At 38.7% G+C, this 144,179-nt stretch overlaps 1 protein-coding gene across 1 annotated transcript; it reads right to left on the reverse strand.

The window, feature by feature from the left end:
* Positions 1-10,715: 10,715 nt before the first annotated feature.
* Positions 10,716-116,490, reverse strand: akirin. The gene is made up of 4 exons (XM_067135180.2): positions 116,041-116,490; positions 115,720-115,925; positions 67,770-67,932; positions 10,716-13,478 (listed from the first exon to the last, which is right to left on the reverse strand). Exons 1-4 carry the CDS (start codon positions 116,213-116,215, stop codon positions 13,468-13,470), a joined length of 555 nt encoding a protein of 184 aa, XP_066991281.1. The 5' UTR covers positions 116,216-116,490; the 3' UTR covers positions 10,716-13,467.
* Positions 116,491-144,179: the final 27,689 nt, after the last annotated feature.

Here is a 144,179-nt window from a genome sequence, read left to right on the forward strand (position 1 = left end):
AGCTTGTTGTGGGCAAGTTTTATTACAAATTATTGACGAAATTCTAGCGAGCTGTTACGGAGAATGTTAATTTCTCCATAGCAGTACCGATATTATTTTAACGTCAACTCGAACGTGAAGCCTAACCAGTCGTCAGCTGACTGGGAAATTTGATAGCAATAGAAGTAAATAAAAGCAATAATTGTTATATAATTACTGCAGTAGAAATGCAAACTAGCTCCATCACTTCACCGTGAAATAATCATCGCATGCATCTCTACCGGTACCTACCTTGTAGAAATTTACTGGAAAGAGCAAGTTGGCGTAATCCCGCCGTGATCTTCTAATTTTACTTATTTGTTCTATTCCCTGTCGAATAAGAGTTTTGTGAAGTTCGAAAGCTACTCGGTGTGAACTTATAAGATAAATGACTTATCCTTATTCATATATTCGTTATTAATGACTATAAATAGGTTTTTCTGCTGCATTCAAACTTTGAGTTTTAGGCCTAAATTCTAATAACAGCCTATATCGAAATAAAATCTTGATCATGACCTTTTAGAGCATTATAAAACTTTGCATTTGTTATTCTGGCTACTGACAACCTATAGCTATTCTGTTCTACTTTTTTGAATTCCTACAAGACAGCAAATTTAAATTAGTGTGGTGCTTTCCAAGTATTAGTGGGCTATTATGTTCTGTAAAATTAGGACTATAGATTGTAAGAGTGGAACTTGAACTCACATAAAAATATCAAAGGAAATATGTTCAAACTTAAAAAAAGAATAAGGAACGTAAAATACTTTCAACACCAACAACTGAATTACCCCCAGAATATCAGAAAAAGTTGAACGAGAGAAAATTGTTAATTTCATACTAGGCCTATTGGTAGACAGATAGGAATAGTCCTGCATAGAACCCTCATTAGAATAATAATTTAAATCCTCTAAGTTTATAGCATTAGGCTTGACAGCAGCTTTATTAAACATTATTAAATTTAAATTTGCTGTCCTGTGGAAAATCAAAAGTCAAACATTATAGCTGTAGGGTGTCAGTAGCCAGAATAACAAATGAAAGGTTTTATAATGCTTTAAAAGGTCATGATCAAGATTTTATTATAATATAGGCTGTAGGCCTAATTAGAATTTAGGCCTAAAACTCAAAGCTTGAATTACTTAAATTTAAATTTTCACTGAATAACTAGGGCTACTAATTTTTAATTGCACTCTGGTTGTACCTGATAATGAAGGTGCCCCAAGTTCTTATTGGAACTAAAACAAATTTTATTTTGTTTTTAGTTCTTGTTTGAGGTTGTTCCCAATAAGTTGGCCTACTAATTGTTAACCTAATTTGAATGATATTTGTACCAGTAGTATTAACATGGTTGATGAAAGTAGATTTGTCTCCAGTACCTATGTTAAAACATTATTAATGGGAGACCTTGTAATAAATATACAGGCAGGTCTCTTAGCAAACGTTTTACAACCTGTCAGTAAGATATTTTCTAATTTCTTGATTCATTGGGACCAGATCATATGAGTTATAGGAAGCAGTTGATAATAATTTTGAATAACTCGTAACAGGTCGAAGGTAGATACCACTATAGAGAGATTAAAAGTAGCATTCATTGATAACACATGTGATATACAGGAAGGTTTCTTGGAATACACCATAATATGAGGGACTAATGTATATTTTAAGAAAAAGTTTACCCAGTTTTGAAGTTTCTGAGAATAATTACTTGAGGTAAGCTGCAATAATTTTAAATTTAATAAAAACAGTAATTGAATCTTAAAATAATCTATTTTATTACAACTTATAGCAGTGAACAGAACAACAACAAAATAATGTACTTTTTGTACTCTTCATTGATAACCCTGTCGGTTGACTGCTTCCATCTCAGCATCTGTCACAGCTTCTAGTACCCTTCTCTTCGTAGCAATTTGAAGGTCCAGAGGCAAAGATTTTACAGTCTCTGCCATACTTAAAAAGAAGTGTGTTATCGCATCAGTTTTGTTTGTTTCAAGAGGGTTCACCTCTTCCAGATAATTAGACAAAACTGTAGCTACAGATGTGGATGGAGGTGTCTGGGATCGTTTCCTTTTAAAACCAGAATGCACTGTTTTTGTTGATGGTGAGATTGTTGCCTGTGAAGTAGATGGTTTTTCTTGTGTGAACTGGTTAGGATCTGCAGCACAAGTTCCTTCAGTGGTTTCTGGCTCAATATACACTACAGACTCAGGTGTTACAGGTTCGGTTGATATAATGGTGTCATTGTCATTCAAAAGAAAATATTGAGTTGGTTCTATTATTAAATTCTGGGATGTGTTTTCTGTGGAAATATTGGATAACTGTGGGGAAATTGGTGCAAGGTATGGCTTCAAGAATGACAGCTCATTCTGAAATCTCCAGTCTTTTTTTACCCCTCCCTGACTTCCACTTTTTTCTTTCTTGATCAGAGATTTCCTGTAGCATTCTCTCAAACGCTTCCAGGATTCTTTACATTCAGTTGCTGGAAAAGAAAACAGGCCCATAAGTACCATAATTTAAATTTGTAACATAAATACTATATAAGGCAAAATATAGTGAACTGTTCTCTATTTTGTTTCAGGTTCCTTGCTACAGGGGATAGCTTGCGAACAATTTCGTTCAGCTACAGGTTAGGACATTCCACAGTCGTCAAAATTGTTAATGAAACATGTGAAATTTTATCGAACATTCTTCATCCTATATACATGCCAAAACCGACTGAAGAAAAATGGAAAAGTGTTGAGAAGGGATTTCAAGAACGATGGCACTTCCCAAACTGTATAGGTTCCATTGATGGGAAACATGTCATCATACAAGCACCAAATAAAAGTGGTTCTTTGTTTTATAATTACAAGGGCACATTTTCTATTGTTCTTTTGGCATTGGTGGACTCGAACTATAAATTCATAGCCGTGGATATTGGAGCATTTGGTTCTAATAGTGATGGAGGAATTTTTCAAAATTCAAATTTAGGAAAAGCGCTGGAAACAAAAAACTTGAATATTCCGGAAAAGAAAAATCTACCTGGTACGGATATCCATTTACCCCATGTTATTGTAGGGGATGAAGCATTCCCCTTTAAGACTTATTTGATGCGACCTTACTCCAAAGCTCAATTAAATGGCAACAAAGAAAAGAAAATATTTAATTACAGACTTAGTAGAGCGCGAAATGTAGTAGAGAACACATTCGGAATAATGGCTCAAAAGTTTAGACTGTATCAAAGACGTTTGCAGCAAACTCCTCAACATGTAAAGAACATAGTTTTCACAACTTGTGTACTGCACAATTTCTTGAGAGACGATGTAATTTCGTTCGTTGAAGAGGAATCGTTAAATTCAACTTCAGCAGCTCTGCAGCGGTTGCATTTTACAGGAGGAAATGCTACTTCTGTTGCAATGGGAGTACGTGATGAATTTAAAACTTATTTTAATGCAGTAGGTTGCGTACCATGGCAAAACGACATCATTAATAGAGGTAGACTGAACACAAATTAAAATCTGTGAAGTGTTTGTTGTCCGCAGCAAAGTGTAGCACTTATGAAATTGTTCAATGTAAATATATATTTTTTATTGTAAATACTGTAAATATAATAAATATAGGCCTAAGTGATGTCAATTATCGTACTAGTATACTATATGTGTACTTCAACATGATACAATTTTATAGTAAGGCCAACAACAATTATGAAATAACTTGTATATAATCTTTCTAACCTGTTTGATTTTTTATTTCCTTGCTTATTTCCTCCCAGGCATTGTCTCTTACGTTGTTGTTACAGTAGTGCTTGTGGGACTTGTCATAAAGAAAACTGTATTTCTGAACTAAACTGATCAGCTTTTCTGTGTCCATTATTATAAATAAAGCAAATTAACTATCGCAAATTAAAACGTCTCATCAGTCTGTAGGAAACAGCTGACTTCCACCTGATACACATTTGCCGCCAAATCCCTGACCGAAAGATGCCGATCGTTTACGAAGTTACACGAATGTTGATAATTCTGTTCGATTCCGCTCCGCTAGTCGAAAACTATTCTTGGCAGAGAATCCTGTTCCGTTCGGTTCGATTCGATTCGACTCGTGGCGATCGCCATCTCTATCTCCCATTTAAACACATGTTAAAAAAAATTCTGTTCGGTTCGATTCGATTCCATTCCACTAGGTGGGAGCGGGCCTTTACAATGCGAATTGACCGTTAAATTTCAAATCTTAAACTACCAAAACATAAAAATGGTTACAAGAAAATGTACCTTATCATTATCATTTATGACACTTAAACGAATAGTAATATTTATGTCACACCGACACACGCAACAAAATGCATAATATCGTATTTTCTCGCGTAATTAACGCACTTTTTGACGAAAAATACAGACGAAAACTTCGGATGCGTAAATTATTCAAGGAATTAAGATATTTACAATTCATTTACATTTAAAAGATGCATCAAATATAATATAAAAACACAACTGGTTCAACTCGTTTGCGGTTATCGTCATTTGGCGTAAAATTCCGGAGATTTGTCCTGAAAATTCAAATAGGGTACATCATGTAAGTTAGACACGTGGGATTGAAGTACCGACTGGAAAATATTCTTCCCATTACGAGCTGACAATACGACCTGGAGTGAAAACATGAACTAATAAAAGTACAATTCATGTAATGCCATAACAATGACATACCGGCAAAAAAACTGTCCAACACGAGAAGGGCCGGGCATCGAAGGAGGGACCCTGCTACATTACCCCAAACCGTTTGTATCCAATCTTGTATGAGTGACGTGTCCATCCATCCTCCTTGAATACGAACGTGGATCACTCGCGGAAATTTTGCTTTGGGCATTGTTTTTCGTTTTAGATCAATGTAAGGTGTAAGCTTTCTGAGATCAGCTGTTATAGCAAGCATTGCAGTACATCGTTGTTTTTTGCTTCCGGTAGCGCGTACGATAACACTGTATGATCCTTTCTTATCGATTGTTCGACTTTGTGGCATATGGAAACTGATTGGCGTCTGATCTGCGGTTTCTATAAGGGAGATGAAATATTCCTCACTTTACGCTTCTCAATCACAAAACGATGAAAATCGTTTAAATCATTCGTCATTTTTTTTGGCATGATGATGATCTTCGCTGAAGAGGAAGTCCATTTATCTACATAAAATTAATCAAAACTCGGCTAACCTTCAAATCCGAGACACTGATTCCATGTGCAGCGGTTATTTCACATTCTTTAAAATACTGCATTTCGTGAGAAATTGCTTATCCAACGTTGCGTCACAAAATCATATATTTAAGCAGATCCTTCTCTACTTGCGGAAACTTGCCGCTTTTTCGTCCGCGAAATGCTTTGCGAGACATGTTGGCCGCTTGACGTGCACTTCTGTTACCGCGGTAGCGCACGTTTCATTTGGGCATTGAATACACGCTGCCCTCTTCCCGTATGTTTCGGTGTAACTGATCACCGCGAGTTAGTATGATGCAGTATTACTCGAATACTGTGGACTGACAATTTTGAGATCACAGAATGTCCCGTACCCGAAACACTCTTAAAACTAGTGCCGGCTAATAACAGCACGTTGCCCTGTATCTGGAATGCCCGCTTTCGCAATAGGAAGCCTGCTACTTGAGTAGTTGACATCTTTATTTCGAAACGCATCCGGAGCTGCGTGATGGATGTTCGAAGTTGTGGGAGCGTCATATACGTGAACATTTGTTTTTGTCCACTTTGGACACAAAAATATTGGGATGCGTAAATTATGCAAGGGCGTTAATTACGCGAAAGAATATGGTAGTTTCTTTATCAGACGGTAAAATGAACGGAAATTTATAGGTATCTCTGAACACTTGGAGATAACGTTTGTTATATTTTTGGCCTTAACGAGAAAATAAACTACCGTACCTGAAACTGTCACCGACACAACCCACTTAAAAACATTCAACTCATTAAAATGATGCACTTAAATACGCGAAACTACCACATACAAAACAATTCTATATGTCCCATACATTATTAACATACGACTTTGGCAGTGGGGGAAAGCATACAAATGCAAGAAAAAAAGGGGCCTAAAACTCCGACGTAACTACACACAGAAACGATGTTAACAGCGCGCGAACAACAATAATAAACTCATTATTACATCCCGATTAACTGAGTTGCTAGCGCGCGCCAGCCTGTCTTGCTTGCAGGACAATTGCCGCCCCGAATCCCCAGCTGTATAAAGCGGATACGCTGCTGTGGTGAGCGGGAAACACGATACACGAAGGCGCAGGACGAAATACGAAATAAAGCATCAAATAAATACTCTTGAAAATGAGGTTTCGTAAATTACACAAACACATAAGAATTTATAGTAGGGGAAGAGTATTGGCCGTACTAGAAGTTATATTGGTCAAAAATAGGAAGTAGTAAAAATAAATCGGAAAATCGGAAGACGAGTTAAAAACCGGAAAGTTTCCGGGTAAATCGGAAGGGTTGGCAGGTATGCATAAACAATGCCGATTGCTATACCCAGTATTACATAAAATAAATTTCATCGTAAAGTCCGTATTGTCGTACGTATACTTTAAGGTTAAGTTAATATTCCACCTTTACAATACCATACGTTTATTTATTTAAACAACATTATTAAATAATATGGGACATGTTTCGTCTAACTTGTAGACATCATCAGCCGTAAGATCAAGAAAAAGCTTTAAAAAGGACAAGGACAGAACAAACACAATAAAATAAATCGGTTGTCGAACACGTCAAAATAGCGAGGATGTCCAGATTGTTCCAAGTACAAACATTCAAATATTGTTCACGAAAAAAAATTAAATTCATACATATGAGAATGATATAGTAAAGCTTGTTGTTAAAATTCTTCTTGAGTGTGCCGTTGATATGCAGCAATCAGGTGCGTCGGCAAAAGCTGAATAATGAAGTGCATAATGTTATTTGTAGCAGAAAAAAGACGATCAACGAGCATTAAAGTATACTATACCCAGTGTCGAGATGTCTATTGTGATTTCCAGACTATCAGGTTAAATTGTTATTACATTATGTGGCATAATTCATTCATGACAATAAGACATTTCATTTAAATGTATACTGTATACAAAAGAAAGAGTAAATTTTGCACGTTCAAATTTGCCCCACTTATATACGAACGACTTACTCTAGTGAGTGCGCCCAGCACACTGACGTCATAAGGGAACCAATTCCTCGCATGCGACATTAGCTGGCCATACACGGACAGATTCTTTGGCAGGCCTAGCCTTTGGGGCCAGATCCGACAGACCGCCTGCCAGGCGTGACCTTCAGAGACCCGGCCCGCTGCTCGACATCAACTGTGACACCAAGCCTGTTGTGTTGTGCAACATAATCTGTCAACATTCCAGACTCTCTCGTTAATGGAATGATCCCTTTGTTCTCAGCAGGCCAAGCCTCATCCGCTGGCCTTTCAAACTAGCTTGAAATCCTTGCCGGTCGGGTCTGCCGTACTTAGAACTGTGCGATGGACATCGAAGCAGACGGTGTCCAGAGGGGGGGAAAAAATGCTGTTGCGGCTGTTGGAATGTGCATTTTGAAATATGTTAAATCATACAAACAAAAAAAATCGATCGAAGTGGATGAAATCATGGATAGGACAGCGAGACAGCTTTAGTCACATGAGTCTGATACAACATCTGAGAGAAAATGAACCGGACGATTACAAGAATTACTTGCAAATGGACCACAGCGATTATGATATGTTAGGTAAGCATGTACCGGGCGAGTTGGCCGTGCGGTCAGTGGCACGCGGCTGTGAGCTTGCATCCGGGAGATAGTGGGTTCGAATCCCACTGTCGGCAGCCTTGAAGATGGTTTTCCGTGGTTTCCCATTTTCTCACCAGGCAAATACTGGGGCTGTACCTTAATTAAGGCCACGGCCACTTCCTTCGAACTCATACGCCTTTCCTATCCTATCGTCGCCATAAAACCTATCTGTGTCGGTGCGACGTAAAGCAACTAGAAAAAAAAAAGCATGAATGGATTTTTCTCATTATAGTTGTTTGATCCTTCTCAGTCTTATCCTTGGCTTTGACAATATGAAAGTGACTTGAGGTACGAGCGATGCTAGTAATACCATTCCTTATGCAGCCAGTCCCTGTTATGAATGGTATGAAAATATCACACATAGGGTCAGCTGGTGCGTGCATTTCAGTGGGTTTGGCAGACTGATATGCGAGCAACTTCTGGCTCGGCGAGGAAAGCAACGGGAAGCTATCTCACTCATTTCCCTAGTACGCTTCTTCCAGTGATGCCTAGGCTATCTATAACAGCTGTTGGCATAACTGTGGAGGATCAGACCAGCCTTCGAACTGAATACCAAACACACACAACACATACATAATGGACTTGTTTACCGGGCGCATCCGGGAGATAGTGGGTTCGAATCCCACTGTCGGCAGCCCTGAAAATGGTTTTCCGTGGTTTCCTATTTTCACACCAGGCAAATGCTATGGGCTGTGCCTTAATTAAGGCCACGGCCGCTTCATTCCAACTCCTAGCCCTTCCCTATCCCAGCGTCGTTATAAGACCTATCTGTGTCGGTGCGACGTAAGCCACTAGTAAAAAAAGACTTTGTTTTGCGTAGCTCTTACTGGAGAACAGTCTAGTTGAAAGCGTATTTACTGTGGATATTGTAGCTTCTAAGCTGTGAAGGAGGAGGAAAGGAGGATACTGAAGAACGCTTGATTGCGACACCTCATGTTTTAATTGTCAGAGACACAGCCGCTCTTTGTACATTTCAATAAATTTCCCTAGCGCCTTTGTCCACTCCATGCTTTCCTTACAGGAGGCTTGATCTGTGAGGCGAGGTCTTTCCGTTGAGGTGCTGACAACAGATCTGGTCTGTAGCGGATAACGCCTCAAACTGACCTTGCTCACTAAAGAGCAGCCCTAGCCTGTCGGTATGCGTCACAAAAGACCTCGCCTGTCAGAATTCCTTTCCGTGTATGGCCGGCTAATGAGTGCCACCTCGGAGTCGTAGGAACCTATTCTCACGATTCCAGGCGTCATTTGCGCACATCACTATATCCAGCTTTCTTGTCCTAGACTACCCACTTCAAAACTGGAGATCCGTTAAGACGGCCGGCCTTTCAATGTGTGTTTAAGCCTGTCCGTCCTGATGAAGCTGAGAGGCAGAAATAAGCTCAACGTGGGCTGAGAAGATGGTGTAGAACTGTGATTGATGAGAGCGCCCATCTGTAAGCTGTCCTTTTGTGTTTTTATATTTGTCCTCGTCTCTTTATGTTGCTTCCTCTTCTCACACTGACCTACCATTATGTTCATCCTATTATTTGTTCCTTTTCTTGTACTATCTATGTACGACTTGTTTCTTCCTCTCCAAATCTTAAAACTGTTACAAACGATTATCTGAAAATGTAATCCTTTAAATCAAGCCACGTCCCTTGCTTCGAGAAATAAATATTTTACAGCATATTGTGATTTGCACATGAGCAACGCTATCCACTCTGACCCGAGAGGGGTTATGAGATTATTAAGATTTGTTTCACAGCATCGAGACCATCAAGCGAGAATTCCCATCCCCAATATTCACATACTTGTTTCTTCCAATCCCTTTGCATAAAGAAAAGTTATGAATTACATGATCAGGTAAAAATTGCACAATGAAGCAAAGCTGTACCCAATTGTTTTTATTTTTTTTTCCTTACAAAGTTCTCATTTTTACTCTTTAACAACTTTTAATTCAAGTGGAATGACTGGCACTTAAAACATGCCCACCAAAACTGATCTGGATATATAACAGTCGAGATACAAACTATGTTATAGGCCTCCCTAAGTAAAGGAATATATTTCTAGGGGAATACGAGTCATAAATATAGGAAATAATTGTACTGTATATAATTAGTTACAAACATATTATCGTCACATAATGCGCGTGAATGTCAGAAGGTTAATGACTCAATGATCTATAAAATTCAATAGCAACACTCAAAAGTTTTAAGCCCACAAAATTTTGATGCAACTATGGCTGCAGAACTAGTTTCAATATGTAATGAGATGTATGATAGCAACACAAAAAGATTACAGAAAAGTTGTTTATTACTTATCTTGTACACAAAATTTCTTTCCCAATCCTTCATTCAGTTATGAGAGCAACACGAAAAATAATTTAAACTAAGTTTATTTTAATATTGTTATAGCTTCATTAGCATCCCCACTTTCATACAACAGTCTTTGTGTAGTTCTCAAAATATGTGATATGCACTAAGAAAAACACACAAACACAAACAATTATACAAAACACACATTTAATATGTATATACATATCTAAATTGTACAGTTACAGTGTAGAAGCAAGAGTCAACTTAGAAGTGCAATATAAATTCCAACAAGTCATACTTCAACTGTTGATAAATTCCTCACATTCTTCACTCATTTCATAGTTAAGCAACATTTGAGAGACTATCAGCAATATAAGATGCACCCCAAGTTTACATATATGTAATTTTACTTAAGCCATAGTAGAAAAGTCATTGCAATCATGATGAAGCTAAAATTATAAAAAGGCATTAAAAATCATACCTTTTCATTTTCAACAGTGTCAACAATTAGCCTGTATCTTTTGTGCATTGCAGCTTTTGACAAATACTGTCTTGTATCAACCTCTTTCGGATGAATATTAATAAACTTCAAAAACAACCTTTTTTAAGTCACAATGTTTTAATTTTGCTGCACTTAATTCATAAGATGAAAACCGTCATAATTATAAAAGAGTAACTTTAATGAGGAGCTAGGAGAGCACATTCATTTAGGAAAGATGATCAAGGGGATAAAAAATGGGATGAACAAGCAATTATGTCGAAGGTGATAGTAATAATAAATGATAAAGGAATTTAGAAAATACAAAACATATCATAAAAGTTACAAAATATCACCAAGTATCTTAACAGTCTGGCACTTTGCCTCTGAAAGCGGCTATTTTCTGTCTTTAGTATTTTGGGATGCAAATACAGATGTATCCACCAAACTCTTCTCAAAATATTACAGAATTACAACTGCAGTTAATTTATAAGCAATACTTTCTCACAGCTCATTTCTTCAATAAGGTTGTCACAAAATATTTAATTACATTCCGAAATAATCTATAATACATGAATAAAAGTTCATATGGCAATTTTCAAATTATAAATATAACTTATGAATGAACATATCTATAAAACGCAAAGTAACAAATATTTAAAATAAGCGAATACTCCAAGCATTGACCTCAGAAAATCAGATCTCTTACACTAACATACGAAAGCAAAAGAATTGAATATGAAAAAGGTGATATGGATCCTTCCTAAATCTGATATCCTACATAACTGAACAGGCCAAAAAATTGGACATATTAAAGTTTACACATGCAAGGAAGTAACATTCTATATTACTAAATGAGAAGCAAACAAACCATAGTTTTTTTTAAAAGAAAGCTTAAACTGTTCCATTACAATACACATTAGCATAATTTTTTTAACAGATGCTGTATTAATCATGTTATATTCCAGGCCTACACTGTTCTACTCCCTTTATAATTAAAATTTTGTTATTTAAAGACTTGTCGCATCAAATGTAAATGCATCTGGCAATTCATGACATACACCTGAAACAGTACAGTGAGAATGAGAGGAATAAACAACAAATTTGAAAAAAATGAACCACGTGTATTTTAAATTTCATAATTCTTGTACAATGACAGAAATAAATATTTCAACTCTGCGACCATAAAAATACCTTAACATACCAGTCAGTATAGACAATGTTGCAGCATTTAATAACAAGGGGAAAATGTGATAAGATGGCACAGGGTTCAACAAACTCTGACAGAAGTTTTGAAAGAGAAAGCACTTAAATTATACCTACATTATAATTTACAGGGGAAAATGTACTCTTCTTCAGAAAATTTGAAGGATGTTAACACTTGCTCCCTTCTACTGGTAAGGGCTCCTTCTATACACATACAAGCAACAATGATAAATTTAGGGAGGAAAAAAAAAAAAAACATGTGTTGAAAATAAATTAAGCTGCCTTGAGCTTCAATTTCTTTCGCCTTTATATATATTTGTTGCAATTTCATAACGCCATCTCCAGGACAATAGTCCTTATGAATATAAAGTGTTATTTATTTCATCCTTTGACCCCAAAATTTCCTTCACTGCTCATATACTGCAGTCTGCTAAATTTTTGTTTACATTAGGGAAAAACCAGTTTTACACTGAATATTCTTCACTTCTTTGTTGCAATTATTTATAAAATGCAAGGACCTAAATTCACACAGGAAAATGCACAAAGAAACCTAGATCAATGGTTATAATAAAATTTATGTTGTTTAAGATTACTTAAATTCATAATCTGAAGAATTAAATGAACAGCATACAAGAATTTCTTCTCGCCAATAAGACAATGAAACTTTGCAGAATGATGCATACGGGCAAAAGTATAATTTCTCAGTTCAGAATACAGTAGGAGAGAGAGCATTCTTTACACAAACAGATTAAAACATGGGTAAGAATGATAAAATAAATTATTAAAAGTATTCTTCAAAAATATGATCAGATTCAGGAAAATAACATTTTTAGCCTTCTTGCCACTTTCCCCTTCAATTGTCCACAACCTTGCAACATTCACATTCATACACACATTCACACACAAGCTTCCAATTAAACACATCATCACCGGCCAGCACTGTTAATATAAAATGAGTAATCGATGTTTTAAACATTAGCTTACAACTTAAATTCCAATCTGTCTTTCGTAACTCTTGCACAGAATTAAAAAAAGAATTTTGAAATTAATCTACAAAATGACAAAGAAAAGGAACTCCAAGAAAAACATGCATTAAGAATTACATTACAGCAGTCATATTCACTGTAGAAAAACATTAAATTCCGATCTGTTACACAACATACATGTACACGAGAAACAATTTTAAGTTAAAAATGGTGAATCTCTCAAATTATTGTTTGAAGTTAACTATTAAATAATTTCCTTCTCAACCACTATCTTAGAATATGTCATGTGTAATGATATTCTCATGCTTCAATTTCACAAAGTACCCTACATTCTAATGATACCAATGGTCATACTGAAACGAATGTGATCGTTATTCACCATCATCTTCAATATGCAATATATGAATATATATATATATGTTGTTTTTTCTGTTCCTTTGCAGACTGTGATGAGCTTTGGTAAAGCATAATATAAATATGGAATACCAACCCAAAGCTTTGTTAACACTGCCTGTCCATTTACTTCTCAACTTATCTGTCTCTTTCGATTAATTTTCAATTACTTGTCAGCAATTTACATAATAATGAGGCACAGCATTTAGACTAAAGAAGAAAAAACAGGTTCTTTCCTTGATGAATTCACATTTCTTGGCTATGAACATTGTACTGGAACTGTACCAGCAACAACTGAAGATTTAGGATAGATCTGAAAAGAAAATTAAATTCATAACAGAGTATTAATCATATGTAATCCACTCACGTACTATAAATTACAATTGTTTATTTAACTATGTGAATAGCCAGCTAGCAAGAGAGACTTCAAAATACCAGATCATAATATCAAAACCAAAACGGGACATCATCGGGGGATCAGCTGCCGACTCTTCAAGGTTAGGGCAATATCCAAATAAGTATTTCAACGTTGAAACTTTGCGTATATTCATAAATTAAATTACTTTCCTCCAAGAGCTCTAAGATTAACCCATTCACATACCATTTAACTGAAATTATTTTTGCCTTGGTGTACCATTTATTTTCATTACTTTACATGATATTATCACCGACACTGAAAAGGCATGCTTTACAGCAACGTAATGAAAGGAAATATCCAAACTACTGTCAGATGTACTTTGTGAAGTCTTTTTGAGTATGGTACGTCATAAAAGAGTCATGTTCGTGTATCGCCACCTAGCACCGGTGGCATTCAAATGAAGATTCCTTCCTCAGACCCCGTGTCACACAGACTTTGCATCTCCGTGATGGGATGACCTTCTTCGTTGTTTTGGTCGGAAAGTGTCCCCAGTACCTCTCTTGAAGTCTCATTGGTGTATACCCAGGGCTTGGGTGCCTTATTTTGGATAGTCAGGCAAGGTCACACTTGCCAACAGCTGTTCAGCCAAATTGATCCGGAAGGTGGTAAAGCCTACTCGCTTCTTTTCAGGGTTGAGGAGGGGATGATTGATGATGGAATTCAGAAGTGTCATGTCTAGCATGTAGAAGTATATTTTTTGTATCCTTTTACATACTTCCTCATCAAGGAGTCTCTGGTCATGGGAATCAACACCACCCTTTCCCCAGTTGTAGTCAACAACAAGATTGGGTCTGAACGTCTTTTTTCTATCATACATTACCACTTCAAGGTAATCTGGCCTTTATTTCATCCACAGATACAGGAAACCAGTGTTCCTTTCCAAATGACATTACCCTATTTATATCCTCGGCAGCCGATACAAGACATTTACTTGCATAAGCATTTACCTCATGGGTTAGATGTCCCCGAAAAGTCTTTGTTAGAAATTCGTTCACAACTTGTAGTTCGTTCGGGCATTGTCCTAGGTGCCTTTGGAAAATACTATTTCACCACTTGCAATGCATGAATGATACTCTGTAGTATTACTTACGTGCTCCCAGTTCCATTCCTTATCATGCAAAACATTATTAGAAGCCGCTGGTGCGGCATCAGTTGTAGGTCTAAAATTCAGTGACATATTTGTCGGCAAAACAGCACTTTCTTCACCCCTACCAGCGCTAAAGTTTCTATCACACGAACTACTTTCATTACTTTCCATATCCACTAAATTCTTTGTCGCTTATTTCTATATCAATGTCATTCTCTTCTAAAAATTCCCATATAATCGCTTCGTCACTCAACACGTAGGCAGCCATGATTTCGCTTACGATGAGGTTGCTAAGATACTGGTTATTCTTTCTGCGAAATAACTGCACAGACGTGTTTATCGAATACATCAATGGAATAATACAGCGATTCCATCTGTCAAGAGGTTACCTTACTAATATCAAATCCTTTCACTAAGGAAACCAGCTTGGAGCGGGTCCGGAAATAAACACTACGCGCGGACGGAGAGATCCGTCTTTGTACCGGAGTGCAGTCGAGAGCCAGGACAGAGAGATCCGTCAAAGTACGTCAAGTGGTTAATGTAAAAAATATGTACTTTGTAGAAAATAACAAATGATGCATAATAAACAAGAAAGTTATGAAAGAATGTGTTAGTAAGGTTAGCAGTTTAAAATACGAATACTGTAACAACAGACATAAGAAAACATGTAAAGAAATAAGTAAATAAAATAAATGAATAAATAATTAACACCTGCAATAGACACATTTAATCTACTGAACAGCTTTGTCTAAATGATCAGTAAAATGTTACTTATTTTTTCAGTCTGTAGAACACACAAGTTCAATATAAACATTACACTATAACATAACTGTAAAAAAAACCACACTATTAAACTAAAGAATGACATATTTAGTTCTTAAAAGAACATCAGATTCTCTCGAGTCACAGTGAATATTGGTAAATATTTGTGTATTTCTGTCCAAATGCCTAGGAATTTGAATTTTGGAACGTATGTTAATGAAGTCCTGCTTAGTCTCCACTACAGCATACAATAAGAGGCGTTCGGAAAACTGGCTGCCAGTCCGCTGACCCTCCATTACGTCATATCCCCCACACTGGTCAGGTCAATGACACGCTGTACCTCCTCAGTTGCTTTACCCCTAGTGTTCCCTTAGTATCATCGTTCCATCTATCATCATTTCTCATATTTCAACCTTTTTTTTTTTTAAATATGCAAAGGTTCTTAATGAGCATTTTATGGTCTGCCTATTATACTGGTAATTTATTATTTTTTAATTATTATTAAGATTTTTTAGTGACACAATCTTAAAGATAGTCTCAAGCAGCAAAATCAAAGAATTTACTAGAGATAAGAATATCCTAACCCACAATACAGAACTTTAAATCAGTTGGATTCGAGACAATGATGAAAGAACAATGGTTTTCTAACGCCTTGCATTGTATGCTGGAAGGGAGACAAGGCAGGAATGCATTAAGCTAAGTTCCAGATTTACAATTCCTAGGTATTTGGGCAGAAAAATAGGAACATTACCACATTCTGAGTGTGACTTGATAGAATCTGATGATCTTGTGTTCGACATACTAAGAAGCTTTTAAGGAGACACTCCTGAGATAAACAGACATTTTTACCTAATGCATGGATTTTCATGAAACTTTGTGGGAATGTACGTGCATAAAAGTAGAGGTATCACAGACATTTCTTACATATACAATAGTTTTTTTCAAAATATTTTTTTTGAAATTTTTAATTCCTTTTTTGTCATGAAATTTAATTAACATGTTTTTTGTTTTGTTTGTCCAACCCTTTTCCCATTTCTCTACAGGGTCGGGTATCAGGTGAGATAAATCTGTCGTGGCGGGTTTTAATGATCGGATGCCCTTCCTGATGTCAACCACATCAGAGGAGTTAATGAAATGAAATGAAGGACATGATATTAGGAAGGGAGAGGGTGAAACCCAGTGCCAGCACATAGCCTACTCCTGTCAAATAGCACCAAGGGGCTGCTCAAGGCTTAACATCACCATCCGATGGACGAATCGCCATCATATGCCCTCACCCCATATGAGCACTGCGGAGAGGTTTGGAATTTAATCCAAGCTTTTGGCATGCAACCTAGTGATTAGAAATTGTATACCACCACCCCCCCTACCCTACCGGCCAACATTCTGATGGTGAAATTTTTTTCGACCAACGGGACTCTAACCGGCTAACCTCTGTGTCAGACCATTTAGACTTAACGATCATGGCCACCAGGCGGACTATGGAATTTAATTAACATGATAATTTAATTTGTAATTAGGTAGATAATACTTCTTTGAAATGCTCTATGTATCGATTTTTCTGTGCATAATTTATGTAATGAGATATCTTACTCAAGTTTGTGAAATTTTTTTAGTTCTAAAATTTTGGACTTAAAAATCCCTACTACTTGAAAAATTCTGCAATAAAAAATTCCTAATATAGCTGTGATACATAACAAAATAACTAAAGCAAAGTTCAAGTGACGTTTTCTTCCCGATTCATTACCTAAAAGTCACCAGAACCGTATGCTTGTCCTTCCTTTTCTTTTTTAGCAGCTTCTGTACGATTAATAATAATAATAATAATAATAATAATAATAATAATAATAATAATAATATTTGCTTTACGTCCCACGAACTATTTTTACGGTCTTTGGAGACGCCGAGGTGCCGGAATTTAGTCCCACAGGAGTTCACGTGCCGGTAAATCTACCGACACGAGGCTGTCGTGTTTGAACACCTTCAAATACCACCGGACTGAGCCAGGATCGAACCTGCCAAGTTAGGGTTAGAAGGCCAGCGCCTTAACCGTCTGAGCCACTCAGCCCGGCGCTTCTGTACGAATACTGGTAACTCTTGTCTCTTCTTCTCCAAAGAATTGTTCACCTGCATTTTGTTTTTCACAATGCAACTTTTCCAGAGTCGAAGTTATGGGGATTGTAGGTTCTGTCATGTCATGATTGTTGGCTATAGGTGCAGGACCTACGTGGCTTGAAGTTGATGCAACACTTTCCTGATGAGAATCTGATTCCGATAACATTTCATTAAATTTTGTCCCTGGTTTCTTCAATGGCTACCCCTGTTTGGTAATAGCTGATCCCAATCTCCTTCGTATCAAAAGTTCAGCAATTCGTCGCTTAGCTAAGGCTGATTTATGTTTACACATATTGTTTATTGCCTTGGTTACAAGCAATCATTACAGCACACTATCTTTCAATAATAATGGTGTCTCGATACGCAACTACAAGAGGTTCCTTGTGCGTACTTCACAAAAGTAAACAGAGTGGCTACCACCACAGAACTCACAAAAAATATTAAACATACAGGAATAACAAAACTTATAGTTGTTGGTACTATTGTAGTACCATCAGGAATACCAATACAAGCATACAATGTTGCTCAGTGACAGTCAAGTACTAAAATATTAGTCCGTAACAGGCTTTATAAATTCATTCAGAAATAGGGTAGATCTTACAGTTGAATTCTGTATAAATATATTGGAAGAGCGGGAGGGGGGCTGTTGGCCCACTCTATGGATGCATAATTGCAAAGAACAGGTATATCTGATTGAATGGAAACATGACAATGACATCATTACCTAACAAAGCAGTTCAGCAGATGCCACGCCAATTTCTGCTCTGTGCAGACTGGCAAACAAAGGATTATTAAAGTGATAAACTGTTTGAATTCAACGGAATAACTTTCTGACAAGAAAGAAGAAACTCAATCCTTTCGATTTGTCATAAAAAATAATTTGCCAAAATGACTAAAATATTTTTATTATCTCCGGAGTGTCACCTTAAGTTACATTAACTGAGTCGACACTGGAAAGTATGGTTTCTCCTTAACAAAATAAATGAGCAATAACAAAAATATTAAAAAAAAAAAATGCTAGAAAAACTATAAGAAATTTAATGTGAGCACACATGTATGTATTAATACACTATTTACATATGCAATTCAGAAATTGGTACCCCCACAGGACCTAATAGCTAAAGCAACTTTCACTGAGCTCGATATCTGCAGTCCCTTAAGTGCGGCCGGTATCCAGTATTCGGGAGATAGTGGGTTCGAATCCCACGGTCGGCAGCCCTGAAGATCGTTTTCCGTAGTTTCCCATTTTCACATCTGCTTTCACGGCTGCTTCCTTCCTACTCCTTAGTTCTCACTTATGCAGTGGAGAAAAGACCAGTTTACGGCAACGATGGAAGTTCAATACGGACCCATAAAATGAAATTCATTTCTCTTTGGCTCTTGGAACAGCTTAAAGAAAAAAATTGCTTCCTATGATCCAATTGTCATGTCACAATAACAAAAAAGCTTACACATGCACTTCATACAGGCTAGAGAACCGAGGCCACGTGTTTCTCATCAAACAGGTGGCATCACTGCGTCAGCAGGAGACAATACCCACGGTGACATGAACAGTGATTGCTGTTAAATCTTTAATCTGGTGCACCAGTGACCCGAGGTACTGGAAACCGTTACAATGATTCTATCACTAACAGAACTCTTCACACTTATTTTTTGGAAAAATACCTTATCACAATCGAAACAGAACACCTCTGGCCCGGCCTGAATCGCAAGAACTATCCTGTCGACAACAATTGCGAAGTATCCAGGTAGGTGTATATCCTATCTACAGTTATTCACAAATTATGCAGGGCTATTCAGCTAAGATGTCCAACTCAAATAACCCGTAAACCGTTTAAGATAATGACATAGTGTTTTCACTTTTGTTCATGTATAAACCCTTCAAGCCGGTATTAGAAGTTGGCCAAGTTTTACCCTACAGCAGTAATAAATTTTTTTTAAATTTCACAATTTTGCAAGCTGTCACAGTGCTATAACTTCTGAACGACTTGTTCGATTTTGTTCAAAATAAATGGATACGCAGTTCATTTCATGCAGATGTTGTATCTACATACACAAAAGTGGCATGCAAAGTAAAACGATACCTAATTACCTTCCTGTTGGAATAAAATTCGAATCAACAGGTGTCCATGACCACTCGGGTGAGCATTCACTTATATCACTATCATTATGACAATTTCCTGCTGTGCATAATTATCATGGACTAACACTTTCATTATCACTCGGATTATTCTCATCACTACTTTCCCCTAATATGCGTTTGAGAGCTGCATTAGATAAATACAGACCATGCGAGGATGAAGCCATGTTGTCTACAACGATTGATGGTGATGAAAAAAATTATTTTTATGCCAACACAATGCTGCATTACAGTAGAAGATACGCCCCTGCACAGAATGATATCCTGTGCTGCGAGCCGTGCTAAAAGCTCACATTGACAACCAACAGATGGTACGCAGGTGTACACCTAACATTGCAAGCCTAGTCTGTACATGTATACGTCAAAACGCCCCTGGCTTATGTTTTGTAGGTCCGTACACGTCCGAACCAGCTTGAGCGGTCAAGGGGATAGCAAGCAGCTTGACAATAGCATCAGGTATTTTCCTTAGAACCGTTAATTTGGGATGCAATCACATTTTTGCCCATAACTCTTATCGAATTTTTTTCTCTAGTGGTTTAATGTCAAACTAATACGTCGAAGGTTTTCAGTGACGCAAGCATGGGAAGGGGCCAGGATTAGGAAGGTAGCAACTGTAGCTTTAATTAAGTTACAGCCCCAGCATTTGCACAATGTGAAAATTCGAAACCCTATTCAGGGCTGCCACGGGTGGAATTCAAACTCCCCATCTTCCAAATGCTCAAGCTGAGTGGCCTTAACCACGTGGCCAACTCACTTCATCTAAATATATGTCAAATCAGTCGTCTTATTAGCTAGTGATGGGCAGTCAGACAGGATCTTGATATTTCTTGAGACTAGCGCAGGCACTGTTTCTCCTGAGAAATTTTGAGAGATCTCTAGAGCTTTGTCCTCGCATTGTGCGGCGAGCAGTGTCGTAGGCATACAGGAAGATGGAGCTGAATGTAGTTTCTTCCGAGTATGCAAATAGCCAACCACGGGCCTTCTTCATTCCGTAAATATGTGTCAACAAGTGAATAGGGAGTTCATTTCTTTCATTTCTACAGACGCCTATTTTGACGCAGTATGTCAACAAGTGACTAGGGCGTTCATTTCTACAGACATCTATTTTGACACAGTATAACATTTTTATAAAGGATACCCATTCTGACATTGTATGCAGTGATAAGCACACAAACTGACGACTACTGTAGGTGTACATGGTAATCAGGCCCCACATTCAATATCCATATGACCAGTGCTTATGTTTACCGATATTTTGGTGACGAAGGAAATAATTTCTTACAATGTTAGAGTATTTGAGTCAAAATTAGGTACTTCGGTATCTGATGGTGCATGTGTAATTGAGTCTAATTGTACGTGACAGCTTTAAGATGATGTCCAAAATGCAATGTAAGTCATGGATATAGGTTATTTTAAAGAGATGCCACACAGAACAGCCCACTGTGCTGTTTATTCAAAATAAGTAAAATACACCAGCAGAAATACTTCTAAACTCAAAAACACATCGCTGAATGCGAAATGAAATGGAGTATGGCTTTTAGTGCCAGGAGTGTCTGAAGACATGTTCGGCTCGCAAGGTGCAGGTTTTTGATTCGACTCCCATAGGCGACCTGCACGTCATGATGAGGATGAAATGATGAGGACAACGCATATACCCAGCCCACGTGCCAGCGAAATTAACGAAAGATGGTTAAAATTCCCGACCCTACTGGGAATCGAACCCAGGACCCCTGTTACCAATGGCTAGCACGCTAACCATTTAGCCATGGAGCCGGACACTGAAGGGGAATCTAAACAGAACACCTCCAACCTGGCCTGCATCACAAGAAGCTACTCTATCGACAACAACTGCGAAGTATCCAGGTAGGTATATATCCTACCTACAGTTATTCACAAATTATGCAGGATTATTCAGCTAACATGTCCGTCCAACTCATTGGCTGAAGGGTCAGCGTTAAGGCGTTCAGTTCAGAGGGTCCCAGATTTGATTCCCGGCCGGGAATCGCCCCTGATTAATTCTTCTGGCTTGCGTTCACAAAATACTGCTCTCCAACTTTGAGTAAACTCGAGGGTTCAATCTATTATTTTGCTAGTGGCTGTACGCTGTACCGACACAGATAGGTCTTATGGCGACGATGGGATAGGAAAGGGCTAGGAGTTGGAAGGAAGCAGCCAGCCGTGGCCTTAATTAAGGTACAGCCCCAGCATTTGCCTGGTGTGAAAATGGGAAACCACAGAAAACCATCGTCGGGGCTGCCGACAGTGGGATACGAACCCACTATCTCCCGGATGCAAGCTCATGGCCGCGCGCCTCTAACCGCACGGCCAACTCGCCCGGTTTCACTCTATCCGCTCACAAAAGTAAAGAGTACTCTACAAGGTGTTGAGAAAATGCATTCGAGTTAACTCAGAGTATACTCTTTTTATTCCGCTTAAATAGGTGGGTAGATTTAACTCGACATGTGCAGCAATGCATTCATTGGTGGCGGTGAAAAATATTAAAATGCGAGTATATTTACATGACAATGAATTCAAATTATTTTCTAGTTGTTGACAAAGAAGGGCATTATGTGTTGAATAAGGGAGACATTTTCGTTTAAAACAGGAAAAAGAGGTACCCATTTTAATAATCCGCGGAAATCACATGATCGAATTTTTATAAGAATACCCATGTTATGAATGATCAGCTGATTTATTAACCTCAACTTTCTAAGATTTCGGTGGTAAATGCATAATACCCAACTTTGTTTTAGATGACCTTCTGAATGAGACTATTTCAGAAATACCACACAGTGCATTTATAACTTTCACGAAACGAATTGCTTTTGAGGCTTATAAATCTCATATTTATTCCGTATTGGCTCAGCACAACTAAGGTTAAGTTATGAGTAGGTTCCCACCTTCCAATACTTATCAATTTCTATATAATAGGTTTATTAATTACATAACAAACCATATAATCTCTAGTACATGTTTCGTTCCGATTATGGAACATCTTCAGCTAAAATTTGACAAAATGGCAAGACAATTAAAATACATTTTGTATCATCATAACATCAATGTATTTTAATTGTCTTGCCATCATAATGATCATCATAATTATATGTTGTAATCTTCGTGCCATTTTATCATATCTTTTAGCTTTTGTATCATCATAACATCAATGTATTTTAATTGTCTTGCCATTTTGTCAAATTTTAGCTGAAGATGTTCCATAATCGGAACGAAACATGTACTAGAGATTACATGGTTTATGTTATGTAATTAATAAACCTATTATATAGAAATTGATAAGTATTGGAAGGTGGGAACCTACTCATAACTTAACCTTAGTTGCTTTTGAGGGTCTTGCAATGGTCTTCGTTGTTCCCCGATTTTGGATTTAGAAAGTTTAGAGCCAATGACTCTGAGTAGATGTTCGAATGCTGATCCCAGCAATCGGAAATGTTGTTTATATTCAGTTTTGTTGTAGTTGTTTACAAAATCTACATAGCTAGTTGTCCTAAATGGCTTATCGTGCACCAGTGCTGAGCTGATGTATTGGTATTCATCATCAATGTACTCAGATTGTTCCTACGAGATAAAGAATAACAGATACTGATTCAAGGCATAAGTTGTTGAGGAAAGTAATAAGTCATACAGCACACTGCTATGAAAAAACTCACCTGAAAATCAGACATTAACTTCCTCGTAAATGAGGTTATGGTAAAACAAATAACCTTCCTTAATTGATTGGCCATATTCTGTTACTCTGTATTCACTCAAAGCATTCACGAAATACTGTTACTCAGAGTCAACCTTACTAGTTACTTCGCGATACTCTACTTCACCTCTACTCGGAGTCGTATTTTGTGAACGCAGCCCTGGCCCGGACACTGGGTGTTTGTCCCAACACTCTCCTCTTCATATGACAACACACTACACTACCAACCACCATAGAATCACGCAATAGCGATTACATCCCTCCATACAGGGTTGGCGCCAGGAAGGGCATCTGGAAGTAAAACACGGCCAAATACCCATGTGTGATACGGTTCGCACCCGTGACCCCACAGGTATGGGAAAAGCGGTAGAAAAAGAAAATTCAGCTAAGATGTCCACCTCAAATAAATCATGAACCGTTTAAGATACTGACATTGTGTTTCAACTTTTGTTAATGAAACACGACGATGATTCTTTTTGTTTAAAGGGGCCTAACATCTAGGTCATCGGCCCCTAAAAGTGCGAAATGGAACGACAAAGTCCAAAATCCTCCACTGACAAGAATTCAAAACACGAGGACGAAGAATGGACAGATATGAATTTAAAACAATCAGTGGATCCGACCCGCAATGTCTCGCATTCACAAAACTGACATGAAACAATAGTATTACTGACTACGGGACTGCGTCTATAGCATAATAATCGATGATGCTTTTAGTCTGAAGAAGTCCAAAATCCAAGTCATCGGCCCCTCATTATCGTACTTATCACTAAGAAAGTAGAACCATGGTATTTGTCATGTTGCGGTACTAATCAAAAGTAGCGTAGACTCACAGCATTCCACACAGTATGGTACTACCAAATACAGTAGAGATAATATGCGACACTGAGCAAGATATCGAGGGACAGCTACTGGAGCTCACTCTAGCGGATAGACCTGAACAGTACCGATTCTCTCATAAGAGCACGTGTATTTTTGTGTGAAGTTTTTGGTGTTATTTATGCGTTTTCAGTGAGTTGACATAAATAAATAGTAGTGTGTGTCATTCCTTGATATCTCCTCTCAACATGAGGGGAAAGGTATGTGCTGTGCTTGGCTGCAGTAATTACGAAGTAGAGAAAAATGCGCGGTCGTTCTTCAGGTTCCCTCGTGACAAGAACATGCAAGTAATAATGTGTTTGCAAATATATTCTTCCAGTGACAGATTTTTATAGTACTTCATAATCTTCTGACCTGCTCGACCCATATTTTAACTGGCATAAAATGTAATATGCATATTTTATTCTATAGTTCAGCAGTTAACCTTCAATACCGATGTGTTGTTGTAGGTGTGATCAGTGGGTTTTGAAATGTTACAGAAGCGATTTGGATAAGGTGCACGCTTAGATAAGGATTATAAGATCTGTTCAGATCATTTCCAGGCCAGCGACTTTAGAAATCCTCGACAATACAGCCAAGGGTATGTTACATTTTTGCTCTAATTGTACGTAAATATTCCTTAAAGCATCACTATCAACAACATTTTCATACTTATCTTTCTTTATCCCTCTTCTCAGATTAAAGCCAGGATTTTATAGATTATCTTTCTGTTAGTAGGCTTCATGTTAGGAGGGAAATTGTCCAGCTATTAAATGTTAATTCGCCGGGCTGAGTGGCTCAGACGGTTAAGGCGCTGGCCTTCTGACCCCAACCGATACGTCACCCTCGTGTCGGTAGATTGGCACGTAAAAGAACTCCGGCGGGACTAAATTCCGGCACCTCGGTGTCTCCGAAAACCGTAAAAGAGTAGTTAGTGGGACGTAAAACAAAAACATTATTATTATTATTATTAAATGTTAATTCATTGCATCATATGTGTAAGGAATATCTTTCTGTCAGTAGGCTTCATGTTAAGAGGAAAATTGTCCAGCTATTAAATGTTAATTCATTGCATCATATGTGTAAGGAATGTGCCGATATTTTTATTGACAAGTGTCTTAATGTGATGATACAATGTTTTTAAATGAGAAAAAAGACAAATCCAACCGTAAGAGTTCAGGCAGGAATGCTAAAGCTAAAAAAGTAATGCATAAATGAAAGATCAAGCCATTTCACACCAGTCCATTTCACTTCTTGTTTATGTGTCTAATTTCAGTCTTTGAATAATAACCTTTTAAACAATTCTTCATTCATTTATCCAGAATTGCTTTGGCAACTTCGAAGTTAATATCTCAATAACACTTTCTTTCTAGACGTAATTTATTTATCCATTTCTGTATATACATTTCCATTGATATTTGAATTTAGCGCGATTTGTTCAGGTCAAGTCACTAGGAGCACCACCGTAGAATTGTCTCCCATTTTAGCAAGGCGAAATCCGTAAGTGTCGCGTATTATCTCTACTGTATTTGGTACTACTCACAGGTAATGAAATTCGCACATGGAATACAGACCGATGGTGTTTCGCACATTGCGGCGCCTACGGTGTTCATCACATACGTGTACTAACCACAGTGTTCCTCATATAGCGGGTACTAATCCTAGGCAAGCCAGAACCATGGTGTCGCTCTTAAAGTGGTAATAATCACAGGTACTGTAGAAGCCCTTTTGCTACTAATCACAAACCTATAGTGGTACTACACGCAAGTAAAAGCGACCCATTGGGTTCCCCGTGTGGTGGTACTAATCACAAGTAGCTGCATGGTTCTAATACAATCATCCCTGGATCGCCCCTTACAACAGGCAGGGGATACTGTGGGTGTATTCTTCATCTGCGTCCCCCACCCACAGGGGGTTGTGTGTTCGGTTCGCGAGAGGTATTTTAATTCCCTCAAGTCCGCCGGCAAGCCGGTTAGGAACCCCCGCTATCCGTCATGTGGGAATATCACCTCCCCCCTTCTACACCAGCGTACTAGGTTCGTGGTGTTAATGTATTAAGGGGCTCAGTTGAACATGGAAGTACTTTACGTCGCACAGATCCCATCATAGGAGAATCGATATCGAGAACACTGCCCATCACCCCTGTCAAAAGAATCTGAGCAAACTCAGGCATTTTAGATTATACGTTCCACTCATGCATAAGGGTGGCTGCATATGCACCACCATCTTTTGTCCGAGGCTGACTGAAAAGGTTTATCAGTTTATTCCAGAAGAGTAGTTCGGCTTTCGCAGGGAAAGATCAACTCCTCATGCTGCGAAGAATCTATTCGACATAGACGATGCTTTCAAAGAGGAAATTCTTTGCAGTATTCATTGATTTCAACAAAGCTTCTGATGTCCTTGACAGGAAAATATTACCTGTATGGCTTTTCAGGCGTTTGCTCTATTAACCAGCATTTCGTCTTAGGTCTGACACTAGACTCGTCAGAGTGGGATGTGTCATGCTCATTTGATATGCTCTATTGGTGGAAAAATATCTAATTCCCTCCATGGGAATTTAGAATTTCCATTAGGAAAATATTAATCAAGAAATTAGAACACAAGACTGCTGACGACAGTTATATAGTCACAATAGTAAAGAACATCCTGGCAGACATGAAAGTGTTTATAGATGAAAACTTAAGCAGATCTCATTTAATAACACAACGGTGTTCTGCACGGGGACCGCCTGAGTCCCATAGTTCAACCTTGAATCACTGAAAACACAGAAAGTTCAGTGGTACTGTATATGTATGCTGATATGATTATAGGATGGACAGGGAAAATGTACAGAAGTCTCAACAAATAATCGAAATGGGCAGTGGAAAACAAGTTTCAAATAAATATGAAAGAAAAGTTCAAATGACCTTCCGGATGGGAGGACAAGACTGTTCAAGACCAGCTGTACAATGGAGAGAACACAATAACAATAATCAACCACTTCCAATATCTAGGTATTCATCTTCAAACCAGCTACACAACTTTCAACTTACATGCAGCCATCAAAGCAATAAATGACATAGAATGAAACTTTTTCATGCCAAGATAGTTCCTAGTGAACTATGGAATAGAACTTACTGTACATGGGACCAGATGAAAGCAAAAGAGCTAGAAAACTGGGAAAAGATGGATACTTTCCTCAAAAGAATGCTTGATATATCCAGATCAGTGTTGCCAACTTATATTTTCAAGATCTGCTAAATACTACCAAAAATCCGCTAAAATTCCGCCAAGAAATCCGATCTCAAAAAATAGGCAATAATAATAATAATAATAATAATAATAATAATAATAATAATAATAATAATAATAATAATAATAATCTGAGGAAAATTATCGGCCCCCGAAAAACAGAAGATGGATATAGACTGAGGTCACGCAAAGTGACAGAAGAGCTTTCCAAAACTGCAGCAGACATCCGCAAAAGACGTCTGCAATTTTTGGGCACGTCCGCAGACTGCCGGCAAGTAGACTGACACCAAGATTCTCACCTAAATAGAACATTAAAAAATATTCCATGGGTACTGGAAGTGAAGAAGGATCTGGAAAAAGCCCAGATGAACTCAAATGACACCGCGGACAGAAACCTCTATAGGAAAAAAATTAATGGATGGGAAGAGCAACCAGAGAACGAAGTGAAAAAGAAGACTGGAGCAAAGTGGACAGAAGAACGAAAAAGGATCCATGGAGAAAGGATGAGAGCTGTTTGGCAACTCAGAATACAGAATCGCTAGAGCTTTGCGTGATCCATTGTGTCCATACGCACATAATAATAGTATTACATGTCTGTACTCACCTGATCTGCGAGTTCCACTGGGATTAACCCCTGCCTGCGAGCCGGCGAGCTAAAACTTGTAGGCGTTTTACTGCCGGGTGCAAACTAGGTGAATCCCCTACCTCAAGGGCCACACACTGAACAGGCCAGTTCATTAAATGGTCTTCCTTCATAGCATAAATATAAATGCTACTCTCTCACAGTTTCATTATCTGTCATCATTCGTCAACTAAGAGATAAGTACCCATTCCTCAGCATTACAAATTTATGATACCACAATCTCATAACATCAAATCCAAATAACATGTTTTCCTCATGTAACTGCTAGCTCCTGATAAGAAATACGGAATAGCTCAAAAGACAGATTGGAGTAAATTTTTTAAAAGTAAAATGGATAAAACGCTAAATTCCGCCAAAAAATCCGCTGTCCGCTAAATGGTATATTTCTCTGCCGACAGTCTTCTAATTCCGCCAAATATAGCGGAAAATCCCCTAAGTTGGCAACACTGATCCAGATACACCCTTTCAGGACTTACACTGGTGGAACAAAATATCCAAACACCAAGAAGGGGTCGTGCTAGATTAACGAATGTTGATAGGCATGTTTATACATCTGAAAGATGACTATTAAATTTTCCCGCAAATTGCATTAGTGTGGCGCTAATAGCAGCCCCATGACGCTGAGCAACAGGTTTGCTTTAAGTACGGGCTTTTACTGTGCAAGAGCGTTAGTTACCTGTGAGATTGGAGGGAGTGACAGAGGATCAAGAATGCCTTCATGACGAAGAGGCCAGTATCAACAACTCACCGAAGTTGAACGAGGCTGTATAATAGGGCTATGTGAAGGTGGATTTTCCTTCCGTGCTATTGCAGAACGGCTTGACAGGAATATATCCACTGTGCATGCATGGTGGCAGCAGTGATTACGAGAAGGTACGCTCACAGAAAGACCGTGGCACCACCGAGAGGGAGGAACATTGTATTCGGCATATGGCTGTGGCGCGGTGGACTGCATCTGCAGCAGCAATTCGCACCATAAGTTCCTTGATGGACAGCTCTGAGCCAGACGCCCTGGGGCGTGCATTCCACTTACCCCAAACCTCCGACATGAGGCTGACGTATTTGAGCACCTTAAAATACCACCGGACTAAGCCAGGATCAAACCTGCGAAGTTGGGGTCAGAAGGCCAGCGCCTCAACCCGGCAGATGAAGAATTTAGAAATTCTGTAGGGTAACTGACAGCTGCTTCACTATCCACTACTGTATCTACTTGAGCCTATGTAATGAATTTTGAGAACACAAAGTCATTAATTTTCCCAACTTGTTCATTTTTCAGCAATAATTTTGCTCTTCCTTTAAACCATGGAAGATAGGCTGTGGATTTCAGTATAACTACTAACCATCAATTTTTGAATGTTGCTTACTTACACACACTAATTGTTACTGCAGGTAATTTTTCCCTCAATAAATGTTCTGTAATTCTCGAAGTCTGAGTTTGATTAACTTATCAGCAAAGACTTATGTTCAGAAGATACGAGTACTCTCACGTTGGTTTTGAGTGTCAATTTTGTTCTATCTGGCCAGAAGCTAGACCTTTGTGAACTGTTGCTCCTCTCCTACGACTGATCAGCGAACGGAACTGTGCAGGCGCTCATAGAAGTGTGCTCATATTCCTTAGATCATGCATGGTCCTGTCTAGAGCTTCAAAGTTTTGTGCAACATTGTAGCCTCATCCCATACGGCTAACGAACAATTTTGGATTAAATTGGTAGTGCTACTTTGTTTTGAAAGATTACATATGCTTGCATCATTACTGCAAACTTTCAGAGGAAGTTTATAAATATTGCACCCTTCCAAAAGAGTGGCTACAATTCCAGATGATGTGATAGCAGGAGTAATGTTACCACCAGACCTCACTTTGGCAAACTACAAATGAATCAAAATATTTTTTCTGTGCCATCAGGGGCATTAAGGAAAAACATCTTACCTTTCTTTTTTGTAATGTTAGATATGATGCTGTCATAAGTTTTTTCTGATCAGGATTCAGATGGCGTTATTCTTGAGCAATGATTTGCAGAAGCCGAGAACTAACATTTGACACCCCCCGAATGTACTCTTTGTTGTAAATTATTGTTACCTGCGAAAGGAAGTCCAAACTCTGATAAATTTCCTTCCAAGTGATTGTACTGTCAGCTCTTCAAACATATTTTGGTCGTAGTTTAATTCTTTTAACAATAGCTCTCTATGTTTTCGTTTCAAATGTGCCTGACAGGCTCTCCAATGATTATTCAACAGTACTTAAATAATCAAAAGAAATAGTACTTTTAACCACAATAAGTAACGCCTCTATAAGAAAACATTCATTACCGTGTGCAAGCTTGCTCATCAATGACGACGTTCGGTTTTACTCTAGGCCTACTAGATGGCATAGTAAACCAAATCTCTCTTGAGCGTCTATGGTAGAGTAAATGAATTTTGTGAGATGCCGACATCGCACGGCATGGAAATTAAAAATGCTTGGCAATTTGATTCAAAGTGTAATAACTTGGAACTTTGTCGTAAGTAAGAGTCCTTACAAAATAATCTCTTGCACATAAAAACCACAAGGATTATTGGCAATACCACAGACATTTTCAGTCAAATAGACGCGTTGCCAATTTTCTAAATGGACCGCAAGGCGAGTGATTATAGGTACTGGTCCTTGTACACCGAACAAGGAAATCCGCCACACTGCCTTGGAGTTGTGTATAAATCTTCCAGATTGATATTGCTGAACCTCATTTGTAGAGTGAATGCTGAAAGTAGCCTGATCACTGCCTTTATATACTTAGATATATTTAATGGATTTGATGGAATTACATAATTTGACGATGTGTAAGTCAATATTTTTAAGGAGAACTGGATTATAGGGAACCACCCACTGGTTATCTACTTCATTAATATAGAGTTGCAGTTTCTCCACAGTCAGTCAGGTGATAATCTACAGTATTTGGGATACCCATCATCGCCAGATGTGCACCATTGAAGATGTTTTGGAGATGCCTTTTGGTGCAAACTCCTTCACACACGCAAGGCGAATTTGAGTTTTAAGCACCACATGGACCACGAATCATGTGCTTTGACATGCAATGTTAGATCTGAATGTATATTTGTTAACTCTGCTGAAATTACACTATTTGTTCTGTCTGGTCTGATGGTATTATGCAACCACAGTATAAAATGGATCTGAGGCAAACCACGTTTGTGCCATTCTACATGGTTGAAGTCTATATGGTCTGACACCATGGTCAGCCGGTTCGAGTACCATTGGTCGAAAAAATTTCACCATCAGAATGCTGGCCGGTAGGGCAGGCGAAGTGGTGGTATACAATTTCTCATCATTAGATTGTGTGCTAAAAACCTGGATTAAATTCCAAACCTCTCCACACTGTACATATGGAGTGAGGGAATACGACGCTGTTGATGGTGATTCACCTGTCGGATGGAGATGTAAAGCTTTGAGCAGATCTTTTTGTGCTGTTCGACAGGAGTAACTATGTATTGGCATCAGGTTTCATCCTCTCCCTACCTCATCATACATCCAAATGCACAGGTCGCCTATATGTATTAAATAGAAAGACCTGCACCAGGTGAACCAAATATATCCTTGGACACTCCTGACACAAAAAGCCATAGATAGCTATTCTGCAGTGTACGAGTGGCAACGAGGTTGGCTAAATATTTTCCCTTCATTAATTAAGAACATTAATTTTCAAATGTAATACTCTGTTCACTATCTTGAACAATAGAACTCTCTGGATTGTTCCCGGGACTCTCATTTTCCCATATTCTTCGTATAATTTATTCGGTAGCAAACATATTCCATATGAACAAACCCATTGAAGCTCAAATTTTTCTTAATATTTAATAAAATTTGAGTGAAAACATAAGAATATGTCTGCTTACATAATACCAACCCACTTTTAAAATCTATTTGCCCTCAATTGATAAAATATACCCCTAAGGGGTAGCAATAATCACTTAACATGTTATTGGAAATGTACCGATTTCTAAGAACACAATATTTTAGTCTCCAACCTTTCTAATTTGAGCAGATTGCCACTTTGAATGCGTCTTCATTTACTGTAGTATGGAGTGAAGCACCGAACACAGAATGTGACCGCACACTTGACGCAGAAGGATCTGGGCTTTCCCCTGTGCCCTACTCTGCACGTATCTTCTCTACTCCTTGAGTGTTTATGGCATGACACACACCATTGAATCTGATGTCTGATAATGGATTTCCAGCTGGTTGGTGGTTGATATTGAGCTTGAGATAAGGTACAATTCACTGCCTGTCTAAAAGAGAGGTGGTCCAGTGACTCTGTTCCATGAATGTGTCTGTAGATCAACCATGCATTCACTAAATATATCGATAATTCTCGTTTCTTGGACATTTTACTTTTAGCCTCTTGAGAAGACTGCAATGGATTGGATGTTTCAAAACTTTCACAAGATTTGAAAGATATATATATAGAATTTCAAGTGGAACAGGTATGTTCTGAACTTCAAGATTTCTGACATCCTCATCTGGCCCCCCTCTTCATCATGCGGCAGCATCAGGTGGGCATACAATGACGTCAATAGGATCCTCTCCTTGCGACAGTCCAGTTTTGAACACTGGATCACTCAGAATATCCACAATTTCTCCAAGTGTGAGAGAACTAATTCTTTGAGTCACGGAGGCCTAAAAAAAGAGAAGGAACAATCCTTGCTATACGTATATAATGGGCATTATTATTATTATTATTATTATTACCAGTAGTGGAGGTGGTAGCAGGAGCAACAGCAGGAGCACGACTATTATCGTGCCAACACACAGTATATCACACAAATATATAAATAATAACCTTGGAACCCTTTGACAGGTAGTAGCATCTAGAGAAATGAATTTCATTTTAAAGGGTCCGTATTGAACTTTGATTAAACCAAATTAAATTAATAAGAGAGTTAAATCCACCTTTTCAAAACAAATTAAATAGTGTTTATTAAATAAACATTTAATGGGACTAGTTTCAACCTATTTAAAGGTCATCTTCAGCCATATCGCGTGTAGAACAACGTATTTGAAACAGTGGTTTTAAAGATGGTCTTAAAACATAGAAGTTTGCCACTATGAAAAAAATTGTTTTTAGAATTTCTATAAAACACTTTTGTTCACTTAGCTGTAGGAATATATGAGAAGTCTTCTAGTATTCTTCGTAGTATTCAAGAGCGTACATACAAGTTGAAATTCACAATCTTGATGAGATGTAGAATTGAGCATAGGCTATATGCAAAGTAATGTCCTAATTAAAATAAGTGTTGATCAAATATATTATTGCAGTGGAAAGGAAATTCTATACATATATTTTTTCCCTGCATCTATTGTTCCTTGAGTACATCGATAGTTTTTTTTAAAATTTCCTCTGCCACAAATTTCCTGCATTGACCATTCGTGAAAAAAGTATATGCAAAGTTTTTTTGTTCCGAATTTAAAGAGACAGTTTAACGCTCTAGTATAGCATGCAGGCTGGAGTGCAATGCACATGTTATTCAAGCGCAACACTATATATAATCACACCTAAGAGCCTCCTGGCACCAAGGCTTCTGTTCAACCCATAAACTGGTATTACTCACGAAGACTAGTTTTTTTTCTATACATCCAATAGGTCCCTCATCATGTGTGCCTACAAGACTGCCATCTTCATAACAAAACTGCGCATTTTCAAAGGGTCAAAGAGTACGCTGGATGCAAATTATCCCTCATATAAGTGTACGAGATAACTGGCAACGAAGGAAAATTCACAGAAGTTTTAGTCACGGGGTGATTAATCACGTACCTTGAGGAGCGTATGGGATCCTAGGAGCTTGTTGACTGCTTCACTGCCCTCCCAACCTAATGGATTTGTCACTAGCCGGACCGAACGAATGCAGACCAATGGTGTTTCTACCAGCCTGGTCTTGTAGAGATAGGGGTGCTATCACTAGTTCCTAGGTTGGGAGCCTTGCATAGACTGCTATGACATTGTCCAAGCCGTGCCACGACGGATCTCTACCCTATCAACCACAAAGGGCAACTGGAAAGTTGCATATTCCTTAAATTTTTCGTATTTCGCTGAAAATACACGTTATCCCAAGGTCCACAAGGCAGGCGTCCCCATTCGACCAATATTTAATTATAAACCTAGCCCTCTACATAAATTATCACAATTCATTCAACAGTTTCTTAGAAAACATAAGTTTTGTTCAAATAAGTCAATCAAGAATACCATAGTACTACTCAAAAAGTTAGATAACTTTAATCTTCAGTCATTTCATTCTACACATTCCTTCAATATTGTTAACATGTACCCGAGTATCAATACTAGCTTACTTTCTCCAATTATTGAAAGAAATTTACTCTCCAAGGGTCAGCTTAGCAAACTGGAAATTCGAGACTGTATGACCATCTTAAGATTTTTAATTAATAATAACTACTTCACATTCGAAAATGTTTACAAACAAGACGGTTTGGCAATGGAGTCACTGGCTTTGGGAATTTTAGCTGAGGTTTACCTCGATTATCTAGAGCATTCCGTAATTGATAATTTGGTAATATTCAGTTCTGGGCCAGGTATGTGGATGACACGTTTGTAATCCTAGATGAACGTTCTATCGACACACATTCTACCCTAAAAAAAAAAACCTTAATAGCATAGGTCAGCACATCAAAATTACCCTGGAATCAGAAACTAATAGATCAATCAATTTTCTGGATTTAACAATTAATAGACATCCCTCCTCTTTTACTTGTATTAATTACAGAAAACCAACTCAAATGGATACTACCATGCGCCACATATGGTCTGGTAAATCGTGCTTTCCAGATTCCCATGTCTCAAACTGATTTGAATAGAGAATTAAAAATCATCCGTTCTATAGCTAAAGCTAATGGCTTCAAAGAGGCCTTTGTAGAAAGAATTATTAACAAATTTAGGTATCGTCCTAAAACCACCTTACCAAGAAACAAACAAATCCTGTTATGTTTTCAACATTTACTTTTAAGAAAGATGTATATAAAGACAAATATTTTCGAAAAACACAATGTTAAGATTTCTTTTCGTACTAACAACAGAAATGTGGATATTTTGCACAACCCCTCCTCTATTAATAAGGGCAACTCTTTTTCAAAATCAGGAGCCTATAAGTTTTGCTGTAATGACTGTTCTTGCTCACATGTAGGTCAAACAAGTCATTACCTTCAAAATCAGGTACGCAGAACACGTTAATGCAATAAAATATAACAGGTTTTGTGCAGTAGGCCAACATATGAAGGATTCTAATCATACCTTTACAGAATTCGATCAAGATATTGAAATACTGGAGGTCCTAAACGAAGGTCCCTTGCTTGATGCTACAGAAAATTGTTACATTCACTTGGACCAATATTTTAATGCGGACCTAAATTTACATGACATCTCCGAAAAACCAAAACTTTTGTTACAGTTTCTTATTTTACTTCTTACTAATATCAAAACTCCTAACCGCAGCTCTATCTTTCGTATTATGCACAACGCAATTTCTTACGTTACGCATATCCTTCGCTATACCCTCCATAGTTCCTTTCTCTCTCTTACATGTTTCACCTCCCCGTCCACCTACCTCCTCCTTTTTCCTTTTCAATCTGAAAATTTCCTTAATTTTATTTTCAACTTGTACTTCCCGTTGTTTCTTTTTGCATTATTTACTTTTCTTTATTCTTCTTTTTACTCCTTTGACCCTGCATTGAACTGAGAAAAATTCCCTTGTTCTTATTAATATTACAACTTCCACCATTTTGAATAGATTTCAATATTCAAATTAAAGGGAACTATCCACAGCTGCAGTACAGTTTCATTAGAAACAATTTACAACATTTAAAACTTGCAACTGTTCACAGTTTTTCAAGATTAATTTTAATCCTCGAATGGCGCTGTGAAAACTTTGGTTCGTAAATGGCGTTGTGGGGTAAAAAATGACCATTAGAATGGATGACCGCAAACTCATTTTATTTAAGTTTCAAAAATAAATACACGTCAATTATGTTTCCTTATACATTTTGCATTACCTACAATGAGAAATTAACATCTTTACTGATTACAGACGTGAGATAATGCACAATTGTTTTACAGTCACTGATTTTAAACAAAAATCGCACTCCCACGAATTAAACTTAAATGAAAACAAATTTTAAATGTTCATTGTGCCAAAGCAAATTCAAAGGTAGATTTAAATATTATAGTATACAAAACTCATAAAACTTTTGAATTTCACAGTCATTTACGTCATTTTCACAATCACTTAAAACCCACTATTTGTCGTCTTCTCCACAATCCTTACACACCACGGAATGGCAAGTTTGGCAAGTTGGATGGTCACATTTCACACAGTACTGATTTGTCTTTTTCAGCAGGTGAGGACACAGTGCACATCACTTCCTTTTTGAATTTTGACTGGATGACTGCACCTTTGGAACAGTACCATTCGCAGTTCTTTCAGAAGTTGGTCATTGACAAGACTCATCGAGGTAGAGTTCAGTTAATTGTCCGTCCAATGTTTTCAGAAACTGATAGCTAGTGACAGGCTTGTAGTTTTGAGTGATGTCTGTACAATGAAAAAAATTTATTCCAATAATACTGAGGATGGTGAAGAAAATCGCGAGAGGCCATCTACACATCCTGATCCTAAGATAACACACTGACATGCCAGGGCAAGATGTGGGAGCTATAACAAGGCTTACACAAAGAAAAAGTATCAAAAACAGGCACTTCGAATGAAATATGAACACTTACAAAATTTTAAGTCAAGACAAACTTCGTAACACTAACACCGTTGTGCACCGCACAATATTTAAATCAGGTTACTGAGAAAACCAATATTTACTAAAAGCTACAACTCAAGATAGCAGTTGACTTTGCACTAAGCGACAGCTACAGTGAACGGCGATAGCCAGACTGGAATGCAGAGGGAGCGCCAGGGGTGCACAAAGTCACTGATATCTTTAAAGACTCCACAACGCCAGTCGAGGGTTAATGTTTATAAAGGAACTTTATACAGGTTTCATCCTTTCTACTTGTAAAGAAAACAATTCTCAAATTTAGTATCTCGTCCAATAAAAATAAACGCTTGAAATTTTCTTTACAGCATTCCGAAAGTAAGAACTCTACAGTTTTGTGACACTCATTCTCTTCAAAATACTTCCAACATCTTAGCTGATCTCGCATGCATACCTGCCAACTTTTAGAACCCAAAAATAGGAAGATTTTTTAATTCTTGGATTTCATCACGTATATTTCACCACAGTCTACGTGAAAATAGGTCAGGATAAAAGGCATACATATCTACAGTTACAATGCGAATTGATCATTAAATTTAAAATCTTAAACTAAAGAAAACATAAAAATGGTTACAAGAAAATCAACCTAATCACTCTCATTTATGACACTTACATACGAATAATAATATTTATGTCACCCCGACACACACAACAAAATCCATACCATATTTTCTCGCGTAATTAACGCACTTTTTCGACGAAAAATAGAGGCGACAACTGCGGATGCGTACATTATTCAAGGAATTCAGATCTTTACAAATTATTTATAATTCATTTACATTTAAAAGATACATCAAATATAATATAAAGACAATTGGTTCAACTCATTTGCAATTATCGTCACACAGCGTAAAATTCCAGCGTGAGATTTTTTCCTGAAAAGTCAAATAGGGTACATTAGATAAGTTAGACACGTGGGTTTGAAGTACCGACACTAGAAAATATTCTTCTCATTACGAGCTGAAAACACGACCTGAATGGCATACCGAAAAAAAAAAAAAAAACTATCCAACACGAGAAGGGCCGGGCATCGAAGGAGGGACCCTGCTACATTACCCCAAACCGTTCGTATCCAATCTTGTACGAGTGACGTGTCCATCCACCTTTTCTGTTGAATACGAACGTGGATCACTCGCGGAAATTTTGCTTTAGGCATTCTGCCATCAGCAAGCATTGCAGTACATCGTTGTTTTTGGCTTCCGATAGCGCGTACGATAACACTATATGTTCCTTTCTTATCGACTGTTCGACTTTGTGGCGTAAGGAAACCGATTGGCGTCTGACGTGCGGTTCCTATAAAGAGAGATCAAATATTCCTTCATTTCACGCTTCTCAATCACAAAGCGATGACAATGGTTGAAATCATTCGTCATGTTTTGGCATAATGTTGTTCTTCGTCGAAGAGAAAGTTCATTTCTCTTCAGAAAATTAATCAAGCCTCGGCTAACCTTCAAATCCGAGATACCGATTCCATGTGCCGCGGCTATTTTTTATTCTTTTAAACACAGCATTTTGTGAGAAACGGCTTATGCAACATTGCGCAACAAAATCATATATTTAAGCAGATAATCCTCTACTTGCGGAAACTTGCCGCTTTTTGTCCGCGAAATGCTTTGCGAGACTTGTTAGCCGCTTGAAGTGCACTTCTGTTACCGCGGTAGCGCACGTTTCATTTGGACACTGAATACTTGCTGCCCGCTGCTCTATTGCCGTATGTCTCGACGTAAATGATCACCGCGAGTTTGTATAATGCAGTATTACTGGAATACTGTGGACTGACAAACAAGTTTGAGATCACAGAATGTCCCGTACCGGAAACACTCGTAAAACTAGTGCAGTGGGATTTCCTGACGGCTAATAACAGCACGTTGCCCTGTGTGTGGAATGCCTTTTTCGCGATAGGAAGCCTGCTACTTGAGTATAGTTGACATCTTTATTTCGAAACGCATCCGGAGCTGAGTGATGAATGTTCGAAGTTGTGGGTGCGTCAAATACGTGAACATTTCTTTTTCTCCACTTTGGACTCAAAATTATTGGGATACATAAATTATGCAAGGACGTTAATTACGCGAAAAATACGGTACGGTAGTTTCCCTTAGACGGTAAAATGAACGGAAATTTATAGGTATCTCTGAACACTTGGAGATAACGTTTGTTATATTTTTTGGCCATAACGAGAAAAGAAAATGCCAGAAACTGTCACCGACAAGAACCCCCTTAAAAACATTCAATTAATTACAATTATGCACTTAAATACGCGAAACTATCACATGCAGAACAATTCAATATGTCCCATACATTATTAACAAACGACTTTGACAGAGAGGAAAAAACACGTGGCCTACCACTCCGACGAAACTGCGCACAGAAACGCTGTCAACAGCGCGCGAACAACACAATAAACTCATTCTTTCGTCCCGATTAACTGAGTCGCGAGCGCGCGCTAGCCTCTTGCTTGCAGGACGATTGCCGCCCCGAATCCCCAGCTGCATAAAGCGCACACGCTGTTGTGGTGAGCGGGAAATACGATACACGAAGGCGACGGACGAAACACTCACGAAATAAAGCAACAAATAAATACGCTTGAAAATAAGGTTTCGTAAATTATACAAGTACGTAAGAATTTATCCTTTATCTAAGGGGAAGAGTATTGGCGGTACTAGAGGTTATATTAGTGAAAAAGCGGAAGAAGTAAAAATAAATCGGAAAAAGAGTTAAAAACCGGAAAGTTTCCGGGTAAATCGGAAGGGTTGGCAGGTATGCGCATGCTTTCTTAAAACATTTCTGAGCTTGTTATTAGACCACTACAGCTTACAACTAAGAACACTGTTTTCCAATTTTGTGTAAACTCAAAATAAAAGTTCTCTCTTATGTACAGCAATTGAACTGAAGTTATGCAGGTCATTTCCCTTGTAGGTTTGCATCGTCAATTAGTGAACAAGAAGTAGATCTATAATTGTATTCCTGGGCAGGACTGCACTTTCGTTTCCACTTCTCACCGGCATATTTTGTTTATTTCCTATCTTGGTGTTACTACTTTAGTCACTATGGGGTGGATGGTGTGAGGAAATACTTGGCACTCTACTTGGTTTCAAAACTCAAATTTTAAGGTTTTGGTTTGCAATTGTATTCCAAAAAAGGTAAACTACAGATGAGTTAAGATTTCATGTTTGGCTCAAACTTATCTGGTGAAATTATCCATTTCCTTTTCAGTTCCAAATCCACAAGAAATCTGTGGTAACTTATACTGGTACCGCTAATTTTTGCCTTTTCATTTTTACAAAATGGAACAACAGTACACCATTCCAAGAAAATAAGATTGTATGTCTTCCCTGCAGCATTTGTAATGTATGGTAGCCACCATGAGAACAGGTAACTGTCTGAAAAATTCAATACGAACAATATAGAATATTTCTATTGAAAAAATAATTTAATTATTTAGCTAACCTTCAAAATTACAGGGAAACAAATTTAAAAACAAAGAAACTCAAGTATCAACAATTCTGTTTCACAAACACATGTACATCACAGTAAACCTCACCATAGGGCACTGGCACATGCTTCCAAGAGGGTACGGCTATCAGAGCTCCTAGCGACTATAAACAGAAGAACTCTCATTCACTAGCACCTGCAAGATCTGGCAAACTGCTGAGGCTTAAAGGACATTGCGGCAGGCTATGAGTGAGGAGAGCAGATTGATTTAGAAACCAAACTGAACCAAGACAAGGAAGTGTATTGTCTCCACTTATGTTTAAAATGGTTATGGATGAAATTCTAAAGGAAGCAAAGGCAAGAAATAGAGGGGCTATGAAAATATTGCTTGCAGATGACAGTGATCTGGGGAGTCAACAATACAGGAGTGCAAATCCAACTAGACGCCTTAAATGACAATATTGAGAAATATGGTATGAAAATCAGTACGGAGAAAAGCAAAGCCGTGGTGATGACAAGAGGAGAAAGAGAAGGAAAAGTATTTGTTAGTATCAGGGGACAAAGCCTTGAGGTGGTTGAATACTTCAAATATTTGGGAAGTGAAATAATGCAAGGTGCAAGGTTGGAGATCAGCAGAAGGGCACAAGCAGAAAATATGTTCTACCAGAATGAAAGGAACCTGGCGTGAAACAGAAAGAGATAATGTACAAGATGTACTACAGTATACCTCATTATTAATGTTATAGGCTTTTAGTCCCACTAACTACTTTTTCAGTTGTCGTAGACACCGAAGTGCCGGGATGTAGTCCCGCACGAGTTCTTTTACATACCAGTAAATCTACCGACACGAGGCTGACGTACTTGAGCACCTTCAAATATCACCCGACTGAGCCAGGATCAAACCTACCCAGTTGGGGGCAGAAGGCCCCTCTATACTAACCTCTCAAGCCGGGAGCACGTGAATGTCGCGCGCGCTAGTTATATCTATCGGCGGATGCACATGACACTCGCGCTCAGGGCATCACTTGTTCCAAAACAGTCTAGCTCTGCCATATTTTGACATTTCTTTGTATTACGCAACATATGAAATCTTGAGACTCTGTTCTCCCCCCTCGTGTTTTCTTTGGCCTAGAACCGTAACTTTGTGATAAAATATGTCTTGGTTTCACATTGCCAACTGCTGATGTTTCAAGTGGAAGCATGGCAGGTCTGAGTATGTCGTATAATCTCACGTCTGAACAAATTGTAGAATGTTCAGATGAACCGGGTGATAGTGATATTTTATATTTTACAGTGATGAAAGCGATGATTTTTTACCAGAAAAAAGCTGTGAAATAACGACGCAAGTCTACACAGTGATAACGATAGTGATGTGGAAAATGAAAGTGTCTTGCCAGTGAAACGTCAACGTACACAATAAGACTGGAAATGGGACGAAGTGCATGATTCATACACCCCACAAAAAATTCCATTTACTGGAACACGGAGTTGTGAACCAGGTACAGTGCGTTGCATTTGAACTATTTTTCAATAATGAGATACACTATAGCGTACAATTACGGACGAGACAAATCGCTATGCTAATGACTTTTTGAATTCAAAGAATGATGATCTGACACAGCGGTCCAGAGTTCGTGACTGGAAAAACGTGGATATTGATGAACTGTATGTTTATTTTGGATTACAGATGTTCATGGGAATTATTCAGAAGCCTTCCATAAAATCATATTTTAGTAAAATCCTATTCTTGACACGCCTGTATTCTACGATGTAATGACACAGGACAGGTTTGAACTGATAACTAGATTTTTACATTTTGTTGATAATTCACAACTTGAAAACTATGAAGGCAACAAAAAGTTAAGATAACTCCTATCATCACACGCCTAAACGAAAAATACTCTTCACTCTGTAACATGAATGAAAATATTTGCTTAGATGAATCACTGATTTTATGGAAGGGCAGACTTGGGATGAAAACATACATCCCTCTAAAGGTATAAAGTCCTACGAGGTCTGTGAATCGTCCACAGGGTACTTATGGCAACTCATTACATACACAGGTGTCACAACAAAAATACAAACTGATTTCGTGTCCATTGAAACACGTAAGACAACAAAACTAGTAGTAAAAATGCTGAACCTCTCTTTGGTATTGGACACACTCTCTGGGCGGACAATTACTATAATTCTCCAAATTTGTGTCCCATTGAAGAGGAATAGTGTCAATGTAGCTGGTACCCTTAGGCTCAACAGGAAGGACGTTCCAAAGGAAATAATAGAACACAAATTAAAGAAAAGTTAACTTGTTGCGTATCATTCACAGGATGTCATGGTTCTGAAGTTGCTTGACAAGAAATAGGTTTCTTTCATTTCCACATTTCACGATGCCTCGATGAAAACCTCAGAGGAACAGGGCAAGGAAATAGAGAAACCCACTGCCATCACAGAATATAATAAATTTATGGGGGGGGGGGGGGGGGTGTTGATCTCAAAGATCAGAAACTGCAGCCCTACCTCAGAGAGGAAGCGCTGCATAAAATGGTATATAAAACTTTTCAGACGATTATTGAACATTGCAATGCATCAGAGAATGTGAAAAAGATCAGTCACCTCGATTACAGAATTCAGTTAGTGCAGGAACTCATTGAAATCCATGGAAAGACTGCAGATTTCCGTAAACCTGGTAGAAATTCCAAAACAACACCTCCACAGAGACCTACTGCTTGACATTTCATTGAAAGGCTCTCTCCCATAGAGAAGAAAGCTAAATCTTACAAAAGGCGTGTGGTGTATGTGCAAAAAACTGGAAAACAGAAGGAAACACCATTCTGGTGCAAGGAATGCAGCGTTGGGCTCTGTGTAGATGGGTGTTTCAAAGTTTATCGCACTGAAGCAAACTCTTAGGCGAGTCAAATTCTTTTTCACGTTTTTGTAACAAAGTGTCTATTGTGGTGTGTATCTCCTCAAAATTTAGGTTATTTATATGCAAACGTTGTCGAAATAAGTTTATTTGAAGTACAGTACTGTAACATAGCTGCTGCTTGGCGATTTAAATTACTGCCGGTAGGCTCTGGCAAGAGAATTTTATTCCCGGCTTGAGGGATTAACGTATGCATCAGAGACTTGGACTTTGACAGCAAGGGGAGAGAAAAATTCAGGTAAGTGAGAAGAGAATTCCTGAGGAGTATGATAGGGAAGACAAGGAGAAGGAGGGAGTAAAAAATGTTGAGGTCAGAAAAGAGAAAGGGATAGAAAAACAGTGATAGAATGGAGAATAAATTGAGATGGTTTAGACATGTTATGAGGATGAAGGATACCAAAACAAGTGTTTACGGCTAAGATAGAAGGGAAGAGGGCAAGAGGGAAGCCCAGAGCAAGATCGACTTCAACAAAAACAGTAGAAGAATAAGAATAATAAGAAGAAGACTGGACTGGAATACAATTACTGAAGAAGAGTGGTGGAAGGAGAGGCAATGATGGAGAAGCACCATCAACACCCCGACCTGGCAGGAGTTGGACAAGGGGAAATGAAAAATAATATGCATTAAAATTTCATTAAAAATAAATAAATAGATTTGACTGACAATCATTAAAAATTTACTATTTTACATGCTTGTACAGATGTAAAGCAAGCCTGTCATTTGTTCTGTTCCCACAAATCAAACAATGAATGCGAATTTATTGCTTTATTCAGTGAGAAAAAGCATTATTTTTGTAACAGTAGTAACAGTAGTTGAAATGTACGCTAAGATTTCTTTAATGAGAGCTGAGTTGAAAACAGTATTGAAAACTGTCTCCTGTACCTAAAATTGCCGACTGGTCACCGAGTAAAAGGAGTAAGTCAACAACACTTCATGAAGACTGTTATACTTGTGCAGAGATAGCAAAACGTTTGGGTGGGGAGCACTTCGCGTAATCTGCTGCGAGGAAAGTTTGCAAGCGGTATGAAGAGGCCGAGTCAACCAAAACTGGTTCCAAGAACAGACAGAAAATCAATACTGAATGATCAAGGCTGTCGTAGAATCTGCTGTCTTTCTCTACAAGATCTTTGGCATACCCCAAAAGATATAAATGCCATCTCTAAGACTTCAGAAGTTGAAGTTTCAGATCGAATGGTCAGACAAAATCTTTGTGGAAATGGTTTGTGAGCGAGGACTCCAAGGATGAAGTATTTTCTGAACAAAATGCAGTGGCAGAAACGCATGCAACAGGTTTTAGCACACAAAAAGCGTGCAGTGTACACAAGAAGACTGGGCTAAAGTCATTTGGAGTGAAGAGATCAAGAACAGCATCTTTGGTAGAGATGGAATAAAAAGTGTTCGTTTGTCGTCGACCAGGTGAAGATTTGTTGCCCGAGTGCACCACTGGTACTGTGAAGCATCCCATCACTGTTCATGGTGTGGTGCTGCATGCTAAAACGTGGCACTGGGCGTCTGTGTTACAGGGCAATAATGATGCCAAAATGTTGCTAGAAGTCTTCTTATGGTTGAAATTGCTGCCCTCTAACCGTGATTTGTTTCAAGCGAACACCATCAGTGCATCTATCTGGAAGACAGTGTGCCATGTCACAGCGCAAGAATCAATAAAGAATGGTTCGCTGACTGTCACATTAGCGTGCTTCCTTGACCTGGCAACAGTCCTGACGTCAACCCAAATGAGAACTGTGCTCAAGGTTAGTTTCATGCCAGAATCCCAGTAACAAGAGGTAGCTACTAGAGAATGTCGTCAATTTATGCATGGTTTAGAGTGATCAAACCAGAAAATATCAGACATTTGGTAAACTCGATGCTGTGCAGAATCTGTACAAACTCTATACCCATAGTTTTGTTCAACTGTCTCTACTGTTTCACCACTTCATCCAAAACTAAATTGAACAGTATTGGTGAAAGTCCATCACCCTGTTGGATTTCAGTTTTAATTTCAAAGCTGTCAGTGTATTGCGAAATCAAATTCTGGCCATTGTGAATTCTTTTTTATTTTAGCAAGTTGACTTACGTCACACTGACACATATAGGTCTTATGGCGACAATGGAATAGGAAAGGGCTAGGAGTGGAAAGGAAACAGCCATGGCCTTAATTAAGATACAGCCCCAGCATTTGCCTGGTGTGAACATGGGAAACCATGGAAAACCAACTTCAGGGCTGCCGATAGTGGGGTTCAAACCCACTATCTCCCGAATACTGGCCGCACTTAAGGGGAGGTGTAAGCCCCTATACTAACAATGTTAAATTGCCATACTTTGTGACCCGTTTTTTCTGGAACCGTTAGTCCCACGAATATCAAATTCGGTATGCTTTTATGGTGATACCTTGTACATACACTGAGTTTGTTTCAAGAAGTTCTTACTGAATATGAAATTTTAAGGGATATTTTTTTGTAGTACCCATTTTTTGTATATTTTAAATCATTTATCTGTAACATCCATACAACTGCAAGATGGGAGTTAGGAGTAACTCAGTAGATTTATCATTAGTATCATTATGTATTAACAAAAAATCATTTTTCTATGATGAGAAGGTTCTGGAAAAATGGGTCATTTATACAAAAACGTTTTCAGAAAAATGAACTTAAAGTTTCAACATATATCAGTGCATCCCTGCAGCATACTCCGGGTTGTCGTCGTCATCATCATCAACCTCCTCCTCAGTCTTTCTAAATTGCCTCTTGTGCTTACTAGCTTCCTTAATAAAGTCTTTGTTATTCTTATCAGCTCTATTAACTCTAAAACTATGAAATTCTTTAAGTGCCCTCACTGTGTTTTTCCCGGGTTCAACATTTAAATGTTTCAAAACACACATCCTTCCAAAATTACCATCATTAAAGGTCAACACAGCAACAGATACACCAATGCACAGAGTTTCCAAGCCAACAAACACATTCTTAGGGATTTGAGTCCACACAACATTGTTCAAAGACCCCTTGGGGTTTTGCGTCTTGCTGTGCAAACATTTCTTCAGCAAATTTGGATCAGCAAGAGCTGATAACATTATTCAACAAATCCAATGATACAACAATATATACACTGTGTAAATCATCATCTTCACACGAGTTTTCAAATGATAACAGTTTACGTCAATGAGCACTTCCAATGGATTTGAGAGTTGCGTTTCTAATATGATGATCAGATGTTTGCTTTAACTTCACATTTTCAAGTGGACATATATTATTGCACAAGACAACTTTTATTTTCCTTCCAACACCTTTTCTCTTCTTGAAAATACCCTTTGGATTTGTCATTTGAAGTAAACACGAAACACAGGATATAAAATATTAAGAACGTGAAACGATACCGCCAAAAAAATTGTCACAGATAAACAAAGGAAAAAAGAATAGCGATGTCCGCATATCTACTACATAACTTACAGAGTAGCCAACATGTATTACACCCAAAATAAAGTGTCTCTCAACTCGAAAGCATGGCGCATTTCAGAATTATGCAAGGTAACTAAGGAGCGAAAGAAAAACAGGGTGTGGCACCTAATGCAGCATGCTTATTAAACGACTATTTAAACTATTAGGAAGGTCGTTAGACGTAAGATTTTGCTTTGGACACGTCAGTGAAGTTATAAGTGACACACAACACACAAAGTTATTTTTTAATTTTTTTTCACCTAATTGGGCTAACACCTCCCCTTAAGCGACTGCAGCTATTGAGCTCAATGTTGTGAATTCTGGAGTGTCCCTTATTAACGCAAGTGGTGGTGTATCCAATCCTCTGGCACACAGGATGTCCAGTACTGTATTCCTATTAACTGAGTCGCCGGCTTCGGCGAAATCTACAAATGCCACCATCGTGTTTTTTTTCCCTTTCCGATGTCTGTGTTTTGCTATTCTCTTTTGAGACCAAAAATCTGTTCTATACAGTTTCTCCCTTCCCTGAAACCACTTTGATGTTCTCCTATGCTCGATTCAAGCTGCTCTTCAACTCTATAAAGTATCTTGTATCAAATGTTCAGTAGTGAGACACCTCTGTAGTTATCCAATATCTTCCTATCCCCTTTCTTGCGGATTGATATGATTAAGGCTTCCTTCCATTTTTTATACAGATGTTGGTTATGTTGAACATGCTGTCTTCCATAGCTCGACCACCCCATTTGATCTCTGCGCAGATACCACCACTACCTGCCGCCTTATTGTCGAGATCCTTAATAGCCTTCACCACCTCACCGTAATAAATTATAATTTATATTTCAACTAAAATAAACTCCTGAATTCAATATTCAATGAATCTCTACAAAGTGTCCAAAATTAATGCCACTACTGTAGATTTTGTGATAACTGAAAAACACTGGGAAATGATATATTATTGTATTGTAGCATGTGCAACGAAATGTTCACATGGAATTTTAAAATGCTGAGGTGCATGAAATGAACAGCAAAACTCCAAACAAACACCCCCCCCCCACAATCTCAACTTGACTGTGTAACCTGTGCACGGAAATGTTCACATACAAAATTTTTTAAAAAAAGCTTAGGTGCCTCAAATTACCAGGGAAACTAAAAAACACAAAGAACCACCCCCTAATTTCTAATCTACTGTATAGCTTGCAGGACAAAATAAACATTCCGCCTGAATAACGAAAACCCAAGGTGAATCAAAATAGCAAAACTCCCAACATAGCCACTTTTTTCTGAAGTCACTCAAATCTACTGTTACTTGCTGGCCAAAGCAGTCGATAGCTTGGATGAGAGGCTTGCCCACCGGCTGGGAATTCCACTCTCTCTGTAGCTGGTCATTTACACATTTCAGAACAGAGACTGAAAGGGAAAAAATAATTAACGACAATATCTCCGAAAAAGTCACCAGTGTACAGACTCAGGTTGGAAAGAAGGAATGGTTCAGAAATCTAACTGGACTAAGACAGGGGGGGGGGGTGTGCTCTCACCTCTTGTTTCTAAAGGTTATGGACAAAATTGTAAAGGAGGCAAAAGAAGCGTATGGGAATACGGAGAAGAAATTACTATTTGCTAATAATATTGTGGTCTGGGAAACAAACAGCAAAGAAGTAGAAGAACAACTTGGTGCTCTGAACAAGAAAACTGACAAGTATGGTATGAAAATAAGTACAGGAAAAAACAAGACCATGGTGATATCAAGGAAAAAGACAGGGAAATGCATTGTAAAAATTTGTGGTCAAAGTCTTTAAGTTGTTGACAGTTTCAAATACCTAGGGAGTAAATTAATGAAGAATACAAGGGTGGACATGGAGATTAGCAAGAGGATGCAATAGGACAACACATTCTACCAGAGTGCAAGAAATATTGTCTGGTACAAGAAGTACCATGGAAGTGTAAAGAGAATGTACAGAATGAATGAGAAATTAAGCTGTTACAAAGTCTGAATAGATAACCAAAATGAAAGAACTGACCCGGAACCCCTGTGACCAAAGGCCAGCACGGCAACCATTTAGCTATGAAGCCGGACAGAGGAAAAGAGAGCAAGAGAGACCTAGAATGAAGGTGGAACGATTCAATAAAGAGGAGTGCAAGAAGAAAAAAATGTGGACTGGGACAAAATTATAGAAGACGAATGGTGGAACGTGAGAGGAAGGTGGGTAAATGCCATAAATGCCCCAGACCTGACAGGAGCTGGATAAGTAGGTGATCTTCGAAAGTATATATGACGATAACATACTGTAAATGACATTTCAGTCTACAGTGGCTATGTGAGGTGAATAAACAATTTATTTTGATAAGGATTAACAAATTAATTTGAAAGTCGCTTTCTAAATTTAAATTTTTATTGTAAACTGTAACAAAAACCATCAATAGTGGGCTGTGTGTCACAGAAACATATGCTGTTGCAGAATTTCTTGTAGAACTTACTATGCTTAATTGTTTTTACCCTCACATTATAGATGTATCCAACAGTTTAGACAGCGTAAGCTAAAACTGAACACTGGGGACCTTTCATTCTTAGACTTGCTTTACTTAAGTTACTGCAACTAACTCACTGATGGTTGGCTGTGTGAAAGATATACAGTGAAACCTCGTATGTACGTTCCTCATGGGCACGTTTTTCCCGCTTAGTATGCTGCAAATTCAAAGTCACGATTCTCGTCATATTAAATCTATATAAAAATACCTCCCTTATCGAGTCACAAATTTTCGGTATTACTGCTTGGTACGATCACATTTTTCCTAGCCCCGAAAATGTTAAGTCATCCTTTGTGAAAAAAAATAAAAGTGAAGTGATTTACAACTTTGGTAAGAGCCCTCGCCACACAGAAAAAGCGAGCCTATTTTTGCTTGTATTTTGTATTCCATTCAGGAGTTGGAAATTTATTTTGTGTTGAGTGGTACAGTGAAACTTCTTGCGTGTGATACAGTAGCCTATATCTGGATTAGCTGCTAGGCCCCTTTAAACAACAATCATCACCAGGAAAACAATCGTGTGAAATTGATTAGCATGGCGCACATTTGTCTTGTGATAGCCTAGGCATGGATACAGAAAAAGTGAAATTGCTTTCTAATGAAAAAAAGAAGAAGAAACGAAACATTAAAATCTTCCAGAAAGTGGACTGGCATCCGCATATTTAAGTGCGCAGAGGTCGCGAATGCTGAACTCGCACCTTCGAGTTTCGACTCGATAGATTCGACTTGGTCGAAATTTTCAAAATGGCTGCCAAAGTCATTCTGCCGCAGTTGCACGTGGCCGAGTATAACCTCCAAGAATGTGACCAGAAAATAATGCTTTATAAGCCACTGCTCCAAAATAAAAGGCTTCTAACAGTTGTTTTAGGAAGAGTGTGATCTGCAATAATACATGGATGTTTTTATTGGCCCCCATGCATATGTTTTCATATTTGTTGTTTATCACACCGTTCAGTACACTTGTTATTTTATAAGCCCCAGGAGAAAAGGTTCTCATATTTGTTCTCATGTTTTATCACACCTAAATCTTTCCTCTCATCTTGAGAAAGGGTGGATATAGTTTTCACTGTAACCACAGATACACAACGTAAAACGCCTTCATGTCGGAAAAAATCTCATCTAGTGTTTCCATATCCCTGTCGGATAGTTTTTATTGGTATATTCAATAGTATATTTTCTCGCTTAACACGTTCATTTTTGTTGTCCCCCTGCAGGAACGTCTTAATGAGGTTTTACTGTATACTGTTCCAGATGTTTCTGTAGAACTTTTTCTGCTGAACAATTCTTACCTGCATTAGTATAGATGTATCTTTACTGTTTTAGCCAGCACAAGCTAAAAATACACATGGACAACAGTTGATATCTTAGACTTGCTTCACTGAAAAAATTTGCTCTTGCTCGGCTTCCTTTGGTCATAGAATGTTTCTATAAATAAACCTTTCTTGAAAAATGCATAATAGAAGGGTGATAACTGAATCAAAAGACATCCAAGTAGTTCGAGATTAGCAGTCACAGACGACCTTTTGTGATAGAATGGTATTTGAAACTAGGTGTTCTAAATTTCATTGCTTCCATGTCTCTGGTTAATGGACTTCATAGGACTGAATTCAGATCACACGGATGTAGCATGAAACTGTCACGTCTGCCCCCAATTTTGAGCTCAGGACTATCACACCGAGCTCGATAGCTGCAGTCGCTTAAGTACGGCCAGTATCCAGTATTCGGGAGATAGTAGGTTCGAACCCCGCTGTCGGCAGCCCTGAAAATGGTTTTCCGTGGTTTCCCATTTTCACACCAGGCAAATGCTGGGGCTGTACCTTAATTAAGGCCACGGCCGCTTCCTTCCCACTCCTAGTCCTTCCCTGGCCCATCGTCGCCGAAGACCTATCTGTGTCGGTGCGACGTAAAGCAACTTGCAGGACTATCACTCTTCCGAGGATCGAACCTGTGATTGGGAACCTAGGAAGAATGGTCTGTCACTGAGACGTGTGTTAATATTATAGGGGAAAATATGAGTAAATATTAATATCTATGCGATGGCAGTGAGGCCAAAGTAAAATGAATAATATTAACCCGTTAAGTGGGGAGGTCATAAACAAGGAATTCCTGCATAGTGGGGAATCATTTTCAGTAAATTTTTCTTTAGAAAAGAAATAGTTTTTGCCAACCTACGCCTGCTTAAATATTATATTATGTTAAAATTAGCATAAAACTATACGTTGCGGTGTAAATTGTGTTATTTACAATTAAAACAATTTTTCAATTCATCCCGTGCCTGTGCAAAAATTGCACATGTGCCATTTCATATTTACTCCGAATCGGAATATTATTTGTGTTGCATATATTAATTCAACATTGAAATGCGTAACACACAAATAAAAAAGTATCATATACTCCAAATAATACAGGCACATTCACTCAAATATCACATTTTCCTGAAATAAAATAGAAAATGTACTCGCCACGTAGGCCTATAACTTGCCATTAAAGAGGGCAGCGAGTAATCCATGAGTTCATTCATCACAATTTTGTCACCACATTACACAAAATTACACTACAGTGTTCAACACGATTTTTTTTGCTAGTTGCTTTACGTCGCACCGACACAGATAGGTCTTATGGCGACGATGGGATAAGGGAGGGCTAGGAGTGGGAAGGAAGCGGCCGTGGCCTTAATTAAGGTACAGCCCCAGCATTTGCCTGGTGTGAAAATGGGAAACCACGGAAAACCACTTTCAGGGCTGCCGACAGTGGGGTTCGAACCTACTATCTCCCGAATACTGGATACTGGCCGCACTTAAGCGACTGCAGCTATCGAGCTCGGTTCAACACTATTTACACTAATTATTTACACTCAATAGCTATAACAAATGACTGGAGAAAAAAAATTGAAAATAACTATTTTAGGATGGTCACTGATAGTTGCTGGCACACAGATTGTACAGCGGTCACAGAGTGTAGACTATGATCTTCTCAGATTACCTGAGTGTGGAACCTGAGACTCACTGGCATATTTGCAATGTTCATACTTCCACTGTATGGTATAGCCTGAAGCAAGGAGAGGGGCACAAGCAACATTGCATACTACACAACAATACTGAGTGTCCCGCTGCTGGCCTTTCGCCACGCAAACAACGCATCTCTTATTTGCGTGCAATCTTGATTTCGAGGCTGGATTGAAATCTGGAAAATGCCTTCCCGAGAATCGAGCTGACAAGTCAACGGGTGCGGGTCTCACTGATCGAATTGGCAAGGCTGCGTTACGGGTAGCGCAGGCATACTTCTGAAATAGTTTCTGCACAATTTGAATACGAAACTCCAGCTGAGTGAATTTACCGCCGTGTTTCTTGTATATCACAAAAGCATTGAACACTGTTATATCCAGCAGGTGTCTAAAAATCTTGTGGTAGTATTTCTTCATTCTTTTTCGCGCCATACTGTACGGCACGATACATTGGTATAGACGTTGATTCCCATAGGGAATATGAAATATTTGTTCCGAATGAGTAAATTTTGGACCGATAAGTCATTGAGTCATTGTACCCAATACATACGACCAGCTTCTCTTTGGTTTCTCCTTTCTTGTTTAGAACAGTGCGCATTTCCACATCATGAATACTACTCAGCATGCAGACGTCTCTCTTGTCTTTCCACTTCAAGGCCAAGAGTTTGTTTTTATAGTCAAAAGCCACCTCCCATTTTTTCAACTTTTCCCCCATGACGTCCTTCGGAAGATTTTTTTCTGTTAGATTTTACAGTGCCGACAGCGTCTGTCTGAAACTCATTGAGCTGATCGGGTTCCGGGCTACTGTAATAATTGTCTAGAGCTATGAGATATCCCTTATTTAGAAGAGGTTCAGCTAAAGCAAACACTACTTTCGAGGGCTTGGTATACTGAGAAATATTTACCCCCACAAACCTCATTTACTAGCTCAGTTTCCTTGCCTGTGTACCACAGGATATTCCCACACATATCCTATTTTAGCCTCACATAATTTAAAAGATTCCATCCCGAAACGAGCTTTCTTCTTCGGAATGTACATTTTCCACCCCAAGCGACCTTTCCGAAGGAGTAAACTTTCGTCAATTGATAGACGATCATCTGGTAATTACGAAATTTTAAATTTTGATACAAGAATATCTAGAACTGGCTTCACTTTGCAGAGTTTTGGGGATACTTGCTGATCGTGTAAGCCTCATTATCTGTGCAAAAATTTCAGTAGAAGGAAAAAACGTTTCTCGGACATGATCTTGTAAAACACGGGCATAGCAAACAATCTATTACGGCAAAAATAACGAGATAGCTTCGGCTTTTGAATTATACCCTGAAGAAGAAAGATCCCAAATAAAAGTTTTTTCTTCCTTGTTAGTAGGAACCCAAACACTCTCCCTGCTTCTTTTCATTTTAGCTGTTCCTATACTCGCTTGTATTGACTGCTGAGCGTACAGATTAGTTTTCTCCGCAACAAGTTCGCACAGTTCATTGTCAATGAAATGCACAAATATGTCGTCCGGTTCTTTTTTATTTAAAAGTTTGCCCTGAATTCCACTTTGGTATGTAGATGGGAATAGGGCTCTCCTACATCCCCTTACATCCCAGTCACTAGGCGGAGTAGGAGGCAAATCGCTTTCACTTTCTGACTCGCTACTCTCATCGGAGTTCGAACTCTACACCTGTCCACGGCATCTAGGCAACAGGCCTACTCCAATGGAAGCACTCGTGCTTGGAGCATCTAATAGCGGGATAGTTTCACCATTACTATCTAAACTACAATCACTGCAACTATCTTCCTCACTGAGCTGGAGAATATCCCGTATATCATTCGGAAGATCTACAATTCTTTTGGACATGTTGACTACAAATACAAAACGCTACATGTAGAATTAAAACAATAAATCACAAGATAAATTTATATACAAAAAAACAACTTATGAGAACTGAAAACATTCACACCAAGACACGAAATACTACGCTCCTCGCGGCACACTGATTGAGCTTCTCACCAAGCGCCACATAGGTTGTTCTTGCACTACGCAGCTATGTAGCAGATAAGGGAATTCCTAGACGAGAACTGCTTAGATACACGAAGGTGAAAAAAATTCTGTCAGATGGCAGCACCTCTCGGAACATACGGAGAAAGTTTCAAACCTACCGCATGTTTCGTAACGGAGATGAAAAATAAAAACTTTCCGCGCTTCACATGACGCGCGCCCACCAGCGGACTCGCTCTGGTCGCGTCACCTGAAGCGAGCCCCACTCCACGGGTTACGAAGAGATTTGTAAGAACCATAAGGGTCTTGAAATATGAAGGCATACAGAATGTAGAAAGGTAACAAGTTGTGCAATTAGAAGGAATGGCTTTGTTGAGCTGTGGTGAGTCTTGAAGCAGGAAACTGCACCCTGCTAAATGCGTAGTATATCTTCTACAAAAGGTGGACAGATGGTGAACGAAAAGGGGAGTTTTCATTCTGGTCGGCTGTAGCCAGTTTCCATAGGAAACAGAACTTCGATACAGTTCCAGAAGGTGGGCGTATCGAGGAGTGTATAAAACCAGGGGCCCCACACCCTGGAAGGGGCTTTTTTGGAAGGTTTCTACCGGGAGGCGAGCGGAAGCTCTGTCAGGTCTTCGATAATAATAATAAAAACTCTAAGTTGGACTTAGAGTCTTTGTCACCGAGAGTTAACCACGCCAAGTCTTTGATATTTAGTATCAATTGAGGTTGAGAAGCTTGTAAATACTGTATATATATTCATCGGTCTGCAATTAAAAGTGGTATATGAGAAGCTGTAGACTGCGTCTCTCTCACGCGTAGCGGATCCCCCAGGCCTTTAGAAGTAAAACTCCCATACCACTTGGGGAGCAATCTGACTTATCACTTCACGTCGTGAAAATACCAGTGTCACGACAAAACATTCAAACATGTTTAATTAAACTGACTGCAATTAAATATTAACCAACAGTAAAATATACACTTATTCCTGTTATGTGCCATGCTGATGGCGTGCCAAACTTTAAATAATAAAATGAACATTACTTGGATCACAGTGAGTCTTGGCGACCACTACCGACACAAGTTGCAAAGACAAATCGGCAAGTATCAGTTGCGCACTCATGATTTTTAAAACACTACAATTCCTGCCACTTGATGGTGTACTATAGAGTTGCAACAAACTGTCACATTGTCAAACAAGAGTGTACAATTCTAAATAATGCAAAACACATAATAAACATATGAGCACTGAACAGAGAAATGATCGGGGACTTTGTTTTATACTATGTAGATATATTCACAAGAAAAACTAGCAATAAGCGACTTCACTAGCATAGCAAAAACAGTCTCTTGGCAATATACCAAGAGCCCTTCCCATGTGAGTCACATGTTATCTAAGTACAATACAGTACAATGAAAATCAAAATGGCTGTTGTGCATTTGGCATTGCCTCTTTCAAAAAGGTACTTTAATGCAAGAGGTTCAATTGGAGATTTAGGATTTCTGGTATCTGCTTTCAGAGAAATATAGTCTACTAGCTGATGTACCCGTGCTTCGCTACGGGATTCTCAGAAAGACTGACTTTGTGGTTTTCTTAACCTGAAATCAACATAGGTCATTACAAAAACGTAAGTATGAATGTAGCAATTAAAAGCAATGCTATCATATAAAATACTCGTACAATGGAAAGCCGCACGTTTTATCGCTTTTAACGAACAGTGCTGCGGTTAGATTGCGGTGCCAATCTAATAGTCCAAAGTTCCAGAGCTGGGATGACCAGGCCGCAGATTGCCATGAACACTCATCTGCCATTATTCCGCTAAATATGTACATTGTTCATTCCAATCAGTGCCTCAGAGTAGGGATTGAATAGCCCGAATGCTATGATGATCCAGTGTGTTACGTACCAGTAGTATCAGAAAATTTATAAACCAGGGGAATGTCATGCTAAAGAAGAAAGTTATCTAACTCCCCAGCTACTTCCCATCAATATTCAGGCAGGCTGTTACACTCTGTACGACTGGGCGAGTTGACCGTGTGGTTAGCGGTGTGCAGCTGTGAGCTTGCATCCGAGAGATAGTGGATTCGAACCCCACTGTCGCCAGCGCTGATGATGGTATTCTGTGGTTTCCCACTTTCACACCAGTCAAATGCTGGGCCTGTACCTTAATTAAGGCCTAAGGCACCCCTAGCCCTTTCCTATCCCATCGTCACCATAAAACCTATCTATGTCGGTGCGACGTAAATCAAATAAAAAATTGTACGCAGCAGTAATCCTATATACCGGAGATGAAGGGCAACAGATGACACAAAGCACATCACGACAAACAATGGTCAATGTAATGTTATTGTTGATCAATGTTATGAGCTTTCTATATTGTAGGCCTTCACATTTAGTTTTCTTTCGACTCTGTGATTTGTAAAATATTTTATACCATAAACTGTAGTTTCTTATTCTCCGATTTTACATACAGATTTTCATTAAATACTGTTTACCCATTTCTGGTTACTCGGCGCTGATATGGACTTGGTAACAAAAATCCAAAATCATGAATATCTTTGTGATCATAGCCAGTACGGTAACAATGTATAAGACATGAATAATAGGAAATTTAATACTATATAACCCTAGTTATGTAGCATTCATCGATTACACCTCTAATAAGAAATATTTGAGAATTACATTTTAGGCCTTCACCTAAACTACCATTTCACTCAGCGTGAATAAAATAATTTACAGCCTAGACTATAGCGACTTATTTCCTGACTTTGCATACCGATTTTCTTCAAGATAGGACTACTAATAACAGTATTTGAGAATTATATTTTAGGCCTTCCCCTAAACTACCATTTTTCTCAGCGTTAATACAATTATTGATAACCTAGATTGTAGCAACTTACTCCCCAATTTTGCAAACCCATGTTCTTTAAAATACGACCACTAATAACAAATAGTTGAGAATTCAATTTTAGGCCTTGCCCTAAACTACCATTTCACTCAGCGTGAGTAAAATGATTTATAGCCTAGATTGTAGAGGCTCATCCCCTGACTTCACATACCGATTTTCATTAAATTCTCTTCAACCGTTTTCTCGTGATGCGTGTACATACATACAGACACAGACAGACAGACAGACAGACAGAAATTACGGAAAAGTAAAAAGTGCATTTTCTTGTTACTATCAACATGACCGATACAGAAATACCATTATTTTCAAATTCTGACCAATGTACAAACAAAACTCTTATTTTATGTATATAGATTAAAGGAAATCCCTTTACCTAGCTAATGAAAGCCATTTCACATTTTCCCTTCGATGTTCACCCCTCGGTGACTGCATCATCTTAATTGCCAAATTAATTTTTCCACAGGAGATCCTGAAAGTTTGCAAGAAGAAACTTTTGCACCCTACATGGAAACTATGGATGGTGTAAGTTCTTGTGGCTGTCTTTCACTCCATTCTATGGTGATTCCTGACCCAGTTCGGGACTGGAAAAATGATAAAAGTAATGTTTTTGAGTACCTGAAGTAGCAGAGAAGAGAGATCCTTCCTCGATGCTTACTTGTGACCATCCGGCACACCCTAAAAAGTACTTTTACTCAAATAGTGTAATTAAAACTGGGACCGCCAGAAACTGGATACTGCTGCCATTTTCTTTGTTGCTATTAGCTAGCAGTGATCAGCTGTGAAAAGCTTTGACAAATACAATGTTCTTATTCTCTCCGATAGTGCTCGCATGAATTGCAGCCACAGGGTTACCATATTCGGTGAAAGAAGGGAAAAACGGTAGTTTGAAAATAGACGTGGCGTGTGCTGGATGTCGCATAACGTTACTTTCTGTCGTTTTGTAATTTTTTTCCAGGTTATTGTCTTGCCACTAGCAGGACCCAACCTATCCAGACCCATGGTCTTGTCACCAGCCAGACCTAACCAATAGAGACCAAGGGTCTTGTCACTACAGTAGAATTCCGCTGTAACGAACACCAGTATAACGAAATTTTCAGAATAACGAATAATTTTTTTGGTCCCTTCCTTTTTCCCTATTTGTTGTATGTTAAAATATTTCATTTTAACGAATTTCGTAGTTTCAGTTTAACGAATTAAAATTGAGCTCTTTTCATTACCAGTTTGACCATATTTTCTCAAATTAAAACCAAAATTCATCCTGTTTTATGACCAACATTTTTCTTGTTACATTATTTCGTTATTGAGATGATATGATCGCCATTTTCCATACATGCACTGTACGCGATCTCACATATGGTATGGAACTTATTTGGGAAAGACTAACGGTGTCCGACCTTCGAACTATTGAAAATGTAAAGGCCCGATTTCGGAAACGAATACTGGTCATCTCCATGATGTCACCATCACGACTTGCGTATGAATTATCCAAAGAAACATTTTTACGGGAAGATTTGAAAATAAGAATGCAGCTTTCACATACGCAGCGAGTAGTAGTTCTCCAAGAGAGAAAGGGAAAACAAGCAGAAATCAGCCTGGATTTTTATTCAGCTGATGCTATGATTGACCGCAGATGGACCGGTCCAAATAATGACGTGAGAAGTGCTTTGAATAGGCTGGCGGTACACGAGTTTCACCATAGTCTATGCCGGCGATCAGACTTTCATGAACCGTCCCTACATTGTGTGATAAACATTGTGATCGCTATCATTTCAGCAAGTGCAACAAGAGAACAAAATCTTCACTAGAATATGCTAAAGATTAATGTATTTTTTCTTTTAATGCACATTTGTACGCTATTAAATAAATAAATATGCTTCGCCCGTCATCCAATGTAAGACGTCACTCTGTTAGCTGAGTAGGAGCGCCAAGTTTGCAATCCATCAATGAACGCTACGCTTTGCGCAACCAATAGGCTTGGCCCATCAACCAATGTAGGACGTCACACTATTGGCTGAGTAGGATCGCGATGTTTGTAATCCACCAATGAACGCGACGGATGCATTGCATGTTTCTTCTTCGTATTTAATTCGCAAAGCCTATTCAAAGCACTTCTCACATTCTCTTTGACTTCTCATGTCATTATTTGGACCGGTCCAGCTGAGGTCAATCAGATGAATAAAAATCCAGGCTGATTTCTGCTTGTTTTCTCTTTCCCTCTTGGAGAACTACTACTTCTTGCTGTTAAGGTTATATCATTAAACTTGCAAAGTTCGTGTGCATTTCGTTAAATAAATAAGTACCGTACATATCATCGCAAATGGATAAGCAGAAGCGACAGCAGTTTTCGTTGAGTGAAAAACGTAAAATACTTGCGGAAGTAGAGAAAGGCGGAAAGAAAGGAGATGTAGCGAAGAAGTATGGCATTAGCCCGTCAACACTTTCTACGTTTTTAAAACAGAAAAGTAAGATAGGGGAAAACCTTGATGCTGATGCCCTAGGTCCACAGCGTAAGAAGATCAGGACAGCCAACTACAAGGAGGTGGACCAAGCCGTCTATACGTGGTTTGTGGAAATGCGGAGTAAAAACATTCCAATAAATGGCCCACTGTTATGTGAGCGTGTGCGATCTTTCGCACATTCGCTTGGGTCACCTGAGTTTATGGGTAGTGCTGGTTGGCTTCATAGGTTCCGGGAGAGATATGGCATATCCCACAAAATTATAAATGGTGAAGCTAACGATGCCCCGAAGGAAGTTGCGTCTTCATGGCGGCTGGAGACTCTAAAGGCTGCCTTGAAAGAATATTCGCCGGCAGACATTTATAATGCAGACGAAACTGCTTTATTTTATAAACTAATGCCGAACAAAACCCTTGATTTTAGGGAAATAAGTGTTTTGGGGGCAAACATTCAAAAGAACGTATCATGGCTCTTTTGTGCACCAATTCCACAGGGACGGACAAACTGAAGCCTCTCATAATTGGGAAATTTGGGAAGCCAAGGTGCTTCAAGGGGGTGCAACATCTGCCCTGTGAATACAGGCACAATTCTAAGGCATGGATGACATCTGTGCTATTCAAAGAGTGGTTGTTGGACTTGGAACGTCGGGTGAAGCCCGAAAAGAGGAGAATTCTTCTATTATTGGACAATTGCTCTTCTCATAATTGTGTGCCTCGCCATTTGGAGCATGTAAGTTTTATTTTTGCCTCCAAATACAACTTCAATTCTGCAGCCGCTGGATCAGGGTATAATTCATGCAGTAAAGCGGCATTACCGAGCTCGTGTAGTCCGTCGAATGCTGTGCAACGTTGCCACAAATAGAGCCATTAACATCAATATATTGGAAGCAATGCAGATGTTTAATGCTGCATGGAAATCCCTGAATGCAGACATCATCACAAACTGCTTTAGAAAAGCTGGAGTGGTTTTTACAGGAGACGTGGCAGAAAGTGAAGTGTTGGATGATGTGGAAACCGAGGAGAATTGGAAGCGTTTGTGTACAACATTGGATGTGCCATCTACAGTAAGTCTTACCGACTACATCAATGTAGATAGTGATGTAATAGTCCACAAAGAAATCACAAATGAGGAAATTGTGGAGGACATTATGAATGATAGAGATCCATTACAAGATATTAGAATCATTCCGTATTGACGGTTTTCACTTTACAATGGCGAAAAATGAAAGTATCCTCCTATTCAATACATCATATATTCCGTCATTAGACGGAGTAAACAAGTTCAGACATGTTTCGGCTCGTTTGAGCCATCTTCAGTGAAAAAATTAGGGGGGTTGGAAAAATTTACATAATATGAGTTGAAAAAATGCTATAAAACATAATGAAAGCGCAAATGAAAAAACAAACAAAAGAGAGCCTAGACGGAAACAAAATAGTACAAATATACAATATTTACATCAATATGCAGAGCAAAAAACAACTTAATGCGACAAAATTCAGTGACACAGGTGTTAATTTGAAATAATAATTGATACTAAAAACTGCGTTAACCTAAGAAACAAGGGAATGAGAAAACAAATGATGCAGATGGAAATGAATAATAGTAGCACATGGTGAGGTTGTGGACCTCATAGTTTACAAATTATTAGTTTATAAAAACGACAAAACAGTTTGAAATCGCTGTCAAAATCCTAGTGGAAACCCATCACATAAAATTGGTCAGGAGGAGAGCGGGAGCAAACATTTTGAGAGAAACCAAGCCTGAATTAACCTGCAGGCGAAAAGCCTGTGATAATCGTTTTTCAGCTATGAGCGAACACCAAAAAACATCCAGCCACGAATACACTTCAATAGACAAAGACCTGAAGATCTTGCATTATGAGCAAAAAGGCACCTTGCTCAACATTCTCGAGAGCATCCACATCGATTTAGATCAGTTTATGAACCCCACTCACAATTTAAATGAAGTCAGCGAGAAAAAGAACATTCTACTTGAAACATTCATTCCATACATTTGTCAGAATTTCCATAACACAAACAAACCCCACCTCCATCTCCCCGACTCACCACCACTCCCTCCCCCCCCCCCCCTCCTCACACCAACCCTCCCCCTCCGCTCCTTCCAACCTAGCAAACACAGCCAACCAACAATAGACTCGATCACGCGACCGAGACCGTCACTTTAAGAAGGCCACACCATTCGAGCTTTAGAAGTCAGCGAGTAAACTAACATCCTCTTGAAACATTCATTCTTTATATTTGCCAAACAAACCCACCTCCATCTCTCCAACTCAACACCCCTCCGTTCCTCAAACCAGCCCTGTACCTCCCCTTCCCCCTCCGCTCCTTCCATCCTAGCAGACACAGCCGAACCAACAATAGACTCGATCACGCAAACGAGACCGTTACTTTGAGAAAGCCAGGCCACTAGAGAGGACAACCACCTACTGCACACCGTAAGTTTAAGCTTTCTTCACAACCATTCCACACTTTTTACTTATCAACCCATGTCTCTCATACAACCTCATTTTTTCCATTACAGATTAGAACTTCATTGACGGTTTCCACTAGATTACTACAATTTACTATGCATCTGTCTTCTACCTAACACAGCTTCTCATATTTTTATATGCGGCCCTTCCGACCCCTCTATAATAAGGCAAAACACCAGCCAACATTATGAAACAATAATGAAGAAAGGGACCGCTAGATTGAGAAGATATTAAGAATGCTGCTATTTCTGAAGCTTTAAATTTAAGGTGTTTTTTCTCCTTATCACAGGCTTTTCGCCTGCAGGTTAATTCAGGCTTGGTTTCTCTCAAAATGTTTGCTCCCGCTCTCCTCCTGACCAATTTTATGTGATGGGTTTCCACTAGGATTTTGACAGCGATTTCAAACTGTTTTGTCGTTTTTATAAACTAATAATTTGTAAACTATGAGGTCCACAACCTCACCATGTGCTACTATTATTCATTTCCATCTGCATCATTTGTTTTCTCATTCCCTTGTTTCTTAGGTTAACGCAGTTTTTAGTATCAATTATTATTTCAAATTAACACCTGTGTCACTGAATTTTGTCGCATTAAGTTGTTTTTTGCTCTGCATATTGATGTAAATATTGTATATTTGTACTATTTTGTTTCCGTCTAGGCTCTCTTTTGTTTGTTTTTTCATTTGCGCTTTCATTATGTTTTATAGCATTTTTTCAACTCATATTATGTAAATTTTTCCAACCCCCCTAATTTTTTCACTGAAGATGGCTCAAACGAGCCGAAACATGTCTGAACTTGTTTACTCCGTCTAATGACGGAATATATGATGTATTGAATAGGAGGATACTTTCATTTTTCGCCATTGTAAAGTGATAGAGATCCATGCGATGAGGAGGAAGAGGAAGACAACCCCCAAAATGATTGTGATCGACAGAGCTTGACTCTTCAGCAGGCAACGAACATGGCACGTAGCCTTCAAGATTTTCTCGTGTCACGAAGTGATGTGCCAGAATCTGTTTTAAATTCATGTGCAGTGGTTGGTGACTATTTGGAATGAGCTTTTGTGTCTGGATCTGTTCAGAAGAAAATCACAGACTTTTTCAAAAAATGATGTTCTGGAACAGTGTGTGTAGACTTGCTGGTACAATGTAAAAATAGATTTTCTGAAAACATCTGTCAGTACTGTAACTCTTATTATTATAATGGTATTTTGAAGTTATATAGATCCTGCAGCTGATATAACAGGGCAGATGACCTCGTAGTTCCACCCCTAAAAAAACCATAACTGATGGATATAATACTAGGCGAGTTCTTATGAATTGACTTATTTCAGTATAACAAAATTTCAGTATAACAAATTAATTTCAGAGGTCCCCAAAATTCTGTTATAATGGTATTTTACTGTAGCCAGATCTAACCTATCCAGACCAATGGTCTTGTCACGCACGATATTACTGCTCCTGTTCACATGTACCGAGTTGAATTTTTAAAATTATTTTTGCAAGTAGTGAACGAAGTCCTGACACAATTGTGTGGGTGCTTTTTTTCCGATGTTAATTTTTATTTTGTAGAATAAACTAAAAATATATATATTTAAGAGCATTTTAGTCAGTTTTTGACGTACAAACAAAAATTCACACCGCCAGTTTTCTTTCAGGTCTGAAAGGGTTATGGTGCAGTTGAAAGAGAGGCGGTATCAACCTGAAGTCTGTTTTTCGTGCTTGTGGAATTTTCCCCCTTGACAACACTGCTGTGCTGAGTAAACTAAGTGATAGTGTAATCGAAAGGTCTCCAGACCAATACAAAATATCAGTGACACTTTTCTTGAGGAACTGAGAAAGAAAAGGGGAGAAACTGTTTCAATATCAAGCAGAAAGAAGATCAACGCGCCACCTGGAAAAGGCTTTACTCTTGAAGATCTTGCATTACAGCCAACAGACGCTGAAGCAAGAACTTCTAGACAAAGGAAAGCACAACATGTTTCTGGAGAAAAGAAGAAACGGCCGCAGAATTGAAAGCATCAAAATGAAGACGAGACAACACCACAAGAACAAGAAGAGACGGCGGTTTATGCGGAAAGTGAAGACAGAGTGGGCTCTTGGGCAAATTCAGACGACGAAAATACGGATGGACAAGAGGATATGAATGTTGATGATCATGAAGACGAACAATCAGACGTACCGGTACAAACAACTAATGAGAAAAACTTATCTGCAGGAGACTTTGTAGTCGTCAGGTATGATGGACAATTATATCCAGGAAAATTGACAAATTTCGACGATGTGGGGGAAGTCAAAGCAACTACTATGACGAAGAATGGGAAATAATGCAAGTGGCCTGAACGTCCGGACGTGTTATGGTACTGCAAGGAGCAGGTCATCAGGAAAATACAGACACCACGAAAAATTGGAAAATGTGACATATTTCTAATTGACATGAAGCCTTAAATAATTCACGCTTGTTGCCAAATAATTTTTCTTAATATTTCTTACTTGTAAGTAATCCTGTAATCACAGAATTGAATAAAACTGAATAAAAAAAGTTTTTCTGTTATTAAACGTTAAACTGACTTTCAAGAAAAGGAAAAAATGAGAAGTGATTTCTGTGCTGAGAGTTGCTTTATAAAATTCATGAAATGGTACATTAAGATAAATTACAAGCTATTTCAATATTAAGACCACTTTCAATTTGCTCAATTACATGAAAAGTGGTGTGAGAATGTCCCACAGGCCGTTTCTTAGGGAACTCCAGCAAAGGACAGAGCCATGTCACATTCTGTGGGGTGAGAATGTGCCAAGATAAAATGCCCCACCAACACTCCCTTGTGAAGAAAATACAAAATTGAACCTGGTAAGTCAAATTACAACATTGTAGCTTACTTCGATTAAATTTTCAGTGTATTTTCTTTAATTTTGGGAATTATATCATTAAAATTTTTTAAAAAAAGCTGTCACATTCTCACCCTATTTTACGGTATTTTCTTGCATACTACCAACGGATTTAAACGACGATATTTTAAAGCGGAAGATGTAGTAACATTTTTATTGGGTTGGTAATAAGGTTACTGAAAATATAGTGAAATTTAGCACAGTGGTATACGTGTTCCCTGGAGTTTTCGTTTGTTTAGCTCTATTCCTTTTGAAATTGTATTACTAAAATCCAAGATTAGACCCTTCTTAAGCTATAATGTGGAAGTTCAGGTCAAAACAGAATTAGGAATGAAATCTACACATATGAAGAAATGTTAAAAATTAACTGTATAACGAAACTGAAACTATTATAGAAAATAAAAAGACTGAAAATGTAACCTGGACGGAAAAGTTAAGTTTATATTCACAATTAATGCCACTGATGCAGCGTAGGATCATTAATTTTATTATTAACTCAATTTATAGTTTGGTCATTGAATAAGTAGTTTAGTTTGTTTCGTTTCAATACAATGTGAGAATAGTAACTGGCAAGCATTTATCTCACTTTAGTGTAAATACTTAGTAGCAAGTTGTTATGAAGTCAAAGAAATATAACCTCCTTAACATCCTCATTTGACAGACGAATCCCAATGAACATCTTATACCTTTTCTCCACATGTGCACCGCAGATGGATTTGGAATAGAACCCACGCTTTTGAAACGCATTCTAATGATTAGGAAATGTGTACTATCCCCTCTAGTACCCTACCGACTAACATTTAGAAGGTAAAAAAAAAAAAAAAAAAAAATCGACTATTGGGGCTCGAACCCGCAAAAAACTGCATAGGAGCAGACAATGTTGCCCTAACGACCACGACTGCCAATGAAGCTTGCTGTTGAATTGCTTGTGAGCAAATCATAGTCAGTAGCGGCAACTTCCTACCTTGGGAAATCTTCAAGAATTCTGTGATAGCTGGACAGGAAGCATGACATACTTTATAAATATATACATAGATTACATTGTAACAATTTCATTTCGTACAGCATCATGCAGATGTAGATTCATCTTGATGTGTAGCCATCTTGATTCTTACAGTAGCATCCCTGATAGGAGCGAAGTCCCAGATAAAAGCATTAACTGCCTCTACAACTTCGGCATAGCTAACCTCGAAAACATTCTCCCAGACTGCACATAAACGAAAGTCGTAGTACGCGTTTCCAACCGAACTTCCCGATAAATGTGCAAACCGACACAAATTTAAACCGCACTTTCATCTGGCTGTCGTACTACAGGCCCTTAGTAAAGTTGGTAGTTGACATGCAGTGGTTGCAGTCTCCATGTTGAAGTGATAGGCAGTTGTTAAAATGGTGGGTTGTTGATGTTTTCGGAGTGAAGTGTTTTGTTTGTGATACAGTGATTAAGGTTGTGTGTGTTAATTTGTAAATAATTGTAAATTTTGTGTGCATCATTGTGGATACATTGATAGTAACCCACAGGAATAAAAAGGCAGGAAAACGCAATACACGTAACATGATCAGAAAGGCAATTCGTAATGCAGCCGTTAGGGCATGGGGGAGGGGGCGTAGATTTCCCCCCCCAAGATCTTGCTGACTTACATATCACTGAAAAATCAATGAACAACATACAATTCAACCAGATGTAACATATTCAAAGACTGACATATAACGAGTATGATTTTTACCTGCTAAAGTAACAGGCGATCTGCAGTACATATTTGAGTGGAGGTTGAAGGATCATTTCTTTTGTTGAGTACTGTAGTTGCTCCCTTAGCAGCGTGTAGTTTCTGTTTGGTAAACGTACACTGGTGACATGCTTTTTCTTTTGATATCATGTGCATCCTCAGCACTAACAGAGCATTTTTCAGTTCAGAGTTCATAATAGCACGGAATTCAGTCTTGTTCTTTCTCATCACACGCATCTGAAAAATCACGGCTACACACATTACAAAACAAGTGTGAATGAAATTTTGAGGAACGCAGTAAACAGGGCCATTCTTACGAGTATTCCTCCCTAAATTTTTGAACTATTTTTGGTTTATTACTAGAGTCACTAGTAACATCATCACACGTGTTTTCCTGCACAAGAAATCGTTTCAATATTTCAAACATTTCACATTTCGTAACACACGATTAGCATATATTCTCGAAGAGTAATGTATGGAAATTTGGCAACCAAAATCGCAAAAAAAACTTCAACCGTCACGCACCCAGTATTCACAATGAAATGGAGTATGTCACTACTCTGCCACCAAAACACAGACAAAAGAACTCTCATACTTGCATGGAAGTCTGATCATGTGACGAACAAAGACAACAACTCCGCAAGATATACCACTTAACAGGTGCCTATTTTTCCGGTAAATTCATAAGAGAAAAAAATACACATTTCATAAACCCCAAATTCTTTTGGAGAGTGAAGGTTGTCAATATATCCGCCTTATTATTAATTTTTTTTTTTGCTAGTGGCTTTACGTCACACCGACCGTTACGGCGACGATGGGATAGGAAAGGGCTAAGAGTGGGATGGAGGCGGCCATGGCCTTAAATAAGGTCTGCCCCAGCATTTGCCTGGTGTGAAAATGGGAAACCAAGGAAAACCATCTTCAGGGCTGCCAACAGTGGGGTTCGAAACCACTATCTCCCGAATACTGGTTACTTATTTGAACTAGGTATAGAATTTCTATTCTAACCTCTTATCTCCTTATAGTACAGAATATTACATATTGAAAGAGAAAATGCTTACAACTTGGAACTGCAGCACCATCAAAACGCTTCTGAATCTGATCATATGTGAACTTCACAAAAGCATCATACTGCTCTGATAGTTTACTGTTCAGAACACGGTCGTATTCTTCTCTGATCTGGATCTCACGCTCTCTTAACAGACGTTCACAGATGATCCCAACCTGAAAAACATATATATAATGAAAAAGTGCACACCTATAAAAATTTTGTATGAACAGTTGTGAGGAAAATAATTAAGAATAATGTCATGTACTTGAAAAATAATTATGATTAAAAAGAGGGACATTGAAAACAGTATAAATTAAAAAAAAAAAAAGTATAATTATAATCACCGAGAATGTATTTACCATGCAGAATCTGAAACAGTATATACAGTGTAACCTCGTTAGTTCTTTCCTCATCAGTATGTTTTTCCGCTTAACTCGGAAATTCAAAGTACCAATTCTCATTGTATTAAATCTTTATAAGAATACTTCACTTATCGTGTCGCTAATTTCCGCTATTACTGCTTAGTACCATCACATTTTTTCCTAGCCCTGAAAATGTTATGTCATCCCTTGTGAAAGAAACGCATTTCCAACTCTGGTAAGAGCCGTTGCCACAGTTACTTGATTATGGGAAAAGGCCTTGAATACCTAAACATCACAGGATAAGTTGCACTTTTGGGGAGCAAGCCGTTAACCTCAGGAATGTTCAGTTCTGCTAACCGGTTAGCAGCAAGATTGCTGGATAACACTGAGCCCGCTTGTGTTTGTATATTTTGCATTCCATTCAGAAGTTAAATATTGATTGTGTTGAGTGGTACAGTGAAACGTAGCAAATATATATCACGTGATAATCTTGATTAGGAACATAATCGTGTGAAGTTGACTAGTTCTTGCCATCATACTTTACCGCTTCAAGGTAATCTGGCCTTCATTTCAGCCACAGATAGACGAAATCATAGTTCCTTTTCATATGACATTACCCTATTTATATCCTAGGCAGCTGATTTACTTGCGTAAGCATTTGTCTCTTTGATTAGATGTTCCCAAAAGTTCACAACTTGCAGTTCATTCGGGCATTGTCCTACGTGCCTTTGAATAACACTATTTCACCAGTTTCGATGCATGAATGATACTCTGCAGTATTACGTATGTGCTCCCAGTTCCATTCCCTATTGTATAAAATATGATTAGAAGCCGTTGGGGTGGCATCAGATGCAAGCCTAAAACTCACCTACACATTTGAAGGCAAAACAGCACTTTGTTCACTCCTACCATCACTCATGTCACTGTCACACGAAATACTTTCACTACTTTCATTTCCACTAAATTCTTCATTGCTTATTTCTATATCAATGTCGATCTCTTCTAAAAATTCCCTCATAATTGCTTCGTTACTCAACTTGGAGGCAGACACGATTTCCCTTACGATGAGGTTGCTAAGATACAGGTTATTCTTTCCACGGAATACTGCAGAGAAGTGTTTATCGAATACATCAATGCAATAAAACAGTGTTTCCATCTATCAAGAGGTTACCTTAATATCACATCCTTTCACGACAGAAACTGGCTTGGAGCAGGTTCGGAACTAAACACTATGCGTGGACGGAGAGATCCGTCTTTGTACCGGAGTGCAGTCTAAGACCAGGACGGAGAGATTGGTCAAAGTACGTCAAATGGTTAAACCAGTTATTTGCGCAGTGTTAGGTTACAGAAGATAGCAGAAGTCCAACGTTTTGTAGATCTTTTTATCCCTTCCTCTAAAGAGTACCAACATAGGACAATTGAGAAATGTTACGTAGTTGAGAGTAGTACTTTTTTTTTTTTTTTTTGCTAGTTGCTTTACGTCGCACCGACACAGATAGGTCTTATGGCGACGATGGGAGAGGAAAAGGCTAGGAGTGGGAAGGAAGCGGCCGTGGCCTTAAGGTACAGCCCCAGCATTTGCCTGGTGTGAAAATGTGAAACCACGGAAAACAATCTTCAGGGCTGCCGACAATGGGGTTCGAACCTACTGTCTCCCGAATACTGGATACTGGCCGCACTCAAGCGACTGCAGCTATCAAGCTCGGTAGTTGGGAGTACAACATGACCCCCACACACGAACACATTACCGTCATAATATACAGTACTGGTACTATGAATTTTAAAGTAACCGCCAAGACCGTCACTACTCAGTGAACAAGTCTAAGATGACAAACATTCCCAAGCACACCATTCATCTAAGTCTTGCAATCTTGCATATCGCTCCACTGATAATGTCTATATGAGTACCGAAGCATCATCTACAGAACCATGATTAAAAGAGAAGAATTTCAGAGTGTTCCGTATTGAAGTGAGTTCACTATTAATTTGAAAGAAGATATGATGGTTCAACCTTTCAATACTTTTAAAATAAGGAATGTAATTTCTTTCAACTTAATAGAAAACATGAAGTATAGTTTTTGATTTGGGGATTAAATTGTAATCATAAAGTGAAATATTCAGTGAATATGGCGAAGCTCAAGTACTTCCCAACTTCCAGAATCTTAAATTTGGTGTAGGAGTTGAAGTATTATTGTACAGCAAGTATGTCTCCTTTGACTGATGTCTGAGTGGCCCCAGCTTTTTATAGGAAAATAAGTGGAATAAGGCCAGCATTCAGTGTGTTCCTAGATGAAATGGTTTCAAATGGGATTTCTTATATATCTACATAAATAAAATCTTAAAGACCATGTGTACATTCATATTTAGAATCCACCTCTCCTTGGGTAGGTTTTAGGGCTATTATTGTTTCTAAATCCCTCAACTGACTTTTATACGAAACCGTGATTTTGCACTCCCATAAAATATACACAACCAAACTTAATGGAAATGTACCTGCTTTAATGGAGATCAATTTCTACACCTTTTTTCTCATATGAAGACCTCACGAAAAGAACGGGGTAAGTCCATTTTTCTCAAAAATGAGTTTATGGCGCATTCTGGTGGCCAGCCATCATCACTACAGATCCGTTGAAATTAATTTCAAATAATGTGGCAAGTCACCAAGAGACAGAGGTTTATAATTTTAGTGGAAACTGAAAGAACATTCCAAGTCGTCGTCCTCACGGAAAGAACGGAGCAAGTCCAAACGCGTTTTGTTCCACAGCTGCTTACAGCAGTTTGGACAGTTGAGTTGAGAGTGCGCATGTGATAAGTTGGGGTTGAAGTTGTTCTGTGTTGTTCTTTCTTATAATAGTGTTTACTGTTAAATTTGAGAGTGGTGTGGTTCGTGTGGGATCTCAAAACGAGTCGTTCTTTTCCTTTAGTCATAACACCATGGTGTCTTTCTATTCTTCCTTACCTGATGTTCTACAGCGTAATTTATGTCCTGCACAACCAACGAACACTCTTCAAATTTTTTCCAATCCTGCTAGTTGTGCTAGTTGTTTTAGATCCTTTCCTAGTACCTGCTGATCTTTCAATATCCATACTCCTGTTTTCTTCTTTATTGTAGTTTCACAATTCTATTGTAGACCTGAAGCATAATACACTAAAACGTAATTTGGACTATGAACTGTCTACGAGATATATATTTAAATTGCGTGCTTTATCGGCACAAGGCATCCTATGAATTACGCATTCTGCTATTGAAGTCTGCATTCTCGGCCTGGTGCCTCTATACTGAGCTGTGATATTACAATAACCATATGAGATTGGAATCAAACACTTTGACGAACTGTATGAATAAACTACATATCTGGTGGACTCTGATAATTTTAGTGCATGGGTGTACTGGACATTTAATCTACATGTCAACTACTCATTCTATATGTGGGGATTGGGACTTTTCGTCATATAGTTATTCTCTAAGTTATTATATCTCGTGGGTTTGATCGTACTGTGGACAGCAACACGTACTCTTATGCCATCTGTATGCGTATATGGCAACTGCAGTGTGTGTTTTGAAGGTGACCGCCAGAGCGTGTACCGGTGCTAGACTGTGTCGCCGCATGCGGCGAAGAGTGGAGTGTGCCTGTTGTTGGTTGGAACTCCTTGGGAGTAGACCCTGGGTTTTTAGTAGCCATGTATAACGGCTGTGCTGCTCCTAAAGTAATGACCGAGGCGGTCGGTATTGGATAACAGGAAGTGTATTCCTCGCCTAACAGGAAGTGTATTTCTCGCCTAGGGAGGAGGGCAGATATTTGGTTGGTAAATGGAATATGTAATTATAGTATTAATTATGTAGGATTCTTAGTATTCTTACTTGTGTTATAGTGTTAGGCCTAAACACGGGTGAGATTATCCAAGTACATATGGATTCAAGTAAATACACCTCTTATGTTTCCCTTAAGCCTATATTATTTTTCTTATGTATTATAGTCATATTTTCGTTCGTGTGTTTCGTGTGACTTAATCTTATATCTCAGTTTCTAGTAAGGCTTCAGGTGTGTGTCATGTGTTTATTATACAAGGGAAATTAGAAAATTAAAAAGGAAATTTAGAATAGTAAAGTGGAAAATCAAAGAGGATAGGGAGAGTAGAGAAACTAGAAAACAGCTAATGAGGAAACTGAATAGTGAAAAAGGAAGCAAAAGAGAATTATATGAATGGCATACTTCAAGAGGGTAATGACCACAAAGGGAAATGGAAAAAGCTGTATTCATATATCAGGAATTAAAAAAAAGGAATCCAAATTCCTACAATCGTAGGAGAAGGGAGTGGGCACTATTTAACAGATACTGAAAAAGCAAACCTATTTAGTAGGGAATTCAGAGATTCAGTAGATAATTGTAAGGAGTTGGGAAACCGAAACAGAAGATAGAGAGCGAGAGAGACAGAGGGAAAACAAGAAGCTTCTCATTCACAAATGAAGATATTTTCAGAGAAATCCAACTGCTTCAGCAAGGAAAAGCAGCAGGAAGTGATCAAATTACTGGGGAGGTATTAAAGACAATGAGGTGGCACATAGTGCCTTATTTAAAATTTATAAGGAATGGAATGAATCTATAATACCAATTTATAAAGGAAAGGGTGATAAAAGGAAACCACAGAACTACAGACCAATCAGCCTGACCAGTATAGTTTGTAAAATACTGGAGAGTTTAATATCAAAGTACATCAGAGGGATATGTGATGATAAAAATTGGTTCATGAGGAGCCAGTATGGATTTAGAAAGAAATTTTCTTGTGAGGCACAACTGGTGGGATTTTAGCAGGACATATCAGATCAATTGGATTCAGGAGGTCAGTTAGATTGCATAGCCATAGATCTTTCCAAAGCCTTTGATAGAGTGGAACATGGAATATTATTAAAGAAATTGGAGGGAATAGGATTGGACGTAAGGGTTACACGTTGGATAAAAACATTTCTAAATTCAAGGGTTCAGAAAGTCGAAGTAGGAAATAATGTATCGCAGGAAGAGAAAGTTTGGAAGGGAATTGCACAGGGTAGTATAATCGGTCCATTACTTTTCTTAATATACGCAAATGATTTAGGGAACAATATAACATCAAAAATAAGATTGTATGCAGATGATATAATTGTTTATAGGGAAATAAACAACATTGAGGATTGTTCAGAATTACAAAGGGACCTTGAAAGTATCCAACAATGGGTTGAAGAAAATAATATGAAGGTTAATGGAGGCAAATCAACTGTTACAACTTTTACAAACAGGAGCTTTAAAACTGAATTTGAATATATTTTGGGAGGTGGCTATCCCAAAAGATGGCAAGTGCAAATACTTAGGTGTGAGATTTGAAAGTAATTTGCACTGGAAGGGTCATGTTGATGACATTGTTGGGAAAGCATACAGATTGTTACATGTCATAATGAGGCTACTTAAAGATGCAATAAAATTTTAAAGAAAAAAGTTACTTAAGTATGGTTTGTCCATTATTGGAATATTCAAACAGTGTTTGGGATCCTCATCAAGAATACCTAATAAAAGAAATAGATAGTGTGCATAGGATAGCAGCAAGATTTGTAACAGGGGATTTCAGGAGAAAGAGTAGTGTATCAGAAATGTTAAAGGAACTTGGGTGGGAAACTTTAAGAGAAGGGAGAAAACTAGACTTATAGGATTATATAGAGCCTATACAAGAGAAGCATGGGGAGATATTCGTGAGAGGCTTCAGTTGGAAAATAATTATATCGGCAGGACTGACCACAAATATAAAATTAGAAGGAATTTTAGCAGAAGCGATTGGGGTAAATTTTCATTCATTGGGAAGGATGTGAAGGAGTGGAACAGTTTACCAGGGGTTGTGTTTGATCCTTTTCCAAAATCTGTACAGATATTCAAGAAGAGAATAAACAGCAACAGAGAAAATAAATGAAGCGTTAGAGGGCATTCGACCAGTGCAGGTTATTGTAAATAAAAAAATGTGTGAATAAATTAATTCCATCCCCTGGTCTAAGGAGTTTGGACAACCAAAACAGGGGACTGCCTGTAGGGGTGAAGTACAGTGGGGACTTCGAGGGCCCTGGGACCGCTATGGTAGCTGTGAAGGCCCTTCAGGAACTCTGAAAAATGGTGGCAAAAGGGGCTCTGGTTAAGACGCAGCAGGTCGTTATGCTACTTAGGTTCCAGAATGGGTAAAAAAAAAAATTATAAGTAAATGCTATGTAAAGCTTAATCTTATACCAGTTGTATAGTATCATTTGAAGTAATTCCACATACTGTACATCAGTTGACTATATTTGTAAGTAGTACAGGATATATTATAAGTAGAATGTTGTAAACAATATTAATTTATTAAGGATGAGCTGTGTGTTAAATAGAAAAAATTGTTAGCGTAAATTGTACAATATTGTATTATAGGAAAATTTTCTTCTCTTGTTAATTTAATATTTAGTGCTTGACAATAATGTATTTAAGTGTACCATTTGCCACCGAGATAGACACCTCATTTGCAAATAGAGAGATTTTTATTTGATTTGTATAACGATGTCCATTATCGTGCTTGGATAACTTTTAAAATTTTCTGTTCTCTTGATTTAAATTTGTTTTACTCTTGGATTTGTTTTTCAGTGCTATTTTCTGGATGTGTTGGCAGTTTCTAGCTTGAAATTTTGGTATTTTCGATATCGTTGCCGTGTATTTGTGCTCATATTCGTGTTTATTTTTGGCTTGTGATTCTCTGATATTTGATTCGTACATCCTGTCGTGTGTTTCGGCCTTTTGGTGCCCGTCGTTGACCTAATACTACGCTTGCACTAGTAACTTTATAAAAAAATTATTATTTTTATTATTATTATTATTATTATTATTATTATTACTCACATAAGTTTGTAAATTTTAATCTCTCTTTGGTATATATATTATTTGGGTTGGTTTATTTTCATTTCTATTGCAGGCGTTTAATGTGATCTTTACTCTATTATTTGTGTAACCCGCATTAACATATGAATAATAACACAGTAAAGGTTTCCACCTATTCAATACTAAGATGTATTTACAATGTTTTAAATTACATGGAACTAGTTTCGACCCACCTAGTGATCATCAGCCATATTAAAGCATAAACAACTCTTGACGAAATACTTAAAAAAAAAAAAAAAAATTATATATATATTTTAACGGTAAGAATCTTATGGATTTATTATTTATAAAGTGAAGTGTGGTAGATGAAATGAGAGATGTTAGTATGATACGGGTGAGTAATAGTTAATTATACAAGGAATATACACACTAAGAAGTTTGGAACAAAGTACAAATGGGGTGCTTAGTGTTGTAAAAATACTTCCGATTCCCTATGGCAGGGATGGCGAACCTTTTCCAGCTAGTGTGCCATTTTTAGTCTGGTTTATTATTCTCAACTGTTTACCGTGCCACTTATTTTGCTTTAAGGACTGGCTACTCGCCCCCCTCCCCCTTCCACTTCTTTTCCTAATTGCCAAATATGCTCCATAATATGTTATTAATGTATTTATTTATTTATTTATTTATTATACTGTATCTTAAAAATACATTTTATTGCTTATTCCGTGGTCGTTTTTTGCAAATTTATCAAAGTTTTGAGGATAATAAGCTCCCATTGTAACACACTTTGCCATTAAATATTATTAGATATAACAATAAAAATACTAATATTGCCAATGGACTTTAAATGAAATATCGTTCTCAAATTTAACGTGAAACTTGTTGCTGAATCTTAGTAGCCATGTCATTTATGTTAGGTTCGTAACGTGTTTTCTTCAGCAACATAGATGAATCACTTAGGTCTGAAACAAGACCGTTTATAACTGTTGACTTCACAAAGTTCATTGTAGAAAATATTTGCTCGCAGGCGTATGATGACCCAAAGTAGCACTGTAACACGTTTCTTCATGGCTGTAAACTTTTGTGGGAGGCTGTTCCACTGTTCAGGTATTAAATTCTCTGGCTTCTGAAGAGTGTATTCACCATCAACAGCACACTCGATTTTCACCAATGCTTCACCAAGTTGTGCGAATTTGTTCACCCATGTACTGCTTTCTTGAAATTCAATCAACTCCATTTCTAAATGGTCAATAATGTCACTCATGAACAGCTCAAGAGAGATGCAGACGAAATGAGACTTACGACAGATGTGATCAACAATAGAAAGGAGTTCAGAAGCCGAATTGACATCACGATATTGAAGGAAAACCACCAAAATACGAAATGTTTACTCCAAATGTAAAAAATTGGGAAAAATCTCTTCGAAACTATTTGTTTTGAATTTTGTGAGAAGTCCACATACTTCTTACGAATACTTTTTGTTTCTTCAAAAGCTAATTGATCTGAAAATTTTGACATCAATTCAATTTGTACTTTAAGTGAAGGAAATTACTTTTTTCTTTGCTAGTTGTTTTACGTCGCACCGACACAAATAGGTCTTACGGCGACGATGGGACAGGAAAGGGCTAGGAGTGGGAAGGAAGCGGCCGTGGCCTTAATTAAGGTACAGCCCCAGCATTTGCTTGGTGTGAAAATGGGAAACCACAGAAAACCATCTTCAGGGCTGCCGACAGTGGGATTCAAACCTACTACCTCCCGAATACTGGATACTGGCCGCACTTAAGCGACTGCAGCTATTGAGTTCGGTAGGAAATTACTTAAACGTCTCTGTTTCAAAATCCGTGACGAAACCTTCAAGTTTTCTCCCGAAGGATTTTATGATCTCAAACAATCTATCTGCAGTATTGCCCCTTTCCTTGCAGTTCCTTATTTATATCACTGTGCACTGTTCTAAAATCACGGAGGAACATTTAAACACACAGCCAAATAGGGTCCGTATGTTCTGGGAATTCTTCCTGCTTTTCTATCATGAAGAAGTGAATTTCATCCAAGAGCTCGACAAGCCTCTGGAGTACTTGCCCATGACTCAGCAAGCAAATATTATTGTACATTACAAGTGCGCCATAGTGAGATTCCAATTCGTGTACATTTTGGAGAACTGGCGATTATTTAGAGCACGTGTACGCATGAAGTTCACAATTTTGGCTATCCCCCGAGAGTACTCTTTCATATTACTGCATACCTCTTTCGCACATAAGGCTTCCTGGTGTAACATACCATGAAACTGTAAAATAGGGTGTTTAGTTTTTTCTTTAAGAAATCTCACAAACCCATTATGAATATCCACCATACTTGGGACAGTATCAGTTATCCCAGCCACAATATTCTTTAAGTCAAACCCCATTTTTAATACAAGTTCTTGCTGCACTTCGTTCACTATATCTTTCTTTGTAATTCCTCCCTCACCACATTTCAACAATGAAATTGGACATAAACAGCTATCCTTGCTTTCATTTGCTCCTGACATTTCTTTAACCCTGTTAATTATTTGTTGTTTGTTAGGAAAGTCTTCAAATAATGTGCCGGACGTCAGTAAGAAAGTCTCTTTCAAGAACCCAGTCAGAAAGCGGTTTCCTATGCTGTACTGTGCAGCGAGACATATGGAAACAGTCGCACTGATATTATTCCTTGGCCTGCAACATGATACAAAACAACTAGTTTGTTTGGTGTATTGTCCGATTTTTTGTGAAACGAGCTCTCTTCTTTCTTCATTTGGCATATAACGAACATTTGAATGATTCGTCTCAAAATGGCGCTTTACATTAAATGTGCGGGATACAACTATTTTCGAACATAGGGAACACAAAGCTTTATTACTTCTTTCTATCACTCCGAATTCACTTGTCCACTACAGTATTCTTGAAGAATCCGGTCACTACCATTGTTAAGTTTCTGTTGTTTTTCGGCAGCGAAAACACGTTTGTGAGATCCGTATACAAACGACATTCAATGCACAGTTATACACAAAGAATAATTACCCACTACTGGCTACTTCACACAAGTCAAACTTCACTCACTCACTGACTGACGGCCAGATTTTCGATATTTCTTACACGTAAAACACTATGACTATACGATGCACGAGATATGTATAGTCTGTAGTAAAAGATGTATATAAAAACTTCAAGTGGCGTGCCACCGAAATCTTGTTGGCGTGTCACCTAGTGACACGCGTGGCATAGGTTCACCATCCCTGCCCTATGGGAATCAACATCTATATCATCTGATGGCCAAGCAGGCATCAATTGTTTGATAGTGAGACAAAGTCTCTTACAGTGCATTGGCACTGCCGGTGGCAACAATTAGCCTACACAGTGGCCTCCACGGTATGCACTAGCCATGCATCTTGGTAGGTGTGCTAGGTACCAACTGATGAACCCAGCCTAGCACACGGGGGCAAGACGCTGGCAGCCAGGAATGACTTAGCTGGAAAATAACGGACCATTTATATTGGTATTATACCCCAGCTTGACGTAAATAATACTTCTGGACTACAAAATACAATAATTCATGCTTTAAACAGGATACTTGAAATCATATCTTCCTACATCATAGGCCAATTGAAGACATGGATGGAAGAAGGGCTTAAGTCAGGTTGTGGCGTTATTCGGTAAATTGCATATATACGTTCCTTGGAGGCTCTTCTAGATACTACCTAAATGGCTTATCGGTAGTGTCAATAGATGGCGTGTGATGTGCTATATTGAATTGCGCCGTTCTTCCAAATATTACTCATGTCCGACTTAAAATACGCTCCAAGGCTGACTTAGGGCGAGCCAGCAATCATCACTCATCAGACTCGAAACAGCTGACGCAGGAGTAATGTCAGGAGGAGAAACATCTGATATTTCAGCAGATGACAGTGAATATTTACCAAATGAAACCTCAGATGATTCGGATACTAAATCCTTACTATCAGAAAGATCTGCCGTTCTCAGCCCACTGTCATTTGCAACACCACAAACAAAAGGACTTAAGATTTCAATTCCAAAGTATGTCATATTATGTCACTCTCCTGAAGGAGCTGTATCAGGAAGCCAGAATTATAATATTACGTTTCATGACAAGTTTCAGTTATTGATGGATATATGGTCTGTAAGATAATTTGGATAGCTTTCCAGTCCCTCGTGTAGGTATTGAACCCAGAAAATTAAAAGTTGTTAAAGATTTAGTAAGCTTTCTATGCGCAGATGCACGTGGATGGTTTGAAAATATTTTCCGGGGAGCTGAATCTGTGGGAGTAGGAAATTATCGATATAGTGACTCCCCTAATAATATGTTGTGCCCTGTCAAATGTTCTAACCTGTAAAACTTGTCTACATGCTTCCAACAATGTAAAAAACATTAATTTGCAATGAAAATGTTTCTTGAAAATGGAATAAGGGCGTAACTCCAAAATACAAAATTGAGAACAAACCAAAAAATGTATAAATATTTTTGATGTACATATTATGAAATAATCAAGAATGTAGTTAAGTATAATATACCACAATTTTGTATTTCTGAGAAAAGTGTTTGATGTTGTAATTATTTAAACTCATTTATCTCAAAAGAGTGTTTTTTGAGTTACGCCCTTCTTCCATCCATGCCTTCAATTATTTGTAGATGAGCACAACAATCAAGAGAAATCCCATCTTAAACAGCAGCAGGCGTGGTGAATATTAGTTTCGAACGTACATAACAGGACTTCCTTGATAAATTAAGCAGATATGCGATAATTGTAAAAGGCTTTACAAAAATAAAACTTCTTTAACGTAATACAGGCAAGAAATAATATAATACACACTGCAAATCACATGCTAGTTCAACTTTGAAGTCATAGTTGTGGCCTTTTTAGCTTCCTGAAAAAAAAGTCTGGAGAAAATGTTTTGTCATAAGAGGGACCAGAACTTCTGGTCTTCAAAATAGAAATAGACTCAAGAGATTCATTGGACTTCGATTATCTGAACTGTTCTATTTTTCTTCACAAGGCAGAAAACACATTCACATTCTGCATTGCTATGGGGTATGGTGAGAATAGAGAGCAGTACTCTAGAAGTTTGGTTAACTTGAGAAATCCATCCGCTCCACAAATTCTTGATATTTGTGCCCAGCTGGAATCACTTGCAGCATCTTGATTTGCAACCAAAGTGTCATCTACATGAAGAGCTGTGAACTGCCTCATTCACCACCTCATCTGTAGTTTCATTCTCTTCCTTGCATAACATGACAGGAAACTTTTCCAAGAAAGAACAAATGGAAGGAAACTGTGCATCTTCAATTTTGACTAACCTAGCAACTTGAGCATGCTTTAACACATCATCCTTCAGTGGAAACTTCTTGATGTAGTCACAGGCAGTACAAAAGTAGTTTCTCACTGATAACAAGAAAACGGATTTATTTGTATCCTGAAGATCATTCACTATGTTCGAAGTATGAATGCTAATAAGTAACTCATCACTTCTTTTATTTTGAATCCAGTACTATTTCTTGTTGGAGTTGCTCATGATAATCTACAATAGGAATATAACGTATGAAAATGTCCGAGAACAAATGACTTGATATCTACTGAAATATCGGAAGGAACCTGGATCACTGAACGTCACATAAAATTATAACAAATACTCAAGGCAGTCAAACACTTCATTAAAACATGTCAAGGCACACAAAGCCTTAAACCATTAAATGAACATGATGCCAAACTTGTGAACAAAGAATATGCATATGGTAAAAAATACACACATGTGGAACGAATGTAATTCTTCTTCTTTATAATTTAATGGGCTTCGTTAACAGTGATATACCCAGTCACTTGAACGAATGTAATTAGACCAATGAATACAGGAAACTGTGAAAAACAAGTTATAACACAAAAACTCGAACACTTCATTAAAATAAGTCATAACCTTAAAAGGCCAAAACATTCAAGGAACGCCAACTTCGTGAACAAAAAACACTCATCACGTGCTCAGAGAATATAGGTTAAATCACAACAAGCGAACCGAGAGGAACATAGAATTTAGGAGCAGAGCCTGTCGACACCTAAGATTCATTTACATAAAATCAGCTTCATGGTCCGCATCGCACTTCAATAGTTTCACAACCAAATATTTATTTATTTTCTACCTAGTCGATACAATGACTGCTTAAGGCAATTTTATGGTTAAAAGTGGTACATGTTTTGTATATTATCAACACCTTCAGCCACATAACACTGTTTAGATGAAAAATACATATTGACAAAGCAATGCTTTAGAGAAATTAACATAAGATTGACAACATCAAGACAAACAAAAAACTCAAGAGAAAATATATAAATTATTTCTACAATTGAAAGCAGTAGTCAAGGAAACACTTGTACAATATTCCATAGAGAATATTATGTCCTAATGAATATTCTTTACTTAATTCATGAAGAAAAAAAAAAAGTCAATTTATAAATTATACAATTTATAAGTAATTAAATTAATAAATTTCATTGTTTGTCCATATTGAACCAAGATTACAACTTTTATTATAATTTGGATCCACCTTATTCAATACATAAAAACTGTTGTTTAGATGAAATTACAACATATATTTCAATCAGAACTAGTTTCAAGGCCTTTTTGCGTCATCAGCTGATAAAGGTTCTTGGAAAAATTGGCAATCACATAAGTTTACCTACATCGATTTGAACACAATTTAAAACCATATTAACAACCTAAAACTGTTAATTATACTGTTTCAAAGTCCATATTTTCTACAAGTCCGAGACTTACAAGTCTTAAACCTTAAATTGATGAAAACATATGTAAACCGGTTTGCTCACTAATAAACTAACGTGGATTTAAAAGAACAACAACTTAAAAATAAAATAGTCTTGAAGAAACATTAGCTTAATTTAGCACACTTCTTAAAATGTGACGTAGAATCGTATTAAAATAATTCAATAAAATCTTCAGAGTCGCTTTAATGGAGCAATCCTACTGAGGTGGAAACGAGCAATCGGTCCTTTAAGATGTTAACAAGTACAACTTTCCTAGTTCAATGCGGACCTGAAATAATAGGAATGTAATACACTACTGCTTAACTGAAAAGGTAAAAATATAAAATTACGTCTTCTAACGTAAACGTTTTTACGTGACTCACCTCAAAAGATCGCTGTCCATGCGAAGCACAATGAAGCCTAGCGAGCAGTGCTGTGTTAGTAATCAAGTGTCCAAGGTTGGTCTGGGCCGAAGGGGGGAAATAGGGGAAGGCGGGAGGAGCAACTGAGGAGCGGCAACCTGTTGGAGCTCCGGAGGGCGTGGTCGTAGAAAGCAACTAGTAAAGCTATTACGCATAATATGAAACACCGTCCTATTGACCGGGATATGTACATTTTTAAAAAACTCAATAAGGAAATCAAAAAGAATATTTGATTTTTCAGAAATTTCATTTAAATTAAGATTTGGATTAAAATACTGATCCAGGTGTATATAAGCAACCCTCCGTAACATCCAGCAAACTTCCTTTTCCTAAGTTCTCCAAGATCTCAATGTCCTGTACTATAGATGTGAATTTATGCTTTAGATCATGTACGTGCTGGCCTACTGCGGAAAATCTGTTATATTTTATTGCATTGGTATGTTTCGTGTATCTAATTTTAAAACTTCGTCCTGTTTGACCTAGATATGTGCACTCACAGTCATTACATTTAAATCTATACACACCCGATTTGGTATATGGGTTCAATCTATTAACTGAGGCTGAACTGTGCAATACAACTGTATTATTATTATCAGTACGAAACGAAACCTGGACATTATGTTTCTTGAAAACATTAGTAAACTTATATATATCCTTATTATAAGTAAATAACGCCTTCTGATCAGGTTTGTCTTTGGCGAAAGTGGTTTGTTAACGGTACCTGAACTTGTTGATGATACGTTCAATAAAGCATTCACTAAAACCATTAATCGTAGCCATTGAACGGATTATATTGAGTTCTTTATTCAAATGAGCTTTTGTCATGGGGACCCTAAATGCCCGTTCTACTAAACTATTGTATGTAGAGTTTTTTTGACTCTGTGGGTGTTCTGAGTCTTGTCTAACAGTGACTGCCGTTTGTGTAGGCTTTCTAAAAATACTATAAGCAAAAGAGGAATCCGAATCCAATCTGTTGATTTTTAAGTCAAGAAAATTAATTAATTCATTACTTTCTGACTCCAAAGTAAATTTAATCTGTGGGTCAATGTTATTAACCCATTAATGTCCACTGAGTCAAAAACGACCCAGTGACTTTAAAGTTACATTAGTAACTGTATATCCATTGTTGACGTTTGTTACCCGGTCTGCTGCACACTCTATAATGCACTTCGCACATTGTCACTCTTGGTACACTGTAGGCAATTTTCATTCTTGAGCTAGATGTGCAAGTGTGTTGGTGAGTCGAAAAGTCTTCTCCAGCCAGCATGTCGAGCTTCAGAAAAACGTAAGTACAGCTGAACTTGTTTCAGTCTTATATAATTGAATAATATATTTTGCATTTGTATACTACTGAGATTATTTAGTACATATAAAATCTATTGCACATCTTATGGTTTAATGGCTATAACTGGCCGAATTATGGAAGGGTCGAAAACGACCCAGGTAAAAGTAACATTTTTGTTGAAGTTGAAGAATTATGAATATCATGCACTCTTATCATGCCATATTATTGCACAACTGCAGCATTTATGTAAGATTAGAACAAATATTTTAGAAATATGAATTCTATGATCACTGCTGTATTTAGGAATTCATAGTAAAAAATATCAGTCATTCTGAATATCTCATCTGCTACATGCCGTATTTACGGACCTAATTCCAATCCATTTCTTTTCCTGTTTATAGTTTCCTATAGACCCATGAAGTAATAGCACTGCTAGAAGAGGAATATGTTCCAGGTGATATCGATATCTACATCTCGCCTCCAGATGATGAGGGAGTCGACACAGATGGTGACTCCGGAGAAGATGAATGCAACGACCCAGATCGTTTGAGTCGTGGGCTGTTGGAAGCCTCTGCAGAAATTGTTATCAGTGGTGTGAATGAAACTGTTGAAAATATTCCTCCATGCTTCGCAGCTCCTTCGGCAGACGAAGAGACTGTCTTTACAGGTACATGAGGATCCAAAGGGGGACCAATGCACCAGCATCCAAAAAAGGCAAGAACAAATAGGATATGGAAATTAGGGGATTCCATAACTGCTCCCCACAAAAACTTTCTACCATGCTGTGTACCACTGCTTACTGTGAGTGAAAAAAGTCACCCAGTTGATTTGTTTAAACTGTACTTACATGACGAACTTATCCTTGATATAGTGAAGCATACGGTTACATATGGACTTTCTAAGAATAATCCAACTTTTGCAGTGTCTCTTGCGGATATGCATACATTCATTGGTATATTGTTATTAAGTGGTTACGCAGTACTGCCCAGACGATGAATGTATTGGGAGACACAGAATGATGTACATAATGATTTAGTGTCAAATGCAATGAGACGTAACAGTTTTGAAGAAATTTTCCGATACCTTCATGTAGCAGACAACAGTAATCTTGCTACAGGAGACAAGATGGGTAAAGTCTGACCTATGCTCAATTCTTTGAATGAGTCCTTTTTAAAAAACTTTCCCATCCAGAAAGATTTCTCAGTTGATGAATGCATGATACCCTATTTTGGAAGGCACGGCTGCAAGCAGTTTATACGAGGCAAGCCAGTGCGCTTTCAATTCAAAGCATGGGTTTTAGCAAATCCTAATGGATATGGTGTTCACATGCATATTTATCAGAGTCAAAAGACTGGAGACGCGACAACACATGCCACTAACTTAGGTGAGTCTGTTGTTCTTGGATTTTGTGATGTTCTACAAGCCAATTACCCTAACGCAACATTCTCCTTATATTTTGATAACTTCTTCACTTCCGTTAGGCTCCTTACCGAGCTTGGCAAGAGGGGATTGCATGGAACCGGGACCGTTAGAGAAAACAGAACTGAGAAATGTCCTTTGACAGACGGTAAGACATTAGGAAAAGAAGCAAGAGGCACATATGATTCTCGTGTGGATGAAGACAATGCCATAATTGTAGTGAAGTGGAAAGACAATAACATTGTGAATATGCTAATGAACATGGGGTACTACCACTTCAGCGAGCAAAGAGATATTCCTACATTGAAAGGAAGAAGATCGAAGTGAGTCAACCATTTTTGTTTTCTAAATATAACAAGGGAATGGGTGGTGTTGACCAGATGGGTAACAACGTTTCAAATTACAGGATCTCCATGAGAGGAAAAAAATGGTACATTCCAATTATTTTGTGGTTGCTGGATGTGTCGATGAACAACGCCTGGCTTCTGAGTAGAAGGGTAGGGTTGTCCCTGGATGCTCTAGGATTTCGAAGAGCTGTAGTCCGAGCCTTGTTAACAATGTATGGTAAACCATGCCTGAGTCCCGGACCTCAACAACATTTGCAGTGTAGAAGGAGAGTTGAAGATCCAATCCGGACCAATGCAGCTCAACATATTATTCTCACTGATCAGCCGCGTAGAAGATATGCCCAGTGCTCCAACAAAACAGTGAAAGCCTGTAAGAAGTGCTCTGTTCCACTGCATGACAAGTGGTTTTCAGCTTTCCATCATATGTAATTCCTGTGTATTGTGAAACCTCAAAAAGTTTAAACAGTGAATGTGAAACAATTTTTAAAACTAATTCAGAACAAGTGACCTCTGAGTAACATGTGTTATTTGTAACTTTATTAGATAAAAATATACTTATTTTGTTCAAGATTATTCCTGCATTTAAAATAATTAACCATAAAATCTTGATCACAACTACAACGTTTTCGACCCATGCTATTTTCACCATACAGAATACGCAATAATGTAAAATTTGTACTAATTGTTATGTTTGAGTCTCATATACAAAATATAAACATAAATGATCAAAATTATCGGAAAGAAAAGTTACGGGCATAAATGGGTTAAGTACATCTAGAGTAGCCGTTGCGTCCCTAACACGTTCGTCTAAAATTACTAATGTATCGTCCACAAATTTAGACCAAAACAGAATGTTGTCAAATTCTCTGTCGTTCTCCATCATTTATGTTTCCAAAGAATCCAGATAAATCTCCGCCAAGATTCCCGAGGCCGGAGATCCCATTGCCAACCCATTCTGTTTATAAATGACCTTGTCAAAGACGGAGTAGTTATTATTTACAAGTAACTTAACCAATTTCATGAAATCTTGTATTTCAAGTTCACTTAGCTGACTGTAGGATCATGAAATCTTGTATTTCAAGTTCACTTAGCTGACTGTAGGATCTTAGATTCTTAAAAACAATAGGAAGCAACTTATTGGTTCTAATACTCGGAAACATGTTGACGATATCAAATGAATGTAAGGTATGGTGAGCTTGTAATTTAAAATTGCTTAATTTATTAACCAGTTCTATGGAGTTCTTTATGGATTTGTTTGCCGTAAATCTATAGTGTTGTTTAAGGAATTTCTGAATGAACTTAGCTAATTTGTATAGAGGACTGGGTCTGTAATTTATTATGGGCCGAATGGGAATCCCGGCCTTGTGAATCTTGGGGAGTGCTCTCGTTACGTTTACGTTAGAAGACGTAATTTTATATTTTTGCCTCTTCAGTTAAGCGACAGTTTATTAGATTCCTATTATTCCAGGTCCGCATTGAACTGGGAACGCTGTACTTGTTAACATCTTAAAGGACTGATTGCTCGTTTCCACCTCACTAGGATTGCTCCATTAAAGCGACTGAAGATTTTATTGTTACTAGCTGATGTACCCGTGCTTTGCTACGGAATTCTACATTGTATACAGAATTCTAGGCTAAGTACTTTACACGTTGTGAGCAAGATTGTATTAAATTGCACAGCTCTTAACGTTACCCTAGAAACGTGATGGGGAAGTCACCAAACGTCTTTTCTCATATGAAATACTCTATCAAATAAAAGACCACACACTTTCTCACTTTTAATGAACAGTACTATGCTGGAATTCCAGAGCTGGAATGACCATGTCGCTGACAGTTCTGATCCGTGAACACTCGTCTTTTTTTCTGCGGTGCAGGGGGGGGGAAGTGGGGGTAAGGCGAATAGTGGAGAGTCCCAGGGCAAAAACTATGCCTTTTTACTAACCTGTTTCCGAGGAGTACCTGATAAGTCGGAAAATCTCAATTCACTACAATGGCAACGGAAAAACCTATCTGATTTGGAGGCAATTTTTTCCTCCAAGCCAGAGGAGAAGCCCCCTCTTCACTGCTAATTTGGAATTAAATGAATGTAGAATTTAATGAAAGTGAAAGGGAAGAAGCTTTTCTTAAAAAACGGCTCTTTTCAGGGTTGACTTTTGAGTTATTTAGTGAATTGTGGTGCTATAATTTGAAATAAGCTTAAACAGTAATTCTAGACCAGGTCATACTACTGCTATAATTTGAAATAGGCTTAAATAGTAATTCTAGACAGGGTCATACTACTACTCAGTGAACCTCTGCCGTAAGCGTGCATACAGCTCGTTCAAAACAGCGCGTCAGAGTAGGGATCGAAAACTGGAATACTATGATGAACCAGTGTGTTACGTACCTGCAGTATCAGAAAATGTATGAACCAGAGGAAAATGAAAATGAAAACCTACAACCTGTTTTACAGTCATTGGCCAGGTCAGGGATGTAATAAATGAAGCATATATATAGGCTGTTAGTACGATGGGGTATTTATCGATAGGACCGCTAATAATATAAATATTCGAGAATTAAATTTAAGGCCTTCCCCTAAACTACCATTTCACTCGGCGTGAATAAAATTATTTATAGCCTAGATTGTAGCGGCTCATCCCCCGACTTTACATACCGATTTTCATTAAATTCTCTTCAGCCGTTTTTTCGTGATGCGTGTACATACATACACACAGATCACAATCACTACTGATCTGCATTTAGAGCAGTTGCCCAGGTGGCAGATTCCCTATCTGTTTTCCTAGCCTTTTCCTAAATGATTTCAAAGAAATTGGAAATTTATTGAACGTCTCCCTTGGTAAGTTATTCCAATCCCTAACTCCCCTTCCTATAAATGAATATTTGCCTCAGTTTGTCCTCTTGAATTCCAACTTTATCTTCATATTGTGAACTTTCCTACTTTTAAAGATACCACTCAAATTTATTTGTCAACTGATGTCCTCCCACGCCATCTCTCCACTGACAGCTCGGAACATACCACTTATTGCAGGTTATAAACTTAATTTTCCTTGTACGTATTGAAGATCTACTTGTGATACAATTCCTTTAGTTTTGCCAATTGCCACCTTTTCAATACAATAAAAATATATTACAAACTTACATATTTATTATGATGTTTATATGGTACATGTTTAATACCAATTCATTTTATAAATGTTACTCCAGCAACGAGAACAAGTCTATCGACCATAACGACAATTATCAACTACAGAAAATATTCAATACTGTTATGAAGTTTTAATGACAAATATACAAGTTAAGCAACAGGAATCAACACAACTAGCCAGATCTCAAAAGTTTTTTATTTTATTCTTATTTTTAAACAATTTAAAAGATGTTCACCAGATGAGTTTCGGCAATAAAATGTTAGACTGAAGAAGATTTTAGACAAAAAGTGTTAGCTTAAGACATAGTTTTATTGTTGTGTGTCTTTTAAAATGTTATAAGATTATCAATTAGTTTTATAGGAGTAATCTTGAACCAAAAGAATTGTTTTATGATCTTATACAATCTTAGATTAATGATAGTTCGGCTGCTGATGCTCACGAAAAGGAGCGAAACATGTACCATATAAACATCATAATAAATATGTAAGTTGGTAATATATTTTTATTGTATTGAAAAGGTGGCAATTGGCAAAACTAAAGGATTTGTATCACATACCACTTAATCGAGCAGCTCATCTCCTTTCTCCCAAGCCTTCCTAGCCCAAACTTATCAACATTTTTGTAACGCTACTCTTTTGTTGGAAATCACCCAGAACAAATCGAGCTGCTTTTCTTTGGATTTTTTCCAATTCTTGAATCAAGTAATCCTGGTGAGGGTTCCATACACTGGAACAATACTCTAGTTGGGGTCTTACCAGAGACTTATATGCCCTCTCCTTTACATCCTTACTACAACCCCTAAATACACTCATAACCATGTGCAGAGATCTGTACCATTTCTTAACAATCATATTTATGTGATTACCCCAAACAAGATCTTTTCTTATATTAATACCTAGGTACTTACAATGATCTCCGAAAGGAACTTTCACCCCAACAACGCAGTAATTAAAACTGAGAGGACTTTTCCTATTTGTGAAACTCACAACCTGACTTCTAACCCCGTTTATCATCATACCATTGCCCACCGTCCATCTCACAGCACTATCGAGGTCACCCTGCAGCTGCTCACAATCTTGTAACCTATTTATTACTCTGTACAGAATAACATCATCTGCAAACAGCCTACTCTCGTTCGCCTTTAATTATTACAGGGTCAGATAAAGCTTCGCCTACTCTAATTCTGTGAGTTCTATTTTCTAGAAATATAGCCACCCGTTCAGTCACTCTTGTCTAGACCAATAGCACTCATTTTTGCCAGTAGTCGTCCATGATCTACCCTATCAAATGCCTTAGATAGGTCAAGAAGTTAGTATAAATAACCACCCAACCAATACTTTATTACTGCCTGAGGCAATAATGAAGTATCGACTAGGTGGTTATTTATACTACTTGATTATACTCATCGATGCGGTCATGAAATGAACAACTTGTAATTAGATAGGTCAATCGCAACGCAGTCTATTTGGCCTCCTGAATCCAGGATATCTGGTATATCTTGCTGAAATCCTACAAGCTGAGCTTCAGTAGAATAACCTTTCCTAAACCCAAATTGCCTTCTGTCAAACCAGTTATTAATTTTGCAAACATGTCTAATATAATCAGAAAGAATGCTTTCCTAAAGCTTACCTGCAATGCATGTCAAACTGAATGGCCTGTAATTTTCAGCTTTATATCTATCACCCTTTCCTTTATACACAGGGGCTACTATGTCAACTCTCCATCCATTTGGTATGGCTCCTTCAACCAAACAATAATCAAATAAGTATTTCAGATATGGTACTATATCCCCAGAAATCTTATCAATTCCAGCTGCTTTTCTAGTTTTCAACTTTTGTATCTTACTGTAAATGGCATTGTTATTATAGGTAAATTTTAATACTTCTTTAGTATTACTGATGTCCCCTATCTGGACATTATCCTTGTAACCAACAATCTTTACATACTGCTGACTGAATAATTCTGCACTTGAAGATCCTCGCATACACACTCCCCTTGTTCATTAATAATTCCTGGAATGTCCTTTGAACCTGTACATACCCTTCCATTTTTCACTAAAATTTGTATGACCAATTTCCTAGTAAGTTCCTTCAATTTCTCCTTACTTCCAGACAGACAGACAGACAGACAGACAGACAGACAGACAGACAGACAGACAGACATTACGGAAAAGTAAAAAGTACATTTTCTTGTTACTATGGACATGACCGATACAGAAATACCATTCTTTCCAAATTCTGAGCAATGTACAGACAAAACTCTTATTTTATATATATAGACTTTAATACGATTCAATGTCATTTTAAGAAGTGTGTTAAATTAAGCTAATGTTTCTTCAAGACTATTTCATTTTTAAGTTGTTCTTTTAAATCCACGTTAGTTTATTAGTGAGCAAACCGGTTTACGTATGTTTTCATCAATTTAAGGTTTAAGACTCGCAAGTCTCGGACTTGTAGAAAATATGGACTTTGAAACAGTATAATTGTAACACAGTTTTAGGTTGTTAATATGCTTTTAAATTGTGTTCAATTTGACGTAGATAAACTTATGTGATTGCCAATTTTTCCAAGAACCTTTATCAGCTGATGGCGCAAAAAGGGCGTCGAAACTAGTTCTGATTGAAATATATGTTGTTTTTATGTATTGAATAAGGTGGATCCAAATTATAATAAAAGTTGTTATAAGTAATTACTATCAGCTATGGGAATCACATGACTGCTACAGGTCATAAATTTACCAACATAGGACATGACCTGACCATCATAAAAAAATTAAAAAAGAGCAGCTTAATGAACACATATGAAGATCTATACATTCATCTAAACCAACTTGTAAAGAAAAATGATAACCTTAATTAGGCTGTAGAATATAAGAACCCATTATATTATCAAATTCTAGTAGATTTGAAAATGTTTGAGAAAGATTACGAAAAAATAATTGGAATTTCTCCACCTACAGATAGCCTGACAACTTATTCCTCCTCAGTTGAAGCTATAGGTGACAGCAAGGAGGTTCTTGACACACCTATATCCCCCCGCTCCTCCACTTCCTCAGGTACAAGAGCAAGGAAGAGCGCATCATCAATATTACACCAGACACAAGACTGTGAAATAATGACAGGAGTTACTGTTCCAAAGGAAAGCAGGCTTAATAAGAATTGACAACTAGGAATTAGTAATATTTTCATCTGCATTAGTAATAAGAGCCACATTGTGATATCTGGATTTCTTCACTTCGACAATTATAAATTGTATAATTTATAAATTTACTTTTTTTTCTTCATGAATTATTAAGAATATTCATTAGGACATATTCTCTATGGAATATTGTACAAGTGTTTCCTTGACGACCTCTTTCAATTGTAGAAATAATTTATAAATTTTCTCTCGAGTTTTTTTGTTTGTTTGAATGTTGCTAATTTTAAAGACACTTCCTCTAAAGCATTACTTTGTCAATTTTTATGTATTTTACATCTAAACAGTGTTATGTGGCTGAAGATGTTGATAATATACGAAACATGTACCGCTTTTAACCATTAAATTGCCTTAAGCAATCATTGTATCAACTAAGTGAAAATAAATAGTTGTGAACCCAACATTCACATGGAAGAATGTTATCCTGGCTTTAAATACAATTCCAATAACACTAACATCACACAGTTAAAAATACCAATCATATCAAAAAATGAGTTACTATCATGGACTTTGCTTAAAGTAAATACAAAATTTTAATATTCCACCTACTCAATACTAAAAAATCATGTGATGTTTTTACAAAAACATTACAATGACATTAAAAGGTACTAGTTTCGGTCCACTTTGGACCATCATCAGCCTAGCCAAATTACAACAGTAAAAGACATAGTGATAAAAATAGTATGGAGAAATGAGAGGATCTAAAAGGATGGGATGGTGGTGGAATGACAGATAAAAGTGAAAAAACCGTATTTGTGAATAATGATAAAAGTAACAGAAGTGTTCACAATGACAAGTAAAATCTTGTTAAGTCACAGTAAAAACTCTTGATGAGATAGTCAGGTTGGCAGTTGCTCCTCTGTTGCACGATTGGCATATATAACTATGTATATGCTTCTAGAAAGTTGTAGATGTAAGTTCCACTTTTGCGTAGAGGGAAGAATTGTCCAATGAGACTAGCACCAGATTAAAATTGACAAAGTTGAACCTGTTCTATGGTGGAATTAAAGGCTTTCTGTGTTGAACAGAAGTCTCAGATCAATCGGGACCCCAATGAACCTGGGGAAAGAAAATAGTATTAACGCGGGTAATCGAATGGAGAACAAGCGAGGCACCGGAAAATATAAACGATGACTCACCTTGCGCTGCGTGCAACAAACTTGCTGGATTGAATGCAACTTACGGAGTGAGCATGGCGCGGAGTAGATCAGCAGGAAAGGGGTAGGTGAATACGGAGGGGAGGAATGACGTAAGTGGTGGAGGGTGGGAGGGATGGAAAGGTTCAAGGCGGGGTGGACGGGAGAGGAAGTGAAGGTGTTTGTACTGTCGGGGGACCCTTAATTGACTTAAAGAAAGAATTTTGAACGACCGATTTGTTTTTTCTGTAATAAGTAATGAAAAGGTCAAATAAAATATTGGGTTTCTCAGTTATTTCATTAAGGTTATAGTTGGCATTAAAGTATTGATCTAAATGAATGTAAAAGTTCTCTATTATATTGAGTAGAGGTCCTTTCTTAGCTATTTTGAGAATGTCCATGTCTGTTTCAATATTCGTGAATTTGTGATTATAGTCGACCATATGTTGGCCGATAGCTGAAAATTTGTTGTATCTGACTGCATTGAAATGTTGCAAATATCTAATGTTGAAGCTCCGGCTGGTTTGCCCCACATAAGAAATATTAGAGCATGTAACCCCAAACCAAACCCCATGGCACTACGGCCCTTGAAGGGCCTTGGCCTACCAGAGCATGGCCTAGAGCATGTATTACATTTAATCCTGTAGACGCCTGATTTTGTGTACCTATTTATTTTATTAACACGTGATGTGTTATGTAAGATTTGTGTGTTGTTGTTGTTGGTTTTAAAGGCTATTTTCATACCTTTTTTCTTTAAAACGTTGGTGATCTTGTGGATTCCATTGACGTAAGTGAAGATGGAAAAAGAGTCATGTTTGGGTGGTTCTTTTTTAAGTGTGGTTTTGGGGCGAAATTTATGTTTGTTAATGATGTTTTCTATGAAATGTCTATTGAAGCCATTGAATCTGGCGATGTAGCGGATAGTATTCAATTCGGTATGAAGATCATTTTTATTCATGGGAACGTTGAATGCTCTATGTACAAGACTGTTATATGTTGCTTTTTTGTGGGGGAGGGGGTGAGCTGAGTCTTGTCGGATTGTGACGGCCGATTGGGTGGGCCCACTAAATGTTTTGCAGACTATACTCAAATAATGTCTGGCTTTTTGGTAATATTGAGGTTAGTGTCCAGGTTAATAAATTGTTCCATGTTTATGAAGAAATCTTCAGTGATATTGAGCATAGAACCTTTCTGTAAGTTTTGTGGATGGTTAGGTCCTGTATGTTTTTGAAAATATGGTTATGATCAACCATGTGTTGTGCCATGGCTGAAAATCTGTGGTGTTTTATTCTCTTAACATGTTCATTGTATTTGGTGATGATATTTCTTCCTGTTCGTCCAATGTAATTGGCCTTGCAGTTATTGCATTCCAATCTGTCGTGATAGGCAACACACTCCCGAGACTGACGTCGCAGATCTCGTGGCTGATCTTCCTGCAGTGCAAGCTGTGCGACGTACCAGTAATCTACGACTGTAAACTTTATCGTATATCATTGGCAGTTACAGTATTGCGTGAAATAACGTTCTAATATGAAAATGTGTGAGCCGATACAATGTCAAAATCCTGGAAAAGTACTGCATGTTCAACTATGAACCCCTTAATACCATTAACTAAAGTGAAAACAGAACGTCAGTATCTTAAACCGTTCACGACCTATTTGGGGTGGACACCTTAGCTGAATAACCCTGCATAATTTGTGAATAACTGTAGAGAGGATGTACACCTACTTCGATACTAGAGACGTGCATTAATTGAACTTGTGAAAGATGTGCTTTGCTACATATACAACCCCCATTACACGAGTGGAACGTGTAATCTAAAATGTGCGACTTTGCCCCAATTCTTTCAGCAGGGGTGATGGGGAACACTCTCGAGACCGAATCTCGTGTGCTGCGAACTGTGCGAGGCGACGTCCCAGTGACTACGAGAATAAGCTTGAAGTTATCAGCAGCAGTTATTTGTCAAAATCCTAGCAAAGCACTGCATGCTGAACTTGGAACTCCGTAACACCATTAACGAAAGTGAAGACAAAACGCCAGTATCTTAAACTGTTCACGAGTTATTTCAGGTGGACTACTTAGCTGAATAACCTGTATAATTTGTTAATAACCTCACGATCGTTGTCGGCAGGGTAGCTTCTTGTGATTTAGACCAGGCCGGAGGTGTTCTGCGACTATTCCTCTTCATTTATATTATGTGTTTTTAAGTATCTGATCATCCCAGAAGTATTTCTGCCGATGTATTTTTCTTCTTTTGAATAAACAACACAGCGGACTGTGTTATGTGGCATCTTTTCAAAATAACCTACATCCACGACTTACGTTGCATTTCAGACATCATCTTCAAGTTGTCGCGTACACTAGACAATTACACATTACACTGTCATATACCGAAGTACCTAATTATTATTATTATTATAATAATAAAATACATCGCAAATGGGAAATACCCCGGTGGCAATGGTCACTTACAATAGTGTAATAATAACCAGCATACTGATGAGGACAAGTTTTCCTTCATAAACAGGAACTTAAGGGATTGGAATAAATTACCTGCAGCAGTCAGATACATTCTCTTCCAGTATCAAATCGTTTAAGAAGAAGATTAGTGTAAAGTGAAAAGTAGCCATAAAAGCTGTGAACGACGGACACTGAATTTGTGATTTTCTGCTGGATTTAGAATGTTAAACTAGTAGTATTTCTTCTAATATTTTCTCTCCATGGTTGCTTCTTGTACTCTTGTTGTTATTTAGTAACGTTTTAACTCATAATATCACTCGTGTTAAGCTAGTAGTGAGTTCAACCTATAGTACTGTAAGCCATAGTGTTAAGTATTGGAAATACTGAATTTGTGTATGATGCTGGATTTAGAATGTTAAATTAGTAGTACTTCTTGTAATATTTCCTTCCCATGGAATTGCTTGTTGTACTCGTTGTTGGGTAATTATGCTAACTTTACATGACGAAAATACTCTTAATATTGTAAGGAATTATCTCCTTCGCCATGATATTGAATGCGGAGTCTGATAACGATGTACACTTACCTGTCAAAAGAAATGGAGCAAACTCAAGCATTTTAGGTTACACATTCCACTCATGCGTAATGGCAGTTGCATATGCAGCAGGGCGCATCTTGCCTCGTCTCGAGTTTGAATAATACACGCTAGAGGAAAGCAACGGGAAACTACCTCACTCCTCATTTCCCTAGTATGCCTCTTCAGTGATGCCTAGGTCATCTATGACAGCTGATGGCGGAGCTGTTGAGGATCCAACCAGCCTTAGGACTGAATGCCCAACGCACGCACACACACACACACACACACACACACACACACACACACAACTAGTATCCAGGTAGGTGTACCTACAGTAGCCGTCAGTTTCTGTACTTAACCTATTCATTCGTGTACATACCACTGCATACAATGCCAGAATGCTTATCTTTTATATTTATGTTATACTGGGGCAAAATAGACCGCTAGAAATGAGAGAAATGAACACCCTAGTCGCTTGTTGACATGTATTTACGGAATGGAGAAGGTGCAAGGTGCGTGGTTTGCTATTTGCATACTCAGCGAAAACAACGTTCAACTCCGTCTACCTGTAGGCCTATGACACGCTGCTCGCCTCACAATGCGGGGACTCTCCAGATCTCTCGCGAGTAGTAGTTTCTGCGCGTCTCGGGAAATCTCAAGATTTCGTCTCAGAATGCCCGTCACTAGTCGACAGGGTAGCTTCTTGTGATGCAGACCGGGCCGGAGGTGTCCCCAGATGATTCCTCTTCACGAGTTTGTATGTGCCGGATCATCCCAGAAGTATTTCTGCCGACGAACTTCTTTCGAACAAGCAACACATCAGGCTGTGCTATGCGACATCTCTTCAAAATAACCAACATCCACAACTTACGTTGCGTTTCGGACATCGTCTTCAAGTTGTCGCGTACAACTAGACAATTTCACATTGCACAGTCATATATCGAAGTACTTAATTATGACGCGAATACTCTAACACTGTAAGGAATTATTTCCTTCGTCACTAAAATATCTGTAAACACAAGCAGGTGTCATGTTATTGAATGTGGGGTCTGATAACAATGTACACATACCTGTCAAAAGAATTGGAGCAAACTCAAGCATTTTAGATTACACATTCCACTCATGCGTAATGGTGGTTGCATATGCAGCAAGGCGCATCCTGCCTCATCTAGAGTTCGAATAACGCACGCCTGTAACATCCAAGTACGTGTACCTACAGTAACCACTCATTCATGTACCTACCAGTGCATACAATGCCAGAACGTGTATCCTTTATAATTTTGTTATACTGCGTCAAAATAGACCTCTGTAGAAATGAACGCCCTAGGCGCTTGTTGACACGTATTTACGAAACAGAGAAGTCCCGTGCTTGGCTATTCACATACTCAGCACAAAACAACATTCAGCTCCGACTACCTGTAGGCCTACGACGCTCTGCTTCCTGCACAATGTGGGGACAACGCTCTCGAGATCTCTCAATTTCTCGCGAGAAATAGTGCCTGTGCTAGTCGAGAAATCCTGAGACCTTGTATCAGACTGCCCATCACTACCAATCTGTATATGCCTGATATCTTGTATTTGTTGGACGAGTTTATTGTGCTAACGTTTTGGAAAATGTGGACATTGCTGTTGTTCATTCTGAAGGCCATTTTTATTGTATGTTTCTTGAAAGTGTTCTTTTTGTGGTGGATATTACGGCTGTAGGTTAAGGTGGTGAATTTTTTGTTATACTTAGAATCCTAAATTAGGTTAGTTTTGGGTGTGTTTTTGACTTTTGGATATAAAGTTATTGATGAAGTTGTTACTGAATCCATTGTGAACCGTTTTAATGGTTTTTAGTTCTTCTTTTAGATTATCTTTTGTTAAAGGAATGCTGAAGGCTCTGAATAACATACTGCAGCAGGCTGATCTTTTTTGAGTAGTCAGGTGTGTGGAATTGTGTCATAGTGTTGAGTTGGTTTTCTGTATACGAGGACAGGGATCAAATATAAATGGGATTTTATTTTTTTATTTGAATCAGTTTATAGAAAAACACAAGGCAATTACAATTTATTTTTAGACATAGTTTCCTGCTTTGGAAATGTATTTGTCCCCACATATGGGCAGCTTTTTGATGCCCTCATCGTAAAAAAAAGTCATGTCACCAGCCAGTTGTGCACGAAGTCTTCCACACTCTCATCATCTTGATTCGTTGCCCTCCTAGAGCTTCTTTAAGCGGTCTGAACAAATGGAAATCGCAGGGCGATAACTCCGGGCTGTAAGGAGGATGATCAAGTGTAGTCCAGTGTATTTCCTGAAGCTTGGAGACAGAATTGCAGTATGGGGTCATGCATTGTCGTGGAGGTGGATGACATGTCGAATCTGTCGGTCTCGTCATTTGTGGCGATATGCAATCCTCGCCTTGTTCAACAGCTTGCAGTAGTAAGCAACATTGATTGTGCGTCGCTCATGCAAAAAATCAATCAGAAAAATGCCTCGCCGTTCAAAAAAAAAAAAAAAAAAAAAAAAAAAAAAAAAAAAAAAAAAAAAAAACGGTGGCAAGAACCTTGCCAGCAGACAGTCGAGTCTTTGCTTTCACTGGTGCTGCCTCCCCTTTCCTCCGCCACTCCTTACTGGCTTGTTTGTACTCGAGAGTATAGTGGTGGACCCATGTTTTGTCGCAGGGGGCGATCCGACTCAAAAATTCATCACCTTCTCCTGCAACCTTGCTGTAAGCCTCTGCCAGACCTTCAAACGTCTCAACTTCAGATATTCGGTCAAAAGGCAAGGGACCCATCTAGAACACACTTTACAGAACTGTAGGTCATTTGTGATGATTGCTTGACAGCTCCCGTAACTAATTCCGACTTGTTCTGCAATTTCTGATACTGTCACCCGTCGATAGTCGACAATAATGTCTGTGACCGTACAAATGTTTTCGTCTGTAATGTTGTAATGCTGGTCCGAGGACGGCAATCGTGTTGCTGATTTTCCACACGTTCTTGTCCTTCCTTGAACTTTTTATGCCAGGCAAACACACGTGTCCTTGCCAATGTTTTTAATAATAATAATGTTATTTGCTTGACGTCCCATTAACTACTTTTACGATTTTCGGAGACGCTGAAGTGCCGGAATTTAGTACCGCAGGAGTTCTTTTACGTGCTAGTAAATTTACTGACATGAGGCTGACGTATCTGAGCACCTTCAAATACCACCAGAATGAGCCTGGATCGAACCTGCCAAGTTGGGGTCAGAAGGCCAGCGCCTCAGCCGGCCTTAATGTTTGATCACCGAACTGTGCAGTCAAACTCTAACTCCTTCACGAGCAAGAAATTTTATACTTATGCATTGCGCAGTGGAGGGATGCACCTGTTGCTCCGACATCGTGAGCGTTACTGACAAAACAGCGAGAAATATCTAAGAGCACGCTCTTCCCACTCCAAACGGTCCTGCCTAAGCATACCAAAATTGGGGCCAGTCCTATCAACTGTTGATGTTTAGGTACAAAAATCCTGTTTATATTTGTTTGACCTTTGTATACTGTACTCTAACTGGCTGTCATTTCTGGTGATAGGTCTAGATAATTGAGGGAGCGATTAACCTCTCTTTCTACTGAGAATTTGATGTTGGAGTCTAATTTGTCGAGTTCAGAAAGTATCAGTTTGCCATCAGTGTATCGTATGTCAATGATGGCGAAGGCATCATCTACGTATATTGTCCAGTAGTGGATATTACTGATGTTGATGCTGTTGTGATCAAGGTGGTCAACTTATATTTCAGCAAATATGCCAGAAACAGTGGAGCCTATAGGTACCGTATTTCACGGCATAATCGTCGCCACCGCGTAATCGTCGCATCCTTTATTTTCAATACAAAAATCGGACTTTAAACCTTTAATTACATAATCGTCGCACGTCCAAATTTTGTTCACTAATCTGGTTAAAAGGTAAATGGAACTGCAACGTAAGTTGCACATGAATGCGCAATTTAAATACGTGTATGGTTTATGGGCAATTTGGCAACACAGTCACGTTTGCGACATGTTGCACAACGTATAAATAAATAAATAATACCGGTATATGTACGACGCATGGCTTACCGGTAGACTATCGGCAGTTTGACAACGTGGTCGCGAGACAGTGTACTATTTATTCACCACCTACATATTATGAGTTCCCATTTGAAATACGTAAGGCTGTAAGTTATCGCTTATCGGCAACGTCGCCAGGAAATACCGGCTAGGTAGGTTGAATGGACCTCGAACCAGCCCTCAGATACAGGTAAAATTCCCTGACCCGGCTGTGAATTGAGCCCGAGGCCTCCGTGTAAGAGGCCGGCACGCTACCCCTACACCATGGGGCCAGCTCCTGTGTTATTGCGCACGAAGTGAAATCCAAGACGATAACGCAGATTTCCACGGAATTATTCAGCCGAATTATTTACGATGTCTCAGTTGTCATCGCTAGACTACGTCATAAGTGTCCGGGCATGGGATGAAAACTTTTATCCAAGCAGTCAAGATAATTATTATCCAATGCTATTAAAGTTTTATTTTATAAACTCGACAGTAATGTAATGTAAAATCATCAATAACTGGGAAGAAATATTAACCTAATTACCGTATGTTTAAAAGAAATTGAAAAAAATGAATGTTTGTTACTGACGTCTCGGAATACAGTCAACTATACAGTAGATCTACACCGCGCTAGCTAGAGCTCCGGTTTGCGAGCTTTGCGCAAGCGCAGTAGTGTGTCGCAACCAACGAGCTAAACTGATAAATTGTTGCATGCTTCCTTGCTGCCTAACAGTATTGGCTGCTCTGGAATGGACAGATCACAGATGCATTTATTTGTTTCAGATTTACGTGATTACTGTAGACATGTGTGCGTGAGAATTTAAGTTTTTAATTTGTGTTTTGGGTGTTTGCAGAAATAATTTGTTTTAATAGCGAACAATAGTCATTTATATCGCAAAACATTAACGTGTGAAGCATTTATAAGCGATTATGGGTAAATATAGAAACTATTCTGCGGGCTTCAAGCTAAGCGTAATTGCCTTCGCTGAACAGCACGGGAACAGAGCTGCAGAAAGAAAATTTTCTGTGAGTGAAAGATTGTAAGATTGTAAATTTTCACCGATTTGTCATACGTTTGCGCAAGGAAACTTCGTACTTGCTTTCTCAAATCGGTAATGCCGATCAGACTCCAATCTTTTTTGATATGCCTCGCAACAGCACTATTGCGCTAAGAAGGTTCGCGGAGTGTATTAATGAAAACCAGTGGTAGTGAGAAGTTGCGATGCACGGCAATGCTAGCCATTACAGCTGACGGGAGAAAGTTGCCGCCTTACATCATTTTCAAGAGGAAAACGATGCCTAAGAATATACAGTTTCCCCGTGGAATTCATGTACGAGTGCAACCAAGGGGTTGGATGGACGTAGAACTCATGCTGGACTGGGTTAAAACTGTGTGGAATAGAAGACCTGGTGCACTACTAAAACAACCAGCTCTGCTTGTTTTAGATAGTTTCCGAGGTCACCTCGTGAACGAAGTGAAGCAAATTCTCACTACAAATAAGACACGACAGATAGTCATTCCTGGTGGCCTAACATCTGCTTTGCAGCCACTAGACGTATGTGTTAATAAACCCTTTAAAGACCACTTAGGTCGATTTTACAACGAGTGGATAATGAGCGGCGATCAGCAATTGACGCCCGCCGAAAATATCAGGCGTCCACCCTTGGACTTGTTATGCTCGTGGGTGAAGAAGAGTTGGGATCTTATACCACCTGAACTAGTCTCCAAGAGCTTCAAAAGGACTGGGATTTCGAATGCACTAGACGGTTCCGAAGATGATGCAGTGTGGCAGGGAGACGAAGAATCTGATACTGGTATTAACAGAGGCGAGGACGGTGCATCAGATAGCGAAACCTGCGATAGCGACACCGAAGATTTGGAATAAATTGCGTACCGGTAAGTCCGCATTTCACAACAAAGCGATAATTTTTTGCAAGAGTAATATTTTAACTTTAATACTCAAATTAATGACAAATTAACTTAATACGTTCATTTTTATTTTCACGTTGGAAAAACGTTCGCCGAATTGTTGCGAAAAATTATGAATTTTGTTTTAGACTATTTTAATTATTTTGATGTATAAACGCGAGTATTACGTGCATCTTAAATTTGTATCATATACAATTTAGTTATAAATACATTTTTTGAGTAATACAAATACTGGTATTAAATATTCATCGTATAATGGTCGCACCCTACAATTTTTTTCGAAAATTTTGGTATAAAAAGTGCGACGATTATGCCGTGAAATACGGTAAGCCTTTTTGAGTGTAAATATTGTCATTAAATCTGAAATAGTTATTGTTCAGGATAAATTGAAACAAGTTGATGAACTCATCAATTTGGTAATGCTGAGTTTGCTGTTTGCTCTAAGGTTCTGCTGTATTAAATGTTTTGGTCTTGTTGCTAGGTATGCTTGGGAGCATGTTTGTGATGTCAAGTTGTGGTAAAGTTTAATTTCTATTGTTTTAGTGTGGAAGCAAAATTAAACTGTTTCTGATGGATTTGTTGGCTTGGAAGGTGTAATGTTTCAGAAATGTCTGGGCAAATGGGGCAGTTTTATATGTTGAACTATAGTTTTGCAGAGCAAATGTATGTTATTGTGTGTTCTTTATAGATAGCTAACATCGAACGGTCGTTCTGTTCTTGCGTGGACGGTACACTTTTGAGGCAAACCACCACCTCTTCTCATTTGGATTTTCGGAAGTTGTATCCAAATTTGCAATTGATCGGGTAACCAAGTGTGGTTTCACCAGTTCTCTGCTCCGTCTTCAAATGTGCACACCTTGACTGCATACGATTTGTGTTGCTGCTATAAGGCTATTTATAACAGCAATATTCTCAAACGTGCAAAGAGAAAAGTGAGTGGCCACCTACACCATGAATTGAATACAAGCTTTTCAGCTCACTGACAAACTAAACCTTTGGTAATGTAAAACATTACCACCTTAGATTTCATTAAATCACCAGTAAATGGATTAACTGCCAATGTCATGCAATGTTGAGAGTATGAGAACATTCTTGCTCCTTTGTGAATCATACGACACCAAGAGCAAATTTTCTCCAAATCCGAACATACTGCTGTAGACTGATCTACTTCTAGTATAAACGAAGGAGGGAGGAATCCCACATTTGTTCTTTCTGAGCATGTCTATGATCATTGTTCCATAATTCTGTAAAAGGTCTATGGTTAGTGGTACAGAAGTGAACCTAGAACCTATGTTAAGTCCTGCATTAGCAATTGGCTCAGAATTTGCTTGCACCGGTGTTCATTTTATGGGGACCATCTGGCTGTTGTCCAGGATAAATATGCAGTTAAAGTGTAACAGAATATCCGAGAAACAACCAACCAATGCATTTTGATCCTGTACTTCTTGGGTTTTCTAGGCATATAATGCTGAAAAACTACACCTTCCCCAAAACCCCTTAGCATTTTGTGGTGCAATATTCACCAGCTGGATACATATCTGAACACCAAAACACAAAATCAAACAGATTTTGGATGGGAGCTAATGTGTCATCAGATTTTCTTTCTTTCTTCTCTGTCACATACTATCCAGTAAGTGCTCAAAGCAATGTGGAAATCTATTGTTGGACATCACAGTTCAAAAATATTCAGCAGCTGTTCTTGAGCCCACAGATCGTCCAGGTTGAGGTGTGATCTTTTCACCACATCGGCTACATGGAGCAAGCCCTCACTCGGGAGCATGGATTGGCGACCACGGGGCCGTTAGCCGAGTCCTAGCATTGCTTCCACTTGTGCTAGGCTCCTCACTTTCGTCTAACCTAGCAGACTTACCTTGGTCAATTCTTGTTCTTTTCCGACCCCGGCAGTATTAGAGCACTTGAGGCCTGAGGGAGTCTCATTACACCCTTCGTGGCCCTTGTGTTTTTCGGCCGATCCCGTCACGTTTTGAAGTGTCGGATCCCTTCCATTTTTTCCTCTGATTAGAGTTATATAGAGGATGGTTGCCCAGTTGTACTGCCTCTTAAAACAGTTAATCACCACCACCATAGACATTTGTGTCTAAAACATCTCTAGGCCTAGCATAATTTACCCTTATTTTAGCCAAATGCATATTTGTACACAGTACAATCTCCTGCAAGGACTTCCATGGGGAAGAACAGCCATGAATCAGAGGTTTAATGTGTTAAGCCTTATTTTTCACACCAGGAAATTGTCAGTCTCCTCCCTAGGACCATTTTAATGGGTGCACCGCCCTGGCGTTTTAACAGAATGCCCAGCTAACATAACCAAGGTATGTGCTAGTTATACTTGATATAAATACATATTTGAGTAATTTGGGTGTTCCAAAACATTTAAATACTGTAAAACTGTTTTAAATTACGAATCTTCATTATTGTCAACATAACTACATCAATTACATCGGAGTTTAAATATTTAGCTTGACTACTACAGTGATAACACTAAAATAATTTTATTTTGCAGTAACATTTTCCTGTCTGATATTATTAATGCCCTGAGGAGAATAAACCGAATTTTTATATTGCCCATTTTTTTACGCAGTATTCCCTGCCCAGCTATTAATTCCGGACAAATGGCTAAAGAAAATACCTGGGCAGAATACAATCTGAAACTAAATTATATCTACGGGTATGAATATTCATGAGTGGAGCATGCAGGACCCATTTAGCAATTCTATGCCTTCCTAACACTAACGGAGTGCTGGTCTCAAACAAAATTGTCTTCTTAACTCAAAACTTCCAGAAAATTCTGTCCCAGAGTTGTAATCACTCTTGTATATTTCACTGATTTTATTCAAGTCAATGCCCTAGTTCAAGTTCATTTCTTCCTCTGCATTGTCATAACCAGGATAGGGTAAGATATTATTTGAACCCACACATTAATATTGTAGCAACATTATGAAGTTAATCTTGCATTGCATTGCTTGTAGAGGAGAGATGTATTCATTACGATTGCCAGGGACCCACCAACCCCCAGAAGTATATTTACTTCTATAACTTAATATAATGCACATTATGCACGTTTAGCAGCTACTACCACTGCCATTAGCTGAAATATCATGCAAAATGATGTCATTCCCAGAAGTCAACGCACAGAATGATACCAACCACCACACAAGAAAAATCCCAAAAATATGAACCAATGGCTGACAGAAAACAGGGCACCACCTACGTGCGGTTCACTCCCTTCGAGAGGCTCATTGCTTAACACCCATGATGTCTTACATGATTTTTTTCTTTAAATTAAGTTGTTCATTTTGCAGGTGCAATACTGTTACCGTTATGTTTTCTTTTTCTGGTAGTTTATAAATTTATTTACTCAGTTTCAGCAGAATGAAGAGCCTAACATACTTTTTTTTAAAAAGTCTTACATGAATGTTCTTTCTGCCAGTAGCCAAGGCATGTGAAGACCTAGATATACACAAAATCCTAAACAATGTGAGTCAATGGATGACAAAACATAGCCCCCACACTATGCAGGGTGCACACTCACTTCAACTGGCTCTTGGCTATACATCTCTGATGTGTTAGATCACAACTCTGCAATTAATACTTTATACAGTGTACCCCAACATTAAAGCCTCGGGTCACCACTTGAATCCCTAAAATATATGTGCAGAATGACTGTCTTTTGTTTACTTCTCGTGTCAACCTCTTTAGTTAGGAACTATGATGAAGTCTGGGGACATAAGCCCCCAGGAAGAGAGGAAAGAATGGAAGTTACAGTAATAGTGGATTGGCTAGGGTAGGACCTGCACAAGACCAGTGATATAGGGACAAGCAAAGGGGGCCTGCAAGCATAAGCCCCCAGGGTTAGAACTGCAAAATGGCCTTAGGCCTCTAGTTTCCTGTGTAAACACCATTGGTCTGGATAAGTTAGTGTAGGGCCTGGACAAGACCAGTGATATGGGAACACGCAAAGGGGATCTGGGGGTGCAATCCTCCAGGTTAGAGTTGCAAAGCAGCCTTAGTCCTCTGTGCAAACACCATTGGTCTGCACTGGTTACAGTAGGGTTATTAGCGCGATAGCAGCGCATTCCATGTGAGCTAGTGGTGGAAAGCTGAATTACAACTTTGGGTATACGGCTTCAGGTCTCTAGCTTCGGCATAGCCCTAGTGTAGGCACTCCACTCACTCACTTGTTGTACACGGAAGCTCCGCGGCCGGTGATGCTCTTTTTAGTTCACAGGATTGCCGACAGAAGCGTCCTTTACGATCTGCCAGCGATCTCCGAACGGTTGCCAACTGTTAAGGAAATGTCCAGTGGACTGTTGCGAAATTTGTTTTAGGTTACAACCAATAAATTACTTTTTTTTTCTTGCCGTGCGGGCAGTATGCGCCACGGCGATAGTTAAGAGCCTTTTGAAGGGAGTGTGGCCCCCGAAGGGGGCCACTGTTCTCATGACAGAGCTTGGCCTGGATTTGCAATGATAGGTTACAGTTACTAAATTACTTTTTTTCCTGCCGTGCGGGCAGTATGCACCGCGGCGATAATTAAGAGCCTCTTGAAGGGAGTGTGGCCCCCAGGCCACTGTTCTCATGACAGAGCTTGGCCTGGATTTGGAAAGATAGATTACAGCTACTAAATTACATATTTTTCTTGGTGTGTTTCTTACTGCGTTTTTATTCTGCACGGGTTGGTAATGGAACCAGCGAGTTACGAATTATGGTAATGACGTCATGACGGCCAATGGTCGTGCTCGTAGCTGGCCGGCTAATAGTCGATGCCGCGTGAAAACTTTCATTCTGTTATAAAAGTAAACATACATTTTTGGGCGGGTTGGTGGGTCCCTGGCATTGGTAATGAATACATCTCTCTTCTAAAAGGATTTTAAGGTATAATTCATATATATTTCTTCGCGAAGTTGTGTGTTATATACTGGAGTGCCTAGGGTAGGGCGCTACCAGGAAAATTTTATTCTTTAACATTTTGTACTGTTTAGGGTAAAGTTCTGTTTGGGGGTTAAAGGGAAAGTTTGAATATAATATGCATACTAATTATAGTTAGTCTTTCATATCCCTTGACTCATAACATCCATGTATATTAGCAGGTACAGTATACTGTACATGGGGTCTCAAGTGTTGCAAATAGTTTGACTGAGTTCATTGTCTTTCACAAAGTTCTATTTATATACTTGGTAGTTTCTAGTAATATAGAAGAAGATCAGGTGTTATATACTCTAGATTTTCTCTTAGAAATGTAAAAAAAACTTTGCCTTTGTTCTCTGACTTCCCTAAAAATATATTTTTGTTGAAATTCAGGCACATCAAGGACGAAAATTAACCCAAGCGATGTTGATACGATTTTGAAGTTGTTGGAGAATGGAGATGTGTCTGTTGTGGAGGAACTAGCCAGTGATGATGAGGATGAACCACAAACTCTACACCAGCCACAAATACAGCGCATTGGTACGTTATCACTAGGGAGTGGATTTTTATGTAATTACATATTTTTTTTGCGTAAGTTTTAACGCAACTTACGAAGTTCATTATTCCTATTGTGCATCCCCAAGTGCAAAAACTGAACCTTATTTCACATAAAAACACATTTTCACATTTTTTTAAATGTAAATACATATTTTTAGAAAATCTATAAGCACATAAATCGGCAATATTTGTTGATCAATAAAATTTAAAATGCTTCTGTGTTATAAAACAATGCTCATATTTTCATTTTACGATTACAGTATTGTTTTTAACAGTGTATTTAACATAATGTATCTGAATGTTTCGGCTATTTATGGACTTCCCTCCATAAGTTCTAAAACTTGCTGGTCACTGGCTACGTCGTTACATTTGATTTGATTTGCTGCACAAGATGTTTCCTTGCATGATGTCATTCCAACTCTTTATGAGTCAGCCCTCTCGGGTTTTGTTTATAGAATATCAGCAAAAGGCAATCACGGAGAGATAAGGTGACGTAATTCCGTTATGACATGGGACGAATATTGCCCCACCATTAGGTAGTGGAATTTCATCACTCCTAAGAGTAAGGTTAGCTGTTCGGGTCCATATATCATTCCCGTGGTCGTGTGATTTTGTATGGATTTATAAGAAATATTTCCTTCAGTGTATGCTGCTATTCTTTTTATTGAAACAGTTATTCACCGTAAATGCGTGTGTCATAACCTGCAAAATAATGCCAAAAGAGAAGTCGAGTACAAGGTCGCGTCTTCAACAATATGTAGTGGAATTTAAAAGCATTTTCACTACCGATGGAAAAGTATTATTTTGCCAACCGTGTGGTAAAACAGTACATGCAGATCAACGTTCTCAAGTAATCCAGCATTTGTCTGGAAATAAGCATACTGCGGCTGCTTCGCGTGTGTGTTCGCGACAATTACCATACTAATAGCTGAACCAGCTACTTCAAATGCAGGCCCATCTAAATATTCCCAGTATTATTTATATGTGTGCAGAGCATTTGTTTGCGCCGACATTCCTCTTGGTAAAATAAATAATCCAGGACTGAGAAATTTCCTAACAAAGTACATTAATTATGAGCCTCCAGACGAATCCACATTAAGGAAAAACTATCTCCCAAAATATTACGAAGTAACTTTACAAAGAATTCGGGCAGTATGTGATAGCGAAAAACTGTGGGTGAGCATTGACGAAACCACTGATTCAAGTGGCAGAAAAGTAGGAAATGTTGTAGTTGGTGTGTTGAAGAATGACAAAACTGCTTGCGAACATTCTTATTTGCTAGCGTGTAAAGAAATACTTGCTGCAAACCATGTCACTGTAGCCAGGTTATTCAATGAAGCCATGCACTTACTTTGGCCAAAAGGTATAAAATACGACTATGTATTGCTTTTCCTTACTGACAGTGCAGCTTACATGAAAAAGGCAGCCGAAGGCCTTTCTGTGAGCTTTCCGAAAATGATACACGCAACTTGCGTTGTTCATGCTCTACACAGGTTATGTGAAACTGTGCGGGCTCAGTATCCCCAAGTGGATAAATTAGTGTCTAATGGCAAAAAAGTCTTCGTAAAAGCACCCTCAAGAATCGATCTCTTTAAAGAGAAAAACCCGGATCTTGCGCTTCCTCCTCTGCCTATTGTTACGCGGTGGGGTACCTGGCTTAGCGCTGTGGTATACTACGCAGACAATTTCGAAAGTTTTGCATCCGTTGTGAACGTGCTAGAAAAAAACGGCGCGTTGACAATTGAGATTCTTCAAGAGATACTAAAAGACAGCTCTTTAAAAAAATGATTTGGCGTTTATATCTGCCAATCTAAGCTTCTTGTGTAAAACTATAGACATACTTGAAAAATCCACTAACCTGTTATCCAAAACAGTGAAGGAAGTGCGCGCTGTTGAAAATAAATTAGATTCACTCCCGGCTTCGCAGTTACAGGGACTGTTAAAGGTCAAATATCAAAATTTGTTCAGGAAAAACAGAGGATTTCAAACAATGTGCCAAATTTCTAATGTATTAGAGGGTGCTCACGTTGGCGAAATTGATGGCGTTATTGTTGGTGACATTCCTCTCTTTAACTATGCTCGTCTGACTTCCTGTGATGTGGAGCGATCGTTTTCGCAGTATAAGACGTTCTTTAGAGATAATCGGCATGCATTTGTGATGGACAATTTGGAGATGACCTTTGTTGTTCACTGCCATTCTGAGACTACTTCTAGCAACTAATATTCCAGCGTGTGATGGGTTGGTACGAACTGGTACTATTTTTTCAAAGATGATAGGTTGCTTTTGCCATATTTAAACAAAACATTACCTCTAAAAAAAAAAAAAAAAACCATTCATAATATCTACTCTGGCATATCAAAAATTAATATACCACACAGCACGTTTCCATACACAGACACCATTTTGCCTTAAGGAGAACGTTTGGTAGCACCATATTCTAATACAAAACATTATACTTATTTACTTCTTGAGCGTGAGTAGTTATGTGATATTTAAAGGAAAATAATTTTAATTTTTTATCACATATTTTAGAGTTTTTCAGCACAAAAAATATTTTTCCTTTTTTTAGCACATAAAAATCCGCTCCCTAGATATCACATTCAATTTTATTACGCATTATGAAACTCCAGTACTCTTATGGCAAACTGAGTTGCCCAAATTTTTAGCTAATAATTATTAAAATATAGCTTAATTCTGCGATATGTTTCAGGAGCTGATGTTGAGATTATATCTGTAAGCAGCCCAACCAAAGGAAAGTGGCAAAGGATATACTATTGGTGCTTCTGGAGATGCTGAACATTCAGTTAAGATATTTTCCTGACACTAGGTCTGATATTCTGCTCCCATAACAATGTGCAAACCAAACAACACTTTAATTTCCTCAGGTGTGGTTGGCTTGAGTGTCATGCTTTTCTGAAGTGCATAAATATTTGTTTTCTCTGAGTGCTGGAATACAGACAAAATGCTAGAAATGCTGGGTTGGCACAGGAGATAATGGATGTTATATTTCAGGCTTAGGGTAGCTCAAGCTTTTGTCAAGGTTGGTAACCAGTTCAAGGGTATCAAAAGAGGAAGGCCATCTATAAACCCTGTAACATCACCTTCAACTAATAAAAAACAAACAACTGAGAGGAGACCATTGAGGGAAGTGCAGATGGATAGTGTTGATCACTTACCAGAACATGTTGGCAATAAAGAACCTACTCGATGCAAGAAAGATTAATTGCACCCAGCGATCACACATTATCTGCAGTAAATGTGGAGTACATCTTTGTATAAATAGAACAGGAACTGTTTTGCAGTCTTTCATAAGCAATGAAATGAATGTGAATTTTTATGAAGCATTTCTTTGACGGTAACATGAGAACAAAATATGAATATTTGTAAATAATTATCTGTAAAAAATGAAAATCTCAAGAATAGATAATTTCAGTTCTATAGGAATGTATGGCTTACTATTTAGTACAGTAGAAACATTGTATACATCCAAATCCTGTCCTAAGAAGGTTACCATCCTAAGGTAAAAGTTTAGGATTCAGCAACACTTGAGACCAAATGTACAGCATACCGTACGATATATTTTTGTAACGGGAGGTCTCTCATTAACTAAATTTTGAAAGTACTTCCCCAGTACTAAACTCAAAATCCAGTCAGAAATAATTTTTCTTTCTAATCAGAAATATTTGGGACTGAAGGGGGTTAGGTAAGTTTCATATAACCCTGTATTCCACATTCTTTCCTTTACATGTTCCATTTCTTTGTGCTTTTATTCTGTCCAGGCTGGTAATAGAATCTATTTATTATGATTGACGGAAATGACGTCTCATCAAATTAAACTTTACACAGGTGACATGAATCGTTGCCTACGAGATACACACGGCCGGCAAATACAGCACACTAAACTTGTCCTCGAGATACTTCCGACAAGCGCCGCTAGAGTTCTCTTTACTATTCTGTCTCGCCCGCTCATTGCAACACGTTCATATATGAAAAACTATAAAAATTCATTAAAACCAGTAATCTCAGAAGGCAGCAAACAGATATGAAATCAAAGATAGGCCAAGAGCAATTGTTTGACTTATTTTCTACAACGTATTCCTTACAACATGCTTAAACGAAATAAGTAATTAACGAAAGAAGTAGAGAAATCTGATAGCGAGTTTGTCACTTCTTACAGATTCCTTTAATTGTGCCTCAGAGTATCCGATAAGCGGATCGAGATTGCAGTCATAAATAACTTTCGGTTTAATCGCCCTTTTACCAATTATCAGCGATCCAATCTTTCCTCCGCACATCTGATATTTTGACATTCGTATTGAAGCCGCTGTTTGATGAGCAATGTTATGCTCGTTACACTATATTTAGCGGCGTTTACCCGTATTTCTCTTTTTTTCTTCCCATAAAATTAAATTTGTGTTCGCCTCTGTGGTGTAGTGGTTAGTGTGATTAGCTGTCACTCCCAGAGGTCCGGGTTCGATTCCCGGCCCTGCCACGAAGTTTGAAAAGTGGTACGAGGGCTGGAACGGGTCCACTCACCCTGGGAGGTCAACTGAGTAGAGGTTCGATTCCCAGCTTAGCCATCCTGGAAGTGTTTTTCCGTGGTTTCCCACTTCTCCTCCAAGCAAATGCCGGGATAGTGCCTAACTTAAGGGGCTGGAGCTGTACCTTAATCAAGGCCATTGCCGCTTCCTTCCCACTCCTAGGCCTTTCCTGTCCCATCGTCGCCATAGGACCTATCTGTGTCTTTGCGACGTAAAGCAAATAGGAAAAAAAACTTCCTTCTCTCTCCCTTGCCTATCACTTCCAATCTTCCTATCCCCCTCCCCACAAGGCCCCTTTTCAGCATAGCAGGTGAGGCCGCCTGGGCAAGGAACTGGTCCTCCTCCCCAGTTTATCCCCTTATGCCTTAATTAAGGTACAGCCCCAGCATTTGTCTGGTGTGAAAATGGGAAACCACGGAAAACGATCTTCAGTGCTGCCGACAGTGGGATTCAAACCCACTATCTACCGGATGCAAGCTCACAGCCGCGCTTCCTGCGTTTGACATTTTCCTGTTTGTGAACAGGATACACAATGAAAACAGAAGGAAGTTTGATTGATGTGCTTACACTGAAATCTGTTTTATGAGAATTGCTAGGTACCTAAAGAGATCCTACTATATCACCTTGCCTAGAAATAGTCTGCTTCCATTTCTCCCTTCAACCGCACTCGGAAGGGAAACTATGGAACGTCAATTTTCATGCTTTTTTAGTGTCATCCGAAATACAGAGAGGTACACAACAGTACACCTTCTTAACCTCACAGACACTCACCGACAGAAACAATATTCACAATAAATTGCACAAAATAAACACAGCATCACAATTACTCCGCATATCACAATGTTAAAGCCTGCCAAGAACAGAACAGAAACCTGACATCTGTCTCAAATATTATTACAATATTTGAGACATACGTCAACTTCAATACGGAACCAAATTAAGACCAGTTACTTGTAACCTGACATCTAGCGGCCAAACAGTGAACACGGTCGGGCCGCTTTTTCAGCGGCAAATTGCTTCCTATTTCCAGGCCTTGTGTATCTCGTAGGCAACTCATGAATGCACATGGCACAGAGCTACCAACTTAAGAAGTAGGGACAAGATAATTACTGTACGTGGTTATGTGCTGCTACTGACATAACCATTGGTCTGGAAAGTACTGGCTAGTGAACTGGAGTCATGCAAAGCGGGTCTACCATTCTGTAGGGCAATAACAGTGCATTTTATGCGGGTTAGCGATGAAAAGCCAGTAGAAACGCAGTAACTACTCCATTAGTTTTATAGCATAATGGATTGGAAATAGTGCAAATCTTATGTGGAATACCTTGTAGAGAGGTGTGTTTACTGCGACAGCCAGGGAACCACCCACCAAGCCCCAAACTTACATTTTTTTCCATAACCTTATGTAACTTATCATGCACCATTCTTCATTGCTGAAGTATGCAGTACCACTTCCATTGGCTGAGACGCAATCTGTTATATTTCCAATAATCAAGTCTAATGCATTCAGTTATCAACCCAGGCACAGTAAAAAGACAACTAAATGCAATCTATAATGAAACAATGTACAATAGAGAAGAACAATAATTTTTTATTGAACTTACCACTATGTAGTGCAAGATAGAGCATGCCTGCAACCTTGAAAAATTCGTGAAGCCTTGGTCAGCGGGCAAGTTGGTCTTGAATAAGAATTCCGCCAAGTAACCAGCGAAGTGAGCTTTTTCTTCTGCTGACGACCTAACCAATCACTTTGTCACTGACCTGAATTATACATTAATTCAGCTTTTCACCACTGTCTACATAGAATGCGCTGTTATTGCCGTACAGAATGCTAGAAATTTAAAAGCCACTTCGCAGCCATAACCTGCCCCCAGACCCCCTTTGCTTGGTCACAGTCCAATGGTTTCGTCAACAACCAGACCAATGGTCTAGTCACTAGCCAGACTTAACCAGTATCTATACCAATCCCCTTGTTACTGACCCGAATTAAACAATTCCATTCCTGACCCAGTCGTATGACTGGAAACAGGCCGTGGATTTTCATTTCAGCTTTTCACCACTGTCCTACATAAAACACGATGGCATCACCCTGCAAAATGCTAGTAGATATCTAAAAGCCGCTTTACATCCCGAGCCTTTCCTTGGTCACAGTCCAATGGTTTTGTGGTAGAAATTTGGAGTGCACTCAGCAAGGATTATTACGTAATATGTTAGTTTCAGTGCTACTATTCTTACCTAAAAATTATTTTGGAAGAAAGATGTGTTCATTAGACCTGCCAGGGTCCAACCCACCCGCCCCTAGAAGTATATTTACTTAACCTTAAGTAGTGGTCCAGGTGCCATTATCCTTTGCTTCTGCCAAGGATCATGGATGGACATTGGCCAACATCACGAACCACTGCCAAAAAGACAGGCTCGCGAAGTTCGAAAGTTACATAGCATCAGACAGTAACATTACACTTTCAATTCCTCCTATAATCTCGGGGCTTATGGCAGGAAATAAAACGTCATTCATTAGCTGAGGCCATACGATTATTATTATTATTATTATTATTATTATTAGCTTTTTAACGTATTTCTGCACATCCAGGCCAATTTCTGTCAAGACAACAATGGCCCCTTCGGGAGGCTCTTTTCTATCACCGCAGCGCATACTGTCCGGACGGCAAGAAAAAAGGAAGTGTAGCCATATGAAACCTACGTACTAAACAAAGGACAGTCACTTCGCACGCGCCACAGTGTTGCTAACATTGCAGAGTGCACTCTAAAGCTTTGTCAGTTTGGTCACTAAACTGACCTAATTCAGACCTATGGTTTGGTCACTAGCTGGACCTAACCAATCCAAATGCCCCCCAGAACCCCTTTCATTTGTCACAGTCCAATGGTTTTGTCATTAGCCCAAATAATAAATCAATTCAGCTACAGAATGCTAGAAACCAACAGCCACCTTACGGCCATTTTGTCTGTACTAGTTCGTAAGTTCAAAAGTAGCGCTGCCGTACCTGACAATGTACCAATAATTGTCAAGATCAACAGTGTTGAAAGCCATGTCGACCAAGAGAAATGTGTAAGAAAGAAATGACAGTGCAATCGTGCGTAGATGTCTGCGCTGAAAGAGTGGCGTATTATCTGAACATTTACCCAAAAGCCAAATTAGGTATGTTGCACAGCGACGCCATTGGTGTAAATTGATTACACAAGATTTGCATAATTTCTACTCCGTATCATGCTACAATGGCTGTCCCTTTAAGAGATGAAGTGTCTAAGGTCACAATCACTCGTAAACAACTTCCCCACTAATTCCTGTGCTTCTGAACAATGCTTGGGAATCACATTAAAAATTAGCTACAATTATAGAAAGACCCTTCCATGATTCCCATCAACAATAACCACGGTATACTTAAAAAATTAAATTAGAAACGCTAACCATGAACATACATAAAGATGGAAGTTTACAGAAATCATCATATTTTGCATATATGTGTATCAAAATGAGACCCCAAACAACTTCAAAATTGATCTCAAAATATCCCACAAATTTCAATAATTTGCTGCCAGCCTACTGAAAAAATTACAAACCCCGAAAGCAAATATCTCACTTTGACATATGCTTCTTGTAAGCAGACTGCTAGTCATAACAGTATGCAGAGAAAAATTTACAATATAAATCTTCTGTTAAGAAGTGGTTCTATGCAACAAGGATATCCACGTGAAAAAAGATAAAGTTAATAGATATTACACTAAAAAAAATGCCTCAAACTGATTCCATAAAAAAAACACCACGTACATTTTCAACATAGCACTAACACTGTATTTCTTAAACCACAAAAATTACCGATAGGTGAAATGAAATGGCGTATGACTTTTAGTGCCAGGACATGTTCGGCTCGCCAAGAGCAGGTCTTTTGATTTGACTCCCGTAGGCAACCTGCGCGGTGTAACAATGTTACTTACCTGTCTGAAAGTAAAAAGTGGTTTTTCTTTTGAACTTGGTAAGTAAGTAGTAGCAAAGCTTGAGGTAGTTGGTGAACCAGGAGATTCCATAGCTCCATCTGAAGACGACGATTCTTGACTTGGCCCATCGTGACCCGGATAAAAATTCAACTGCTTGCGGCGATGCAGTCTACGAATTTCTTCCCGAATGCTAGCAGCCATTTTCTCTGAGGAAGAAAATAAGAATATGATGAAATGATTCCTGTGCACCCAATCATTTATAGTGCAACATAACCTTTGATTCCAAATAGAAAAAGGAACCGAAGGCCATGGCCATCTTACCAGGAGTTAGCTTAGGACAAACTTCAGCAAACGGAGATGGGTTAGGTTCCATTTGATTTGTAGGAGACGAACTAGGCGACATGCACATAGGGGTACAACGTCGTCGCTTCGAAGGCCTTCCTTGATTATGAACTGGATCAAAATCCAGTGTTCGTTTCAACGTAGCGCAAGCCATTTTACTCCCTTCTCGGGCAGTTAAAATAAAGAGATAAAGTAAAGCAAATTATGCCTTGTATGCAGGTCGATTCACTCACAATAGAACAAGAAACAATAGAACAAATCGTCTGTTTTTCAGAATCAGGAAATTTGTGAAGTCCACCTCCGATGTTAACGGATTTACACTAATGATTATTCACTTCCCATAGAATCAATATGGCTCCCGACCATTTAAATCGCTTTTGTATACAAGTTTGAAGAACCAAGAGCAAAGAATCAAGACCTACTCACCGTTGAGCGATCATACGTGATTGTTCAGAAAATGATAGGAAAAACGAGAGAGCATCGGATCACGGCCAACTAGAAACCCACAATGAGGAATGATCAAGACCCGCTCCAATCCTCAGACCGTAATCAAATACACAATATTATTAACAGAAGAAAATGCGCAAATTTGCAAAAAAAGTACAAGGAGGGACAGAATTTCATCTAATATTCTGTTCTAAATACACAGTCTCATTGAAGATTACATCTTTCACACATACTGTTTAATTATAGCTAATTTTGGAATTTGTTATATCTGCCCAGGCAACCATGCTTTCCAATCCTTTTTGAAGATTTTCTTTGTTGTTTGAGGCAAAAACAAGGTCATTTGCGTACATATACAGTGATAAGTTTGGTATGTCCTTAACCCCCCAAGTTATATGAGTCGCTAATAACGACTCATTCATGCCTTTGTGAAATGATAAAGTCGTTATTAACGACTCATTTCTTTGGAGACGTGTTGCTGGACAACCATTTAATGAATATCGTCAAACTTTCCACTAATCAATAGTTCAGTTCATTGGCTATTTCGATTCATCTGGCTGAATAATCGAATAGGTCTTTTTGCTTATGTACTGACTAAAACAAATCAATGGCGCAGGCAATGTTGTGAGATGGTGAGAAGTATTTATGTGTACGTTGTTTGAACTTCAGCAAATAGTTTGAAATTTATTTACTGGTATATTTTGAAGAACTTTGTGCCTCCAGTCGCTACCTAGTACTTACACAGTACGATACGCTTAGTCGTGTGCTCCGTGTTTTCAGTACGTGGTTGTGAGGATTCTTTTTTCTTGTTTTAGTGCTAGTGCCGTGTGTTATTATGGCTGCCTCCAGTGGAGGTGATTGCCTTTTGTTAGGAGATAAGTTAGTTGTCACGCAGGAGGAAGAAGATCGGATGCAAGACGAATCTTCTGGAAACCCGGCAGCTCAATCAAATTTGACAGACTCACAATTATCACAAAATTCTAATTCTAATAGTGGCAATGTACTGCCGCCTATGGAACGTGAATAGCATTCCCATTCACACCTTGGACCTTATATTTTATACGTTGAATCTCTGGAAAACAAAAATTTAGGGCAACTCCATCCTATGGCACTTGGGAGACATTTTTATGAACGTAATATTTCCGTCCAGTCTATCTCCCGTAAAGGTCGTAATCGCCTACAAATAATTTTTAATAATGCGGGGCAAGCCAACGATTTTCTGTGCCACCCTCTGCTCACATCTCTACATCTTAAGGCACACATCCCGTCTTCTAATATTTTTCGTGTGGGGATTATTCGAGATGTGGATAAGAACCTTTCTGAAGACGACATTCGACTTTATCTTACTTCAACCGTGCCGCTTAAAGCAGTACAACGTCTCAATCGTCGCATTGTTTCCAATGGTGGTGTTGGATATGTCCCCACTGGGTCAATTAAAATAACTCTTCGAGCCCAAAAGTTGCCTACACAAGTGTCTTTATTCCAAGTCTACTTGCATGTTGAGCCTTTAATTTTTCCCCTGTTCTCTGCAGAAAATGCCTCCGATATGGCCATACACAGGTAGCACGCTGCGGGAAGTGCTCAATGGAGCACGCCACCGATCATTGTACATCTCAGATTGCAAAATGTGTGTATTGCAAAGGCCCACATCCAACATCAGCAATAACTTGTCCGGAACACAAATATCAACAGGAGGTCATGAGCAAGGAACATTTCTCATTTCAAGATGCTAAGAACAAGACTTCCCTCCCTCATTAACATCCGTCTCAACACCCCCAGGATCCCCCCCTCTGGTACCAGAACAAGTCTCTTCTTCCCCTGTTCAAGATTTTTCTAGAAAACGTAAATTTACACAAGTAATCCAGAAATCTGCCACTCCGCCTTTGACTCCGGGTTATGATAGAACTGGTTATTTGCCCTGGTACACCCTGACCCTAGTTCTACGGGCCGGGTTCCATTATCTTCTCCTCCGCCTGCTACAACATCATCTTCTCTTCCCACAGCACCACCTCCCTCTACTTCGGGTCCTAGTTACCCGCCCTGATCCCACGACTCGCAACTGTTAATGCAAAGAAACCAAGTACATCAAGAAATCCAACAAATCTTATACTTGCTTCTTCAGAATATGGGAGGAGAGTCTCTCATTTCACCGGTAATTTATCAACTATGAGATCGCATCGCTCATAACCTTGCCCTATATGATACCCGTTTTGCAGTGGAACGCTAGAAGTCTTTTTCATAAAAAACATGAACTTCAACTATTAATTCAGGAAACATGTGCTAACATCATTATAATACAAGAAACGTGGTTTTATGCAGACACCCTTTTTCATCTTCCTGAGTTTCGTGTCGAACGCCTTGATACTAATGGAAGTGAAGGCCTTGCCATTTTTATTCATATGTCTATTCCATATGTCCCCTTTCCTCTGACGCATTGCATTCCAAATACTCTTGCATTAGGTATTATCGTGCGAAATATATATTTCATCAATGTGTATTGTCCTCCTGATGTTTATATCTCTACCTCTCACTGGTCCCACTTCCTTACCCAATTTGATTCCATTAACAATGTTTTTCTCTTTGGTGATTTAATTGTTCCCATACTGCCTGGGGTAGTTCTAAAGATACATCTAAAGGGACAAATTTCCTTACGACATCTCAATCCCATCACTTTACCCTTTTAAATGACGGGTCCCCAACTCGACTCACCCCTCCTGGTTCACCCCCTAGTGCTGTTGATCTTTCGCTCTGCCATGACCACATGACTCCTAATACCGTGTGGCATACACTCCGTGACACTCATCTGAGTGATCATTTCCCTATTCTTATTTCTTTTGGTGTTTGTAAACCACCCTTTTCCTCATCCCCACACTCCCAGCTCAGTAATATTCGGTCTTTCCGAAATTTTGATAAACAATCGTATTGTAGTTTCCTTCACACCCATTTCCTTCAATTCACGCCCAATACCTTAGACTATCCTACACTTCTACGCATTCTCTCCTCATATGTTGAGACTTTTCATCCATGCAAATTCATCCCCTCCCTCCGTCCCCGTCCTTATCAGAAAATACATTGGTGGGACGACGAATGACACAAGTTAATACTGCGGCGAACAGCTTTATTTAAATTGTATCGTAAGAATATGACGCTAGCTAATAATTTAACATTGAAACGCCATAATGCATGTATCAAACGCATATTTAATGCAAAGAGACGCGAGACTCGGAAAGCCTTCATCTCCTCTCTTAATCATCGCGTATCTGCAACATCCCTTTGGAACGCCATTCGCGCGCTCACCCGTGTTACTTCTGTGAACCCTGCGCATTCGATTATTCTGCCTAATGTCCTTCTTTCTTTTCTATATACTGTAACACCTGACTTCACAATTTCGCCTCCCTTTTCTTCCTTCCGTCCCATATCCACCCAATTTTCTGATTTACTTCAACCCATCCAACTGTCCGAATTACAGTCCGTTTTACAAGCAGTTCGTAGTTCATCTCCTGGTCCTGATAGTATCACTTACACTATGCTCCGAATTTAACCCCATACCGGTCTTCTTGTTTTACTTTCTCTTTTTAATAATATCCTTCTCACCTTACAGCTACCGACACAGTGGAACAACTTTCATTTAGTCCCAATTCTTAAACCTGGGAAAGATCCCTCTTCTCCTTTAAGTTATCGTGGCATTGTTTTAAGTTCCTGTGTTAGGAAACTTTTTCAAAAAATTCTACTAAGGCGTCTTCTCTGGGTTATGGAGAAACATCAAATCCTTCCTAAATATCTGTATGCCATTTTTAAAGGACGTAGCACACAAGATCCACTCAATATTTTGTTGACTGATCTCCTACTAGCTAGACATCGTAAACATAGCACTATTACTGTTTTTCTTGATATTCAAGGAGCTTATGATTCCGTTCCTTTACACCTATTATGGTCTTGCCTTGATTCGCTTGGCTTTCCCTCTGCTTTTATTTCTCTATTAGAACGCCTGTATACTTCTCGTACTCTCATTCTCAAATCTCCCTTCCCCCCGTTTCCAGGAAGACACGTTTCGCATGGAGTCCCACAGGGAGATATACTAAGCGGTATCCTCTTTGCGATTTATATGCGAGATTTAGAACGTATAGTTACAAAGAACGCACGAGTTTTAGCTTACGCAGACGACTATGTTTTATACGTATCACATGATAGTGTTGATGTGTGTAGGAGAAAAATAGAGTGTGTCCTTCATGAGGTTGCACTCTGGTTACATGAACATGGCTACTCACTCTCGCCTTCCAAATGTGCTGCAATCCTTTTTACCCATACTCGCGCACCTAACCGTTCTCCTCTCCTTCTTGATCGTCTTACCATCCACTTTGTCAATCAGCATCCCTACCTTGTAGTCATATTGGACCACAAATTATCGTGGACTCCTTATGTGGTTTCTTCTTCTTCTTAAGACGTCGTCTCCAAACGGAGGTAGACGATCCACACGGCCAGCTCTGATCTTGACGTTGCAGCCATGCCATGTGAATTTATTGGAATATCTCTCGGGATCTTTAATGGAGTGGTTTCCCGTTGCCTTCTGCATACTAATGCCGTTGACCAAACTGGTTCCTCCGCCTTTGGGAACAATTTCTTGTCCCCAGGACAATAGAGTGCCCTTACCCATACCCGCTCATCCACTCTCAAAGAGACTGTTGGCACTTGGTATAGGAGATCTCCTTATACCGGGAGATAATCGGTCCCTTCATTCGTTAGCCGCCTGCATATAAAATATAATTTTTATATGCAGTCGTTGCCCCCTCTCTACCACGGGGAGTTGAATGTCAGGATTTCACCGTCATTGAAACAAGGACCAAATGGCATTTCCTTGTATCTCTGGTTCTTTAGAGAGGTATGTGGTCTCTCTTCAACGTAAAACTGATCGTTTTATTTCTATATTACGTACGATCACCCGTCGAAGTTGGGGCGCTGACCCCGTTACAGCTATTCTCATTTACAGAGCAACTATCCGATCCTTACTAGATTATTGTGCTCTTTTTATCGACACCGCTTCTGCTACTACCCTTGCACGTTTAAATACAATACAATACCGCGCACTACGTGTCTGTTTAGGAGCACTTAAAACTACACCAACCAATGCCTTATAAATAGAAGCCGGTGAACAGCCTTTAAAGATTTGGCGACAGACCATAGCCGCTAAGTATGTCCTCAAACATTTTACTGTCACCCGGTCTCAGCTTATCCCCAAGCTACGACATTTACATTCTTATTATTCTTCCAAATCTCCCCGTTGAAACCGTGTCCCTGCTTTATATACCGCATTTCGTTCTCTTATACCAAGAGAAGTTGAGCTCCTCCGTTTACCCACATTGCCTTTATACTCTATCCCTTATGACAGTCAGTCCTTTTGTCCTCAAGTAATTATATCTTCTTCTGAATCATTTTCTTGTCTAACACATTCTACTCATCTTTCCCCTCTTGCAACTAAACGTATTCGACTTTCCCTCTACATAAGGGAAGTAAGTATTTATACTGACGGATCAAAATCAGCACACGGCGTTGGAGCAGCCTTTTATATCCCCCAACCGTATACTCTCTCTGAGTTTTCCCTCCCTTCTGCCTTTTCTGTTTTTACTGCCGAATTGTTTGCTATTCGACAAGCCCTCATTACCATCAGGTCACATGCTAATGATAAGGTTACGATTTTCACAAAATGTTCTGCATGCCTTATGCTCGCCTCTTTCTTCCCCTAATTGGTACTTATATAGCGTTAAGTATCTATTATATATCCTTACTCGTACTGGTGTTTATATAACTCTAGTTTGGGTTCCCAGTCACTCTAGTATCATGGGGAATGAGACTGCTGATCAGGCAGCTAAACGAGCATCACAACAATCTCCCCCCTTTTTCTTGCGATCCCCCCTTCTGATCTCATTCTGACGTTTTTATCATCAATTACAACCTATTATTCCTCCTAAACCGTGGTTTTATTATGGTACGTACTCTCGGCGCCATATCACATCTATTATACGTCTACGTTTTAATCATGCCCTTACTCCCCAATATAAAAATCGTTTTCATCTTCCTCCCCCAACTTCCTGTGCTTGTGGCTTGTCTGATACTGACAGTAATCACCTCCTGTTACAATGTCCTGCTTTTGATGTTCCACGCCAGCGCTTCCTATCCTCTTTGCTTAACATGGGCATCCCCTTCCCCACAAGTATTTCGTGTTTATTATACTCTCAAACTCCTACTCTTGTTAACAGCATAAATCAGTTTCTTGATGATGCACATATTGTATTATAATCCTCTGACAGTCTCTTTATGCTCACTCTTCCATTGCAAAATGTTTAACATAATTTTGGTGGGATATAAATCACTTTAACCTCTGTCTTATAAGTCATCATCGTTTCTTGTGTGACCCCTGTGGTATGTTTTTCTATCAATTACATTTTTAACGTACAATACGAGTGATACATGTGTCAGTGTTGAAGTAATTAATGTTTTCGTAACTGGACGATAACACATGGGTCCAACCACACCTTTCCAGAAGAAGAAGGAGAAGAAGAAGAAGACTAAAACAAATCTTAGCGTGAGTCGCTCGAAGCGTCACACCGCATGGCAGTGTTCTAATGTTGTTCTACTTGATTGGTTAGTGTTTCAATAAACTAAAATGTGCGATCCATGTTGTTCTGATGATATTTAGGATATGCTAGAAGAAGATTAAGAAAACTATGTTTTCAGTGATGACTGTGATTTGCCAGGTGACCAAATACCAAAAGCAGTTTCTTTGAGTGGCGACTCGTCAGAAAACGAGGATGATAAAAAGAAAGCGAAGCTAATTCTGGTGCCCTAAGTGTAATTGTGGCATTCATCCTACTTGCAACCATAAGTTGAAACACTACTCCAGGCCCATGGTAAAAGGGAGGAAAAGAAAAACTCTTGCAAGTGACTCAAAGTAAAGAATTATGCCCGACGAGATGTACATAAATTTATGTTCTTTAGTTTTACGGTAAATATGTGCTCTAAGTCTTTTGTTGCTAACAAAATGGTGAACATCTTATACATTTACCTTTTGTTTCGGTCTTTTATAGTTTTGAAGCTACGTACAGTGAAATTTGAAACATTGTTTTTTTCAAAAGTGAGAAAATGTAATTCACCACCCACATTAAATGGACTCAAGGCATGTACCAAATATTATTACATAATCACATTCTATAGTTTATGCTGAATAAAATGATATGTAATATGATATATTTTACTGTCATTTTGTATTTTTTATGAATTTTTAAAAGAAACTTGTACTAAGACGTTACAGTCGCTTATCACTTAAGAGGTTTTTACGTACCGGTATCACTTGGAGGGTTAATAGACTTGACATTGTCAGAGGTTGCAATGGTAAACATCAATGGTAAACTCCATTGGTTTGAATGATCTGAGAGGAGCTTGATGAAGAATCATCAATAATTACATAGCTGAATGCTAGAATAATTCTTAATAACATAACCAGTGAGCTACCTTCCCAAGAATTTATTCAAGTTTCTGAAAGATTAGTTGTCTGTCTAGTAGATCAACAGTTTTTGTATAAACAATAAATACACAGTAGAACTTCACTTTTGGTTGCCATAAAGATTCTTCTATATCATCAATCAGATTTTATTTCGTGTAGTGTGATCCTCCCTCTACGGAAAGCAAATTGCTCCTCTGGACTATTGTAGTCTAGTTATTAGTTAATTTATTTGTTAATAACTTGGTAAGTATTTTATTTATATTGTTTTCCAGTGCTGCAACTCTGTATGAATACCAATCTTCGGAATCACCTTTGTCTTTATATAATAATTTGATTGTCGATTTCCTCCAACTATTGGAGATATTTCCAAGTTCATCGTATTTATTTAATCATTTTGTCCAAATGTCCAAGAATATATCTACAGTGCGTTTTATTTGTTCGTCAAATATGTGGCCAGGACCTGCGGACTTTTATTTCCTTGTTCCATTTGATCATTGTTAAAACTTGTGAACTAATGTTTCACTATCGCTAAAATGAACATTGAAGGCCAACTGGATACAAGAAAAGTTTAGAATTTCAGAGAAATGGGATTCCCAAGTCAGCATACAGTATCTATGTTATTAACATCTTGTGATTTTATTTTCCTTAATGCTATAGATGGATCTCTTTTTGCTTCCTCTGCAATTCTCTAGCTTTAGTTTCAGTATGGTGTAACTTTTTTGTATAAGCAAAGCAAAGTCACCTCTGTACAGGTCATGAAGGCACTTGGAAGAGTGGAAGGTAAAGGTTTCCACCATTGTTAACCTCGGCACGTGATGGGGTAGAGTGCTTAGCTCTACGCCTGGCCTCCGTTGAACCCAGGAACTAACCTGGTACTCATTTTTGATGTAGGCTGAGAGAACCTCAGGGCCATATGCACCTCCGGAAGTGGAAAATTCGTTTCTTAATATTACGACTTCCTGACGGGGATTCGAACCCACGTCCATCCGGGCTAACCGAGCATGCCTTTAGCGAATCGGCCAGGCAGCCCCTACTTTTTGTATTAGGGCTTTATATTTCCTTCTAGCTAAAGAGCATTTTAAGAGATCTCCTTGTCGATCAGTTTATCTTGCGTCCCTTAAGAAGTGCAAAGTTCGTTGTTTTTCTTGAAAGTATTGTGAATCAAGCCATATTTGGGATTTCCACACTTTATATGGAATAACTGCGTCTAGAATGATATTTTCCAGTGTCTTAGTTGCTGCGTCTAGTTCATTATTTCTCAAGGGATGTCGGAGAGTACTCACTTGATCCAAGGCTGCAGCGAGCTTCGTTTCATCTAGTTTAATTGTGCCAGAGTGATGTGTCTGGGTAGTATCTTTCGCAGAAGATAAGATTTCCATTTTTATTGACACTGGACAATGTTTTCTGAACGGGATAATTGATTTTAGAGTGTTTAAGTTGTAATCTACGATTTTCGTCCATTGGCCTCTGTGAAAGATAAGGTATATTGTACTGCACACATTTGATGCTAGAATATTTCTTAATAATCTAACCAGTGGATTATTTCCCAAGAATTTGTTCGAGTTTCTGCGTGAGTTTCAGTGTGAAGACGTTGACAAGTGCCTTCCCGTGTAATATCCCGTCATCATTGAATTATGGTTAAGGCGATTAATGAGTCAACCCTAGAAATAGGAGTTAGTTGTCATATTGATGGAATCATTTAATTATTCCTATTGTTGTTGCTATAGCCTCACCAGCACCTGCTAAAGATCAAGAATCCTTTATCTATGATTCTGAATATCTATTCTGCAGCTGAAACCACCGGTCGTCATTATATTTCTTAATGCATCAATTTGTTTTGTTATTTCCATTAGAGTTTCAAACAAGTCTTCTATGGTAGTTTTGGGTGGCAGGTATGAGCCTGCTCCTGTAATCAGATCCCAGTGTATTATTATAAAATTTTCATCAATTAATACCTATTGAAATATTCCGAAAGGTAGTTTGTAACTGCAGGAGACCCCACCCGAAGGTCTGACTAAATCTCATTGCTTTGCATGTGCATACGTTGCTTAGAATACTTGAAGTCCCATATCGTCTGTTAAAAATATTTCCGTAAAAATTAGTATACATTGTCTTGTTAATGATTCGTCAATTATCATTTTGAGGAGATTTTTTAGACCTTCGACATTCCACAAAAGTAGATTAAAAATCTAAACGTGCCCCGATTGAGCCACAATTCTGCATTTTCTAATTTTGGAAGACCTGTAAATAATATGCCTATGCGGAATGCCTTGTGATAACCTTTCGTTTGTAAATCTTCACATTCAATTACAGTGGTAATTCCTTGTTTGTGTGAATGTCATTTTATTTTCTATTTACTGGTATCCTGGTTTACCTTGCTGACATAGAGCCAAGCACGTTTAGTTCAAGCCTGGCGTTCTACTTCAGTCGATTTCATTGTGCCTACTGCTGCCTTGGGGTGTCGCGGGATCTCTTTTCTTCTCAATGCATCTCTACAGTTTCTTCCTTTTTCCGTTTTTCTGTTCAAATCTTGATGAACAGGTGTAGTAGTATCTTGTTGTTCAGAGTTCTGAAGAACATGATTTTGTGCTACGTTAGTTATTTTTTGGATAGGGTTTGTAGGTGCAGGACTTTTAGGGCCTTCGTTTATTATGTTGAATTTGTTTATGATTTAGAAGTTTGCCAACAGTTTCTTCAATTATTGTAGTCATGTCTGTACAAGGGAAGGACAATCAATAGGTTTTCAATTTTTCATTCATTTGATTGAGCGGATTAATATTCTCTTTAAAATCGAAATGTTCAAGTATGCAGATATCGCAGGGACAAGTAAGTTTACACTTTGCTCTTTCCAACATTCGTGAGTTTCGCACAATCATTGCGATACCATTTGTTACAAGGGCCTTCACACTGAATAGCATTACATTGAGATTCAAATCTTTTACTGCATGCACCACAATTTGATTCGTTTTTGATTGTTGAGATTGGATTGTTGTCGAAATTGGACGACTTGGAATTTAAAGTGAAGAAAGATGAATTGTTTATTGTTAGGTTACTGCAACGAGCTAGAAAGAGGACTATAGAGTGGCTATTGGACCGCCATATTTGAATCTACTTGAAAGCCACGTCCACCATATTGTAAGCGATCAAATCGAGTGGGCGTGTGATGAAGCAAGTACAGAAGCTGCGGGAATAAATACAGTTTCACAGTTTTCTTTATTAGAGAAGCACTCAAAGATGCATAATGGCTGTTTAAAGGGACATTAAAAATACAAGGTACAGAATACATACTTACATTTTTTTTTTTGCTATTGGCTTTATGACGCATCGACACAGATAAGTCTTATGGCGACGATGGTACAGCAAAGGACTAGGAATGGGAAGGAATCGGCCGTGGCCTTAATTAAGGTACAGCCGCAGCATTTGCCTGGTGTGAAAATGGGAAAACACATAAAACCATCTTCAGGGCTGCCAATAGTGGGGTTCGAACCCACTATCACCCGAATACTGGATACTGGCCGCACTTAAGCGACTGCAGCTATCGAGCTCCGTCTTACATATTGTATAAAGAAAGAAAATTAGTGCATTTCCAGTACGGTAGTCCTAATTACAAAACATATCACAATTGTACATTGCCATTAAACAAATTTAGACCTACATACAGGGAATGAAAATATAGAACAGAAAACCTTGAACAAATTAATATAACAACATCGAGAAGTAATGCATATAACTTTAATGAAAATGAAAACCTACAACCTGGTTTCCAGTCATTGACCGGGTCAGGAATGTAATGAATGAAGCAGATATAGGCTGTTAGTGCGATGGGGTCGCCACTCCCAACGTGATTCATTAATGACTGATGGATGCTATGAAATGAGAATGGAGAGTGTTGCTGGAATGAAAGATGACAGGGAAAACCGGAGTACCCGGAGAAAAACCTGTCCCGCCTCCGCTTTGTTCAGCACAAATCTCACATGGTGTGACCGGGATTTGAACCACGGTATCCAGCGGTGAGAGGCCGACGCGCTGCCGTCTGAGCTATGGAGGCTCCGATAACTTTAATAATAATAATAATAATAATAATAATAATAATAATAATAATAATAATAATAATAAATCCTGGTATTTTGCCAGTTACCTGGATTTGGCATTTGTATGGATTTAGCCTGATTCTACGACCGGATGCCCTTCCTGAGGACGACGCCAACCCTGAGTGGAGTGATGTATTTACTATTACGTGTTTCTGTGGTGGTTTGTAGTATGTTCTGTTGTGTGTAGATGAAGATTGTTATCCAGTCGCCGATCCAGAGGAATTAACTGTCAACTACCCGGTAAAAATCCTCAACTCGGTCGAATCCGGGGCCCTCTGAACCAAAGGCCAGCACGCTGATCATTCAGCCAAGGAGCCGGACACAAAGCAACTTGGCAGGTTCGATCCTAGCTCAATACGATGGTATCTGACGGTGCTCAAATCCCTCAGCCTCGTGTCAGTAGATTTACTGGCACGCAAAAGAACTCGTGCGGGTCTACTTTCAGGCACTTCGGCTTATAAGAAAAAGTAGTTAGTAGGACGTAAAACTAATAATAATTTACGAAAAATAAGTATTTGTTCACATTACTTCTTTTTCAAAATGCTGGGGAAATGTGCTCTGCAGGATACAATGTAATAATAAATAGTGTTATTAGTTTTTCGTCCTACCAACTACTTGGTACGGTTTTCGGAGATGCTGAAGTGGCGAACATATGTCCCGCCGGAGTTCCCTTACGTGCTAGTAAATCTACTGATAGAAGGGTGACGTATCTGAACACCTTCAAATACCAAATATGCCAACTTAGCTCAGAATACCAGCGCTCTACCGTCTGAGCCACTCAGCCAGGCAGGATACAGTTTATCGTGTCTGGCTGTCTGATCAGTTCCTACAACAAAATAAAAGTAGGCCTACCCTACACGTGCTGGATTGTGCTACACAGGCAACGTAATTCTGCTAATCGCCCATAACTGTGTACTTTAGTAAAAAAAATCTTATTTGAAATATGATTACATTCTTCGTGTTTTTCTACAATTTATGCATTAGCTTGCCACACACGTAGAGAGCATAATCTATTCGATCTAATCTATTAAAAGTAACGCATCGTAAGCGGAAGAATGGCGCTTGAAGTATGGAGTAGCTATTTCGCCTTGGCACCACCCAGAGCGCTGTAGCAGCCATTTTAGCCACTCTATAGTCCTCTTTCTAGCTCGTTGGGTTACTGGATATTGGAATACACAACCAAGACCAACTACAATATATCAGACCGTAATACCGACATCAAAATCGTGGACGTCGTAGGCACAGCAGGTGCCCACTGATGAAGGTAAGGTAACACGTAATAACTTTATTTCAAAGATAAACCGTCGCATATCCATAATAATAATAATAATAATAATAATAATAATAATAATAATAATAATAATAATAATAATAATAATAATAATAATGTTTTTCGTCCCACTAACCACTGTTCACGTTTCGGAGAATTTTGTCCAGCATGAGTCCATTTACGTGCCTACAAATCTACCGATACGAGACTGACTTATTAGAACACCTTCATTTTTTAGATTAATGTTAAAAAGTACGGTACTTACTTAGAAGGAAATATTGTACTAGAAGTTGAGTCATGGCTGAGAAATTATATAATGGGTGCAGAAATGTTCTCACAGAACTTGAGTGTGTATAGTAGAGATAGGACAGGAATGGTATCAGGGGAAGTATTCATTCTGGTAAAAGAAGAATTTGTAAGCTACGAAAAAGTAAGATGACAAACATGAAATTCTAGGTGTAAGGATCATCTCTAAAGATAATAGGGAACTTGATATCTTTGGAGTGTACAGATAAGGAAGAGTAGCACTGACGCTGATTCAGAATTATTTGACAAGGAAATCTGCTATTGGTGAACCTGTATGGAAGGAATGTGATTGTAGCAGGTGATCTCGATTTACCAAATGTCAATTGGGAAGGTAATGCGAACGGTAGGAATCATGACCGACAACTAGCAAATAAGTTAACATGGGAAGGACAGATGATTCAGAAAGTGATGAAACCAACTAGAGGTAAGAATATTCTGGACGTGGTGCTCGTAAAACCAGATGAGCTCTATAAAGAAACCGAAGTAGTAGATTGTATTAGTGGTGACGAAGCTGTTTTGTCGTAGTTAAAAATAAATGTGGTAGAAAGGAAGGCCTAAAAAGTAGGACTATTGGGCGGTATCATATGGCTGATAAAACAAATGTGAGGGAGTTTAAAAAGTAACTATGAACGGTGGAAAATTGTAAATCGAAATGTAAACAGATTGTGGGATTGGTTTAAAGCACTTGTTGAGGAATGTGAAAAAAGGTTTGTGCATTTAAATATGGTAAGAAATGGTAAAGACCCGCTATATTATAGCATAGAAGTGAAGAGTCTAAGTGGAAGTGTAGGTTGTAAAGACAAAGAGTAAGAAATGGCTGTGGAAGTAAGGAGAAATTGAAGGAAATCACTAGGAAATTGAACCTAGCAAAGAAGTCGGCTGAGGATAACATGATGGCAAGCATAATTGAAAGTCATACACAGGGGCTAGTTAGACCACCCGCCGGTCACACACGTGTTCCCAGCCTGGACTCGTATATTCTAGACTCCACGTCACACCTTCCCGAATGCTCGAAGGGGGAAATATTGTAACTCCCGTAATAATTATGCTAGCGGCTTGAGCGATATGTCATCTTGTTTGGGATCACCTGAACGTCGCAATCCTCAAGTTTCAAGTAAACCCATCGAGGGATTTAGGAGATATTCATTCAAGCCGTATTGTGACGTAGACGCCCCGGATCGAATAAAAGGAGGGCCCACTGTAGCCTGTTCACTCAGTTACAGCTGAGTAGTCAGCTTGGACACTATCGCTGCTACTATCGTCGCGTACTGACAGTCCCGGCGAGGAACTCTGTAATTTTCTAAGTATTCATAAAGTGAACTTGTACTTTTTTCGAGTGTGGGAGAACGAATTCTTCCAAGTATTCTCAAGTGGACTTGCAATATTTCGAGTGTTAAAGAACATTTTCTAAGTCTTCATAATTGAACTTACTACATTTACGGGTGTTCGAGACTGGAATTTTTCCAATTATTCATGAAATGGACTTGTATTATTTACGTGTGTTAAATTCATAATTGGACTTATATTATTTACGTGTGTTAAAGAACGAATTCTTCATAAATTGAACCTGCAAAATTTTCGAGTGTTAAGAGACTCATTCCTCTAATAAACAGTGATTTATAAACTTTGCTAGTGTTGATCTCTGTATGTGCTCAAAGTTCCCGTAAGCATAAATTTGTGATTTTGCCGGTACTGGTTCAAAGACTTATAAACTTTGCCGGTGATGAACGCTAACTTCATTCAACGTCTTTAAAACATAAATTTAGGATCTCACCTGTGTTTATTCAAAGACTTGGATACCTCGCCAGTGATAGACTATAAATTTGTTCATGTGGATGGACTTGTGTTTTTCGTACATGTTCACTCAAAGGCTTGTACATTCGCCAGTGTTGATTCAAACTTTATAAATTTCGCCAGTGATGAACTTTAAATGTATTGAGATTTTCATGTGGATGGACTTATGTTTTTCGTCCGTGTTCATTCACAGACTTTTACCTTCGCCAGTGGTGAACTTTAAATTTGGTCATAGTTTCATGAGAAGGGACTTGTGATTTTTTGGCCAGTATTTATTCAGAGACGAAGACTTTTGCTAGTGGTGAACTCTGAAATTATTTTCCTCGTATACAGAGACATATCATTTTTACGAGTGTTACATTTTGAAAGTCTTGATGAATAATAACCAGTGACTTCGCTAATAGGTTAATCACCCAAGGTTCTTATGAACTCAGATTTATCAGTACTCCGAGTGACCTTGGAGACATCAACCCTCTCAGTCACATTGGACTGAGGTAGTAAATGATTATCTGCAACATCTCCAGGATCATCGGGGTTCAACCTGGGCCTCGAAAGTTCGAGGCATCTCTACCTTCTACCAACCCAGACAGTCCAGCCGCTTCTGTACGGAGTCCCTGGAATATTCTGGAGCGTGATCCAACCTGCCCGGCTTGGTAAACTGGAGAATCCGAGCCATATTTTAGGACTATGTGGAAGACAACTTATATCTACCTGGAGGTGATGTGCAATTTCATGTCTTATATGAATAAACTCATGTTCAGTCAAAGTCAAAGTTTTCTTGTAGATAGGACCCTACCTCCTGTACCGAGCCCTAGCTACTAGTCACCCAGTTTTTGCCCTGAGAACTATATACTTGCTTACTTTAAAATATAATCTGAGAGTAGGGCTTTTTTACCGGTACAATACTAAAGTAGTATTAAAATTTACCTGTGGGAACAACGACATTTATAACGAAACAAAAGCTAAAAACATAGAGATTTAATTTAAGGAGTAAGTTTTGTCCAGATGTTATATGAGTAGAGCGAAGCGTGGGGGATTTTTAAATTTGTATGGTCATTTAGGTTGGTTAAGTTAACTTTGTGCGATGTAATGTTCGATTTCTTCCTTTATATTGAAAGATAAATTACCATTCATCATAATATTAACATCTATTAGATACTCTCTACTTCAATCCCACACTTTATTTACCTAAAATAATTGACTTGAATTCTTCCATATTTCATATATATATACTGAACCCATGACTTTGTGCCCTAAGAATATTATGTATTAAATTGTCAATTGGAATAAGAAGTTCGATTCTTGATAGCACGAGGTTGACACGTCGCGAGGGAGTAGCTACCTTCTGTCCCACGCTCTGGGATAAGTGACGTCGTTGGCAGGTGTCGACTGCGGAAGAATCTTAAGTCATTTTGGGGACTATTTAAGAAGAGCGCGTGTGTATTGGGTACCCAAGCCATGTCGACAAAATATAGTGCCTATCAAATGAGGTAATTTATCCAGCTAATTTTATATGTGTAAATTTTGAATGTCCATGAACAGTACCGCCGGAAATGTAGCAAGTATGTAGTCACCTTCAGAACTCTTGTAATTACAGTTTAGTTAAGTCAGAAAATTTACAGAAATTTTCTTGGCGGCAAAGGAAGATGCCCGGATAGAGGGGGAAGTTTCCATAAATAAGAAGTGACGCCATGATGAAGCCCCTGCATTTTGTATCACGAGGCTGAAGACAGAGGGTTGAGCTGCTCCGTAAAATCGAACGACAAAAGTAGACAAAGTCCAACCAACAGATTTTAGCCGTTGTGGCTGGGGTCTTGACTCCATGTGGAGATAGTTTTCTAGAGTGGAAATAAATGTACCAAATAGGACGGCAAGGTACCGAATAAATTTGTATGTGATAAAGAAAGTAATTCGTGTGCGGAAATAATTACAGTCCATCGTGTGCGCTCAACAAGAACAAGTGAAGGGCATTTTCTTTTTTAATGCTTTATTTCCAGGAAACCGGAAGAATAAAATGATCTGTACAGCCATAAATGTAAAAATGCCAGGGTCACAGGTGAGCCCTATGACGAACGCTGGCGTGACTTAAGGTATGTGACTTACCATCTTACCACCTATTATATCTCGTTTCATGATGTCTAAATTGTATGTATTTGAAGGGGGTATATACGACGCACTTGTTCGTCCCTATGTGGTTTTTGTAAATGTCAGAATATGACGAAAAACGGTTATTCGTTTTATTTTCCGCTTGGAAAAAATGTCGAAGTGTTGCGAGTGCCGTATGATGTTGTAAAACGTTATTAAATAGGGTTTCGATGTGATATCACGTCCAATGTAGATCGTCATTTCCGTGTGTTCAGTGCCTATATTTTGTGATGTCAAATTAAGATGTTCATTCGACGTAAATTTTTTCTATCTGAATTTTTGACGTAAATAATATAAGAAATCCATAGTTACCCATTTTCAATCGAGTGGAAGTGCGCTGTCGGGTGAGAGTATAGAGTGATGAATTTGGTCACGGAGTGAACGTTTTTCTAGGCCCATTTTAACTGTGTCTGATTGACAATAAAAAGATTTAGTAGAATTTTACAGTCATTTTCGTGAAAATCCAGTTATTAAAATGCGATATCATTTTATGCGAAGTTATTTATTAATAAAGCACTGTGCGTTATTAGACGTCGTGGATTCAAGTAAGGATTTTATTCCAGTTCTTTTGTCACTGATAGTCGTGAGTTTGGGAAACAGATGTTAGATTCGTCGTGTGAGTCGAGATGAGATTTATGAAACAGGTGTTGGAGACCTGTCAATGAAGCCGGGACTTGCGGAAGCCCGAGGATGATTTTTAAATGTTGGGAATGGAAAGCAGAATACAAGAATCCACTCCGGTATTAATTTGTGACGTGTACAATTATTGTGGGCATTTTGAAGTATAATCTATGTGCATTTTGTTGGTTAGAATATCGTATTTGTGTAATTATGTCGGCAGAGTTTAAATGTTGCATTCTGGGAGGCCAGTCAGGTAGAACAAACAGATGTCTCATATCACTGCCAAGCGAGGGTTGGGGCGAAATGCCGTCAGCTGATATGGGTTCACCGCCCGGATAACGGAACATGCAGAGTGTGTTACGCATTGAATTGAGATTGCATTTCTCGGCAGAGGATAACGTTAAATGTTGGATTTAGCTGAAATTTTCATCCGGGAATAACGTGTGTGTTAATACATACGGTAAGTTTATTTAATTGAGAACGTAACGTGTATTTGAGACCACGAACTTAGAGTATAATGAGCAAGATTATCCAAATTCTGGGCTGTCCAAAATATAGAGCGATTGTAGTGATGATTGTTTTGTCTGTGAGGGGTGCGCAAACTTTATGAAATGTTATGACGATATATGACATCGTATTTGGCTTACATTATACAGTGAATTACTTTGGTTTGTACGTAATTATTAGGGTTATCCAAGTGTTAATGATGGCTACGGTTAGTTTAAATTTAAAGTGTGAGGTCATCTAACAAGATATAAACTGGACATGAATGATGTAATAGTTCTTTTCCAGATACAAGAATCAACAGATAAACATCACATGATTTAAAAAATTTACATCGCGTTGTGTAGGAATTAGTGAAGAAACCATCCGTCCGTGAAAATAAAATTTGTTGTTCTTTAAGATTTCATTAAATCTTTTAAATTTATTTGATTATTAAATTCAGTGAAAACCGTATTTTGAAATAACTTCAAATCAAGCGAATAACTTGGAAATGCATTCTGGAAATCTTAGTTTGTTTTCTGGGGAATGTGTAAATGTTAACGTAACGATTAAGGGGACATATCCGAAGGTAATGGATTTTACTGCCACAAAGTATTGTGAGCATTGCTATTGTTGTATTATTTGACTTTGATTGATTGAGCAGAAATGTGCTGGGGATAGTGAAGTGGAAACTTTGGTCATCAACCGATGTAACTAATTGTGTTTAGCCTTCAGCTTAGAAATTTGGATGGTCAAGGGGTTTCATCAACCTCAGTGACTTAGATTAGGGCCATATGCCACTGTACCATCACTTTCCTTGCGGTCATCATCCACAATGACTCTAAAGTAACTTAGAAGTTTAGATGTCGGTCCATGACATAGTCGCAGGTCACATCGATTCAATTAAGGGTCCGTGCCGTATAACCACTGTGTGGCACACACCGATTGGACTGCCTTTATTATACCCAGAATCCAGAGTTCGTGTTACGAGGGCTGGACCATAAAGAATCACTATGATGGTACATGTAGTCTCACATGGAAGCCGAATTTAAGGATTTCCAGACTTTCCTTTCTTTAATTAATAATTGAGACCATGGTTTCTAGTAAGAATACCCATCAGGCAGTTACGTCAAAGGCTCACACCAGTGTTCTGACCCTCTATATAAAAATAATTGTGGTGTCCAATGGACATTTCATTTGAGTTGATAGATTAGAATTACTGAACCCTACCCTTATCTCAGCAAGTGACGAAGAACTCGATACGACCAAAGAGACAGATCTCATGAGCTTTGCTGATAAGTAAGAAAGGTAGATATCCTTCAGTATGCAACAAAAGGGTTCAATACATTATAACATGAAGAAGTTTAAGAACCTTTTCTCCCCTGTTCAGTGATAGAGGAATGTTCCTAGGCACTCCACTCGTTCCATCCTTAATTCCCCCTCCCCCCACGAGGGTACAGAATACTAGATTATGGCATCCAATAGGAAGGATCCAAACGTTCCATACGCTCCTCCCCTGTTTCCTCTCCCCACCACGAGCAGTTTGCTATGCCCAAAATATTCAAATTGGCTCTCCTTGACCACAGTCCTGAAATAGTACTTGGTGACAAGATACTTTTTATCAGCAGTCTAGATAAGTACAGAAGTTGTTTCATTATGTTAATAATTGTACATTCATTATTTCCCAACACTAGTTCATATTACCACTTAGAACTCTACCATTGGCAAGTTTACGCAATGTAAACAATGCTGTACATATATACGCTTGTTTTAAATGGTTTGATAGAATCCGGGGATGTCCTTGTTGAACGAAACATGTCGTTCTTTGTATAATTCTATGTATATTTCACTGGTATGTCTATAAAGTTATAATTGATTTTGAAATCGTTGCGTGTTTACCAGACTGGAAAGTTTTTGACTCATTTGACTAAGTCGACACTGGAAAGTATGTCCTCTTTCTTAACAAAAACAGAAGGTATAATGGATATTATAATTATCAAAATATAAGAAACGCTATAACGGCAGTATTGAATCCCTGTAGCTCACAGTTAAAACAAGAGTTTAAATGACGACAATTCTAACTAAAGGTATATCAGCCGCCCAGAGCTAAAGCATATATTTAAATGATGACTGTATTAACAGCAAATACAGTAGAAACAATACACGACAGTCTGCGAGATATCGAGGGACAGCGATTAGAGCTCTGTCTAGCTGAATAAACTGGAGTTACTGATTCTGACATGAGAGCACGTGTATTTGTTTGCGATGTTTTTGACTTTATTTATACGTTTGCAGTAAGTTGACATAAGTAAATAGTAGCGTGTGCCATTCCTTTATATCTCCTCCCAACATGAGTGGAAAGATATGTGCTGTGTTTCGCTGCAATAACCATGAAGTGAAGAAGAATTCACGGCCTTTCGTCCGTTTCCCTCGTGAATGGGAAAATGTAATAAATATTAAGTTTGCATATATTCTTCCAGTGACACGAGTCTTTTGTAGTACTTCCGAAATTTCTGATCTGCGCGACCCATATTTTAACTAGCTTAAAATACACTGAAGGAAATGGAAATTGCAGCACCAAGAAAAAGTGGTGCTACATTGCTGCAATCAAACATCCAGGACGAGTGATGTGTTGTGATTCGATCATTACACTTTCAGGTCCCTCTGACCGCAAGTTTTGACAACAATCAATACAGGATGTGCCCACCACGAGCTGCAATACATTGATGAATTCTTCGAGGCATAGAGTCAATAAGGCCCTGGATCGCTTCCTGAGGAATTGTGGCCCATGCTTGCTGCACTGCACGGGTCAGTTATTCCAGAGTTGTCAGTGGCTGAGGACGGTTGGCCAGTTGTCGACCCCTCATGTCCCACACATGCTCAATAGGACTGAAGTCCGGGGATCTGGCGGGCCATTCTAAGATTGTGATGTCGTGGAGAGCTTCTCTGGAGATGCGTGCAGTGTGAACCCGGGCATTGACCTGCTGAAACATCCCATTAGCAATGTTCGCCATCATAGGAACAGCCACTGGATTGAGTACCCTATCAACGTGCTGTCGAGCAGTCGTAGTGCCCTCAACAAGCACTAATTATGATTTCACATTAAAGCCAATAGCTCCCCAGACCATAATGCCTGGTGTTGGCCCTGTGTGCCTCTCGACAATAAGATCTGGGCGGCCCCTCTCCCCGGTATGTCGGCGCACACGATTCCGGCGATGACTGCGGGCAAGACAGAGGCGCGATTCATCGCTAAAGACGACCCTATGCCATTCGTTGACCGACGTCGATCTTTCTCGACACCAGGCCAGCCTTACACTTCGCTGTTGTGGGGTCAATGCAACATCTTTTGCAAGGACACAGGCTCGTAAGCCAGCTGCACGCAGGCGATTACCAACTGTTTGTTGTGTAACGTGGGGTACTACAGCTGCTCGAATTTGCGTGGCTGTTGCATGGGGATCCATCGGGGCCACCCGAATGATGCGGCGATCCTCTCTCACAGTTGTCTGTCGCGCTCGGCCTGTGCCAGGTCTACGAGTGCGGGTTCCTTCATTTGACCACTGCTGCCATACACGTTGTACCGTAGAGGCCTATCGGCCAACACGTGCAGTGACAGTCCTTAGCGATAATCCAGCCTCACACAGCCCAATTATCCGAGTCCTCTCAATCGGCGATAATTGTTGATAGCCTGCTCTTCTCTGTCGTCGAGGCATGTTTGACGGGGAACACTTCACTGCACAGACTGCAAGTCAACTACGCTACACCAGAGTCCGTATACTGGAGTTGATTCCTCCGCGACCAATCACATTGGGAGTCCTGTAGCAACAAACCGATGGGTCTGAAACTTTGATCGTTTACATGCCTACATGGCATCGTTCCATATCTTGAGAATCAACACAAACGACCAACGCCATCATGGTGTTGCAATTTCCATATTGTTTGTTACGGAGTTTTCCGAGGTAGTTAGAGGTGAAAGAAGGTGCTGGGGTGAACATGTCTCAACTTACGAAATTATAGTTAAGATAAAATTTAACAAGGTTATATTTTCTTTGCAAAATCAAGAAATAACAAGAATGGCAGGTACATAGTAGCATAGCAACCAATGAAAAATGTACAATTACCGAGGTTACAGGATTTGGGCGTCGAGACCCAGACTTACAATCCTTGAGCAATAATCCCAACTTTAATCGAATATACAAGATTCAACAAAGGGGGAGAAAACCCCTACCATGCCCGGGAGCACTTACTCCCAATTACACAGTAAAGCCTCCTCGAGGCACGCAGAAACATTTTTTTTGGAAGAGCAACCCGCTCTCAAAGTTCCAGCCTATCAAAGGCCACACCTAACTCCACATTCAAGCTGTCCTCCAAATACAATAACACAGGGGTAAAAATACCCAACCTACTGAGGCCTATTAAGTAAAGAAACAGGTCAATGGCATGGCTCCAAAATACCAATTTGAGAGGAGGCGTACTTGCACTCCTAATACACTTTATTAAAATCTAATTTGGCCGTAGGCCGCTTATGCAAGGGATAATCCCATGCTACGGAGGTGACACGATAGGAAAATTATTACATTACGAAACGAAGAAAAATGGTTGAGAAAACGTAGTCACCTCAAAAACAATATGAAAGGGAGCTCGAGAGGGTTAGGCACACTCTATCCCAATTTGTAGTTTAAAGAGATAGAATTTATACCAAGAGTCTGTTACATTTTAGAGGAAATTTACATGGTAAAAGGTATCGAACCTGCCCTGAGAGATAAACTGCTGAGCTAGCAAGAAAAGAAGTTATTAAAAGGCCATTACCTTATTGAAGAACTACTGCCCGACGAAAGAGGCGCTTCCCGCCCCTTGCTACATAATTTACACTATGATAGATGTTACTGAAGTGGCGCAGAGACCCGAAAATCAGCAGTTTATATACCCTCGCGGAACATACGAGACCTTTCATGAATGATAAAACCCGCCCACAAGCATTTTATTGGACGGCCAAAAGATTACATGTCAAAACTGAAGAAGAAAACCAGGATTGGTGGAAAATTAATTAGAGAAATTCGGGATTGGCTTATTTCAAAACTGGCGGAACGAACGGATTAACATTGCCAACTCAAATAATGACAGAAAGAAATTTAACAAAGAGCAAACTTATGACTACAAAATTTCTTCAAAGAAAAGTTCCTTCACTTCGCACTAGGGTGCACAATTGTAGTTCTTAAGAGGTGCCATCTAGAAGAGAATGTTCACACTTTTTGCTACAGGGAAAACAAAAATACATCGAAAACGACACAGTTCAGAACACTTCAAAATTTACAAGTAGGGACATCTTCTGAGAAACTTGAGAATTAACACTGTACTTAAAGTTCAGGCTTCCTCCAGTAGAGGAGTTTCAACTGGCGCAAGGTTTGAATAAGCGGAGCGGAGGTGTACCACCCGGTACATTGTTAAGTGTTTAACAAGCTTATTTTATTGTATAGTTCAGCAATTAACCTTCAATCCCGATGTGTTGTTGTATGTAGGTGTGATCTGTGGGTTTTGATATAGGTAATTCAGGAAATAGCACATGCATATGTGTGTGGCTGCTTGTGTTCCAAGTTACCCTATTTGGAATGCCGTAATGCGTTGCAAAGCACTGAAGAAAATGTGAGTGACTTGATAAATACCGGTATATATATTTTGTTGACTAAAATTATGATGCAAATGCTTTACCCTAATGTAATGGAAAATATTGCTTATAGGGAAATTTTGAGTGTTTACAGGCTAAGTTTATAGATTTTCCTTCTGTTAGTAGGCTTCAAGTTAAAGGACGGTCTCCACTGATTAACATTTAACAACAGCATGTTAAATGTTAAAAGTGTTAAATGTTAACTGGTGACAACATCGGCATGTTAAATGTCAAATACTGTTCCATTTAACATTGTGTCCACGCTTAAAAGAAATGATGTTAAACTTGACATCCTTTGTTTATATACAGGTACCGGTATACTAAAGAAATATCAGATTGTTTAATGATCCCTTTGAATGGATGGTTGTTGAACATCATGTACGTGAGTAATTGACGTACCATATCCTTATTTATTGGTTCTCTTACGCCAGTCTTTGAGTGATTTCTTCTCTGTTGGTGATAACAAATGTGTTTCACTTTAATCAACAATAGATCAGCGTTATTTTGTTATTATTTTTGGAACGTACCTCTTTCACTCTGTTTAATAGTTTAAGAGACCCGGATTCAGCTCCTGGCGATTTTCTGAGCCAGTCTCGACCGATCCCGTGTTGAAACACCGAATCCTGTGAGATCTCCGAAGTTAAGCAACATTGGGCGTGGTCAGGAGTTGGATGGTTTCCATGCGCTGTTGCTTGGGGGGTAAGGGTATGTAGGAGCGGAACGGAACTGGCCACCCTACCGCACGTAAACTCCGGCTCAGGAACACCTCTGCGGAGGTTCGGACCTGCCTTCGGGCAGAATAACCCTTACCTTACCTCTCGACCGATCCAGTGAATGTAGGTAGTAATAACATTGTTGAGTTAGAAGGGGGCACAACCACAACAGCCAAAACAGTTCGAGGAAAATGCCATTACAGGAGATGTTCACTTCAATGTCTCTCGCTACTCTGTGGAATCTCCATTTTTTCGTGGGGGGAGGCGATGCACACTCCCCCCACTTGGCAATCGTCACTATTCTACATTGCCTCCGAAATGCTATTAGTTCTAAGAAGAAAGAGATAGCAGGGAGGAGTGGGAGATGATACTACGTGTATATCGGCCTGTTCAATGTCACACATGCTTCCAGGCAGATGTTTTTGTTGGTAAGGTGGTGTTGCATCGTGGTATTAAGGGCCAGGGAAACGCCTCATAGGAGGTAAAGAAAGAGGCTACATGTAAAACCTGACTTTTCATAGATAGCATATGTAAGGATATCTGAGTCAGTCAGAATGGCATCAGGTGTATATTAAGCTACAATGTTCAGATTGTCAGGTGTTTAGAGGAGACTCAATGTAAGGTTGGACAACAGAAAATAAATAAAGTAGTACAGCAAATGAAGGAACAAGAAAACTAACTAAAGGAACTAGACAAGGGGAGAACAAAATTCAAGCAGCTGAGGAAAATGTCTGGCAGACTCAGCCCAAATACGTCCACAGAGCCTTTGGTAGAATACCTACAAGAAGATGAGGTAATTGGAAAAATCACTTGCAATATCGTAAGTGACAATGATACAAGCAGGTCATTCAAGCTAGGCATTCCATTGAAGGACATTTATAAAGCGCAGGAGGAATCTCTCTGACCAGACAACGTCCATTTCGTGCGCCTTGGAAATACAGAGGGCGGCAATGAATTGGCGGGTGTAATGAACAGAAATGTTGAATGGTTAAGTGTTGCAATATATAATATACCATGCAATGTTTTCAGAGAATCAGACACGTGTGTGCTAACAGAAAACTTTATAATTACAGATTCAAGAATTTATATTGAAATTTTCTACATTATTGATGAGTTCGCAAAGAAGGGCGTTAGAGAAAGGCCGTCATGAAATCTAAAAAAGCGGAACTGTCTTCATTCAACATTTTACTATGAGAAGAAGACGAACTAGTAGAGAAAACAAGGAAGGTACCATCATGATCGCCTACTTCAAACCAGACTATAGGCCAATATACAGTATGTAATAGACAGTATACAAACGGCAATGAGCGTTTTGCCAGCCAGTGAAAGGGTTATCTTATCCGGATATTTCAATTGTCCAACTGATAAAAAACACAAAATCTTATTGGTTCTTGGAATATATAATGGAAAATTGTATGACATTAGCGAACGACAAACGTGTAGACCTACTTATGTACGTATGTCACTGTGGAGGTAGTGCAAATGATCTTACCTTTATAAGAGGATTTCATGTACACGAATATGGGCATTTTCTGGAAAATGACGGGGATGCGTTTAGAAGGCACATCTCAGATTTAACAGTATATACTGAAAGAAATTATGAAAGACCAACTGATATATCAAAGATTTGAGAGAACACTCAACCCAAGTATACTAGAGGAGAACATAGATGTTACTGCAAACATCCCCCAGACCATCAAGGTTGGAAAATTAGATGAGGCATTAAGGTGTACTGAGGAATTCATCACAAGCACAGTCGTGGAAGCTGCACACATTTATCGAGCACAGAAATGTTTTGACCGAGAATGCTATGAACAGAGATGGTGGTGGTGGTGATTATTGTTTTAAGAGGAAGTACAACTAGGCAACCATCCTCTATATAACCTCTATATAACACTAATCAGAGGGAAAAAATGGAAGGGGTCCGACACCTCGAAAAATGAAGGTATCGGCCAAAGGAAGACAAGTGCCGCGAAGGGCATGAAAATGAAAGACTCCCCAGCCCTCGTAAACCTAACAGCGTTGGGGTAGGAAAAGAACAAGAGTTGACCAAGAGAGGTCCGATAGGAGAGATGAAAGTGAGGTGCCTGGCACAAGTTAGTGGAAGCAATGCCAGGACTCAGCTAAGGGCCCCGTGGTCGCCAACCCACGCTCCAAATTTCAGAGCCCCTGGGGCCCCTTTTAGTCGCCTCTTACCACAGGCAGGGGATACCGTGGGTGTTATTCTACCGCCCCCACCCACAGGGGGTATGAACAGAGAACCACACTGTTATGTCCGCAGCAAGCAGGGCATACCATGGGCAAAGTTGATCTGGTAAAATACCTGTCTATCATACATTTATTTCCTTCTACAACACTACATATTTCTCCATCACATACGCAGAGGAAATATAAACAGAAAAACACAAAATGTTACACGTTTCGAGTCCAAGACTATTGTACTTGAGCTGAGTGAACCGATATTACCTTTCTTGTTAGACGGGAGGGGGAGCAATTCCACCACCGATTCCCTACCTTTATTCTATTTCCCCTCCCCCACGCGGAAACCTATATTGGGAGAGGGGAACAAATCCCGCGCTTTGCCGTCGGAACATCAAACGTAGGATACTCTCATGTTAATTGCGCGTAACCCTCTCCACTGTTCCCTCCGTAAATTAAGACCTGACCTCTCCTGGCATTCCGTTGACTCATCTCATAGTATTATCTCGCGGAGCACATTCACAACGCGTCCTTCTCTCACTCAGTTCATTTTATATACTGAACCATCACAACCCAACATCGCAATCAAGCACGAGAACAAACGAGAACCGCTACAAAAGTATAAGTAATATATAGAAAGAACAAGCATAAGAAAATCCCACCATTCGTTACCGCTGTTAACCTCTTAATTGCTATAAATATGCCCTACTCATAACTTCTTTATCCGTAATTTCTTCACTGCACTTAATTATTTGAACACACTACGCACACATTTCCGTTCTTTCACAAGACACACAACAATTTTTTGTTCATTGCATTTCTGATTTAACTTGTTTATCTGATCCTCACTCAATAACTCTTCTCTCACTCATTTTGTTTCTTTACAAGCAAA

This window comes from Anabrus simplex, chromosome 1, assembly GCF_040414725.1.
Source record: "Anabrus simplex isolate iqAnaSimp1 chromosome 1, ASM4041472v1, whole genome shotgun sequence".
Taxonomy (NCBI): Eukaryota; Metazoa; Arthropoda; class Insecta; order Orthoptera; family Tettigoniidae; genus Anabrus; species Anabrus simplex.

Bases quoted from the DNA above. Each gene is read 5' to 3' on its own strand.
- akirin (XM_067135180.2), bottom strand. From the start codon at position 116,215: ATGGCTTGCGCTACGTTGAAACGAACACTGGATTTTGATCCAGTTCAT. The intron at 115,926-116,040 runs GTAAGATGGCCA...TTTCTTCCTCAG, and splicing joins TTGTCCTAAGCTAACTCCTG to AGAAAATGGCTGCTAGCATT. The intron at 67,933-115,719 runs GTAAGTAACATT...TATGTTTTTCAG, and splicing joins CACTTTTTACTTTCAGACAG to GTTGGGATCATCTGTGAACG.